Here is a 144,179-nt window from a genome sequence, read left to right as displayed (position 1 = left end):
GCTGATTTTAAGTCCTTTGGGTATATACCTAGGAGTGAGATAACAGGGTCAAATGGTGGTTCCATTCCAAGTTTCTACAGAATCTCCATTCTGCTTTTCAGAGTGGTTGCACCAGTTTGCATTCCCACCAGCAATATATAAATGAACCCTTTCCTCCACATCCTGACCAACACTTATTGGTACTTGTATTCTTGATATTTGCCATTCTGACTGGAGTGAGATGGAATCTCAGTGTAGTTTTAATTTGCATTTTTCTAATTGCTAGAGATGCTGAACTTTTTTTCATATTTTTTCTTCTGTGAAGTACCTGTTCAGTTCCTATGCCTTTTTTATTAATTGGGTTATTTGGTTTTTGGTGTTAAGTTCTTTTGAGTTCTATGTATATCCTGGAGATTAATCCTCTACCTGAGGTGCAGGTGGCAAAGATGTCTCCCATTCTGTAGGCTCTCTCTTCACGTTCTCGATTGTTTCCTTTGCTATGAAGAGGCTTTTTAGTTTCATACCATCCCATTTATTGATTCTCCCCTGAACGTTTTTTGATATTTCAACTGTCCCACTGGCCGGATTACACAGTTGCTCTCCAGGAATTGGACATTTACACCCTTTTGAGAAACAGGAACTATTTTCCTGCTTGACCTCTTGTCGACCTTCATGTCCCTTCCCTGCTGTCAACTGCCTGTCCTTTCCTATCTCACCAGGAAAAGAATCTCAGGTAAATACCCTACCCTTCCAGTGAGATTTTGAAGGTCAACACCCAGAGATGAAGGGTGAGCTTGAAACAGACTGGCCCTTACAAGGACTGAGGCCCAGACCTGAATCATCTCAGTTTCTGAGAGGATTAAGTTGATCTGTACAGGTGAGCTGCCTGTAAGAGCCAAAGAAAATCTTCTTCAGAAGGAAAAAAAATAATAATTATGCCTTAAATTATTTTTAAAAGTCTTCAGAAATGGTAACTGGCACTCAATTCAGAAGGAGAAGGAGGAAGACTGAGGGAAGAAGGAAAAAGAAGGTCACAGTCAAGATTAATATATAGCTGGATGTCAAGGGAAAAAAAATAAAAACAAACTCATGATATACATATATTAAAGTATCAAAGACAGTAAACTATTATTATGGTTGATCAATTAAATGAGAAGATAGAGAGTTTCAGAAGAGAACTGGAAATCAGAAAATAAACCAAAAAGAAAGTTTAGAACTGAAAAATAACACACCATAAATTTGAGAGTACAATAGCAAAGCAGAGATTATATACAATTTAAGAGAATTAGCAAAGCAGAACATCAAAAGGAAATATATAGGCTGAAGTATGGAGAAACAAAATGATTAAAAGATACAGAAAAGAACATTAAAAATACAAGGGAAATAATGAAATGGTCCAAGAAGAAAGAGGGAGAATAAAGAAGAAGCAATATTTAAAGACATAATGGTGAAAGCTTTTCCAAAAATGACAAAAACACCAAAAAGGGATATAAACTTCAAGAACAAATGCAAAAAACAAACAACAACAACAACAACATGCCTAAGCACACCATGGTCAAACTGCTGAAAAAACAAAAACAAAGACAAAATCTTAAAATCAGCCAGATAAAAGAAATGTATAGTTAGCACTCCCTATCCAAGATTCCACAGCCCCAGATTCAAACAACCTCAGATCCCAAAACTGCATCTGTTCTAAACAAGTACAGCCCTTTTTCTTGTCATTATTAAATACAGGATACAAGAGGTTTCAAGATGGCGGCCTAGAGGGTGGCTGCATTCCATGTTGCTCCAGGACTCAGGATTCAAAAGAGGAGATATTGAGACACTTGGGACCAACTCAAAGCACCCGGGTGACTCTCACCCGATGGGGAGGCATCCCGGATGGGACGGTGGTCCCAGAACGCAGGAAACTTTGGGAAGTAGAGCTGCCGGGGAGACGCCCCTCCCCCCGCTGGAGCAGTGAACGCGGACAACTGGAGGCGCCGTAAAGGAGGCCGCTCGGCAGAGCGCTGGGACTCGGAGCCACCACTGGGGCTCCGGCGGCTGCCCAGGGGAGGAGTGGCGAGGAGAGCTGTGTGGACTCAGGACACCGGGGCCTGCCCTGAGGAGGAGGAGGAGGAGCGTGGCCGCTTGGATTCGGAGTGACTGCACCAGAGCTACAGGCGGTTGCCAGAGGAGAAGCCGCGCGGCGAGCAGTTTGGATTCAGAACGACTGCTTCTGAACACCGGGGCCTGCCCTGGGGATGATGAGGAGGAGGAGCGTGGCCACTTGAATTCGGAGTGACTACACCAGAGCTGCAGGCGGTTGCCAGAGGAGGGGCTGCGCGGCGAGCTGTTTGGACTCAGACCACTTCTGAACCCCGGGGCCTGCCCGGAGGAGGAGGAGGAGGAGGAGGAGGAGGAGCGCGGCGGGTCCTTTGGACTCGCAGTGACTGCATTAGCGCTCCAGGCGGCTGCTCAGAGGAGAAGGCGAGTGGTGAGTTGTTTGGACTTAAAGTGACCGCTCCTGAACACAGGGGGGCTGCCTGGATGAGAAGCGTGGTGGGTCGCTTGGTCTTGAGTGGCCGCACCAGAGCTCCGGGCGGTTGCCCAGAGGACCCGTGCAGCGGGTCACGTGGATTCAGAGCCACTCAGAGCAACCGCTCCTGAACACCCGGGGGGTTATCTGGAAGAGGAGGAGGAACGGGGAGGGTCACTTCGACTCAGAGTGATTGATTGCCCAGGGCTACGGGTGGTTGGTGGGAGGTGGAGGCACGCAGTGAGTTTCATGGACTCCTAGTGACTGCACCGGAATACAGGGTGGCTGTCTGGAGGAAGAGGCATGTGGCGGGTCTCTGGGACTCAGAGTGATTGTACGGGGCCCCAGGTGGCTGCTCAGAGGAGGGGCCGCATAGCCAGGCGATTGGGTGCAGAGCAGGGTCCCAGGATCTAGGAGGCTTCTTGGTGGAAGAGCCACACAGAGACAGGCTTAGGGCGCAGCAAAGGTTCCAGAACTGCGGGCAGATTCTCTGAGGAGGGGCAGCCTAAGGAGATTCATCTGCGAAGGGTGAGGCTCCCAGGCCCAGGAGGTAGGGCCGGGCCCCTGGGAACTTTGCAGAGGAAGGCAGCCCAGCCCAGGCAGTAGCTGTAAATTGAGGGGAACCTCTAGGAGGGAACTGACCAGCGAGACCTCCCCACTGGGTGAGTCTTCCCTGCCAGGTGAGGTTTCCCCACAAAGACGGTAAAACCAGAGACTCAGGCCTAAACAGGCCTTGCCTCAGCCCACAGCCTAGGTCCCCTTTGGATGACCATTGGTCAACAAGTGGAGGCACCTCTGCCCACTAGCAGGAAATATACCCCACCGAAAGGCCACCACTCCTAGAGAGGCAGCTTCCTTGTGGAGCACCGCATTATCAACTTCCTCCAAGACTTCAGCCTACTGAAGGCTAAGGGGGGATATATAAAGAAATCTTCAGGGACATTGTAAGTCAATAGAGGAAATCTGCAATATCTCAGCAGTCCACTGAAACCTGAACAATATGAGAAAACAAGGAAAGAAAATGCTGCAAACAAATCTAGATGTTACATCAATAAAACCCAATGACAGCATGGCAGAAGAAATGACAGAAAAGGAGTTCAGAATGTACATAATTAAAATGATCAGAGAAGCAAACGATGAGATGAAAGAGCAAATGCATGCACTGAATGATGAGATGAAAGAGCAAATGCAAGCATTGAATGATCGCACCAATCAACAGTTAAAAGAGCAAATACAGGAAGCAAAAGATCATTTCAATAAAGAGTTAGAGATATTGAAAAAAAAACCAAACAGAAATCCTTGACATGAAGGAAACAATAAACCAAATTAAGAACTCCATAGAAAGCATATCCAATAGGATAGAACACCTGGAAGACAGAACCTCAGACATTGAAGACAAAATATTTAACCTTGAAAACAAAGTTGAACAAACAGAGAAGATGGTAAGAAATCATGAACAGAATCTATAAGAACTATGGGATATCATGAAAAGGCCAAATTTAAGAATTATTGGGATTGAGGAAGGCCTAGAGAAACAAGCCAAAGGAATGAACAATCTATTCAATGAAATAATATCAGAAAATTTCCCAAATCTGAAGAATGAAATGGAAAATCAAGTTCAAGAGGCTTATAGGACTCCAAATACACAAAATTACAACAGACTCACACCAAGGCACATTATAATGAAAATACCTAACATACAAAATAAAGACAGAATTTTAAAGGCTGTGAGAGAAAAGAACCAAATTACATTCAGGGGGAAACCAATACGGATACCAGCAGATTTTTCAATCCAGACCCTAAAAGCTAGAAGGGCCTGGAACAACATTTTTCAAGCCCTGAAAGAAAATGGATGCCAACCAAGAATCTTATACCCAGCAAAACTTACCTTCAAATTTGATGATGAAATAAAATCCTTCCATGATAAACAAAAGCTAAAAGAATTTACAAAAAGAAAGCCAGCATTACAGAACATTCTCAGCAAAATATTCCATGAGGAAGAGATGAAAAACAAAGAAGCAAATCAGCAAAGGGAGGAATTATCCTAAAGGAATTGTCAAATAAAGGAGGAACCAAGTTGTGTCAAACAAATAAATAAATAAAATTTAAAAAATGAACCAAATGACCGGGAAACCAAATCATATCTCAATAATAACCCTGAATGTTAATGGCCTGAACTCATCAATCAAAAGACATAGACTGGCAGATTGGATCAAAAAGAAAGATCCAACAATATGTTGCCTGCAAGAGACTCACCTCGTAGAAAGAGATACCCATAGACTAAGGGTGAAAGGATGGGGGAAAACATACCATGCACATGGACTCAGCAAAAAAGCTGGGGTATCCATCCTCATTTCCGATAATGTGGACTTCAAGTCAAAACTAGTCAGAAGGGATAAAGAAGGACATTACATACTGCTTAAGGGAACCATAAATCAGCAAGATATAACAATCATAAACATCTATGCCCCAAACAGTGGCTCATCCATGTATGTCAAACAAATCCTTCTCAATTTCAGAAACCAAATAGACCATAACACAATAATACTAGGTGATTTTAACACGCCTCTCTCACCACTGGACAGATCTTCCAGACAAAAATTGAACAAAGAAACCATAGATCTCAATAACACAATCAATAATTTAGACTTAACGGACATTTTTATAATATACCATCCAACCAAGAGCGAATACACTTTCTTCTCAGCAGCACATGGATCCTTCTCTAAAATAGACCATATATTATGCCACAAAGCTAATGTTAGCAAATACAAGAAGATAGAGACACTACCATGTATTCTATCAGATCATAATGGATTGAAGTTAGAAATAAATGAAAGAGTAAAACACAGAAACTATTCCAACATCTGGAGATTAAATAATATGCTATTATATGATGAATGGATAACAGAAGATATTAGGAAGGAAATTAAAAAATTCTTAGAGGTAAATGAGAACAAAGAAACATCATATCAAAATCTTTGGGACACTATGAAAGCAGTACTTAGAGGAAAATTTATTTCATGGAGCGCATTCAATAAAAGAAGTAAAAATCAACAAATGAACAACCTAACACCACAGCTCAAAGCCCTAGAAAAAGAAGAACAGACCAACACCAAAAGTAGTAGAAGACAGGAAATAGTTAAACTCAGAGCTGAAATCAACGAAATTGAAACAAAAGAAACAATACAAAAAATTGACAAAATAAATAGTTGGTTCTTTGAAAAAATAAACAAAATTGATAAACCCTTAGCCACTCTAACAAAGAGAAGACGAGAGAAAACCCAAATCACTAAAATTCGGAATGAACAAGGAAATATCACAACAGACACGATTGAAATACAAAACATGATTAGAAGCTATTTTGAAAATCTATACTCCAACAAAATAGAAAATTTCGAAGACATCAACAGGTTTCTAGAGACATATGAATTGCCTAAATTGAACGAGGAGGACATACACAATTTAAATAGAACAATTTCAAGTAATGAAGTAGAAGAGGTCATCAAAAGCCTACCAACAAAGAAAAGTCCAGGACCAGATGGGTTCTCAGCCGAGTTCTACAAAACCTTTAAAGAAGAGCTCATTCCGATACTTCTCAAAGTATTCCATGAAATAGAAGAGGAGGGTACTCTCCCAAACTCATTCTATGAAACCAATATTACCCTGATACCCAAGCCAGACAGAGACAAATCGAGGAAAGAAAATTTCAGACCGATATCATTAATGAACATTGACGCAAAAATTCTCAATAAAATTTTCGCAAATCGCATACAAAAATATATTAAAAAGATACTGCACCACGATCAAGTGGGTTTTATCCCAGGGATGCAAGGTTGGTTCAACATCCGGAAATCAATAAATGTAATTCACCATATCAATAGACTTAAAGTCAAGAATCACATGATTATTTCAATAGATGCAGAAAAAGCATTTGATAAAATACAGCACCCCTTCATGCTCAAAACACTAGAAAAAATAGGGATAGTGGGAACATTCCTTAACATTGTAAAGGCCATCTATACTAGGCCCATGGCTAATATCATTCTAAACGGTGAGAAACTGAAAGCATTCCCCCTAAAAACTGGAACAAGACAGGGATGCCCTCTTTCACCACTCCTATTCAATATCGTTCTTGAGACTCTAGCCAGAGCAATTAGACAGACCAAGGAAATTAAAGGAATACGAATAGGAAAAGAAGAACTCAAACTATCCCTATTTGCGGATGATATGATTATATACTTAGAGGAACCAGGAAATTCCACCAGAAAACTGTTAGAACTCATAAGTGAATTCAGTAAAGTGGCGGGATATAAGATCAATGCTCATAAATCCAATGCATTTTTATACATAAGTGAGGAATCCTCAGAAAGAGAAATTATGAAAACTACCCCATTCACGATAGCATCGAAAAAAATAAAATACTTGGGAATCAATCTCACAAAAGAGGTGAAAGACCTCTACAATGAGAACTACAGAACACTAAAGAAAGATATTAAAGAAAACCTTAGAAGATGGAAAGATCTCCCATGTTCTTGGATAGGCCGAATTAATATTGTAAAAATGGCCATACTACCAAAAGTGCTATACAGATTCAATGCAATCCCAATTAAAATCCCAATGATGTACCTTACAGAAATAGAGCAAGCAATCATGAAATTCACCTGGAAGAATAAGAAACCCAGAATAGCTAAAGCAATCCTTCGCAGGAAAAATGAAGCAGGGGGTATCGCAATACCCGAACTTCAACTTTATTACAAAGCAATAGTAACAAAGACGGCATGGTACTGGTACCAAAATAGACAGGTAGATCAATGGTACAGAATAAAGGACACGGACACAAACCCAAATAAATACAACTTTCTAATACTAGACAAAGGCGCCAAAAATATGCAATGGAGAAAAGATAGCCTCTTCAACAAATGGTGCTGGGAGAATTGGAAATCCATATGCAACAGAATGAAACTAAACCCATATCTCTCACCCTGCACAAAACTCAACTCAAAATGGATTAAGGACCTCGGAATCAGACCAGAGACTCTGCAGATTATAGAAGAAAAAGTAGGTCCAAATCTTCACCTTGTTGGTCTAGGATCAGACTTCCTTAACAGGACTCCCATAGCACAAAAAATAAAAGCTAGAATCAACCACTGGGATAGATTCAAACTAAAAAGCTTTCTCTCAGCAAAGGAAACTATCAGCAATGCGAAGAAAGAGCCTACAGAGTGGGAGAATATCTTTGCCAATCATACTTCAGATAGAGCACTAATCTCCAGAATCTATAAAGAACTCAAAAAACTGTACTCCAAGAATTCAAATAATCCAGTCGACAAATGGGCTAAGGAAATGAATAGACACTTCACAGAAGAAGATCTACAAGCAATCAACAAACATGGAAAAATGTTCAACATCTCTAGTAATAAGAGAAATGCAAATCAAAACCACCCTAAGATTCCATCTCACCCCAATTAGAATGGCGATTATCAAGAATACGAGCAACAACAGGTGTTGGCGAGGATGTGGGGAGAAAGGTACACTCATACATTGCTGGTGGAGCTGCAAATTAGTGCAGCCACTCTGGAAAGCAGTGTGGAGATTCCTTAGAAAACTTGGAATGGACCCTCCATTTGACCCAGCTATCCCACTCCTTGGCCTATACCCAAAGGACTTAAAATCAGCATACTACAGAGATACAGCCACATCAATGTTCATAGCTGCTCAATTCACAATAGCCAGACTGTGGAACCAACCTAGATGCCCTTCAATTGACGAGTGGATAAAGAAACTGTGGTATATATATACAATGGAATATTACTCAGCCATGAAGAATGATAAAATTATGGCATTTGCAGGCAAATGGATGAAATTGGAGAATATAATGCTAAGTGAGATAAGCCAATCTCAAAAAGCCAAAGGACGAATGATATCGCTAATAAGTGGAGGATGACACATACTGGGGGGAAGGGAAGGGTTAATGTTAGGGTTAGAGTTAGGGTTAGGGAGGGGGGCAAGTATGGAGGAAGGCAGTACTGTATAGAGGGTAAAGAGGGGTGGGAGGGGTGGGGGGAAGGGAAAAAATAACAGAATGAATCAAACAACATTACTCTATGTAAATTTATGATTACACAAATGGTATGCCTTTATGCCATGTACAAGCAGAGAAACAACATGTATCCCATTTGTTTACAATAAAAAAAATACAGGATACAATAAAATACAGTATAACAAATATTTATATAAATATTTATATAATATTTAAATTGCATTGGGTATTATAAGCAATCTAGAGAAGATTAAAGCCTTTGGAGCCAAGTGCAGTGGTGCATGCCTGTAATCTCAGTGGCTTGGGAGGCTGAGAAAAGAGGATCACCAGTTGAAAGCAGCCTCAGCAAAATCAAGGTGCTAAGCAATCCATAAGATCCTGTCTCTAAATAAAACACAAAATGGGGCTGGGGATGTGGCTCAGAGGTCGAGTAACCTTGAGTTCGATCCCCAGTACCCCCCTCCCAAAATGTATTTGGAGGGTGTGTATAGATTATATGCAAATGCCATGCCATTTTATATAAGGGCTTGAGCATCTGCAGACTTTGGTATCTGTAGAGGTCCTGGAACCAAGGCCCCACACAAGGGAGGACTGTATGAACTTTAGAAGAACAATAATAAGGATAGGGTGTGGCAGGAGGGAGACAGGTTTCTCGGAGTGTGACTTGGGTATATATTTTGTCCTTGTTAAGCAGAGCTCTCTTTCTGCTTCTTCATGACCATGTTCTGACCTGCTTTTCTCTGCCACACTATTCCACCATGATGTTCTGTTTCACCTTGAGCCCTGAGGAATGGGTCAACTATATGTGGACTGAGACCTCGGAAACCATGAACCCCCAAATAAACTTTTCCCCTGAAAATTGTTTTTGTCAGGTCTTTTTGGTCACAGTGGCAAAAAAGTTGACTAAAACAGAGTTAAAAATATATCATTCAAACCCTTAACAGTGGCATATAAGGCAGATGGGGGCTGCTCTACTATCTTTGCATTATGCAAAACTAATAAAGGTGATAATATGTGTATTTATAAAATACTTCAATAAATAAAGTATTACTTCAATAAATAATTGAATTGTTCTTGTTGTTGTACTGTTGTTGTATTACTTCAATAAATAATTGAAGTAATTGGAGGATAATCGCTAGAAGAGCAGCAAATGAAGAGGGGAAATGGAATAAATTTGTGTGGTTAATCAGGTCAAGGAATTCCCAAGGGGAAAAAGGACATAGACTAACAGAGAAGTATTAAGATAGGTTTAAACATAAGATGTCAGTAATACATTGAATGTGAGTGGATCAAATACATAATTAAAAGAGAAGAGTGTCAGACTGGGTTAAGAATGAACAACACACATAGAAGATAGGCCAAAACAAATGAGGATGGGAGGAAAGGACAGATAATCACACAAGCCATGCAAGGACTGGGAATGTGGCTCAAAGGTACAGCACTTGCCTAGCATGCATGAGGCCCTGGCTCTGATCCCCAGCTCTAAAAAGAGAAAAAGAAAAAGAAGGAAAGGTATGCCATGAAAACACTACCCAAGAGGAAGTACAGTAGCTAGGTCCACTTGTCCTTCAGAATAGCTGAATCAGCTTGTACTTCCAGAAACAATGTGAAAATTCTCAATTCCTACACTCTTGCCCACCTGGATATTCTTTTTCATCTGGTAGAACAAAATTATAGGTCCTTGTTATATTTATTTTCCAGTTTACTCATTATTCAGTAGTATGAACACTGGCACTTACAGTTCTCTCATAAGTCGCCTTTTCATGTCTTGTACCAGAGCAGATGAATGGAAAAAACCTGGTACAAATCACAAAGAAAGGGGGTTGGGGTCAGGGAATTCCAAACCATATACCATCTGGCTTTGTTCTTCTTGTTGTACTGGGGATTGAACCCAGGGGTGTTTCTACAACTGAGCTACATCCCCAGCCCTTTTTTTATTTTTTAGAGATAAGGTCTTACTAAATTTGCTAAGATTGGCCTGGAACTTGCAATTCTCCTGCCTCGGTCTCACAAATAGCTGGGATTACAGGAATGCACCACTACAACTAACCCATCTGGACTTTTTTAACCAATCCTCCCTTTCTGAAGATCCAAAAAATTGTTTGCACCTGGGCCTTCTTGAGAGCCCTTCTTTTATCTATTTTTCTTCTAAGATACTGAATTTTTCATATTGCTTCCAAAGAGCTCTTTACAGGGTTATCTGTTGTTTACCTTTAAATTCCGCTTAGGATGGTTTATTTACTCTCATTCTCTTTCAGTAATGAAAGAATTAAGGCCATGGATTTTACTCTGATTGCAGTTTTGGTTATTGTCTATGGGTTTGTTTTCTTTTGTTTTTAGTACTGGGGATTGAAACTAGGGGTGCTCTACCACTGAGCTAAATCCATAGCCCTTTTTTCTTTTTTACCTTTTATTTTGAGATAAGGTCTCACCAAATTTTGCAGGCTGGTCTTGAACTTGTGATCCTCCTGCCTCAATCTCCCAAGGAGCTGGGGTTATGGGCCTATGTCACTGCACACCAGCTCTATGAGCACTGACAGGGAACATTTTCACTATAATTATTTTCTATCTACATCTGAAATTTTTTTTACACCATATCTGGATTTTTTTACATAAATAATGGGAAACAAAAGCAAAGCATTAATATTCTTAAAATCAGGATATTAATGTTCTTTAGTATTTTTAAAACATTTTTTAAAAAGCACATAAAAACTAGACCATGAGGTTATTTGCAACCAGAGTAGTTCTTTACTTGTTTCAATTCAGAAGCTAAAGAAAAAATATGGAAGCAGGGAGAGATTCTAAGTTCTCAAGGGAAAAAAAATACTATTTTTTCACTTTTGGGCATTATATGCAATTGAAATTATATTACAACAATTATCAAATAATGTTTTTATTTTTATTTTATCAAATAATGTTTTAACATAACAGATGTAATCTGATGCTTAGACCTAGAAAACAAGACAATTCCAATGTCAGGCTGTGGATAGGCACCAGCTGTAGCCAGGTCCTGAGAAATCTCAAGTGAAAACTATGTTGCCACAACAAACTTCCCTGTGGTCTACTTTAATGGGGCTAGAAACCAATTCCACAATTAACAATGTGTGTGACATTGTCTATAGTATGGAAATGACAGCTTAAAAATTGTTGACATTTCCAAAAGAGCCATCTGATTGAAATTATTTGAACTGAGGACAACCCACAGCTTCTTGTTGAGATGGGGAATGAGGTGGAGAACCAGAGCAGAAATTCACAATGTAATGAATCAAAGCAGAAGCACTGATCAAATCAAGGTGTTTAATAAATTTTTACATAGCTCCTTTTTGAATGGGAGTTATTTTTGCCAGTTTGGTAGGGCAGTCCTAATTTTGCTTAATCATGTTTACAAAATTAATAGCTAATCCCCTCCCTCTTGAGAAGGTATAAAGTCATGTGAAAAAGATCTAATTGTGTTCCATCCAATGAGAGACAGCAGGAGCTGTCTGGTTGGCTATGACAGCTGGGGACAGCAGAATAACAAAAGACAGCAAAACAACTGCAAAAGGGATCTAGATTTTAGTCTCACTTTTGGCATAAGTGACCCTGTTCGCTTCAAAGCACACTTGTAAGAAACTGAGGCACTGCCTTTTTTCAAACACCATAGGAACATAAGATTTCTTGATGTCAGCATTCCCAAAATGACTTCCCACAGACTCCTTATATACAAGAACACATTTAACACTGGCCTGGGAAACACCACTTGAAATATATTTTGTAAAAATAAAAACTATTGACATGCATATGACATATTGCCAAGTAGTACAATGTTATGTATAAGATAATTGCTATGTATTTTACATTTAATATATTTATTTAACTATATTTAATATAAAATGTGGGTAAAATATATTTGTATAGTGTTATTGTGCTACTATACACACATGTACAATCTCCATTATTCCTTCATTCCATAAGTGCAAATTTACCTATCTGTGAACACTGATTTGTATTCCTGAAATCAACCCATGACACTTTTACATCATTCTCAGACATGTCAGAGAGGCAAAAAACGAGCCCTCCCACAATCCCATTCCCAGCCGAGTCAAACAAGACGGCATTCTGCCCCTGGCTTCAGCTGCCAACCAATGTGTTTTCCATATTTTATTCAGTGCCACATGCATTTTTCACATTTTTCTGCTTTGATGGGTTATTTTTGTTTTTGTTTGTGGTTTTACTGTTTACCTTCCCCCCCCCCCCCGTACTAGGAATGGAACATGCTAGGCAAAAACTCTACCACTGAGCTACACTCCCTGCCTGAGCTCACTGTTTAAAACTGCGCCCCCCCACACAGAAACTAATGTTACTAAGACAGCAGCTATGATATATCCTAAGGATTAGCTCCCATCAGGCATGAGCAATAGTGCTGCTGGCCATGAGTTCAATGCTAATAAATCAATAGTGATATTAAATAAACTGTCTTTGAACAGAAATACATAAAATGAGATTATATATGGATTGGTTGACAAAAACACTACGACTAGAGGCTGGCAGGAGACTGACTTTGTAATTCCCCTAGGAGCAATGGCTTCGTATTTATTAAGTGTTTACATCATCTTTATAAACTATGGTGCAAATAATGAGAATGCATTACATATACAAATGAGTCAGAGATGCTTTGGGAACTTTAATTCTTTAAGCTGAAGAAATGAGCCTGACTAAGACCATCTCTGGTAGTCATTCATTTATTCATTCAATAAACATATTGCTTTTATTGTGTGCTGGATACAGAGTAGTATTGGGGCTCAGAAAATTATACCCTGAAGTATGGTAATTTGCAATGTCAAGTACTTTGAACTAAAGGACATTGGAAGGGTCTCAGAAACAAAGTCTCTCTTTCGCTCTCACCACTGCCTGCCCTCCTATCTCTCCCCAAAGCAGTTATAGAAACAAAATTCCTCTTCCCCAAGGTTGGTCATTAAAACTAGAACCCCTTTTCCCCAAAATCAGCCATAAAGTCTAAAAATGTTACTCTAAACTTCTGTTAGCCATAAAGAAATTCTCTCACCTACCTTGTCTGATAGAATATAAGACCCTCATTCCAGAAGGGGTCTTGCCCATACCCAGGAGGAAGGAGTACTACAGAGAGCCAGGAAGAACCTGAACACACAGGCCTTGCTAGTTCCCCTCTCAGACTCTTACAATGCCACACCCTTTTTGTTCAATCACATTTTCTACATAGCTGCCCATTTACCTAATCTAAGTATGAAAAATGGGCAGATTTCTCTAAGCCTTTTGTCTTTAATTGGGATGTTCCCATGTCAAGTAAAACTTCGACTACATAAATCTGTTGTGGTTTTCTCTGGTTAATTTGCATCACAGAAGTACCATGACCCTCATGAGGGGAAGATGTCATGCCCCTCTGTCCCAACAACGTAAATATAGACAATGTCCTTCCTGGGCAATGGTTCAACCAGAAGAGCCACCATTTGCATATGTTGTATAATGCAAAACCTGAGAGGAGAATACAGATTTAATCAAATAATCACATTAAAGAACTAAGGATCACAAACTTGGGTAAGTGCTCAAAAGGAAAAGAACATGGTTCTCTAACAAAGAAGCTACCAACTTAGATAGAAGGTGAGAGCTGGAGAGGGTATTCCAACCAGAGTGCCTGGAGGCAAAGGGTTCATGACATTCTATAAAAACTAAAATAGAACCATTGTGGCTAAAGTAGCAGATAGAAATCAAAGTCCAAAGTAAGCCAGAGAGGCAGGCAGGAGGAAAGCCATCCAAGTCCTTATAAACCAAGTTAAGAAACTTTGATTTTATTTCTGAAAAACCACAATGAGGGGTGATTAGATTATGTGCCTTAAAAAGATCACTGTCTATAACATTTAGCTACAGAGAGAACCAACAAACTGCCACAACCTCCCTGAAGTGTCCCTTAACTACAATTATAGCCTAACAAGTTCACAGACATAAATGTGAAGACTTGATTCTGCAGAGAAGCAAGAATGGTGAGAAAATGAAGCATAAGCAAAAAGAGTTTTATATCCCTTATTCTAAAAGTTACAAACCATGCAGATGCTATGATTTCTTTTCTCTTCAATCATAATCTGAATTTCCTTTCAGGTGCATGCTTAATCCTGCTTACTGTGATTTCCTTCTTTTCAAAAGTTATAAGGGAGTCTACTACCTTCAATGGATGTTTCATCTTGTTCATCATTATACCCCCATCTTCACAAAATTGGCTTAAGTCACTTTTTCAAAGTATACCATAAGGATTCTCATGAATACAAGAACTTTGCTCCTCTGTGGATCCCAACACATTTACTGGAAAGAATGGAAGTAGCATGAGTTATACCCATGAGTTTAACCCACACCGCTCAAGATTTAAGATGTCCACATTTTGGCCATGGATGCTCCTTTTCCCTTTTCTTGATTTATAAATGAAAGGTACACATTGTATTTTAAAGGAGGAGATTGCAAAGAGAGTAGAAGAATCTACAGCAGGAATAGAAGGGGGAAGAAGGAAGCTCCTACCCAAGTGACTTGTGTGGATCCTGACTTGACCAACCACTGCAAGGAGACATTTTCAAGACAATTGGGAAATTTGAATATGGGTTGCATATTACATGATGTTGTGACATTTTGTTAAGTGTGAAAATGTCATGGTGGTTAAAAAATATATGTATATATATATATATATTTAGAAGTACTTATCAATTAGATATATACTCAAACATTTATAGAAAAACAGACATGACATCTAGGGTTTGCTTTCTAATACTCCAGAAAAGGGATAAGATAAATAAAATGTGATTGGCAAACAGTTAATAAGTGTTGAGGCTGGGTAACAGAACATAGGGATTCACTATCTTCAACACTGAGGCAAAGGAGGCTGAAGACAAATTGCAGTAGCCTGAGAACTGACAGGGAAATACTTGGCACTTTTGCTATCTCAAAGTCTTCACCACATTTTATGAAATGCTAAACCCTCTAAGATCCCTGGTGCAGCATGGAGCAATAGCCAGGAGCCCTGAAAAAGTGGAGGTGCAGACAAAGGGGATGAGCTATGGCCAAGATGATTCCTTTGCAGGCCAGACATGACTTGGAGAGGTAAGCGTGGTACATGACTGTGCTCACGGAGGTCAGCACAACAAGTGCACAGGCTAAAGGGAAGGTCATGCTTTGAGACCAAATGACTGGGGAGCCAAGAAATCGGACACACACGTACAGTAAAAGCTCACACTTACAAAGCACCTCCGCTGACCTGAGGAACAAAGAGATTGTGTAACTTACCCATTCGCACTAGTGAGTAGAAAGAAGAGCTGGGATTCTAACCTAGACCATCCAAATCCCAAGTCCGTGTTTTTAACCTCTCTTCTTTACTGGTCCTAATATCTATCTCCTCTCTCTCTCTCTCTTTCTCTCTCTGTCTCTCTTTCTCTCACTCTTTGTCCCCCACCATAAGTTGAATATTATTATTTACACATTTACTTTTTAAATCCATAAATGAGGCTCCGCCTTAAAAAGTCTTAAAATACTGCTGAGCATGGTGGTACATGCCTGTAATCCCAGAGGCTCTGGAGGCTGAGGCAGGAGGATTGCAAGTTCAAAGCCAGGGACTTAGTGAGGCACTGCGCAACTCACCAAGACCCTGTTTCTAAATAAAATATAAAAAAAGGGCTGGGAAGATGGAAAGGGAATCTGCTTCCCTGCATCTCCTGACAGCCTTCCCTTCCTGATTTGCTCCTGATTTTTGACAGTTGAGTTCCCTTGAGCAGAGTGGAAGCACACATACCCAGCTAGCATCTTGCATACTTTATCTTGGAATAAGTCACAGTACAATAAACAGCTGTTAATGAAGAGCCTCAAAAAAAAAAGGACTGGGAATGTGGTTCAGTGATTAAGTACCCCTGGGTTCAATCCCTGCTACAAAAAAGAAAAAAAAAAAAAAAACTTCAAAATATCAATGTGAGATGTTTGCCCCAATGAAATAAAAAAAGTCCTTTCTGATTCATGCGTGTGAAATTGCACTCCCTCAGAACACAAAAGTTTATGAGAATGAAAATGTGACTGGGAATATCCCTCACGTGGACCAGAAACTTCTTGACACCACAATCGAGAGATGGGATTAAAAGAATGTGGTGAATTGCAAAACTGTCCACATATTTTTTCCCCCAGTGTCCACATTTACTGGCAACAGAATGTTGCAGTTCTTCCATCAAGAAATAGAGTTTGTTTATCCATTGTCTTGCTTGTGGACTTTGGCCATGGACCCTGACTGGGCTAATAAGACATTAGCAAAAGTGATAAAGGAAGAATCCAAAGAGTACTTGCCTTCTCATTGCTCTAGAAACCTTGAGAAAACCACGCAAATGAACCCAAAGTAGCCTGCTGGCAGATGAGAAAGCACACAAAGAAACGGCAGCTCAGGCTTGCAGAATGCCAACCACAGCACGCTTGATGATCCCCCACCCACCCACTCCCCAACCCGGGACTGACCAGAGTGCCATGAGAGAATTGGCCCAGCTCAGAACTGCCCAGCAGACCTGAAGAATCATGAGCTTAAGAAAATGGTTCATTTTAAGCCACTGAATTTGGAGTGGTGTGTCACATAGCAAAAGTTGACACAGATTAGTCATTCCTTGTCTGTCCTTCTTAAGCAAAATTCACACTAAGGTTGTCCATGTGTCATTTCCAAGAACTGCATATCTGTATTGCAAGAAGAGAACAAAGTCTGAAATGCTCTTTTTTACAATTTTCTTTAGAAATTATGTTTACTTGTTTTTCAACATACTACAAAAAGTAGGGGAAACCTGTCCTTCAGTCTCAAATAAGGAGTCATTATGATGAGATGTAACCATGTGCCCATAACTTCAGCCCCAAGGAATATAAATAAAATGTGAAAGACGATGACCTTCCTTTGCTGGAAAGGTCCCTTGGTAATTCCATATGAGAGCTCAACATTAGGCTAAAGGGAACGCCCAGGGTCAACTGGCTCCTAGTTACCACAGGAACAAGATAACTGGGTTGATAACTTGTTATCAAAAGACTGATTTTTGACAGAGAGCTTTAAACAGTGCAAATAATTTTAGATGTCATTTAGCACTACATCTAACAGAAAATTAAGGATTTCTTGACAGTTGGTGTCCTTAAGTATCCATTTTGAAGCAAACAAGAAGATTTACAAGAATGATCTGTCCTGGGAAGAAAGCCGACCCCAGATTCAGCAGGACCCACAACAGTTGGTATTAGGAGAAAACACAGAGGCAACCACATACAGGATGATTTAAGGGTGGTTGGACACATATGGGATGGCCATCATTGCTGCCAGGAAAGTTATGAACGGATCACAGACCATCTCACCGTCAGGTAACAGGAAGGGAAGAGCCACGGGAAGGGAATTGAAATCCACCCACAATACTTGTTACAACATCTTCATTTTTCTTTGTACCAGCACTGATCCAACATATTCAATAACAACAAGTTAGAAGAACAGATTTTTTTGTGGAAAATTAAAGATTATGCAGGTAGCTTTAAAGCTCCTAGGGTGACAACCAGTGACCAACAAACAGGGTCATTTTCTTTCTCATGACTAATAAGAGTTTCTTACAATTCAAATGACATAGAAGTCAATTTCATCTTCATACTGTCTTCCCTCAATTGATATTCCAATAGGGAATTGAGCATGGCCATTGGATAAAGATAACTTACTTCTATTTCTTCATTAGTGTCAATCCCTCTAAGGATATTTCTAATTCAGCAATTTTTAAATATTACTTGTTAAATAATATTTGGGCAAGCATGTGGGGTTTTTTTAACACTATAAATAAATTGTGGGAAATATATGTGGTGTTATTAAAACAGACTAGATCTTGTGAATTACATCATTCTTCTTCATCCTGACTCACCCCTATGGTCACACAATGGACTTTGTCATCTCCTGAAACAATAGTCAGTAATTGAGACCAAAGCTTCCTAGTCCTATTACCTTATCAGTACCTCCTGTCCATTGGTTCCTCCCCCTTTTCCCAGCCATCAGCCCATCCCAGTTTCCCACTCATCATATGTAATACGCATTCCAAGAACTATTGTTCCCACATTGCTTTCAGTTCCTCACATTCACCTCACTAAATTCCAGAATACCCAACCATCCACCTTCTTCATCCACTGACCTGAGCTCTGACCATACTTGAGAAAAATCCCACAAGACTTTTCTTCTCAGCTTGTTCTCCCAGTCTAAACTATCGCTACTTAAATCTTAAACCTTCTTCCACTCTCTTCAAATGTCCAATCTCCTCTTTAACTTCCTCATTCCCAGAAGATAATCTTACCTGCACCACATATAAAAGATAGTAGATGTTGTCTTTTCTTTCCCAAATTTTCTTTTCTCTTTCCTTCCTTATTATTAGGATTCCTTCCCTCTTATTATTAGGACTCTCTTCTCCTGTCCAAAAGCTATCCTCCTACCTGTTTTCTTGATCATATCTCCCAGCCCATCTTAGGGTCTTCTAGTTAGTAATTCAGAGTCCGTCCCTGTTGTTATTGGAGAATCGGGTCTACTGAGAGTGAGGACTTAAGATGCCTCCCAGAACAGACATCAGAGACCAGGCTCAGAAGGCACAGGATTATACAAGACATATATAGGCACATTATCCAATCAGATTAAGATGCTTGATAAAACATAACAGAACCAACCTACAGGTAAACTATGCATCATATTAATGTAAACAAACCAAGTATCCCTAAGTGATTCTGTCCAGCAACAAGTCTGAGACAAAGGACTGGGGGAAGGGCAAGCTCCAGCACACAGCCCGAGGCAAGGCGAGCTCACATCACAGCTTGCGGTAATGCCTGCTGAGCGAGGCTTCCCCTCAGCTCATAGCTCAGTCTCAGTAACTGCAAAGGCCTACAGCCCATGGCAAGTCTTTACCATTTCCTCAGTTTCTCCGTGCAGACTGTTTGGCTTATTTAGACCATGGTGTCAGCGACTGCTGTCAGATAAGCCTGAGGAATGTTGCCTACACACCCCCACTTTCTTCCCCACTTCCTCCATTAGGTTAGCATTTAAGCATGCCCAAGTCTCTCTCTGCTGTGATGGCTAATTTCTTATGTCAACTTGACTGGCTAAGAGATACCCAGACAGCTGGAAAAACATTATTTCTGGGTGTGTCTGTGAGGGTATTTTCAGAAGAGATTAACATCTGAATTCAGAGATTGAATGAGGACATCCACCCTCACCAATGTGGACGGGCATCATCCAATTCATTGAGGGCCCACCGAACAAAAAGGTAGAAGAAAGACAAAATTGTCCTTAACCTGGAACATCCATCGTCTCCTGCGCTCTGACATTAGTGGGCCTGGTTCTCAGGCTTATAGACTCAGATTAGGACTTACACTACTGGCCCTCCCAGTTCTCAGCCTCAGACTTCAAGTAGTGATTATACCATTGGCTTTCCTGGTTCTCAGTCCTTTGGACTAGAACTACGTCACTGGTTTTCCTTGCCTTCAGTTTACACACAGCAGATCTGGGGGTTTCTCATTCTCTAATCGTGTGAGCCAATCTCTCATAATAAATCTCTCTCTCTCTCTCTCTCTCTCCATATGTATGTGTGTGTATATATATACACACACACACACACACACACATATATATCCATTACATACATATATCTATCTCTTTGTGTGTATATAAATGCATGTGTATGTGTGTATGTATATATATATAATCTATATATATAAAATCTCCATTCTATATATAATCCCCATCCTATTTATCATCTATATTCTATCTCATGTATATATGGAATGCTATAAATATCCATTACATATACATATATATAGCATTTCCACTTTATACATATACTCCATCATATATCTATATATCGTTCTATATAAAAATCTCTATTCCATATATATATATATAGAATTTCCATTCTATATATAATCTCAATTATAAATATATATATAAAATCACCATTCTATATAATCTCCATCATATATATACATATATATTTTTTCCATTCTATATTATGTTCATTCTCTAGAGAACCCTAATATAGCTGACATTTCACAAGAAAAAATTCTTCCATCTCCCTTCCTACTCTACTGTTTTCTCTCTCCTCTTCTCTTTTGGTGCCTTCTCAGTTAAACTTCTCTAGACAGTTATGCACATTAGCAATAATGTATTCACTGCTACCCTCTCATTTCAATCTAGATTCCTCTTAAAAGTCTCCTGAAATAGTTGTCACTAAGATTAACACATGTCACAAAATCTAGTCAAAATGAGGACCCAGAAAATCATCAGAAGGAGCTTAAATTGATCACCTTGTCATAACTGCCCACTATCCCTTAGGCAAAACTGTAAAATATACTATCAAAGTTGTCACCTTATCACAAAAATTTAACCAGTCACATTTATGGAGGATAACAACAAAAATTCTGCAAAGTTAAATATTAAAAATAGTTTAAATAAAGATATTTCCTATACATACAGCTTGCTAAGGAAGAGATTTGCACTTGTCTCAATCTTTTTCAATTATTTTCACATGGGCAAGAATAATGCATGCTAGTTTAATAGCATAGAAAACAAGCATTCATACTTAGTACCCCACCTCCATCCCTTGAGCCCTAATAAAACCAGTGTTGAGACTTCTTTCTCCTAGTCACAAAAACATCCACAAGCATATTCAATATAAATGTAGGGATTTTGTTTGATTGTTGATTAACTTGTTTTTTTTTTCTTAAATATATTTATTAAATTTATTTTTTAGAGCAGATTTAGGTTCACAGAGAAACTGAGCAGAAATAACAGAGAGTTCTCATATACCCTCTTCCCACACACACATACAACCTTCCCCACTATTAACATGATACAGCAAAGTGGTATATTTACTACAAGTGACAAGCCTAAATTGACACATCATCATCACCCAAAATCCATTGTTTATCTTAGGGTTCACTCTTAGCATTATATATTCTACGGATTTTGACAAATGCATAATGACTGTATCCATTGTGATACCATTTTAGTATCACAAGAATAGCTTCACTCTCCTACAAACCCTCTGTGCTCTACCTATTCATCCCTTCCCACTCCTAAACCTTGGCAACCACTTATCTTTTTACTATCTTCAAAGTTTTGCCTTTTCCAAAATGTCATATAGTTGAAATCATTCAGTTTGTAGCATTTTCAGATTGACTTCTTTAACTTAGTAATATGCCTTTCAGTCTCCTTTATGTCTTTTTGTGGCTTGACAGTTTATTTCTTCTTAGCACTGAATAATATTCCAGTATGTAGACATACCACAGTTTACTTACCAAAGGACATCTTGACTGCTTTCAAGTTCTGGCAAATACACATAAAGCTGCTATAAACCACCATGTGCAGATTGTTGCATGGACCTAATTTTTCAACTCAGTAAGAAACTCCTAGATGTTCTTCAAGTGGCTGTACCATTTTGCAATTCCACCAGCAACGAATGAGAGTTCATATCACTCTAGGTTCATTTCTTTTTGTAGAAATAAAAGAATTCTACACACATTATTCTGCACCTTCCTTTTTTTTCTCTTAACAAAAATCATGGATATCTCATTAATCAATGATGAAGACCACATTCTTTTATCCTAATATATTTGCATATACATATACACACATGTGAATAATTTTACATATCTAGGATAATATACATTATTTTCAAATTCTGACTCCTTCATTTTGCAATGAGCAAATTAAGGCCATCATTTTTCATCTCTAAAATGATTTGTTGATGGCTTATTAAATTAAAAATATATAATGCTTATAATTATACCAGACACACTAAACAGGAATGTTATTATTTAGAGATAAAGTTATTAAAGGCACTGAAATGGACCAAAAAGATTATAAAGTGTCTATCTAGCACACCAGCCTAGATTACATCAGCCTTTTATTGCTTTTGAGCTATGTTACAACTCTGTAAATTATAGAAAACTGGAAATAATGTAAATTATTTTTATCCATAAAAATGCAAATTGTGTAGTAGAATATAATTGATTATTGCCTCACAGATAGACCTGTTTTGTGTCTTCTTATAAATTCATTCCAGCATTCCTTATTTTTCATTGTAATGTGTGACTTTTTGAACTTCCCTTTAGACAAGCTGTAACATCTTACTAGTTCTTTCAATAACTGAGTTAAAGAAAATCTTTCTATGTGTTCATTGTACATTTGTATGAGTTATGATTTCATGTTTTTTTAAAAATATTCTTTAACACTATAATTAGTGTTTTTCAAGAAAAACACCACTTTTTATATATGAAAATAAGTTATCTTCACACATGCAAATATATATAAAATATATAACACACATACCTTCACTGTCTAAAGTACTTGAAGAAGTCAGCATACTGAAGCATAAATCAACATTAGGAACTCTAACAATAAAGAACTGAAGTTAAACACTGACCCTTAAATATGTACAAATAATCACAGCTATAGGTAGTAAATGCACAAAAAGACTACTTTGAAAATAACAATTTCTTAAAATAAACTTAACTGCATATAATCTGGAGAGGATTCTGAGAAGTCATGATCACGCCTATGTCTCTGACACTGTTCCATGCCCCATTCCCTTCTTAGGTAGACAGAAAAGTCCTACTCCATAATTACCTTGGAATCTAAAGTAGGGTTTTCCCTACAGACCTGAAAAACTTCCTGCAAAAAAGAGGTGCATTGAGAGGAAGGTAGACAACCAACTTGCTTAGGTCCTCACCACTGCTCAGGAGCTGAGAAATTTTCTTCCCATTTGGCATCTGCTTTCTGAAGGCCTTGCCAGAAACAGGCCTTCTCATGAGGCCACAGTTATCATCAGCCTCTCATGAGGGGTCTGACAGGGTTCAGCTAGTCTCTTGTTTGTATACACTCAAAATAATTAGCTTGGTTCTGATTTTTCCTGGTTTTGAAAATATAAGACCACTAAAGATTCACAATCTTTACACAAAAGGTTTGACAGGAAGATGAATCTGTATGAAATGCATTTAACTGTTTAAAACTTGCAAAGTTAATTAACACGGTTCTGATTCAGCAATGTCTGAACACTTACAAACTCAATTAAGTTGCATCATCTGTGCCAAGATTTTTTTTTTTATACTAGGGATTGAACCCAGGGGCACTCTATCTCTGAGATACATTTCCAGCTTTTTTTTAGGTTAAGACAGGATCTCTTAATTTACCAAGGTTGACCTTGAACTTGTGATGCACCTGCCTCTGACTCCAGAGTTGCTGTGATTACAGACAGGCACCACTGGGACTAGCTATGCCAGACATATTTCTTGAATGAAAACAGTCTCTTTCATTGGTATCATTTTTTTTTTTTTATTTTTTGTAGTTGTAAATGGACAGCATGACTTTATTTTGTTTATTTTAGGCAGTGTTAAGGATCAAACCCAGTTCCTCACACATGCTAGGCAAGCACTCTGCCACTGAGCTATATTCCCAGCCCCTTTAATTGGTATCTTAAAAGATAAACTAATTAGTAAAGGTGTCTTGCTCTGGGAAAGCATGCTAAGAAACTGCAAGAAATTCACATCATGTATGCCCATTTTTTCTACTTAAAAAATAAGATTTAGCATACCTAACTACATACATCCTAAAATGAAACCTCAAGGAATCCATATCATTCTGCCCAACATGTTTGCTTCTTAGAAAAAAAATCAGATCTCTCCTCCAAAAGTCAAGTTACTTTTTACAAAAGATCATCTAAATGCTACCCAGATATGAAAGCTACTAAGAAGCTTACATCTGTCTAGACTAGATATGCCCAAACTTTGTCTTTAAAGGGTCAGATAGTGATACTTTGGGCTTTGCAGGCAATATGGTTTCTGTCACAACTATTCCTGATTGTACAAAAGGCTGAAGATATGTCAACAAATGAGCAGTGTGTTCCCATTATATTTTACTTACAAAACAGACAGAGAGCCAGATTTGGCCCTGGGGCCATAGTTTGCTGGCCCCTGGCTCTAGACCTTTCCCCTAGAACTCACAGTTAACAAACCTGAGGAGAGGAACAGTGAATACTCCGGTGTTCTATTTTCCCATGTCAATTAGAGCTCAGGGTTCTTGTGCTCACCCTTAAACTGATTTCTAAATAATGCAGTAGCCCCTCAGTCTCACCAAAGAGAACCTTTGTCTTGTCAGTATGCTGGACTGTTCCTAGCAGTCAGTAAAGAAGTGAAGATGCAGAGGTCACTTTGAGAGAAATCTTTTGTAATGTGAGAGTCCCTCACTTCAAAGGGATCCCCTTCTGGCTCAAAGGCATTTCAGCCTGAAGCCCTACTTGTTTCATAGAGGAAATCAAGCATGGAGTGTCTTAGCTGCCATCTTGTGGCACACAGAAGCATGGACAGAGATACCACAGCACCAAGACCAAAGGCTTGCAAGCTTTGCAGCGGGTGCTAGACACCTGGTGCTACACAGGAGTCAAGAAAACCAGAGTCCCTTGCCCTCTAGGAGTCTATAATCTGTAAGAGAGGAGGCTGGTATTAGTCTGAAAAATTTACAGGAACACATGTAAAAATATATCCATGAAAAATGGTCTGAAGGAGTGGTACATCATGCTCTGAAAGTGAATAAAAGGGATTTGACTTAGAGAAGGTGGAGAAAGCATCCCTCAGAATAAGATAATTGAGCTGTGTCCTGAGGTGAGTAGGGACTTCAGGTGAAAAGGTAAGGGAAGACGATTCCAGAAATAGGAACAGTCTGTTCTTACAGCGTCTGCTTTTGCTCCCTGGCAGGAGGAAATTAAGGGGGACTCTGAAATGAGATAAGGCCAGGAGGTAAAGCAGGGACAGATGGTGCAGCACCTCAGAAACATGAAAACGAGAACTTTTTCTTTATCCCGTAAGAGGAGTGAAATTACAATATGGTTTTAAGCCAGAAGATCTGACAATCTGCTTCACATTCAAAAAAGATCACACTGTATACCAGTCAGAGTCCAATCAGGGGTCAGAAACTATGCAAAATTTTTAACAGGGAAAGTTTAGTATAGGCAATTGTTAGCTATTTAACAGGAAATTAAGGAACTGACCCATAAAAAATGAGGAAAACTAAAAAAAAAAAAAAAAAAAAAAAAAAAAGAGAGAGAGAGAGAGAGAAAGAGAGACATAGACATAGCAGCCTTCTGCTCCCAGACCTGAGATCCTGCACAGTTAGAGAAGGCACAGCCATGGGCAGGGACATCTCAGTGACAGAACTTATTGAAAATTCACCCTCTAGGGCACCAGGGAAAAAATACCCACAAGGAGGTATCTCAGGTGCCACAGGAAACTTGTGGTCACCGGATGCTGCTGGCCATGGTGCACAGTAGCTGGGCTCAGAAGCCTGGTGCCCAAGATGATACCCACAGGAGGACAACACTGGGGATGTAAGTGCTTTGCAGGAGCCTGCACAGAGCCACACATCCCAACCAGGAGCGAAGTCCTTCCTTCCTCTGCCAGCGTCTCTCCAGTGCCCTCTTCTGACAAGGTTTAGCAGCATTCGAACTGGCTAGGGAAAAACATTTCAAGGACCCAGGAGAGCAGGCAATGCAGTGTATTGGAAGGGGTGAGGCCATAAATTTTTAACCAGCACACACAGGACTCCATGTGGAGAGCTTTCTAGAAGAAGAGCAAGAGTGGATGCAAACAGACCAGGAAGGAGGTACTTAAGTAAGGCAGGAAAGGGAGGAGGAAATGATAATCACTTGCAGGAAAATTAGAGAAAAAAAAATCCACCAGATATTTCCCCATGGACTTCAGGAAGGACTGTACTCACTGGGCTGCTGAAGAAGGGCTTCCTCCAAAGGCATGGCTAAGAGCAAGTAAGGTCAGGAGTCCTAAGACAAGAGCTTGACAGCACCAGCGATACTGAGTCCCTTCTTGGTAGAGAGCAGGCACAGGTATAATATTGCTCCAAGAGACAGACTTACCAGGCTTCAAAAGAACAATCAGGTTCAATCAAACCCCTCACCCAGTGCACACAAACACTATACCACAGCCAGGTTTGCAAGGGTAGACATTTGAGTATTTAAAAAAATTACTAGAGAAAAGTGAATAATGACTTGTGTAAAATTATCATTCCTGTTTTTGATAAGCTTTTAAAAGAAAGGCTTTTTTTTTTTTTTTTTTTTTTTTTAAGCCAGAAGCATGACCTTCTGCAGCTTCATTCAGGCCTCCAATCTACCTGCTGTCTCAAGATCATCAGTGGGGAGGAGCCAGATGAGGGTTAGGGTTCCACAGCAAGTCCTCAAGACAGAGTCATCCCTTATTTCTCCAAAATATTAGTATCACCAGGTGGCAGAACTTGAGTACCTTAGGGATGAAGTGAATTTGTCAATAACTAAAATTTACTACATAAACACAAAAACAAGCAATTAAAATGGTTCCCTTGGGACAGTGGAACTGTGGATGAGGACAGGAGAGGGGCAGGTAACTATTGTTTTTTTAATAAACACTTGTGTGGCTTGTTATTTTTAATGACTTCATTGAAAGTGAAGAGATGTTCTGAGCTGGATAAGAGAAAGTGTTGTGTAACAGGGGGCTGGAATTTTAATAACTCAAATTACTCTTGGATCTGAAAGTAACTGGAGGATTTTTTTTTAATCCAGTACTAAAGAAGTTGTAGGATATACCTGAGGTCAGTAGGAAAAGAAAGTTCCCCCTGCTAGCACCCCTTTGAATTCAGCTCTCTCAATACAATGACATCCATACAAAGTACACTATTATCTCACCTTATTGCAAATCTGTTTGTTTCACTGAAGATAATATTTGAACTCATTCTGTTTATTATAACAAATTTGTTATTGTCCTCATAGGGGTTATTTGATCTAGGATTGCATACTGTCTGAATTGGGCACTCCTAATATTGATCTCCCCTCAAAGAAAGGGTTTTGGAAACCTATAGGGCCACTATAAGCCTATAGGGGGAAATCTGCAATACCCCAGATCTGCACTGCTAGAGGGGAAGATACATGAACAACATGAAAAAACAAGGGAAGAAAATGATCCAAACAAATCTACATTCTATATTAATAGAATCCAATGACAGTATGTTAGAAGAAATGTCAGAAAAGGACTTCAGATTATACATGATTAAGATGATTCGCGAAGCAAAGGATGAGATAAGAGAGCAAATGCAGGCAATGAATGATAATACCAATAAGCTGAAAGAGCACCTGCAGAAAGCAAAAGATCATTTCAACAAAGAAATAGAGATTCTCAAAAAAACAAAAACCAAACAGAAATCCTTGAAATGAAGGAGACAATAAAAAAAAATAAAAAACTCAATGGAAAGCGTCACCAAAAGACTAGACCACTTGGAATACAGAACATCAGACAATGAAGACAAAATATTTAGCTTGAAAATAAAGTTGCCCAAACAGAGAAGATGGTAAGAAATCATGAACAGAATCTCCAAGAACTATGGGACATCATGAAAAGACCAAATTTAAGAATTATTGGGATTGAGGAAGGCACAGAGATACAAACCAAAGGAATGAACAACCTATTCAATGAAATAATATCAGAAAATTTCCCAAACCTGAAGAATGAAATGGAAATCAAATACAAGAGGCTTACAGAACACCAAATGCACAGAATCACAACACATCCACACCAAGGCACATTATAATGAAAATGCCTAACATTCAAAATAAAGATAGGATTTGAAGGCCACAAGAGAAAAGCATCAGATTACATATAGGGGGAGACCAATACGGATAGCAGCCAACTTCTCAACCCAGACTCTAAAACTAGAAGGGCCTGGAACAACATATTTCAAACTCTGAAAGAACATGGTTGCCAACCAAGAATCCTATACCCAGCAAAACTAACCTTCAGATTTGAAGATGAAATAAAATCTTTCCATGATAAACAAAAGTTAAAAGAATTTACAAATAGAAAGCCTGCGCTACAGAATGTTCTCAACAAAATATTCCATGAGGAGGAAATGAAAAACAACAATGGAGGTCAGCAAAGGGAGGAACTACCTTAGAGAAAAACCACTCAAAGGAGAAACCAAGCCAACTTAAAAACCAAAAATAAGCCAAATGACTGGGAATACAAATCACATTTCAATAATAATCGTGAACGTTAATGGCCTAAACTCATCAATCAAAAGACATAGACTGGCAGAATGGATTAAAAAGAAAGACCCAACAATATGCTGCCTGCAAGAGACTCATCTCATAGAAAAAGACATCCACAGACTAAAGGTGAAAGGATGGGAAAAAACCTACCACGCACAAGGACTCAGTAAAAAAGCAGGGGTTTCCATCCTTATATCAGATAAAGTGAACTTCAAGCCAAAGTTAGTCAGAAGGGATAAAGAAGGACATTTCATACTGCTTAAGGGAACCATAAATCAGGAAGACATAACGATAGTAAATATTTATGCCCCAAACAATGGTGCATCCCTGTACACATCAAACAAATCCTTCTCAATTTCAAGAATCACATAGACCACAACACAATGATTCTAGGCGACTTTAACGTACCACTGTCACCACTAGATAGATCTTCCAAACAAAAACCAACCAAAGAAACCATAGAACTCAATAACACAATCAATGACCTAGACTTAATAGACATATATAGAATATTCCATCCATCAACGAGCAGATACATTTTCTTCTCAGCAGCACATGGAACCTTCTCGAAAACAGACCATATGTTATACCACAAATCAGCCCTTAGGAAATGCAAAAAAATAGAGATACTGCCGTGTGTTCTATCAGATCATAATGGAATGAAATTAGAAATCAATGACAAAATAAAAATCAGAAATTACTCCAACACCTGGAGACTAAATAATATGCTGTTGAATGAAACATCGATAACAAAAAACATCAGGGAGGAGATTAAAAAATTCTTAGAGGTCAATGAGAATGATGATACAACATATCAAAATCTCTGGGACACTATGAAAGCAGTACTAAGAGGAAAATTCATTGCATGGAGTGCATTCCAGAAAAGAATGAAAAATCAACAACTAAATGACCTAACATTATAGCTCAAAGCCCTAGAAAAAGAAGAACAGAAGAACAGCAAAAGTAGTAGAAGACAGGAAATCATTAAAATCAGAGCTGAAATCAATGAAATTGAAACAAAAGAAACAATTCAAAAAATTGACAAAACAAAAAGTTGGTTCTTTGAGAAAGTAAACAAAATAGACAAACCCTTAGCCACACTAACAAACAAAAGGAGAGAGAAAACTCAAATTACTAAAATTCGTGATGAAAAAGGAAATATCATGACAGACACCACTGAGATACAGAACATATCGAGAAGCTACTTTGAAAATCTGTATTTCAACAAAAGAGAAACTACCAAAGACATTGACAAATTTCTAGAGACATATGCTCCTCCCAAACTGAACCAGGAGGACATACACAATTTAAACAGATCAATAGCAAGCAATGAAATAGAAGAAACCATTAAAAATCTACCATCCAGGAAATGCCCAGGACCAGACGAATTCTCAGCCAAGTTCTACAAGACCTTCAAAGAAGAACTCATTCCAATACTTCTCAAAGTATTCCAGGAAATACAAAAGGAGGGAACCCTACCAAACTCATTCTATGAAGCTAATATTACCCTCACACCCAAACCAGGCAAAGACACATCAAGGAAAGAAAATGTTAGACCAATATCCTTGATGAATATAGATTCAAAGATCCTTAACAAAATATTCGCAAACTGTATCCAAAAACGTATTAAGAAAATTGTGCACCACGATCAAGTGGGGTTCATCCCTGGAATGCAAGGATGGTTTAACATCTGTAAATCAATAAACGTAATCCAGCAAGTCAACAGACTGAAGGATAAGAACCATATGGTTATTTCAATTGATGCAGAAAAAGCGTTCAACAAAATATAACACCCCTTCATGCTCAAAACACTAGAAAAATAGGGATAGTAGGAACATACCTGAACATTGTAAAGGCTATTTATGCTAAGCCCATGGCCAACATCATTTTTTTTTTATTGTAAACAAATGGGATACATGTTGTTTCTCTGTTTGTACTTGGAGTCAAGGCATACCATTTGTGTAATCATAAATTTACGTAGGGTAATGTTGTTTGATTCATTGTTTTTTTTTTCCTTCCCCCCACCCCTCCCACCCCTCTTTTCCCTCTATACAGTCCTTCCTTCCTCCATTCTTACCACCCTCCTTATCCCTAACCCTAAACCTAACCTTAACCCTAATGCTAACCCCTCCCACCCCCCATTATATGTCCTCATCCTCTTATCAGCAAGATCATCCGTCCTTTAGTTTTTTGAGATTGGCTTATCTCACTTAGCATGATATTCTCCAATTTCATCCATTTGCTTGCAAATGCCATAATTTTATCATTCTTCATGGTGGAGTAATATTCCATTGTATATATATGCCACAGTTTCTTTATCCATTCATCAATTGAAGGACATCTAGGTTGGTTCCACAATCTGGCTATGGTGAATTGAGCAGCAATGAACATTGGCGACATCATTCTTAATGGAAAAAAACTGATACCATTCCCTTTAAAAATCGGAACAAGACAGGGATGTCCTCTTTCACCACTTCTATTCAACATTGTCCTCGAAACTCTAGCCAGAGCAATTAGGCAGACTAAAGAAATTAAAGGGACATGAATAGGAAAAGAGGAACTCAAGCTGTCACTATTTGCTGATGACATGATTCTATATTTAAAGGATCCAAAAAACTCCTCCAGAAAACTTCTAGACCTCATCGATGAATTCAGCAAAATAGCAGGCTATAGAATCAACATGCATAAATCTAAAGCATTTTTATATGCAAGCGATGGAACAGCTGAAAGGGAATTGAGGAAAACAACTCCATTTGCAATAGCCTCAAAAATAAAATAAAATACTTGGGAATCAACCTAACCAAAAAGGTAAAAGATCTGTACAAAGAAAAGTTCAAAACATTGAAGAAAGAAATTGAGGAAGACCCTAGAAGATGGAAAGATCTCCCATGTTCTTGGATAGGAAGAATTAATATTGTCAAAATGGCCATACTACCAAAAGTACTATACAGATTCAATGCAATTCCAATTAAAATCCCAATGACGTACCACACAGAAATAGAGCAAGCAATCATGAAATTCATCTGGAAGAATAAGAAACCCAGAATAGCTAAAGCAATCCTTAGCAGGAAGAATGAAACAGGGGGTATCACAATACCAGACCTTCAACTATACTACAAAGCAATAGTAACAAAAATGGCATGGTATTGGCACCAAAATAGACAGGTAGATTAATGGTACAGGATAGAGGACAGGGACACAAACCCAAATAAATACAATTTTCTCATACTAGACAAAGGTGCCAAAAATAGGCAATGGAGAAAAGATAGCCTCTTCAACAAATGGTGCTGGGAAAACTAGAAATCCATATGCAACAGAATGAAACTAAACCCCTATCTCTCACCCTGCACAAAACTCAACTCACAATGGATCAAGGACCTTGAAATCAGACCAGAGACCCTACATCTTATAGAAGAAAAAGTAGGTCCAAATCTTCACTTTGTTGGCTTAGGATCAGACTTCCTTAACAGGACTCCCATAGCACAAGAAATAAAAGAATCAATAACTGGGATAGATTCAAACTAAATAGCTTTCTCTCAACAAAGGAAACTATCAGCAATGCGAAGAGAGAGCCTACAGAGTGGAAGAATTTCTTTGCCACTCATACTTTAGATAGAGTGCTAATTTCCAGAATATATAAAGAACTCAAAAAACTCTACACGAAGATTACAAATAACCCAATCAACAAATGGGCTAAGGATATGAACAGACGCTTCACAGAAGAAGGTCTACGAGCAATAACAAACATATCAAAAAATGTTCACCATCTTTAGTAATAAGAGAAATTCAAATCAAAACTACCCTAAGATTCCATCTCACCCCAATTAGAATGGCGATTATCAAGAACACAAGCAACAATAGGTGTTGGCGAGGATGTGGGGAAAAAGGTACATTCATACATTGCTGGTGGGGCTGCAAGTTAGTGCAGCCACTCTGGAAAGCAGTGTGGAGATTCCTTAGAAAAGTTGGAAGGGAACCACCATTTGACTGAGCTATCCCACTCCTCAGCCTATACCCAAAGGACTAAAAATCAGCATACTACAGATGATACAGCCACATCAATGTTCACAGCTGCTCAATTCACAATAGTCAGATTGTGGAACAACCTAGATGTCCTTCAATTGATGAATGGATAAAGAAACTGTGGTATATATATACCATGGAATATTATTCAGCTATAAAGAATAATAAAATTATGGCATTTGCAGGCAAATGGATGAAATTGGAGAATATCATGCTAAGTGAGATAAGTTAATCTCAAAAAACCAAAGGAAGAATGATCTCACTGATAAACCGTTGATGACACATAATGGGGGATGGGAGGGGGGCAAGAATGGAGAAAGGAGGGACTGTATAGAGGGAAAAGAGGGGTGGGGGGAGGAAAAAATAACAGAATGAATCAAACCTCATTACCCTATGTAAATGTATGATTACACAAATGGTATGCTGTTACTCCATGTACAAACATGTATCCCATTTGTTTACAATAAAAATAAATTAAAATAAACTGTGAACTAATAAACCTCTCATTAATAAAAAAAAAAAAAAAAGGAAAGAGTATCTCAGAATTCTCAGAATTGAGCTGTGCTTGTTTGGTACAACTAGGATTTAGACAAGTCTGATTGTAAGGGTAGCCTACGTTTCTGGGATAGAGCTGAGCAAGCTGTTTTATTCCATGATGCTGCAGGAAGAAACCAAACTCTTCCTGTTTTAGAGATGTAAATCAATTTATCAAAATGAGTAATGAACCTGACTATCCTGACAAATTTACAAAGAGTTGGCTAACAACTTCTTGAATCCATCATCCTGCCCATATAGAAGATAAAAAAGGTAAAAGACACAGGAAGGCAAGTCTGTGGGAATATCCTTTGGAGAAATCTGCTGAACCTCCAGACAAAGGTGTTGATATGGGTGGCCAGCTTTTAAGTATAAGTTTAGCAAAGGGGGCCCTTCAGAGACCACGAAGAGGGTTTTTAGTTCAGGGAGAGAATAGATTGTTGTATGACCACCACCTGGGACATCTGGAGGACAGTGAGCCCTCCAAGTGTGTCAAATTCCAGGTGTGTCAACTTCCCAGAGATGAATATTTTTCTTGTGGAAACTGAGGTACCTCCTCTGCTTCAGCAGGCACCTGACAACACCCGGGTCAACTCCCGCACCTAACAGGACAGCTCTAACCCCTTTCTGCAGAGATCTCACCTCTAGGAAGAGGTCCTCTTTATTTATTGGCGGGGGACGGGAGGGTGCTGGGGATTAAACTCAGTCACATCCTCAGCCCTATTTTGTACCTTATTTAGAGACAGGGTCTCACTGAGTTGCTTAGCCACTCGTTTTTGCTGAGGCTGGCTGTGAACTCGCGATCCTTCTTCCTCAGCCTCCCCAGCCCCTGGGATTACAGACCTGCGCGTCGCGCCCTGCGGGAATGGGTCCTCTTAAGGAGCGTTTCCTACCACTGACCCAAAGAAAGCCTCCATCATGGCCTTCCTATCGTCATGAGAACTTGTTCCTAAATTTGATTCAGCGGATGGGACGGAAACTGCAAAGCTTTGACTTAACAGCTTGGTCATCAATCGTAAATTAACGCGGTTTCGGGAACGAATGTCTTTCAGCTACAGAGACCAAGACAAGAGAATTGAAACTTCTCGTTCGCGGGGTGGGGCTGCATAGTCCATCACATGTACGTAACCGTATTTTAACTAATAAATTTCCTACGGGCAGAAGGTTAGATTACCACCAGCTTATTAACATGAATCCGGGGAAATCTAACTGCAGATCCACACCTGGTGGCACTTTCCTGCGGCTCTGAATAGGGTTAAGGAAGTTAAGAGAACCCGGGAGAGACGCCCCGCCCTGAGGCCCCGGCGCATGCGCAATGGAGCGGGCTCGTCCCGTCGCCCCGCAACGCGCATGCGTCCCGCCGTCCTCTCGGTTCACACCAAAGCCCTCAGCATCACACTCCCAGTGCCGGCACGCCTCCTGCGGAAAAGGTAGACCTCTCGCGTCGCTCTGTGCGACACCGGTTTCAGCGAGATGCTGGGTCGCTTCTGGACGCCTTGAGAGACACGTTCCCCGACAGCCGGCCCCAACCGAATCGTTTGCGCTCCCCTGTATTTACCTGGGTGCTAGGCGGGGCTCGCGAGGGAGGAGCCTATCAGCCGGGGCCCCGCCCCCTCGCCCTCTTCCTTAGAACTAGAGGTGGGTTGGTCAGTAGATTTGTGAGGGTCAAATAAAGGACGTAAAGAGCATGATGAATTGCAGCCGTTGTTACGTGCTCCCGGGTCTACTCATCTTCAAGTGCCAGAATCCGGCTCCTCCTCTCCAAGCTGAGGCTTCTGCGCTCAATCATCATCCACCTTCTCAAGAACTTTTTAGTTGCTACTCCCCGAGGTCTTCATTTTATCCCTTCCTTACTGGACCTTTTTCAGCCCGTCTTCTCCTCCATCTATAAGTACATTCTGGTTCTCTGCTTCTTGCCATCCATGTCTTTCTTTTCCTTTTCTCCGTCTTGTGAAAATTTTAAAAAGTTTATTACATTTTTTTTTTTTTTTTTTTTTCTCCATCTCTCGCACCCCATCAACTTCTTCGCAGTTCACTGGGATCTGGCTTGCTCCTACCCTTTCCATGAAAACTGCTCCCTCGAGGTCTTCAATTACCTTTTCGTTAAATCCAACGAGCACTTTTCCGTGCTGCAGTCTCTACAGTGCCTGACACATCTGCCTATGATATTGTAAATCTCAGCGGCTCCGTCGTATTCTTAATGTGTACACCTGTTTTTCCTACCTTTTTGATCGCTCTTTGCCTCGAATTTGTCTTCCTGGTCCTGCCCCCTCCTTTGGTTCCCAGTTCACTCCAAGTCCTGTTCTCTTTCTACACACTTTCATGGTGGTGGATGGCTAGATCTCTTCAATATCATTGATTTGGTGTGCCAGTGACTTCAACATCTTTACCTCTAGCCCAGGTCTTTCCTCTGAGCTTGATCCTTGGCTCTCCCAGGTACCTTAAGACTTAACCCTCCCAAGCATCTCTTGTCTAGCATCCCTGTTTCTGCTTCTGTACATTGTCTTTTTCCTGTTTTCTCCATCTCAGTGGATGACCTTAGGTGTTGTGCCAAAAATATAGGAGCCACCTTAGACTTCTCTTCAGCTTCCCTGAAGAAATATCATTTGAACTGGATTCTGGAAGATGAACCGGAGTTAACTAGTGTGTGCTTGGGTGCTGGGTAGGGTGAAAGTGGGAGAGGTATGGACAGGCAAAGAGAACTGCTTCTGCAAAGACCCTGAGACAGGTGGGACAGGCATTAGAGGATCCAAAAGTCCAGCATGTCTGGAACGCAGAAACTAAGAGGAAGCATAATTGGAGATGAGGATGAATATGAAGGCAGAAGTCAGATTCTATAGAGCCAAATTCCCCCTTCAAGTAACGAGAGCCACTGGATTTTAATCTCTATGTAGCATAATGATATATCTTGGTTAAATCAACTACCTTTAACTTTTATGGATCAAATTGACCATATAGATACCCAAAATGGTTTTATAAAGTTAAATTCTACTAATGCTAAATGCTGACAGCAAAAGTCAATTTTTAACGGCTATTACTACAATTTGCTGTTTCTATCTCTAAAGGCTACTTGTGTTTTCTCTAAATAGTAAAACCTGTTACTGTTTGCATACCGAATGCTAGTATTAAGTGTTTTGCATAAATTACCTGACTCAGTAAACATCTTTATGGATACTAGAAACTGAGAACATAACTTGCCCAGGTTCTCGTATTTAGTTGATGGCAGAGTAAGATGTGAAAGCAGATGTTTAATTGTAAAGCTACAGCTCTTGATTCTACACTGAAATACTCCATCTATGCTTTGGGAAACAACTGACTTCATGTAACTTTATTTCCCACTGTCTTGAATTTCTTCCCAACACACCCCCACCCTTCATAAGTCAGTGGCAACCTGACTCAAGCCCAGATTCAGAGCACACACACCCTTAAGACTCCATCTACAAATGACAGACTATCTTTTGAGGGTCACCCCTAGTACCAGGGCACTTCTTCTGGGTTGATCTAACCCAGTGCTGATTTGCTCTCCTCCACCACCCTACCAGCCCATAATTTTGATGCCCCCATCTTCTGGCAGCTGAGCCCACCAACTCTAAACAACTAAGTGCTAAAGAAATATAAACACATGAAATTCGGCCAAAGAGGAATGAGGCAAATCCACAGAAATCTCCTCTTACTAAAACTATGATCATTCTATCATCCCAGGCATGATTTTCTATGCCAGTGTGTGCCCTTGATTCTAACCAAAAGCTGGTATGCTCCAAACTTCCAAGTTTTTTTGTAAAACAATTATGGACATACCCACTAGGTGTCAGCCTTGAGCTGCAGTGGTGTTTGTTAACCCATAGCCAAGTCAACTATTAAGGCTTGAGCCCCAACTCTTAATGGAAAACATTTGGAGTCTGGGTGGTTTCCTTTGCAGTGTGAACCAAAACAGGAACTGCAGTTACCTCTTTGTATGGAAGGCTTGATTTGATTTTCCAACAAGTAAAAATGCCATAAAGTAGAGCATGTCCCTCCCTCTGTTCAACGTATTCCAGTGGGTACCCTTTTCAGGAAAAAAAACCTAAGTCCTTGCAACAGCCTGAACACAGCCTCTCCCATTCTTCCACCTTCATTCACTTCAGCAATGCTCCTGAAACAGCTGCATGGTTAACTCCTTAGGTTCAAGGTGTGGCCACCTCATCAGGGGGGCCTTCTGGACGCCCTTTGTAAAAGAGCAGCAGCCTTCTCTGTCCTGCCACAACACACCTCCCTGCCCTTAGTTTTCTTCACAGCACTTACCACTATACAATATTAGTTTTCATTTACCAATTGCTTGTCTCTCTGGAATTCTCTGAAAACAGCGTCTGTCTTGTTCACTGCTTTAGTCTTAGAACAATGCCAGACTCATAGGTATTCAATAAATACCCATCAAAAACTAAATGAGGTCAGAATTCAGACATTTTTTGACTCAGTAAATACTTAACTCCTAATATGAAAAAAGACATCGAACTATGGGGGGGTATTAGAGACATTATCTTGCCTATGAGAAATGCAGCTTTTAATTGTCTCTTCCACTTAAGAGTATTGCAAAGAATGAACACACGATAGTATCAAAAGCTTTACAAAAATAGCTATGCAGATATGACAGTCATGGCTGCATGCACATCATGAAAAAACATGTAATAAAAGATATGATGTGTGCATTCATCCTGGACACTTCATTTATTACCCTGCCTCCAAAAAGATTGTGCAATTCTTAAAACCTCTCTGGAAAGATGTTTCTGTAGAGTAGGAGCCTTTGAATCCCTTCTCCTGCATTTGAAACCCATTTTCTTTTGACTTATCCCCAGTGACAAAGGAGACCACTCTTCTCCAGATTCCTCAGTGTGCTCTATTTAAAATGTTCCTTGATTGATCCTTAATTCACAATGAGAGTTGGATTTTTTTTCCTTCTATTAGACTTATGATTAAGTTTTATGATATCCAAGTCCATTCTTCCATTCCTACCAACGGTAAGGGGGGAATAATGTGACAATCATCTTTTCTGCACAAAATTTTGAGAAGAATTCAGGAAAAATAATTCATCAAATGCATACAGCTTAGTTTTCATCAAACCACAGGAGTGAATGACAGGCTCCTTTGGACCCTAACCAATTGTAGCCTCTCTCCACGAGCTCTAATTTCACAGGTGCCATCATCCTAGAGAGGAAAAGGAAAAGGGGTGGCAGGGAGATGCTTAAGCAGCTTATTACTGGAAGATAACTTTTCTTAATATGGAAAAATAACTAGGAAATCATAGGTGAATCTGTTATCCAACGCAGATTTCTGTGATTTCTCTGTGAAAAATGATGCATGAATTTCAAGCAGAGAATATTTTGGTGCATTTCCCTCATGAATTTACAATCTATGATTTATTTGGATATTTTCTCTCCTGTTAAAAGAAAATTTAGTCCTATATTTTGACAGTTGACAAGCATATCAATGCTTCCCTCTGAAATCCTCTCTATTGCTTTGAACTAGAACCAAGCACATTCCATGCATAATTCTCTTAATTTATTTCTTCTCCTTATGGGAATGTTCTAAATAAATTGGCCACTTGAAAGGTGCTAACGCAATTAAGTGACACAATCATTTCAATAGATTTTACTTTACCCTGAAAAAACATCTCTCCATAACCAGTTTGAGAATTTGAATCTTCTTCAGATAACAAATCTAATGAAGCCCTGAAAATTCATAAATACTAGCCCATGAGATTATTGGGATAACTTGGCTGCTTCACAACATTATGCTGGGGCAGACTTCAGCCAGAGTAATACCTTAATGGACTCACAGCAAGAAACTGAGCCAAACCTATAGACTATGGTGCTCACTGTAGTTCTAATTTCTGCTAAATATATACCATCCTCTTGCAGCAAAGTAAATCAGGAGATTGGAGACCAGACAGTGTTGGATAGAGAAAGCTTGCCCTTTCAAAGTACCGATGATGTCACAGACTAATCAGGAGAAAATTCTTCTTGAGAGGCCAACAAGAACTATTCAAAAGAAAAGCTTAATTTGCAAGCGAGGCAGCTCTAAAATCTTTACTCCTTCCTTCTGCCATAATTTCTCTTTGAAACCCACCATTTCTCTTCAAAATCCACCATATTCACATTTTAACGAGTGTGTATATCCTGCCCTCTCCCCTGGACTGTCATCTGTAATGACCAACTTGCCTCCCCACTTCCACTGGTCCTCACACAGAATTTGCCTGATGTCCCACATTTGGGGGACTTATTGGACATTTGCCCAGTCTGTAATAAAGATGACAGTTTGATCTCCACTTTGCTGGCAACCCTGTATGAGGCCTCTATCAGTCACAGTGTTGGAGGGGCAGAAGAATGGTTGCTCCAAAACCACCCTGAATGCCTAAAACATTTTTGATGGTATGACTCAGAATCAATGGGACAGACACTGAGGGATCACATATGAAACCAAAGAACCCATGAGGAGCTAGAGGCTCTTGCTGAGAACACGGCAGCTGATCTGAGCAGCAACCTGTACCTGGGGAACTGGACTTTGCCGATACAGCAGGTTACAGCAGCTTATATTGTGGTGTCAGCTGAAATAACAGCTTGGGCTGGAGTTCTCAAGTGCCAAACAATAAATAAATAGAGAAAAAAACCCAATCCATTCTAAGAAACAGCAATAGTTTTCTTTTTGGACCACACAATGGGCAAGCAGAACTCTGGCCTTGGGTAAAGAAAGAGATGGGGAAGAAGCTCTTAATGGCCCTCAAAGGGCAGTTTTGCTTCTCAGGGACTCAGAAGTCCAGGAGAGGGAGGGGGAGGGCAAGGCACTTACTAGAGCCAGGAAGGGAGCTCTTGGATGCAGGGCTGTCTGTCAGGGTAGAGAGAGTCTCCATGGCTGCAAGGAGCACACCTCTAGTGTGGGAAATCTGAGCACAGGCTCAGCTACACTGAGGGACAAGTAACCAAGGCTCAGAGCCACAGGAGCATCGGGAGTGTGCCTAGAGTCGGGAACCTGGCCTTTCTTGTGTCAGTGACTGGCACAGCTATTTGCCCAAGTCAAAAGCCAGCAATCCTTTGTTCCCCATCACAACCCACGCCCAAGTTTAACCCCTCCACAGCTCAGTTCCTGTACTGCTCTCTCACCTAGAAAAATGGAAGGCCCCTATCAATTGGTCTCCTGTCTGGTCTGTTAAGAGTGTCCTTTCTGAACTATCCGCCACGGCACTCCTTGGCTTAAAATCTCTCCATGGCTCTCTATAGGCCTTGACATAAAACTCCAAACACCAAACAACCTCACTAGCTGCATACTGTCTCAAATTCCATATCACTTGGCTTCTGACTAGTCTTAAAAGTGCTGCTTTTTTTGGGGGGGGCGGGGGTTTGGTACTGTGGATTGAACTCAGGGGCACTCAACCACTGAGCCACATCCTCAGCCCTATTTTGTATTTTATTTAGAGACAGGGTCTCACTGAGTTGCTTAATACCTCACTTTTGCTGGAGCTGGCTTTGAACTTGAGATCCTCCTGTCTCAGCCTCCTGAGCTGCTGGGATTATAGGCATGCAATACTGTGCCCAGCCAAAGTGCCACATCTTATGCAGTACTTTGTCAAGCAGTCCCTGAAAGCCTTTCCCCGGGCTGTGAGGTGTTCTTTCTCTCTGTTCCCCATCATCCTATCTTAACTTGAGTATGACACATCCATCTACTCTACTAGGAGAAAATTCCTTAAGCACAGAGACCACATCTCTTGTCTGTGGATTCAGGATACAAGCTACCAGCACATAGGACGCTCTCTCAGTGCTGGTGACCCAAAGATGAGCAAATACAGTTCCTACCCTTGAGAAGCAATCTAGTTTAAAAGACAGTTAATAAACCACAGTGCACTGCACGTGCCAGGACAGATGATCAAAATGCTATGTAAATACCCTCCATCTCTACAGTTCCATCGTCTTATACATAGCACTAGTCACATTGCTCAGTTATTGCTGGACTGTCTGCCAGAACATTGCAAGCCAAAAAAATAAGGTTTGGGAAGGGGATGATGCGATTTCTTTGTCTTTGAATCCTTAGTGCCTCACACAGAATCTGACACAAAGATGCTAGATACACTGAATACATGGAGTAATTAATCATGCCTTCCCTAGGGGATGACCACAAAGCTAAAACAAGGAAACTGACATTATTACTGTACTTGAAAGTCATCTCCCAGAATTAAAGGGAAAAGTGACCCTCCAAGCAGACACACAGCATAAGTAACAATATCAAGTAGCCAGCAATGAACAGAGGGGTGGGGTGGGGTGATGAGCACAGCTGGTTTTAGGAAGATACAGAAAGTAAATTCAAAGCCCAAAGATATTCTGCTACCCTGTTCTATCCTCTCAGGGATCCATGCTTGTCCTAATAGACTCACAGTGGAGCAGTGGTTATCCTAGACCTCCTATCCACTACTCAAGAAACACACTGACAGACTTTGACCTGGAAAGGACAGCTATAAATCCTCAGCCACGACATAACTCAGAGATGATCGCCAGAATGACACAAAAATTTGTATGAAACGTTTTCACTGTTCATTCATGACAGACCAGATACTGGCACACCTCAAATTCAAACAGATCTGAGGATAAAACCTAATAGTCATTCCCCTTATTTGGGGATTGGAATTTATGAATTTTCTTTTGCAGTGTTCAATAAAAGCAGCTATAGAAAACATATCTCAGCAATAGGAAAAAAAAAAAAGAAGACCACCAGTGATTTCATCTAACAGAACTGTACAAGTAACAATGGCCCTGAGAAATATTTTACATAATACAATCCATGCATTTCAGTTGATAAGAATCACATAGAACTTTGGGCCTTGTTCTAAACCAAACCCTTTCATGTGCACAGAAGGTGAAAAATGAAGTTAGAATGGTTTGCATTTTCATTCTGGTTTGTATTTTCCATTTATGGGAGCTCATGGGAGTCCACACATACAACTACACTCTCAGAAGCTCAACTTTCATGTACTTTATCTTTGTTTCACATCTGCCCTATTTTTCTAACCTATAATGCAGAACTGGGCCACTATCCATGGACAAGGACAGCACCAGGATCATCACATGCAGGAGACAGACTTGCACTTCCCTTCCCTCCTGTCTGTTCCATGGAGATGCTTCAGAGTGGGCTCCATGTCTCTGGGGTCTGTGGGTGTGGTACTGCTCTGCCTCATACCAAGAAAGGGGACAAATGTTGCTAATGGTTTCATCCAAATAAACTGTTTAAAGTCTGGTATATATAAATCCTAAAACAGATAAGTAAATCAGTAATCTGTTCTGTGTTGTCTTAAACTTTGAAAACAAGGAATATTGCCTGGAATATCCCTTACATTAAATGAGATATGTAGTTTTGCAGATTATCATCTTTATACTAAGAAAACAGGGTGAAAGTAGAAGAAATTATAAATGTGGAATTTAGGAATTCCCTAAATATGGGAAGAAGGGTTAAGTGATAAAAGAAACATGGAAAATCTAGCAGCAAGAAAGCAGTACAGGATTACTATGAATTGCCAGTGACATGAAATTGTTTCAGTGGTTTCCAGGGTTGCACTAAATCTAAATGATGGAAGTGCTGACCGGTTTATAACTACTTCCTCATCAAAACTCAAATGTACCTATATGAAAAATATTCCATAAAATGTCACGTCTGCTTATATAATGGTCAGTAAGCAAATCCCGACAGTAACATTTACAAAAAAAAATTTGAAACCAACTGATAAATATTCTACCTAGTGATAGAAAACACTTGCCACTTCTTTACATTTTTCCTTAGAAATGTACATGTTACAAAAAGGTACATCAGACTTTGTCTGCATGTTGTTGTTTGCATTATTAGCGGAAATATTTATAACTAGGACACTGACAACAAACTTTGCAGTATGTCTTTTTAAATTCAAATTTATTATGGCTCTTAAGAAAATATATGATTAAGGCATCCAAGCTCCTTTTTAGCTGTAATAAAAATGTTTTCAGACTTATTCTTTCAAAGTTTTATTCAATGTTGTATACACTTTAGTTTTCAATGTAAAAAGATAATGAAATGAACAATTTATGATTTTACATATTCAGGCAGAATGAAGAGGAAATCATGCTCAATCAAATTCCCAAACTCAAACATCTGGATAACTGAGTCAAATATTTTAAAGCTGATTTGTGTGTGCCTGTGTGTATATGTCTATGTATTATTTTTAACTACTACATGATTATCCAAAACTGATCTGGGGGAAAAAAATAGTATAGCCAGTTATCGTCAAACTCTTCAAATTCTAACAATTTCATCATTTCTTTCATATTAAAAAAAAAGAAGAAAAAGAAATTTTAAAACGTTGTAAGTACAGAAACTGAATGACCATTTATTTCTTTAGCAACAGCTGACTTCCTGACTACACAGAACTAAAGCTAACAGCTGAGTGAAATCTGGTTTCCCCACAGCAGCTATGATGAACGCCTGTGAACACTGTTTTGGACAGCTGGGCCCTGAAGGGTTCACTCTGGAAAACAGAAATCGTGGAGGTCATTTCCAAACCCACTACATCATAGCAGACTTTAGAAAGGCCTTGACAACAGAGCCACATTCTTATGTCTCATGCTCTTCAAACAAAAGTCACTGTATAAGCTGGGGATGTGATTCAGTGGTAGAGCATTTGCCTGGCATATGCATTTGCTTGGCGTATGTGAGTGCCCTGGGTTGGCTCCCCAGAATGGGGGTGGGGTGCTGCTGGGGTCTACCACAGATATACATCAAAAGAAAATTAGAAGGGGATTCTCCAGGGAATATTTTAAGATGCATCTAAAACTCGAAGTTTGGTTTTAGTCTTTGGTGAAAAAAAGTCATTTATTTTTCACTCCTGATTCTGTGAAGACTTCTGAAGACCAACTTTACTTTCTGTCCTTAGAAAGGGATTTTCTGGGGAATATTTTAAGATGCATCTAAAACTCGAAGTTTGGTTTTAGTCTTTGATGAAAAAACATCATTTATTTTTCACTCTTGAATCTGTGAAGACTTCTGAAGACCAACTTTTACTTTCTGTCCAATCCAGGCCTACTGTGCCTGGTACACAGGGCTTCTTTGTGTCTAAGTATTTTGACTCTAACTTTGAGGGAACAGCATGGTTTCTGTTTCTCTGGATGCACTTCTTGTTTCCCTAGAGTGTGTGACATTTCCTCTAACAGCACAACAGCCCTCTGGGATGGCAAGACAGCAAACCCTTTCCATGTCTATCAATGAGAATCAGCAGGTGACTTGCCAGGTGTCTCACCATTAATAAAGCTATGATGCTAAAACAAGTTCAGAACTTCAATTTTTTTTATGTAAAAGCTTCAAAAGGGGTGTTGATTCCTGACTTATGAAAGAATCTGTTGATTCAAACATCTGGGTGATATAATCCACACATTAGTTACTCCCTGCTTTGAGACTGGCCAGAACAATCTAGACCAAAATTTGGACTTCACTTGGAAATGTTGGGCACAAATTTGTCCTTCATTTGTTTTGGATGCCCAAATATCTACCTGGCCTGAGTTAGGCAACTATTTTCCTGGTGGCCAAGAGAAAGGAACTTACAAAGCCACAGCTGTCATGAGAAAGAATGATGTAAGAGAAAAAGTTGCTGGAATCATACCCAAGGAAGTTACAAGAAAAAGTATATAATATTTATAGGATCATAAGAAATGAAATAGTCATACCATTTTTTTCCCTACATAGTGTATAAATAAAAGTAAATGGCTATTCAAACTAAAAATGCATGATGAAGGAGATGTAGACTGACTCTTAATTTCTCTTTTTAGGAAGACTGCTTTAAATCTAACAAAAGAGACTCATCATCCTCCACTCTCACCTGAGGTTTAAAAGTAACCTTTAAAGGCTCTGGGGTTGGGACATCCCCTCCTTCTCGGGGAGCATACCCCACCCTGGTGGCCTCCTGTTCTGTGTCACTGAGCTCCTCAGTGTGCAGCTCGTGAACAGGGCCCAGAGATGGGCTCCCTGCAATGATATCCACACCCATCTCCCTGTCCCCGTCCCGACCTTGGGTCACTGTGGGATCCTTCGCTTTTCTCAGGCTACGCATCTTAAAAGCTTCCTTTGAGGGAGCAGCATTAGAAATAGACTTCTTAAATCTCTCCCCTGACTGTTTCAGCCTCTCTCCGGACTGCCTCAACCTTTCTCCCGACTGCCTTAACCTTTCTCTCCTCTCCGGAGTCACTATTCTAGTTCTAATTCTGTTCACTTTCTTGTCAAAATTCTGCCGTGTCTTCTGCATGTTTTCTTTGGAAAAGGCCTTTTTGATGTTATCAATGCGCTCCTTGCCTGACTTTCTGAGCCTGGCAGATCTGCTTTCTTCAACATAATATTCTTCATCTGAAGAGAGATCTATTGGGGGATCAAAGACTTCGTCTTCCTCCTCCTGATTCTCAGCTAGGTTTCTGTCTTTAACAATAGACAGAGATGTTGGACACCGAATCTCTTCCTGAAGGACAGGAAAAAAAAAAAAAATGTCAGTGCTTCATTTGCAATAAAGAAGTCTTTTACCTATGGCCAACCTGCAAACCTCTTCCATAATCCTCTATTCTCTGCTGCTCCTTCAAATGGCCCTTCTCGGGGATTCTTACTACTTGCCCCTTTTCCCACCCATTTTCTTCACCTTTGCCTTTCTCCTAAGATGAAGACCCATCTAAATGATAAGCAGCTGCTCCACATGGAAATAACACAGGCACCTCAAACTGAGCAAGACCAAAAATCCATACTCATCCACCATCCTCTCCACCTGTATTTTTCCTGTACCACTCAGCACCAATAACCATCCTGGTGCCACAGAAGACAGACACCTCAGAATCATCATCCCAAAGTTTCCTCCCTGTCTCGCCCCACATTCAACAGTTCACCAAGTATTGTCACTAACTCTATGTGATAACTCATCTGGTCCCTTCCCCCTCCACCCTCCTTTACCAATGTCTTAATGCAGATCTTTGTTATCTCAGGCCTGAACCTGTGCACTAATTCCTCACTGATCCTTCTACCTCCAGAACATCACTATTTCTCATCACCCTGAGAAACATTTCTAAAGCACTGCCCTGATACATCTCCTTCAAACTATGGGGAGAATCTGTCAGTATTTGAAGGAGAGCACTCAAATTCTTTAGGATGATTAGAAGGCTCTTCAGTTTGAGACCCTACTATTCCACTTCTCCAAACCAGCAACATACAATACTCTCAATTCCTCCAGCACCAACAATGCCAGATATGTCAAAGAACAAGAACTGAACTGGAAAACGTGACAGACACGGATGGCCTTGAGAGCAGAAGAGACCACATATGTAAAGACACCCAGCTCAATACTTATGGCTCACTTCTAAAAATAAACAGGCAAAACTCAAAGACCATGAGATTTTTAACTACACCATGAATGACAGTTTTAAAAAGAAACCGTTCCTACTTGAGATTAATTCTATTCAATAAAAAAAGATATCATAAGTATACTAGAAACACATATACATATACTCTAAAACTTAGCCCGACAGTCAGGAAGGAATCCCTGGAACCTTATTTCTTTGGATCCTTACTTAAAATTAAATTCTTTGCCTACAGGATTGCAATGTCTATGAGCTTAAAAAAAAAAAAAAAAAAAAAAGCAGAGGTGGGCGTCTCATAACTCTCTGATGAATCAGTTAAAGGCAGCAAAATTAGTCCCCCCGCTTTCCTGACACCTGCTGCAGGGAGTAGTTTCAGCAACACAGTGTGGGTTGGTCTGGCCTAAAAAGGTATAATTAGAAAAGGAAGGAGCTGAAGAGTAATTACTGCTTGGTAGGAAAAAAACCCTCACAATCTTGCTATGAAAACTTCAAATATAGCTTGACTGAAATCTCACACACTCCTCTCCTCAACTACAGAACAAATAGTGTAAAATCAGGCTTAAAAACAAAGCAGAAGGCCGAGTGTAGTGATGCATACCTGTAATCCCAGTGGCCTGGGAAGCTGAGGCAGGAAGATCACAAGTTCAAAGCCAACCTCAGCAACTTAGCAAGGTCCTAGGTAACTTAGTGTCTCAAAGTAAAAACTGAAAAGGGCTGGGGATGTAGTTTGGTGGTTAAGCATCTCTGGGTTCAAAAAAGTAAAACAGAGGCAGAGTCAGAAAAAGTATTTGCTATGGGAACTCTATCTGTTTCTCTTCTGAGTCAGCAACACCATGAGTTAATGGTGAATATGCTGCAATAATAACTGAAGATTGTAAGATCAATTTATAGTTGATCTCTAAATACAATTATATTTGTTTATAAAAGTCCAGGTTTAAAAAAATGTTTTTTGATTCATGGGTGAGAGTAAGGTGGATTTGAATATCCATATAGCCAGGGGGATTTTAGATACATATAAGTATCTAAGGAAATGGCCAGATATCTCAGTTGGTCATTTATGTTTCTGAGCAAGTATCAGAAGATATAGTGCAAGTCCTAGCTTGCAGGATGAGAGGGATCATCATGAACACATCAAAATGTGTTCATACCATAACTGTATAAGAAATACAAAGTACTTTTTTAAATGCCAATATCCAGCATTGAGCAGAAACTTAGCCATACACAACCATAGGAGAAATGAGATATGACACCAAAAGAATACAGTCAAGAAAATATTAGTAGAGGGAGCAATCTCCACATAATCACTTATACACAAAATCTATGAAAATTATAAGTAATTCTAAGAATAACCATGTGCGCATGTTGTAGTTCATAAAACAAATTTATGAATCCGAATTCTATGTTCATTGTTATGTGTCATTATCTTTTCTCTATTATGCCTCTGTTTGGTTTTTTGTTTGTTTTTAATGTGATGCTAAGGAATGGACCCAGTGCCTCACACGTGCTAGATAAGCACTCTGCCAATGAGCCCCAGTCCCAGCAATTGCTTTTTTGACAAACTGCTGCTTACTTTGAGCAACTTAATTCACAAAATCTTCATGATATTATATCATACAAGAAATGAGATCTGCCTTAAACTAGTACCTCTCAGTTCCTGTAAGTAACTCCAGAGGCTCAAAAAAAAAAAAAAAAAAAAAAAAAAGAGTATATTATTAATAAGTTACAGGGAAAAAAAAAAAGAAATAGGCCAATGAACAAACAGAACTTTTATAAAACCTCTTCATTGTAGGTTTTGTATATCTGGTCTGGCACCTGGTCCACGGCTTTGAACAAAGGTCCTCAAGGGAAGTGTCAGATGCCAAGTGTGTTCCCTGGCAGGCCACGTGCAAGCAGAGAATGAGATACACCCACTACTGCAAATGCCCTCAGAAGGTGAATCAAAGAACTAACACCACATTCTTCAAGACCAAATCTAGATCCTCACTCTTATACTAACCCTGGACCTGGGCTCTGAAAGCAAGGTGAAATGTTTAAGCCTGGAGAAAGGCCTCTAGGGGCCTGGAAGGAAAGCAAAATGGTAAAAGACTGCTAATGGGATAGTCCACTTTGTCCGCCTTTGAAGCATCCTTCTTTATCCTCCCTATTCTTTTCCCTAAGTAACCTACAAGCACAAGCTTTTAAAAACAGATCTAAAATATCTCTCTACTATTCTAATGTAACTCTCATCAGTCAACAGAGGGTTATGGAGAATTGACCCTGGTAGTGTGCAAATGTTTGCCTATATAATCCAACTGTGTCCCTATTTCCTTTTGTTTTTATTCTACTGTTTTTTCTCCCTATGTGCACCATTTAAAAAAATTCAGTTGTGATATGCACCAGTGAACATCCCTGCACATATTTCTGATGTCATGCTAGAAAAAATTCTTTGACACAAAATTTTGGAGTCAAGGTTTGTACACTTTTAAAGTTCTTAATATATACTACCGAACTGCCCTCCAGAAATTTTGTACTAACTAATTCTTGGCAGCAGAACATGAAAGTACATGTTTACTCCTCCACTTAAACTGAGTATATGTTTTAGTAACTGCCAGTGTTTAAATGTGTGAAAGATGAATTCTGTTATTTATTTCATTCTCTGTGAGCTGCCAGATAATGACTTTCCTGGTTTTTGTTTTAAGCTGTTGAAGCAGAATTCAACTTTTCCTTTTAATTTGTAAGAGTTTCAAAAATATTTTGTACAAGGGGCTGGAGATATAGTTCAGTTGGTAGAGTGCTTGCCTAGCATGCACAAGGCCCTGGGTTCAATCCCCAGCACCAACCCCCCCCCCCAAAAAAAAACATATATTAAATGTATTATACATTAGCCATGGATATGTTCCTATTTCAAATAATATGAGTATTGAGTAGGGTTCTAGGAACTTAGCTCAACTTATTATTATATTAAATTAGCTAAGTAAAGACACTTTGCAATTAGATGAGTAATTTATGTGACAATAGTATCTTTGATATTGTTAAAACAATGTAAAATTGATTGATAGCTAAGAAATAATTTTTCTCATTATTATGACACACGTAAAAATTCCCATAGACAAATCATTTTCTGAATTTTGTATTTTCCTAGTTGGGCTTTGCTGACTCCCCATGATGAGTAAAATGATTACTGTGGGAGTAGTGGTCTCCAGTTTCTTCATTTTTTTCAGTGTAGCCGAATCACAAGCATCCCTCCCAGTTTCTTCTTTTATGCAACAAGGAGGTATTTTAAACTAAAGTTTTTTTAAGTCTCCTCTAGTTCTAACATTCTTGAAGACTATGAGAGGGTATTGTGCTAATAAGCTAATATGTTGAAAGAGCTTCAGCAACATTAAGTTTCAAAGGGAAGAAATAGCCTAACCTATGAGCCACAGTTCATATTACATGATATGGTTGAGAGCTCAAAATACTGATATGATGGACAGTGTACTAGTTAACACAGAAATGATTTTATGCTGAGGTCCCTGTTGATATGGAATTGCACTGCATTAATATATACAATGGCTAAGATGTGATACTGGAAACCACTGATATAACCTGTTGACAATTAAAGAACGTAAGAGATAACAGAAATCAAACTGACACAAGTGCAAGCTTACCTGGAATATCACCACACGGAATTTGTTTTTCTTCATTATTTCCTCTTGCTTGGTTTCAACTTTTGTCACATGAACTTGTTGCTTCTCCACCCGGGCCTTCACATCTTTAATGTGAGCACTGACTTTTCGGGTTTTCTCAAACAGCTTGTTAATGACATAGCCTGTATTGCTATGTGACTGTGAAAGCTTCAACAGGTCAATCTGAACAGATTTTATGGCATTTTCCATTTCCCTGTGTCTCTCTTCTATTCTCTTCTGGCTCGCCTGCACAGTGTCCACGATGGTGGCTACCTTGTCCAGCACAGTTACTATGGTAAGAGCAGCATCTTGGTCTTCATCCTCAGTAATACTCGACAGGCGATTCTGGGGGATTTTATCAGCATTTGAAGCAGACCCATTCTGTTCCATTTTTTATCAGTGAAAGATGTCCTACTGCAATCAATTCAGACACTTAGAGCACAGAGCCAGCTCAACAGAATTGCTGAAAGGGCTGGAAACCCCACCCCTGGAGAACAGTCAAGTATTTATAACGACAAATACCCAAATACGTGACTGTTCTGCAATATGAGCCCTTGCAAAGGACCAGGGACTGTTCCAAACATGCTTGCTGACTGACTAAGGGACTCAAATAGGACTGTGTGGGTAGAAGAGGAAAGCTTTTTTAAAAAAGTTCACTAAAGCCACCATGATACTAATATTAAGCCTTAAAGCCAAGTAATGAAGCAAATTCCAAATACTGGCTGAAGTTTTTATCTTTAGATAATTTCAAGCAGTACTTGTAAAACCAAAGGGGAATTTCAAATTAAAATCTGATTTTTCTATTAACTTCACCTATTCTATATACTGATATATCAATATCAAAGAATACAGTAAATAAACACACCAAAAGAGGCCATATAGTGAAAACATTATATTATAACATGCTTTTCCAAACCAAATATTAAAATTATTATTTCATTTCAATCATTATTTTTTAAATTCTACATGCATACTTTTGAGTATCTAAACTACACATTAAACAGCTCAATACATTCTACTCACACTTCAGACCTTTAAACACCAACAATCTATTAATATAGCTATGACTACAGGACAAATTTGGAGAGAGGTCTTAGGTCATTTTTAAGCTCATTTTAAGAGCACCAATCATTAACAATATTTTTGCATTGTATTTACAAACACTGGTACAATTTGTTTATGTATGTTAAAACAAATATTTTGTTTAAAAATGAATATGTATTAAAGTAGTTTCACTGATAGTGTAGGCTTTATTCCAATCTGTTTGTTAAAAGCCTATTTTAACAATACCTAAATCTACTTCTCAATGATCTGCTGCACCATTACTACTAGGTACTTTTTCAAATTATGAGGATTATTTTTTCAAAGAGAGGAATAATCAAATTCCTGTCCAGACATCTTATAAATATTTCACGTCTAACACACACAGCTTTACAGTTCATGCGGTAGGCAGTGTCTAAAAAATCAGGTACTAAATCTCAAAAACATTTAAATATCTATTTAAACACAGTGTCTTCTAGATTTTTTTTTTTTTGTAAGAAAAGTAATCTGTAAACATCTTTAACTTTAGTTCATGCTTGGTCATTTGCTGTGGTTATTGTAGAAGAAGTGAGTATGACTTTATAACCATTTGTGAAGTGGGTCCATTTTTGCAAAAATATTACATTCCATGGGTAAAGAACAAGTCTTGGAATTACCATGTGGTACAAATTCGTTAAATCAATTTCTGCATTTAAAAACATAAAACAAAGACTACGAAACAGTCCAAAACTGTTGTAGCTGAATATTCTAAATACAGGCCAACAGTACTACACTAAAAATGTCCAAAAATAAGGCCTCTGAAATAAATATTCCCATTCTTTAAAAAAAGACATAAGTGTACATCACATGGCAGTGTACATATAAAAGTCATAAATTTAAACCATTCTGGATGAAGTATCTGAAGTAAAATGACCTAGGTTTTGCTTCTGACGACGTCCTCTATTATTTTTGGGGCATTTTCTGTTGCATTAAGGAAAAAAAAAAAGAAGAAGATCACTTTGAGCATTTTGTTAAGGATATTTCAAATGTTTTCAAAGTAGCACACACTTCATACATAAAAGCCCTACTGCATACAATCACCTGACAAGCAAACAAGAAGCTATTGGGTACAAGATAATATGAGGGCAAACACAATGTCAGGTTGCGACCTTCCCCATAAAGCAGGGCTGGGAGGATCAGACGTACGGTTAGAAACAGACACAAACAAAACTCATTCCCCGTGTCCATCCTACTCCATTTGTATCCCTGAGGGAATGCTGTCCCTCCTCTGGCCTGGCAACTTCCCAGCCACAGTGATTGATAACATGAAATTAGTGACAGCAAAAAGGACCTTGGCTGTATTTTGGCACCTTCAAAATGATTTAAAAAGAAAAAAAAAAAAAAGCTTAGATGAAGGAAGAAATCAGGAAAAAGTAAGCTTATTAGCTTCAGATATGAATTACTCTACATGTTACTTTATTTTTATTTTTTTAAATAGTACTAGGGATTGAACCCAGATCCTCATACATGCTGGGCAATCACTCTACCACTAAGCTACATCCCCAGCCTTCCTGCCTACTGATTTTAGATAAAGACTCAAAAGGAGATGTTCCACGCTCTGCTGGGCACAACACAGAACTCCTTGTGAACTGGGACCCCTGAGAATAAGGAATATTCCTGGATTCTGCCCTTGTTTTATGTAATTTTTCTCCATGGCACTGTAACTGCTCATGCCTGCCTCCTAGATTGGACATTTGGCTTCTGCTATGCGCAAGGTGCTGTTATGTAGAGTACAATGAAGTGGCTGGGATGAATTCTGATAACTTGGGGTTTAGACTGTGCTCCTAACTTGCTCTGCAATCTCAATTTTCCTATATGTAAAATATTAAATTAGAAGTTAGACTAACCTCTATAATATCTGGTTATGAAGGAATTCATCATCTGATGGCAAGTACTGTAACAATGAGTGTTCCTACTCTCATACTCCATGCTTTTATTCAATTTCAAAGAATACTGCTTTGCCTTGATTTAAAAGCCTTATGATAACACTTCCATTTTGTGTACAATTTTCCAAAGTTTCATCTCACTAATCCTTTTGAGGTAAACAGAACTCAAATCATCTCAATTTCATAAATTAGGGAACTGGTGGAGAGGTCAAGTAACCCTCACCAACCAGCACTAATTCACCAGCACCTTGGAAAAGTTCCAGCTTTCTAGGGTCATGGTTCTTCTTCTAAAAAATAAGGGGGTTTGGCTAGGAGATGTTGAAGGTCCCTGCCAATCTGTCATTCTATAAGTCTAAAAACATAAAAGATGACCCCAAGCATAAAAGAAAATGTGGCTCATGTAGTCAGTGGAAACATCCTTTTAAAGGAAGATTCCTAACAAGCAACACGATGTGATATGTGGACAGCTGTCCCACAACAGACTGTGTGAGAGAGGCACTCCTTAAAAATCCAATGGAGAAAAGTTCAAGTACATAACATTCCAAATCCAAGACTGCAAGACATTCTAAGGGAGATGTCACAACAAAAAGACCAAAGAAACATCTGTGATAAAAGCCAATAAGATGACTCTTTGGTTTTAGAGACAATGGGTAGTGAAGACTGTGTCACTGTGGTGTCCAAGTGGGTGGGAAGGCAGCAAATGATCATGGGCACAAACTTGAGGGCACCAACTTAACAAGGACCCACTAGGTAATTTTAATTCAGGAGTCGAGGAGTTTACAGCACACTGAGAGTAGAATCACAGAATAGGGCAAAGGTTTGGATTAGGGGATAAAAGGGCTTAAATAGTTCTATGTCTTTGGACAAGGTACTTCTAAACTCAGGGTTTAGTTTCCTCACTTCTCCAAAGGAAGAGATTATCTCTAAGCCACTTCTCAGTGTTTCCAACATCTGTAGATCCTCTCAAAATGGCCCATATCATCTGGCCTCAAAAATCTTCCCTTCCCTTTATCTATTCCTTCTTTCATCTTCCAAATCACTTATTACCCCACTCCTGCTTTTACTCCAATGTTAATACCCTAAGGCATAATGGCCCCCCATCACCATATAATTTCCCTATTCCAGTGTATTTTGCACATGACTCTTTGACTAATGCTTTCGAAAATGCTTTACATTAAACCCCTTCCCTGGTGAAAAACCCTAAACTATTATAAAATTAAATCTGAACCTAGCTCTTATGCAACAGTCATACCTAACAAATCTATTTCCCAACATGACTGATGTGGACCTTCCTCCTGATGGTTCAGAGGAAGAGGAATGATTTGAAATTCAGACAGCACTGAATCCAAACCCAGACACTTTTACTTACTAGTTACTGGATGACCACAGGCAAACTAGTTAATTTCTGAGTCTATATTAAATGGCCAGCCAGCCCTGCTTCTGTGTGTTTTTCCCATCTTTTCTTCCTGTTGTCATTATTTGTTATGTCATTGTGTCCCTAACTTTGATCTACTGCCCAATTTTATACTCAGTAGTCTTGCCTAAGGGAAGATCATCTGTTCTGTGGAATGAAGTGCATTGACTTTAGTACCTGAATTTTATGAAAAATAGATGTTACTCAGAAAACATTTTTTAATCATTTCTAGATTTATCATTTTGACTCCAGATGGCTGAGACAACTGAAGGGTTGGCTTCTATCCAGACTTTAGATAGAAGGGCCATAAATCCAATCTGGCCTGCCAATATCTGTACTTGATATGCTCCAATCCCCTGCCCCCAAAATGGAGGAAAGTATAAAAATGAGGCTTATGGAACATCTGTGCCAAACCTTAAAGGAGATAGGAAAAGGTGAACAGCAAGAAGAAAGACAGGAGACTGGAAGGTACAAGGACATCTACTCTGACGTTTCTCAGGTCTAGTTTAGCGTGACATACTATTTCCACTCAGTTTGGGAAACATCCATTCATGCCAACTGTGCTCCAAATAAGTTCTTTAATTTATGATAAATGGTTTAACTTATGACACAGAATTTAAAGTCTATTACTTATCACTGTAATCTAGAATATGAAATAATGCTAAGAATCATGTAATAAGAAAGGTAGTTATGTTTAACCTCTGATTTCTTCCTTTATTCTATTCTATTACTACAAATATAGTATATTCTCAGGGCATAAAACACATTGTGGCCCATAGGGCTTAAAACATTTCTGCATGGTTCTTCTGTTATATGCACTGAACGCACTGCTCAAATATACAGATCCAAGATCCCTAAATTCCTTTATTTCATAGACTCTCTGCCTGTAACCCTGAGAATGAGTTCTGACCCACATACTAAAGAAGACAGAGAGAGGTCAAAACCACATGTAAATAACAGGGAACAGACCCCTAGGCTTTTCCCTAATAGGTTGAAGCAAACTTAAAACAGCTATCATTAAAGTTTGCTTGGAAGTTTTCCTATATCTTAACAGCTACCCACCTCTAGTTTTGGGGTGTTTGCTGTTGGGAGTTTTGATGCTGGGGACTGAACCCAGGGCCTTGTGAGTGCTAAGCAGAACTCCACTACTGAGGCACAAGCCCAGCCTACAACCCACCCCCAATTTAAAGCTGACATTTCTTACATCATTACCTACCTTGTTATGCACATGACAATCGCTACTATGATGGCAATCTGCACAGCTCCAATAATGGCTGCAATAAGAACATGAGTGAGCTTCTGTCTACTTGGCACTACATAGAGAATACTAAAGTCTGTCTTTTCACAGTGCTGTCCAGTGTAACCAGATTCACATCTAAAAGGGGAAGAAATGGAAATCCAATGAGAATTACATAATTCTTATATATTATTCAGATTTCTAAATTAAAAGACACAAAAGAATAAAATTTAAACAGCAATAGAAAGTCACTTTCCTATCATCTGAAAAAAAAGAAGTTTTTTATATATTTTCCTAGCCTTTCTGACATGTCTATTTTACATGGTGCTTTTTTCATTTATTTTAAATCAGATTAATTTAAAGTTTCTATATTATATAGTCTTTGTCATCATCATTTCAAAATAAAATCACAATACTCTCTTCAGTGACAATAGTGCAGTTAACTGATCTGCTCCCCATTCTAAGACCTACTTGTTGCTTTGGACTTTTCACAATTATAAAATAAGTGTGGTAAGCATCTTGTGAAAGTGACTATGTAGATATTCCACAGGTTTAGACAGCTGGATTATTCAATAAATAGGCATAAACATTTAGAGTTTTGTGAACACAGCACCAAATTATATTCAAGTCTTTTCAGTATATACAAAGCATAAACATTTAAGATGCAGGCGGGAGATGAAAATAAGTTATTAATGACAAAGAGCAAAGCAGTCAAGTAGGCACTAATCTTAGAAATCATCTGAACTCTAATTAAAGTAAATACAAAGGCATCATCAGCTGATAATTTAAAAGGGGGAAACATTTGAGATACTGAACAGAAAATTCACATTGGTAAGCTGACAGAAGTGAAGTGTATAAATTAGCCAAGCTTCAGTTGGAACTGATTAATAAAATATGTGATGTGTAAGGACAGCATGTGTGTATTTATTGATATCCCAGACCTTGTTACAAAAGGATTTGAGGCAGCTTAGCCTAAAGCCCACATAACAACAATAGAAACAAAGGGAAACAAGGAAAGCCAGGGTGATGTGAGTTTACCAGCCCAGTCCCTGAGGTTCCTGGACACCTGTCAAGAGTTATCACACTGGGCTCTAAGCTTCCAAGCAGACAAGACAAACAGTAATGAGGCTAATACACAGCTCATACAGCAGAACTGAGAACCCAGAAATAAAGCCACACATCTACAGTCAACTGATTTTTAACAAGTATAACCAAGACAATTCAATGGGGAAAGAAGGATGCTGGGACAACTAGATACTCACATGCAAAAGAACAAAGCCTCCTCTCACAACATACACAAAAATTGACTCAAAGTGGATCATAAACCTAAATCTAAGAGTTCAAGCTATAACACTCTTGGAAGAAAATACAGGAGTAAATCTTTGTGACCTCAGATTGGGCAATAATTTCTTAGATGTGACACCAAAAGCAACAACAACAAAGATAAATTGGACTAAATCAAAATTAAGATCTTTCTGCTTAAGAATGCTATCAAGAAAATGAAAAGATAACACACAAAGTAGGAAAAAAATTGCAAATTATGTATCTGATAAGGGACTTGTACCTAGAACATATAAAGAATAAGAAGATCATATAAAAAATGGGCAAAAGATCTATACAGACATTTCTCCAGAGAAGACATACAAATGACCAATAAGCACAAAATGTCCACCATCATTAGTCATTGTGGAAATGCAAATCAAACCCACAATAAGCTACCACTTCACACTCACAGTATGGCTTGAATCTAAAAGTCAGATGACCACAAATGTTAGTAAGGAAGAACTCTGTAGGGAATATAAATGGTGCACTTATTATGGAAAAGAGTCTGGCTTTCCTTAAGAAGTTAAACACAGAGTTTACTACTTGGCCCAACAATTCTACTCCTAGGCATTTACCCAAGTGAAATTAAAACATATGTCCACACAAAAACTTGCAAACAATTGCTCACAGCAGCATTATTCCTAACAGCCAAAATGTGTAAACAACCGCAACATTCAACTGGTGAGTGGATTTTTAAAATGTGGTATTCCTACACGTTATTCAGTCATAAAAAGGAACAAAGTGCTCAGACATACTACAATATGGATGAAGCTTAAAAACATCAACTAAGTGAAAGAAATGACACAAATATCCAGAATAAGTAATCCATTAAACAGATCAGGGGCTGCCTAGGGCTGGGATAAATAGGAAGATTTAGGAGTAATAGATAAAGGAAATGGGATTTCTTTTTGAGGTGATGAAAATATTTCAAAATCAAGGGAGAGAGAGAGGTTGGTCACTAACACAAAAAGTAATCTCCATAAAATAAAATCAAACAAATCATTTCAAATAAGCACAGTTACTACTGTCATTAAACTCAAGGGAATTTCCTCTCATTTAAAGACAGCACCTTCTAATATAGAGAACAGTAACCTCAATGACAGAGCTGCAGTAAATTCAATAACATAATGAGGTCTTGGGATTTTAAAAATAATGCCCTTCATGGTAGGCTAATAGCCAAGAGTCAAAGCTCAGTAAAATCAAAACAGTTCCATAGAGAGCTATAACCATGTCCTAGATATGCAGCTCTCAGACAGATTAGTTCAGTCCAAAGATTAAAATCAGTATCAGAAAGAATCATTAGGCTGTATATCATTCAAGTAATCCTCCCTGGGTATTATTTTCTGTAACTGACTTTCAGTTGCACTCTCCAAATACCTGGAGTATTAAGTCCTAAGTAATTATTTCTTCCCTTATTTCATTAAGGGAGATCTGGGGGTTCAGTCCTCCACCCTCTACTTCTTCCATTCCACATAACCTCCACAGGTACTCTCTCATTCACTGGCCTCATGTGCTGACTCATTCACACATCCATCTGACAAATTTATTGAGTACCTACTAGGTGTCAGGCACTACTATAGTGAGTACATGGGATATAGCAGTGAACAAGAGAAAGACCCATGTCCTGCTTACCCTGTAGGGGGAGGAAGCGGGTCAATCAACAAAATAAGTAAACTAAAGGGTTATGTTAAAAGGTGGTGTGTGAGTGTGTGTTTGTGAGAGACAGACAGAGACAAAGAGAAACTGAGCGCTGTGTCTGGGTCAGAAAGGGAAGACTGCAATTTTAAATAAGGAGTCAGGGTTGGCTTCATTCATTAAGAAGGTGTGAGTAAGGCAGCGAGGAGGAGGCGAGGGAGTTTACCAATAACTGGAAGGAGAGCAACAAGGCCAAGGAAGAGCCAGTGGGAACTCCCTAGGATGGGAGCATCCATGCACAGTGTGTCCAAAAAAGCAAGTGTGGCTGGAGTGAAGCTGGCAGGAAAAAGGGGAGCAAGACAGAAAGGTGAAGGAGCCAAACTGTGTAGGGCCTTCTGCACTGAGTGAGATGGGAGAGCGACTAGAAGGGTCTTAGCAGAGGAATGACATCAACTGACTTATTTTCAAAGGCTCACTCAGGCTGCTGTGTTCAATAAGGCCTCTAGGAATACCTCAAGGAGGCTGCTAAAATAATCCCAGAGAAGGAAAATGTTTGGCCTGAACTGGGAATAGCAATGGGCAATGGTGAGAAGTATCGAGTTCTGGATATATTCTGAAATAGAAAAGCTAACGGGATTTCCCAGCTAACTACATATGGGTACATGAGAAAGAGAAGTCAAAGATGTATCAGAGGTGTTTGAGCAACTAAAGAGATGGAGCTAGCATCAGCTGAGATGGAAAAGGTTGCAGGTGGAATACGTTTAAAGGAAGGGAAGCAGATCGCTTTAGTCCTGCTGAGATTGAGGTGTCAGACATTCATGTAAAAATGTAAAGGAGGCAGATGGATTCAAGTCTCAAATTCAGGAGAGAGCTCTGGGAGTTATGTAAATCAGAAGCCATCAGCATATGTCATAAGACAGGATGGAATCACTAAGGAAGGACCAAGACTGAACCCTAGAGCACTACAACTTGGGGAAGTCAGGAAGCAAACAAGGAACCAGTCAAGAAGACTGAAATGTCCAGCAAACTAGGGAGAAACCAAGAGAGAGTATAATCCTATAAGCCAAACGAAAAGTGTGCGTCACACAGGAGGGAGCGATCAGCTGTGCCAAATGCTACTGACCCTTCAAAAGTTTAAGATGAAAAATCAGTGACTGATTTTTAGCAATGAGAATGGTCTCCAGGGGGTGCGAGGGACAAAAGTTTATTGGGGTGAGTTCAAGAAGAGAAGTAAGGAACTGGAGACAGATTACAAACAACTCTCAAGTTCTTCTATAAAAGAAAGGATATATAGTTATTTTCAAGATGGAAGAAATAAAATTATTAATAAATACAAGTAAAATATTTACAGCAAGATACATGATATTGCAGAAAAGGTAACAAATTGCTGGCAGGTAACAGTAATAGCCTGTGGAAGTTCTCTTCATACTGCTTCAGTTTTCTGAGTGAACTTGAAGATAAGATCACTTGCCGAGAGTGAGGATGAGAGAGGAGGTACTATTTGAGGAGAGAGGTGAAGGTATAAAGCAGCCATCCAGGAGAGCAGAATGAATGGATTAGTCACTAAATGACTGGCTGGAAGCATGAAGGGCCTACTTTGAGACCTACAGGCACACACATCAGTGAGTAAGTTAACCTGGTGGTGTGCTTTTCAACAGCAGCAATTTTCAGTGGCACAGGTATCAGCATGCAGTCGGGAGGAAGCTGGAATGAATGAGGACTATAGCTTTGTCAAGTGAATATGATGAACAAGAGAGGGACTAAGGCATATGCAAGGGATCAACTGCAATGAATGACCATGACGACGTCCAATGGGTGAAGGACACGGAATAGGTGACAGGATCAATAAATTGGAGGCCCACCAGGGTGGAATATTGCCAGGCAGAAACCAAAGGGTACATGCTCGAGATGAAATCATGCTCAAATACATGTCTTCAACCCATATTTCTCATGAGTTCTTAAACCAAAATACATCCAGCAGCCTACCAGACGTCCACAACTGGACACCCCACAGGCACCTTAGGCCAAGCATGTTAAACTGAACACCTCCTCCTACCAAACCACTTCACTTCCCAGTCTATGTCCTGCTCAGTTTGTTCCTAGACAGAAACCCAGGAGACTTTCCTCTTTATCCTCCTACCCTCCACCAACCCCCATATTTTCACACTCATATCCAATCAATATATGAAGATTCAACTACTTCATTTTCTATCTCCAACCCATCTACTAATCTCAGGCCCAGGACAACCCCATGATTTAATTCAGGTTCTTGCTTCTTTCAGGATTCCTTCCTTCCTTCTTTCTACTGGGGATTGAATTCAGGGTCTTGCACATGACAGAAAAGCACTCTACGGCTGGACTACATCCCCAGCCTTTTTATTTTATTGTGAATTTTGAGACAGTCTTACTAAGTTGCCCAGGCTGTCCTCAAACTCATGATCCTCCTGCTCAGCCTCCAGAGTTAACTGAGATTACAGGCATGCACCAACACACCAGGCTAACTTTCAGCCTTCTAATCCATTTTCCAAAATGCTACCACAGTGCCTTTCCTATATGATCAAAACACAGTTACTTAAAATAATAGTTTCTCACTGCCTTTAAAATAAAAGCCACACTCCTGGGATGACACAAATATTCCTGTGAGATCTGATCCTGCCTCTGAAAATGTCCTCTACCCCCTTTCAGACTGAAGTGTTTTCTGAGGTCCCCAAACACCTCATGTATATGACAGCATTTTCCAAATTATATTTTAGTTAGTTATTGTCAGTATCTTTCACTGGACTATATGATCTTGGAAGGTAAGATCCTGAGATTCTTGATATATTCAAATTTAACACCCTAATGCCAGAAAGAATTCAATACCAAGTAAGCAATACATTGTAAATACTCAGACAAAACAAAAATATCAGTTGCTTTTTAGTAGTAAATGTATAGGAAAGAGATTCTCTAGCAAAGAAATTCCTATGGAGACAAGGGCAAAGCTGATAACCATTACATATCATTCAAAAAATATTTACTATCTACTGTAGCAAAACCAAGAGCCCCTGAGGTAATGGGCTTACAGTCTCATAATATCAATTGTTACTTACTAAATACATACTACACACCAGATACTGTGTGCTAAGCACTTTATGTATATGATCTCATTTAATTTTAACAATACTATAAGACAATATGCTATTACTATTATGACTTTAGAAATGAGGAAATAAGACAGACATCTTAAGTATCTCCCAAAGAACATACAGCCAACAACTGGCCAAGTCAGTATATTTGATTCCAAAGCCTTGAACCAGCATACTATTCAATCCTTATTTACAATCAGTAAATACTAGAGAGTGCTGTCATGTCGTTATCAGAACATCATCTTCTCTCCTCCTTCATGTAGACATCTAGAAAGATGCCCACAGGACATCAGGATAAGAACTTCTATCAAGTATCTATGCCACTGTGGGCCAAGTATAAGCAATCCACTGTAAGTTTGGTTAAAAATCTGGCCTGTTCTCTTTTATACATCTATATTTTTTTAATGTTTAGGAAAAGAGGAGGGGAAGGCTAGCTTCTTCGAAGATAAGGAGAACTTCCAATCACAAAAGAGCCAAAGGCTTAACAAAGAACTATTCGATAATAACAGTTTATAGTGCTTTGTTTCATTTTGTTGTTTTTAAGCAAGAGAGGAAAATAAGAATCAGGAGCAGGGAGCTAAAGTAATAGAGGAACACAGAAGATGGGATGTCCAGCAGTTTCCTTTCACTTCTGGAAAAAACTCACTGCCTTCTGGGATAACAGAACAAAAGCAAAGTATAATATCTCTCCATGTTTTGATGTTTTGACTAAGTGAGGAAAAAGGATTCTGGTGCAGCTCCCGGAGGCAGGAGTGAGCAGAATGAGAGTCATGTCCCCTTGTCTGCAGAAACCTGGCTTGCTAAGCAGGCCACATTGAGACAGAGGGTGAGCTCCTGGCAGCGGCAGCAGCAGGAAGTGCCGTTGGTCAACAGGCACAGAGCAGCAGAAGGCACTAAGATCATTAGGCTGAGTGTCGGGAAATCTGAGATCTAGCTTTTTCCCAGTTCTATTTCTAACTTGCTCTAACCTGCCATTGACCTTGAACTGTTGTGTAACTTCTCTGGAATCAGGGAGATGGATTTACACCCTTTCCATTTCTCTCTCTCAACTCATACCTGATTCTTCACCTCCACTCCCTTATTTTTAGAAATCTGTTTTATTTGAGTTACATATTCTCTTTTCTTAATATATTCTACAGTCCCCCAACCACTCCATGACAGATTGCCTAAAGACCAAAATAGTACTGGAATACAACATATTTATTTTTTATATTAAAAAATATGCAACTATCTTAAAAATGTTAAGCCCATAATCTCGAAACCTTAATAAAACATGTTTTTGTTTTGTTTGCATATTTCTTGCCAGGGTATTTTTTATTATGCTGCTGTGGGTTTTTTGTTGTTACTTCTCTACTACAGATAAACACTACTTTTAAGTAATATTTAGTTCACATTTCACTGCCTTCTATAAAGCAGTGACCACAGATGGAAAAAATTTCCCACAGCAGCTCTGGAGGCACTGACTTACCTACAAGAAGCCTTCCGAGTAGAATAGATGAATTCACACTTCCCATGGATGCAGTAACCATTGAGGTTTTCAGGGCAAGGCATGTGGTTTCCAATATAAACATCTTCTCTTTGATCACTAGCATCTTAAAAGAACACAAACCATGTCACTGAGTAGTGAAAAACAAACTGAAAAATATGGACTTTTCAAAGGTTCTGAAAAAGCAAAGAATTTCACCCCTTGTTAGCCACCTGCTAGGCAATGTGTAAAGGAGATTTATCAAATGGGAGTTGGATAAGATCCAAGGTCCCTTCCAATTCCCATTAGGCCACAAACACAGCAGGTAGACTGTTTAGATTCAAACTATTTAAAAATATTTGTAGGATGTAACCACAGTGAGCTGCTACTGTATAAAGACAATGTGCCAAAGAAAACTAGACATCTTCAGTTTTCTTTTCATCTAAAGAAATAATAATGCTAGGTCTAAAAGAAAATTCATTTCTGTGGGAGAGAGATGGTATACACTACTGGCTCTAGGTGAGGAAGTTACTTAGTCATTTGGGGCCTCTGAAACTGAGGCTATCTAAGAACACTGGAATGGTATAGAACAAGTTACAGGATTCTAAAATGTTAGGGTAAAAAGTTTATTTTTGAAATGAAAGTGATCATACTGCTTTTTTCTTCATGAAAAGTTTTGCTATTTCTTCCTAAATTTTTTCTCAGCAAATGTTCATTGTAAAATAATTCAAATAACACAGAGAACAAATTAAGAGAAATTTAAGATCACCTGAGAGATCTCTATCAAAAGAGAACCACTGCAAACATGCTGAACATCTGTCCTCATTTAGGTATAATGATACGAACTGAGCTGAGCAAAGCTGAATCGAAGAAAATGAAGTAAGGTGAGTAATACCACTATCAGAAAGAGGACAGAGTCAGGGTGAGACAGATGGAGCAGGAAAGGGAGATGGGACCTGTTCTTCAAGATCATTCATATTCTCTCCCCAGACCTCTCTCTCTCTCTATCCTCTTCCCCTTCTCCATTTTGAAGATTTTTTTTTACCTTTTTTAGCACACACACCAATTCATCTATTCTTAGTTACACGGACCCAAAGATCCCCAATGGCTTGTCCATGTGTAGGAAAAATCACCAGGCCTCTTGGGGTACCAGCTTACAAATTCTGGGCCCGTGGGCTCTGTGACTTTGAGCATCCTAACCTAAGATTTTAAAACAGTAAAATCAAGATAACAGGACCTATACTTCGGTTTTTGAGAGGATCACAAGAGATAACTAATGCACGTACCATGCCAGTGACACAACCAGTTAGGTATGCGGCATACAGTGTAATGGCAAAGGGGTCATCTCACCCAAATACAAATAAAGGTGTTAAGGAAATGTGAAGAATATTTATGGAACAAATTTAGAAGAGAATGAAATAAAGGTCTGTGCATATGTATATGGGTGTGGGAAGAGGAAGACTGAGGGAAAGATAGGAAGAGAGCTGCCAAGTTTGAAAAACAGAACTCAAAATGCAGAAGTTCTGGAGCTCGAAATTTATATATAAATAGGAAAAAAACTTTAATGAATATTAAGCTCAGTGATAACTAATGTGGAGAGATCATGTCACCAGTGCCAAGACCAAAGGGATGTCATATTACCTCAAATTTATATATTCCAATTTAATTTATGCCTAGAAAGGGAACTGAACTACAAGCCAGGGAAACCAGGATATAAATTCTTAATTGTATTTATTTATTTATGTATTTTTGGTACCAGGGATTAAACCCTAAAGCACTTAACCACTGAGCCACATCCCCAGCCCATTTTTTGTTTTTTACCTTGAAACAGAGTCTCACTAAGTTGCTTACAGCCTCACTATGTTGCTTATAGCCTCGCTAAGTTGCTGAGGCTGGCTTTGAACTCATGATCCTCCTGCCTCAGCCTCCCAAGCTGCTGGGATTACAGGCGTGTGCCACCACACCAGGTCATTCTTTTTAAAATAAGATTCCAGGTCTGGTATTTCACACTCACAGCACATTTGAATTCTGACGAGCCACATTTCAAGGACTCTGTGGACATCTGTGGCTTGTAATGAACAATGTTCACCTTAATGAACAGCTCAAAATAGATAACGAATTTACTGATCTTCTATCAATTACCTTCCACATGCCAAATACTTTGCTAGGTGCTGGGAATACAAAAATAAGACATATCCTGACCTCAAAGGGTTTTATGATCTCTTCCAGCAGTCAGAGTAAGTCCCACAGCAAAAGAAACCAAGCACTGTTTTGCACTGCTGTGACCCTGCGTACCCGGCACCCACCCATCTACGACGACACTCATGACACTGTGGTCCAGCTGTGTGGGTTTTCATCATCCATGAGACTGTGAGCTCCTAAGAGTCTTGATGGTTGTGTCGTCACTGTCTGTGTAACGCCTAACAGAACACAATATGTACAATGCAAGGACAGCTCGAGAGTCAGCCTGCCTGGGCCTCAACACGACCTGGATTTGCCTGGCTACAACACTCACTAGCTATGTGACTAAAGACACTTATTTAGCCATCTGTGGTCCTCAGTTTGCTCATCTGAGAAATGGAGATAAAAACAGTGTCCACTTCTCACATCATTGTTTTAAGAAATAATGAGACAATACATTTCACATATTAAAGTATGTAAGATTTTATAGAACTCAGAACAGTGCCTGGCAAACCGTAAGTCCTTAATAAATATGACCAAGCACTATTTTATGCTCAATAAATATTACATGAATGAATTCTAATTTCTGCTTGTTGACAAGCTGTACTATAAAAATATTCTTCTGTTTTATGGGCTAGGGGTGGAGCTCAATACAGAATGCTTGAGTAGCATGCATGAGGCTCTGGGTTCAATTCTCAGCACCACAAAGAGAAAAAATTATTCAGTTTACAACTTAAATCTTTCATTGGAGAAAAATATTCATAAATTGACAAAATTATAATCCACATAAAGACTCCACCTTGAATCTCTCCTTAAGCTGAACTGCTTTTAGCAGTCCTATTTCATGTTTCACAACAGAGGTTAAAACTAAATTAACAGATCTTTTATTTATAAACACTTGTGATCAAAGCAGGCTTTCCTCATGCAATTAGTATTGACAAGAAATAGTTTAATGGAAACCAACAAACAAAAACAAAATTTACTTTTTTTGCAATGGCCTCAAACTTCAAACTAAAAATGCCACCTTCCATTTCCAGTCAAGCCATGAGTGACTGGAGGAAGCAATCATCATGCTGCATCACTGCACATCTCAGAACATGGTTCCTTCAGAGTGGGAACCACAAAAATATATAATTGTGGGACCAGAGAGAGTGAGATCATGTTCAGTTAAGCTACAGAGGACAAAAAGAAAAAACATACATGGTCCTTGCCATCAAGAAGCTTATAACTAATGTAGACAATCACCACACACACACACACACACACACACACACACACACACACACACACACAGCTGCACCACACAAGGAAAGAGGGCCCCACATGGCATCTTATTATTGAATGCCATTAGGTGCCATGGAAGTTCACATTCAAAGAAGTCAGTAGGCAAATTACTCAGAAAGGACTTAATAGGATACGACTCAAAGCCTAAATAGGTTTAGATAAAGAAATGGCAGCCAAAGGGAAGATGTGATGCACACAGCATTCTCAACAACAAGAAACAAATCAACCAACCGAGAGAGTTAATGAAATGGGAAGTAAAGTTGGGAATGCAGGCTGGAAGCACTGAATTCCAGGTAAGACATGTTTTCTTAATACAGATAAAGAAGGCACTGAAGGCCTTCTAAGAACAACACAAGAAAAGCTCTGTTTTACATAAAATTTAATTGACAGTAGTTACCTGGGGTTGTTGGTTAGGAGGATTAGAGAGTGAACAACTGCTAATGGATATAAGGTTTCTTTGGGGGGTGAGGAAAATGGTCTAATATTAGATTATGGTAACATTTGTTCAACTCTGTAGATATATTATAAACCAGGTGAACTTCACGGTATGTAAATTATATCCCAATAAAGGTGCTAAAATAATTGGATACCAACATACCAGATAAAGTGGCAAAGGGCCTAGGAAGACAAGTAACCAAGTCGAAACTTAACAGTGCATACTCCAAACCTGTGGCAATGAAAAGCTAAGCGAGTGCTCAGTGCAGGAATATACGCTAGGATGTAGAAAATGAATAAATATAGACTGAACATACTCTGAAAAGTAAATGAGCTCAGAAACTCAGATTTGGAAGGCTCCATGATGGCCATCTGGTCTGAAGAAGGAATCCCTTTAGATTAACCCTGAGGGCCTGTTTCTACTTGAACAATTCCACAGACAACAAACTCATCAAAATACTATGAATTCTAATACTGCCAAAAGATTTCATCACACTGAATGAAATCTTTAGATTGCCTGTAGCCTACTCACGCCCCCCCACCAATCTTTTATTTTTATACCTAAACTTCCCATTCCCATCCTTACTTGAACAAGTTTAGTATGCAACTATCTTGCAGCACTAATCTAGTGCATTTAGTAAGAAAAGAATCGCCCTCTTTATTAAAGATGCTCTTAAAAGGTAATTATGTAAAAATGACTATAAACATGAGCCTAATGATGGGTGGTCCAGTGGAGACAATGTAGTAAGCTGCGTTCAAATTTAGATCTTGTCATCCACAAAGTATCTGTTAAGCAGCTACTACATTCCAAACACTAGAGTAGCTCCTGGAGTTGAGGTTATGGCAGAGCAGAGAGTAAGTATGGAGACTCACTTGGAAACTAAAATGTGAAACTAGCGTTCGGAGAAAAGGTGAGGCCAGAGAACAAATGTGAAAGCTCACCAAGGTAATACTGGCAAGTAGATTAAATATTCTGAAGGAGATTCAGAAAGAAAGCAAATGGGCAGATCAGAATTCTGGAATAGCTGTGATCCAAGGAAAAAAGCACCAGGGCTTAAGATCAGCAAGTCTGAACTCCAGTCCGTGCTCTGCCATTCTACCTGAGCAACAAACTCGCAGTTTTCAGTGTCTTCACCTGCAAAGTGAGGATAGCATGGTTGTTATGAGGATTAAATAATAACACAAATATATGAAAGCACCTGGCACATAGGAGGGTACATGACTGATAGTTGTTAAATGATTGAATGCCCAACTTATGTCACCATAACATGAAATAGAGAAATAGGCAAACTCACCAGTGAGACCTCTGAGCACAGCCAGGCTACCAACAGTAAAACTAGAACACAAGAAGTATCACCCCAAACTGAAACAACATCAAAAATGAATTTGGTAATCTGGTGTTTGATTTTGAGTGAACCTGGGCCATACATATCACTGCCCCCATTTATGGATGTGATCATCAAAGCTCAGAGAAATCAGGCCACACAGCTTTTAAGTATGGACCAAGTCTGACTTCAGAGGGCAAGCTCTTGGCCACTGTACTATTATCTCGCCAAGCTAATAGTGGAGATGTGGAGGGAATGTCCAAGCCCCTGCTCTCTAGGCCAAGTAGATTAGACAACTTCAAAATGGAAAGATAAAAAGGCTTTACAGATGCAAAGAAGAATGCGTGAGGTCCTGGCTTTGATCACCAGCAATCCCACCACCACCAAAAACAAAGATGCAATAATGCATAGTTTTTCAAGGCAGAAATGTGTCCTCCACACAGGAAGAACTCACCACAGAACAATCCTGTCTAAACAATGCCCTGGGGCAAGTGGTAACAGGCTCCACAAACAGCTGCAACTTCTGGAGCCTGAACAATACTTGTGTGTGTGTGTGTGTGTGTGTACAATGTACAATGTGCATCTGGTCACCCAGCAGGTCCTTCCATCCACAGCTTTCACAGACAAATCTGTTACCCTCAGCAGCGTTTCCCAACACAAAGGGTAGCATGGTCCTAAGTGGTGATGTTATGAGAAACCCAGGACCTGGGGGTATCTGCCAAGGCGAGCTCTACTGGCTATCTACCCCAGTCCATCAGGGAACAACCCACACAAAGTATGAGCAGTTGCTGTCAGCAGCCAAGACATGCACCTAGGAGGTAAAGCACTGAGGCGGCAACTACCTCAACGCTGCATCAGAAACTCTAAGGCTCCAAATTTCTACAAATCCCTACGGTGAAAAACCTCACTGTCTCGTTTCCCCTACTACTCTGCAAACCTACTTACACCACTAACCTCTCTCCACACACCGTTCCTTTCCTAATCCCAGTCTCCTAGGACCCCATTAAGGGGTCATTTCTACCTACTCTCTAATACCTCCAGACTCATTTCTAAACTCAGCTGTTCTTCACCCCAGCCCTGACTGTTCCTTTCCCCACTATGCCAGTGAAACATCTTTTCAAAACAGTGAATTAACTCATCAATCTTCTCAACTATTCCTTTAGAAAATATTCCTTTCAACTCCCTGAGGTTCCAAGGCCACAATGGAAGGGGATTCCTAAGATCCCCTTCCTTCCACCTCTCCCTGATGTGCTTACCAAGGTCACTTCCAGGTCAGCCCTTCACTCACATGCCTTACCTCTCAGGAGACCTGAGGCCACCCTCATCCTGATGCTCCACCACACACTCTCAGGCCTCCTTGAATGAGTCCAACACCTGGATCACAGTCTCCTCATGTTTAAAGGGTATATCAAAAGAGCTGTATATATAAGAAATAGACACCAAGGAATGGGACCCATGATACTGACATCTTACTAATTCTGGTATCCTTGGACAGCAGGAGCATTCTTAAGCAGGCTCAAGAATGAGGTCAATGATGAAGTGAGGGTTGGGATGATGTGATCCTTGGAATGAAGTGAGAATATCTTTGTAGGAAAAGGGTGCTTAGATCTTAGGCTATATGAAAATATCTCCTTGGCCTATACCCAAAGGACTAAAAATCAGCATACTACAGAGATGCAGCCACATCAATGTTCATAGCTGCTCAATTCACCATAGCCAGATTGTGGAACCAACCTAGATATCCTTCAGTTGATGAATGGATAAAGAAACTGTGGTGTGTATATATATATATATATATATATACACACACACATACAATGCAATATTACTCAGCCATAAAGAATAATAAAATTATGGCATCTGCAGGCAAATGGATGAAATTGGAGAATATCATGCTAAGTGAGATAAGCCAATCTCAAAAAACCAAGGGATGAATGATCTTGCTGATAAGTGGATGATGACACATAATGGGGGGTGAGAGGCGGGCAAGCATGGAGGAAGGAGGGACTGTATAGAGGGAAAAGAGGGGTGGGAAGGGTGGGGGGGAAGGAAAAAATAACCGAATGAATAAAAAAAAATCTTTGGATTAAAATATCTATACCATGAAGGAACATTCCCCAGGTAGATGAAAATGCTGATGTTATCAACTTTGGTAAGATGCAAACAGAGTACACCCTTTTGTCAAAACTGACACATATAGCCAGGTGCAATGGTGTACACCTCTAATCCCAGAGGTTTGGGAGGCTGAGGCAGGAGGATCATGAGTTCAAGGTCAGCCTCAGCAACTTAGCGAGGTCCTAAAGCAACTCAGTGAGACCCTGTCTCTAAATAAAATATAAAAAGGGATAGGGTTGGGGCTCAGTAGTTAAGTATCCCCAGTATGAAAAAGTAAATAAAATTTTAAAACTGACACATAAGATTTGTACACTTCTACATTGTAAATTATGCCTCAAAAACTGTAAAATGAGAATAATGACAATAACAACGGTTAAGGTAAACAGAAAAAACAAGAATGACAATGTTGATAAACGTTGAAGGTGAGTACTGGTACATGAGATTTCATTCATTATTCTGTTTACATTATCTCTGAATTTTCCTATCATAGTTTTTTCAATGCCAAGCACCCATTTCCCACAGACCTGACACTCAATCATCACATCCTTAACAGCTTCAACATTTGCAACAGAACCTATAACATTCCAACTTCAGTATTTATCACAGATTTCCAACAGCCCAAGGAATTCTAAATCAGCCTCTGTTGCAGACGTTTGGATGCCCAGTTTCACAGCATTCTGCTCTAAGAATTCCACTCTCAAAGCCCTCTATGGCTGACTGAGCGCTCCTTCCCCATCTGTCTGCCTTCTTGCTGGTGCAGAGTTCCTGCTTGCCCCTAGGGGCCCCATCCTAGGTCCCTGCCTATCTACACAGTCCTGGCTGTGTATCACAAATGCAAACACTTACTAAGGGCGCCTATAAATGTTGTGAGAGGGGGAAAAAAGAAAAGGCAAATGGGGCTTTTAAAAACGCAACCAAATAAAGCTATTTTTTGACCTCTATTTCCTTACTGCTGGAACACTTCTAAGAAGTCTTTCGAAGTTTGGGTTTCATCTTTCTAACCCAATAGAAACTCTCTGCCCCAAGACTGTTAATAATCACCTTTTGCCTTTAGATTCAAAGCAGAGGGCAACCCCCGCCCTCTAATACCTTTCTGCAGCCTGAAACTATGAGCCATCTTTCCCCTGCGTCTTCCGTGCCACAGCACCCTTCTTGGTTGCCTTCCTCTTCATCCTGGCTGCTGCTTCTCACGTTGGGTCTTCTTTACTTTCTAAGTAACAATATTGTCCAACAGAACTTTCTGCAACTCCAGAAATGTTCCATACCTGTGCTAAACACTGTGGCAGCCACATGTCACAAATGGCTACCGAACACCTGAAATAGGACTAGTAGGATTTCAAGAGTCACATGTGGACAGTGGCTACTGTATGAGACAGTGCAGTGCTACAGTCTCTCTCTCATGGCTTCCGTTATCTCCATATCCAAGGACTGCCTCTCAAATTTATGCTAAACAGTCACAAGGATGAATTTCACAAACACCTGAAACTCCAAAATGCAATTAGTCACCTCCACCCCAACTCCTCCCTCACCCTACCCCCAATACCTTTCCCCTCCCAGCATCCTTAGTCATATAAGAAGAATCCATCAACTCAGTCACCTGAGCTTAAGCCTTGGTCACTTTTAGCTCTCTTTGTCTCAAATGTAAGCAAATTTCTATTCCTTCTGAGTCTACTCAAATGTTTCCATTCCCATGTGTACAATAAGCACAATGTTCCTGCCAGGTATCATTCATTCAAGTGGGTAACTTTGTAGCCCTGTTTTCAAATATATTAATGATTCCCCACTGCCCATAAATAAAGTCTAAATTCCCCAGGGTAGCATGATCTCACCCCCAGTTCTTTCTGACCCGGCCTTCTCTCTCTCAAGTCCCCTACTCTCTAGCCAAAAAGGATTCCTTACCATTCTCCAACACATCCTATCATAATGTTTGTGTCCACATCTCTGCTCCTGCAGTCCTCTGTCCTCCTTAAGTATCCTTTGGACTCCTGTTCGAATCCTAATACTCCTTCAAGGTTCACTCAGATTCTACCTCCTTCATGATATTTCTCAGATTCTCATTGTCCCCCACCAAAGAGTAATCTTGTCTTTTCTGAATTCTCATTACACTTCTTAACTGTATTACATTTTATGACAATCATCAATTTCTACTTTGTTTCAAGTTAGTTATATGCATTTTTTTTAACTACAGCACAAACTCTAAAGATGTAAAGATTATGTACTAGATATCTTTCTACCCACAGGTAATGTCTAGTAAGACAAACAGTATAAATTAGGTACAAAAAAAAAAACTTTAATCAACTGATTATAATTTCATTTAAGATCTAGATCAATGGCAGGTGTGCTAGGGGTCAGGGGTGTTGCTGAGATCAAACCCAGGTCTAATGCATGCTAGGCAAGCACTCTGCCACTGGGCTACATCCCCAGCCATTTTTATTTATCTTTTTTATTTTGAGACAGGGTCCCACTAATCTGCCCAGGCTGGCTTTCAACCTGTCCTTCTATCTCAGGCTCCCAAGTAGCTGAAATTAGAGATAAGCACCACAGCACCCAGCTTACATTATAGATCAATTCCTATGTATAAAGAAGGCACTATATTACCAACATATAGTCATAGTATTAAGAGATTTTTATCAACAACACAGATGTGTTTGGGGCATGTACAGTTCCCCAGACTGCCTTACGTATGAGCTTCTAAATACTGAAAAATGGCCTTCCTGTTCTGGTCATGTACTATCAGTACAGAGAATAAAGTGGGAATGATCTATTATGTCCCCTCTGGGAATAGAGATTTCCTATTTCATATATAGCACTTTGTATCAGCATAGGAAACTGGTATTATAGGGGCTCATGGATTATAACAGATTCAGGTTTGATAAAATTCAAGTAAAGCAAGTAATAAATTATTTAATACAGTAAGTTATAATTTATTGAGAACTCAGTAAGCAGGCCAGACACTATTCTAAGCACTCGATATATATTATCTCATTTAATTTTAAGATAGGTACTCTTACCATTTCTATTTTACTTTTTTTTTTTTCAATTAGGTATATGAAGTGGAACATACATATATTCTAACTATCCATTAGAATAACCAAACAAATGAGTAGAAGATGTGCCTATAACAGAACAACTATATGGACGTCCTAATCTAGGAGTCCAAAAATCTAGATGGTCTTCAGTTAACTGGAACTAACAGCACTGAGTCTCAGTGTTCCCGTGGGTGTAGTGCTCTTCTCACTAGAGCAGTGGTTAAATCAAATAAAATACTGCATGTGAACACAAAACAGGAAACAGCAATGGACTTAAGGCCAAAGACAATCATGATTTGGTACCTTTCACATCTGGTCGATATTGTAGTCCATCATCTTTCTTTCCCAGCAGACTAGTATCATCTGTGTCTATAAGAGAATATAATTTTCAAATTAACATACGATGTTGAAGTCATACCATGGAACTCCCAATTATTCCTAATGCTCCAGGTCCCTATTAACTTTGTACGATTATCCCGTTTATAATTCCCACCGCTCTCACTCTCTCCCTTAGATAACACTATGTATAATTATCGTATAAAAAATGATACCGTGAAACACATCACATTGTGGAATGCTTTCTACCTTTCTCTTCTTCAGCTGTCCCTTTTCTGCCTCAGGCTCAAGGCAGCACAGGCGCATTTGCTCTTTACATCATGAACTGATTTCATTTTGACTTAAGCTCAAGTATCATCTACTTTTAAAAAGTCCTTCCTTTACAAACTGAAGTAACACATACCCTAAGGAGAAAGAATTCACACTCTCTCCAAGGAAAAATGACCTTAAGATTTATCTTCTAGCAGTTTTCCTGGAAAGCTCAGACTAAAATTAATTTGGAATCTCAGTTGGTTATCAAACATTTTTGGGGGGAAAAAAACACTGAATCTGTGAACTGCATCTGAACTAGGAAGGCTGAAAAAGAACCATAAACACCTGCTAGCACACAAGAGCTTGAGATCTCAATACACAGCCAAGGAGATAAGAAGAAGGAAGAGTCAGGTATGAATGGGAAATTAATGAGGGGGCTAAAATACAACTTAAGGCCCAATCACTCCAAAGCAGTCTAAATCTACATGAATTTCAATTAAAATTATCAAGTGTGGCCAAATGCTCTGAACTTGCTATTCCATGAACTACTAAACAGATACCAGGTTCCTCAGAAGATACTCTTTCTCTGAGCTATTTTTCCCACCTAAGCTCTAAATACCACACCACCATATTTCAGGATCAAACGTCAAGAAGAATATCTATCTGCAGGGGATCTCTGTCAGGAAATGTCTCCCTCTATCATACCCAAAACCATCACACCTGGAAATCCTCTGATGAGTTTCTTGGATATTTTTGGTATTGCAATCAGGTGGGTAATATGTCACAAAGAATTTGTTACCGAGATAAGGTAGCATACTTTGGCTTGCAATTTTTTTTCCTTTAGTGCAGATAATAGCATACTCCTGAAGTACCCCCCTTAAGTAACCCCAAAATGGGGAAAGGGTATGGGTGGAATGTTTTCTACCCATAGTGGAACAGTCTTCATCCATAAGAATGTGCTTGATCCACGTACGCTACTGAGGAAGTGCTCTAACGCTCTGGCTCATGTGAGTGTGCCTGAGGAAAAAAGATTGAGAACCTCTGGCCTCAGGGACTGTCGCTATTTTTCACAGGGGTGGGAAAAAAAAATCATTCTTATATGGTATCTTATAACAAAAGTGAGAATGGCAAACAATTTTAAACCAAAGTTATCATTTCTTTACATTCTGTAACTTCACATCAAAATCTTTAACTGTACATATAACACATATGGGATAGAAACTACAGAGACAATACATTTAAAATCACTTCAGAACTATAAATACACCTAAATCTTCATGCTAGGATAAGCTCAGCAACTTAAATAAACCACCAAACATTTGTGATTTATGTCTTCAGAAGACAAAAAAAAGTGAAAAACTAAGTGACAGGAAATTCTGAAAGATATAAAAGAAGATAAAACTTTCAAGGATTTCTCATTAAACAAATATGGAACAATAACAAGTAAGATGATAGGCATGTAATACTAAAGACAGGTCTCTGTGTGAGAAGAATGATTTTACCTGTGCAATGGCCAAGGTGCCTTATATCAATTTGTTCTTGCTTTATACAAGATGCTTCTCGAACAAAACAGGGATTATTATAGGAACTCCCATCAGAAGCACACACAGGATTAAAACTGTATCCACTGCAATCTATATTACATACACACCTGTTGGAAAAGACAATAATTACCTACATTTTAAAATGAAAGTACTTCATAACCCTACAACAGCAAAAAAGAACATTTTTCAACTTTTTCTCTGCTTTCTAAAACATAAGTCAATATATTATTTTATGTCATTGAAGAAAGGTTAAGCAAATTGAATGTAGGGCTATCATTTTATAAAGATATTATTATTCTAATCTCTAGAATTTTCATATCTAGATCAAAAATAAACAAAAGACATCAAATGTCAACATTAAAATTTTTAGCAAGATGACACAGTAAAATAAAACAGAGCCAGGCCCAGTGGCACATGGCTATAATCCCAGCAGCTCAGGAGGCTGAAGCAGGAGGATCACAAGTTCAAAGTCGGCCTCAGCAAAAGGGAAGCGCTAAGCAATTCAGTGAGACACTGTCTCTAAATAAAACACAAAATAGGGCTGCGGATGTGACCCAGTGGTTGAGTGCCCTGAGTTCAATCCCCAGCACCAAAAAAAAAAGTTGTAAATCGAAAGTCAAGAATCTAAATCATAATCCTACTAATAGTCACCAGATTTATGTTCAGATTTTTCCTCAATGTCTTATTTTACCAATTTGTAAAATACAGACACAATATAAATATACCTACTTCACCAAACAACTGAGATTAAAATAAAGAACAGATATGAAATGTGTAGATGCAAACCCTCAAAGTGCTTCCTAGCTACACATCTCCTTCAATGATTCAGTCCACTGAACACAAAGCGCCATGCCACAGGTGGCCCAGGAATCTAAGGCATGGGCACTCCTCTTGTGAACAGTAAAGTCTAGATGGGAATAGGAGGAAAAGGCCAGATTCCATCTCTAGCAACATGTTGTACCAGCAACCTTTATTAACCCTCCTGCTGAAAACAACAGAAAATACTGGATAAACCATTTTAAATGCACTCATAAGTTGGTTTTTTAAAGAAAAAAGCCAGGAATATTCAGGACAGAAGTTAAATAAAAAACAGAAAAGGTCAACTGAGCTCTTTAAAGCTGGTTTTCACCATGAAAGCATTTGCCAAGGTAGGTAAACTCAATTATCAACTTTTTGTTTTGTGGGTCTTTGAAAATAATAGACAATATAACACTGACCCACCTAAGGTGGGGGGTCTGGAGACTCAAAACAGCTACAACCTTCAACATGAGGTTGCCATGTTCCAAAGGGACTGTTGAAAAAAGAAGAAAAGAGAAAGCACTGCCCTGAGCCACGGCACTGAAGAGAGGCAAGAAAAACATTTCCCCTGGGATTCAGACCCACAGCCAGACCTCGCATGGGTAACTGCCATTTAAAATTCCATTTGGTGGCTCTGAAAAACCTCAGGCCCAGAATTTATTTCAAGAGGTCAAGTACTGGAAGGGGTCCTAGGCAAACAACAGAATAGTGTCCTTCTCTGGAGAAACCCAACTTTCAGTGATTCTCCTCAAATACAGTTCTGAGAAAAATAAGCAGCACACACGCACACACACGCACACACAGGCACAACACACACGCATATCCACACACACATATCCACAGTAAGTAACAAAACAAAACACCATACAGCAGAACAAACCAATTTTCAAAAGAACCAAACAGAACTCCCATGAATAAACAACGTATTACTAAAAACAAAAAATGCGATGGGCAGATTTAACAGTAGATTAGACAAACTAAAAGAGAATTAGTGAACTGAAAGACAGAGGAGATTGCTGGACCAAAGTAGTCAAAGACGTGGCACACATGAACCAAAGGTCAGAGGCACGGAAAACAGTATAACGAGCTCATAAATTCCAGAATTGCACAGGAGTTAAGAGAAATAAGAAGGAAAATATTTTTGGCAATTTCTCTTCAAACTATAAAACGAAAAAAAGGTAGTAATCTAAGATTCTAAGAAACCTGACAAATCCAAAGCAGAACTTTTCTAAAAAAATGAATCCACATACTGAAATATCATAGAATTTTATAACTGAAAGAGAATATTTTAAAAGAGATCTGAAAGAAGAGAAAGATAACCTTCAAAAAAAAAAAGTAAGAGAAAGGACAACTGAATTTCAAAAGCAATACTAAAGCCAAAATATTTATAGCCAAGATAGTGAAATAATACCTGCAATGTGCTAGATAAAACAAAATTCTATATAAAGAGAAATGTCTTTCATGAAGGAGGGAAAAAAATAAAAGTAATCTGGAAAACATAAAAACTTTAAAAAGAATTTGTCCCCTACTGACTATTTAAAGAAAATTCAAAAGGCAGCAGAAAAATGATCTCATAAGGAAGGTCTGTGGGGCCCCACAAAAGTAGGAGAAGTCATAAATATGTGGGTAATGCTAACAAAACACTGACTAAGATAATGAGAGTACTCTGAGTGATTAGCTCTTTTAAAACAAAATTAAAATGCATTACAATGATAATATATAAGTTTGGAGAGGCTGAAATTAAAAATGTTTAAATAAATGACATTAATGAACTTCAGACTGTAATAATTTGAACATACATGTTAAAATTGCTAAAATTACCAAAAAAAAGGAGAACCTACCAGTTTTAAATTAATAGAGAAAAAAAAATTTTAAGGCAAAAAGGAGATAAGATAAAAGCACAAAATATTAGGAAAAAATCGAAATATATCGTTATTCATAATATATTTAAAGAACTAAATTTTATAGTCAAATTACAAAATAGGCTGGGTAAAGTTAAAGAAGTCAGTTATATGATGCTTATAAGACACATGTTAAGATGTAATAATATAAAAAAATTGAAAATAAAAGCATAATGAGAAATACCACAGCTGGGATGGTTAAATTAAATATCAGATATAAAAGACTTCAAGGCAGAAAGAATTATGAGAAATAAAGAAGGTCCCTTCATAAAACAATTTATTCACCAGAAAAATAATTCTAAACAATTTTAAAATTGATTAAACAATTAACATTGACAAAACAACAATGAAATACCTCTCTAACTCATCGAGCAGATAAAATATCAGTAAAACTGAAATCTTTGCAGGTAAAATATCTTGATGTTGAGATTTGCTTAAAATACTTCCCCAGAAGTACTCCCCAGAAGTGAAGAGGGAAGAAAAGATGAAACGAAATTGGACTTTTTTAAAGTTAAGTGATAGATACATGGGGAGGGGTCCATTTCATCTTATTTTCCTTTTCTGTATGTTGAAGACTTCTTTAATTCTTCATAAAGTATGAAAGGCAAAAAGTAGAAAGATTTAGGAGATCAAACATGAGACCAATAAATTTGACTTTGAAATAAGAATGTCTCATACGGAATATAAACACAAGCTACAAACAAAAAAAAATAATTACAGCCCATATGACCAAAAAAATAATTATTATCCAGAATACATAAACAGAAATCAGTGTTTAAAAGAAGATGTAATCAAAAGGGAAGGGGGCAGAATAAGAAATAATCAGGAATAAAAGAAGCATTTAAGAAGACTATACAGGGGCTGGGGAGATAGTTCAGTCGGTAGAGTGCTTGCCTTGTAAGCACAAGGCCCTGGGTTCGATCCCCAGCACCAAAAAAAGAAAAAAAAAAAAAAAAAAAAAAAAGAAAAAAATAGATGAAGAGATCTATTCCCTAATAATTAAGAAAATGAAAACTAAAACCATAAAGGAATGTATACACACTCATTTTTAAAAATTGAGAACAAGGACAATAACAAGTGTTGGCAAAGAATGAGAAGCACAGGCAGATTCCTACTCTCTACTGGTACAACCACTTCAGAAAACAGGCATTACCATGAAAAGCTAGACACTTACTTGTCCAACAACTGCATGATCAGATAAGGCCCTTGAAATTCTCTTACACAGCAGTATTACTCATGAGAACAAACGATTGGAAACAATCTAAAGGTCCATCTACAGTAAATGGACTGTAAAATTATGTGACACAGACAACTAAATTCAACAAGCAGTAAAGTGAATGGATCATAGCTATATGCTTCAACATAAAAGAATCTCAAAGAAATGTTAACACTGTGCTAAAAAGGTCAAGAAGAATGCAATAGTATGCTTCTTTTTATTCAAAATTCAAGATCAATCAAAAGTCAAACTATTTTATTAAGAGATCTATCACATAGGGTAAAACTATAAGGATAACAAGGAAATGATTTACAGAAAATGCAGAATGTCAGTGGGTGAGAGAGAAGAACAAGGAGAACCCAAATGCATTGATAAAATCTTATTTCTTGGCTTAGAAGTCAGGGTTTATGAAATCTGTTTGTTTTGTATATTAAACCAAACATAAGTTTTCATACAGTTTTGAATATCTGCTATGTTTTGCAATTAAAATTTTCAAGCACCAGAAAAAAAAATTTCAGTTTATAAGAATATTCACTAACTTAAGAAAAATATTATACCAAAAACTTAATTTCTAGAAGATAAGAAAAGAAGAGGAGCCAGAGAGCATACTGGGAAGTTAGCTAATCAGAGTGGTGAGTTCAGATAAGAGAAAGGGGCAAAAGCAAATTGAGAGAATAACCAACTGTGCACCTGAAAACATGCATACACAAATATTTAGTCCTACCCTCAGTGTCTGAACGCTGAAAGAATGCCAGTACTGAAAAGGAGTTCAAAAGTCATGTATTCTAATCTTGCATCCTATGTGGAGCTCCCCTGAGCAATCTCTGTAACTACCTTGTCTAACAGTCCCTGCCAAAAGCATGTGCAGTGATGGTAGCTGGGTATCGCACCATGGCAGGATGTTTCATGGCTGACTCAAGCTCTTCCATGGGCTAAGCCCTAAACCTGCATCCCAGTGACTTCCACCCATTGACTCTGCTTCTGGCACCTGAATCTACAGAATCATCCTTTAAATATTCAGAGAAAATCATCATGTTGCAACTAAAGTTTCGCTTCATAGGACCAGATTCCCCAGATTATTCTGTGATTCCTTGTGTGTGGTAATGTCCAATGCTATTCACCCTCTACCTTTAGTATCTCATAATACGTGAGGTAAGAACAAAATACCGCTATAGTACAGGAAAACTATTCCTGATTGTTCTGAATATTCCAGTTTTTCTAGTAACCACATGAACTTAGGCCCATTCTGAGGTTTTTAAACATACTCAGATCTGCAAATATGGTCTGCAAAACATGTAACCACTCTCCTTGGGAACTCAGGGATACGTGCATCTCTGTCAAACTTTAGATTGTTTCAGTATATTCAATCTTTTGAGCTCCAGTTCTATCATTTAACATCTCTCCTAAATTGATGTACTCATAATTTTGACAAGACTACCTCACACTTTTATCCAAGTCATCAATAAAAGTGCTAAATAAAGTTAGGATAAAACCTAACTTCAGCATTTCTAGAAAAATTAATCTATTACTGAACACATTTTAAGAAAAGTTGCTAGGGCTGGGAGTGTGGTTCAATAGTAGAAGGCTTGCCTAGCATGTGTGAGACCCTGAGTTCAATCCCCAGCACCACAGTTAAAAAAAATAAAAAAAAATAAAAAAAACAAACAAACCAAATACTATTAGCCAGCTAGAAATGTTACCTATTATTTGACTTGCCTTTCTGTATCCTTTATATCAAACCAGTTTGGTGAATATTTTGCTTAGATTCATAGATACTACAATTAAGGCTCAGTCCTGATACAGTAATCTTATTACACCATCAAAAGAGAGAGAGAGAGAGAGAGAGAGAGAGGGAGCGCGCTCAGGGTGTAGCTTGGTGGTAGTGTTTGGCTAGCATATGTGAAGTCCTGTGTTCAATCCCCAGCATTGCGGGGCAACGGGTGGGGATGACAACAAAGTTAGCTTTAGTATGACTTGTTCTTGGTAACCCCATGCTGTTACCAGAAACTTCAGTATGTGCTCAGAAACAGAGCCAATAAAACAGAAGACCTGAAAGAAATGTGACGATGAAAGATCACGAGGTTCAAAGATCATGACTCAGCTAGCACCAAATTTAATAATACGATGCTTTTTGTATTAAATGTCCAAAGGTCTTTCCCATTACTTGAACAAAACTTGAAATATTAAGTTAATTGTGAAAACTCCTGGCTCACAATTTATCAAGGAAAGGCCCCGCTTCTCTTTCTTTTTTTTTTCCTACTTTTCCAGTTTCTTCTCTTCAAGTATCAGCATAAGTGATCTTTAAATGGGCAGGGGAATCATATGATAATGACTTGCATTTACAAACTTTCCTGAGTCCTATAATATGATGCCAGATCTATATAAAACCCCCCACGATGTTGCTCCTGAAAATGGACTTCCTAAGATTCAATCTACTTTTTATACTAAGGAACAGTACTTCAGAGTGTCTATATGGGGTCGTAATATACACATAATATTGGTTACATTTCTGAAATGCCACATTGGAAGCACAAATAAACATAACCTGATCTGTATACAGGCTATTATATTTTACAGAGCCATCGCTCATTTTCATAGAAAATAATGAATTAATATATCAAAATATGAAAGGTTTCTAATTACCTCCCAAATTTCCCAAATTGTTGTACTGAACATCAAGTCTAAAAATGTTTGTGCATTAAAGATTAATATTGTAGAGCACAGTGATGCACGCCTGTAATCCCAGCAGCTTGGGAGGTTGAGGCAGAAGGATCATGAGTTCAAAGCCAGCCTTGGCAAAAGGGAGGCACTAAGCAACTCAGTAAGACCCTGTCTTTAAATAAAATACAAAATAGGCCTGGAGATGTGGCTTAGTGGTCAAGTGCCCCTGAGTTCAATCCCTGTTACCCCTAACAAAAAAAAAAAAGATTAATACCAACAACAACATATGAGAATGGTTATTCCAGTGGCTGTGAGCAGACTGCTGTGAAATGTGTAAAATGAGAGGGCAGAAGAGAGGAGATTAAGCAAAGGAACGGTCAAAACTAACTGCAAAAAGCAATCGAGTAAAGTTAAACCAATTTTTCTGGTAAATTCTTGAGAGAAAAGTAATCAAAGGAATGATGTAGAAAAGGAAAGTTCTTCTTTACTTCCAACATGTCTCAAGGAAAGGGAAATTTTTAAATGACATAATCAAGTAATTAAGGGAAGGGGATAAAAATCAAAGGTTTCACTAAGCAAAACAAACTTCTTTTTTTGTAGAAAATCAGTGGAGGACATGGACATAAAACCAAAATCAATGGAGAACATGGAGAGAAAACCAAAAGGTGAAGAAGATGGAGAAAACAAAAGGAGTTTCAAAGAAGAAACAGGGGAGAAAGAATAAAGCTCAACCCAGAATAAAGGCATCAGTATGGCAAACTTCAGCAGTGGTCACAGCAGATCAAGGCCTAGTTTCATACACCTATAAGCTAAAAATGGACTTCACGTTTTTAAAAGGGTGGATTTAAAAGAGACTACATATGGGATGCAAGGCTAAGTGCTGTGCCATCTGACCCTATAAAACATTTGCCCATGTCTGACTTAAGAGTAAGTAGTGGACAAAAGTGGGATGGCAATCCAATAGAAATGGCAGTTAATGAAAGAATGTGCAGAATGGTTTCAGGACCAAGAAAGGGCTCAGTACAAAGAGAAGACACTGTGTCACTCTGGTAAGGAGAAACAATAAGCACTAGCATTAAAAAGCGGCTCTGAGCTCCACAAGGAAATGCCTTGAATAAGAGTGTGAGAAAGACTGCTCCTGGGTGGGATGGTACCCCTGCGTCTCACTCTAAGAACTATGTGAACCACGACACCACTGCTTCCTATGGCACCCGAGGAAATTAACTGAGCCTCTTAAGTGAAGTCCACTCAGGGACACAATGAGCAAGGAGGGAAACACTATTCTGCAGAGGCCCAGATACTACTGATTACAGTGATTACAGGTGTCTGCAGACTAGAACCAGCAGCACAAGGGCAGGATGCCCAAAACACAGAAGGGTGCTCTCAAGTGAAAAGAAATGCCTCTTTAGTAAACACACCAGATTCAAAACATTGCACAACCATTTACCCTGCGCCTACTGTGTGGGTATAGTCACATTTGCCTCATTTAATTCTGACAACTACAAATTATCAGTAGGGAAACTGAACATGAAAAAGTTTAAAAGCCCAAGATCAAAAAACCAATGACTGGCTGGGACAGTATTTTCTCTATTTTACAGCTGTGACTACACATCAAATGGTTTATATTAAGAAAAATCCTTCCACTAATCTGACTTCCCTTTTCTCTCCAACTCACCAGGTGCACTCACCTCAGGGGTTCTTCCCCTCTTCCCATACTTGCCCCAGCTGTCCACCTGATTCAATCCCTCACCTGTGTCTTCTCTCAAATCTTAAGAACAGCTGAAAAGTAAATCACTGTTAGAAAAAGAACAATGGAAAAAATCCAATGAAAACAGAAGGGAAAAAATATATCAGCAGAAATAAAAACAGCTATAACAGAAAATATCATTAAAGTCTATTGAAAAAAGACTCAAATCGACAGAGCAGGCTGAACAGAAAAAAAAAAAAAGGAAGAGAAAGAAAACAAGATTGGAATGAAAAAGATTAAAAATTCAGCTGGGCACAGTGTGCACACCTATAATCCCAGCAGCTCAGGAGGCTGAGGTAGGAGTTCAAAGCCAGCCTGAGCAATTTATCAAGGCTCTAAGCAATTTAGTGAGGCCCTGTCTCTAAATAAAATATAAAAAGGGCTGGGGATGTAGCTCAGTGGTTCAGTACCCCTGAGTTCAATCCCCAGTACCAAAAAAAAATTCAATAAAGATTCTAATTCAAAAGATAATAAAAGATTACAAAAAATCAACTTTATTCTACTATGTTTGAAAAACTATGTGAAATGAGTAACTTTAAAAATGCATGAACTATCAAGTTTGACCAAAAGAAGAAATAGAGCACCAGCACATGCCTGTAATCCCAGCACGGCTCAGGAGGCTGACACAGGAGAAGCACAAGTTCCAAAGCCAGCCTCAGCTGGCTTTGGGTCCTAAGCAACTCAGTGAAACTTTGTCTCAAAATAAAAAAATTTAAAAAAAAAGGGGGGGGGGGGGGCAGGGGAAATGGCTCAGCAACTAAGCGCCTCCTAGATTCAATCCCCAGTACCAAAAAAGAAGAAATGAAGTTGAATGGTACTACATACAGTCCTTAAACTAATTGTTTAAAAAGGTCCCTTTGTTAGGCAACAGACAGGTGCAGATGGTGGGAACATGAGGTTAAGGAAATAATTCTATAAATGTGCCTACTGTACTGACTCCCACATGCTTTCTTTTCCAAGAAGCAATTTACCTGCAGCACTGCCCCACCTAAGTGGACAGGATGTGTCACATTCCTTGGGAAACTACCTGTTCACTGCAGGAGAAATGTGGGCCCAAGATAATGTTGGATCCCAAATTACCCCAAGGGAGGAGACTTCTGTGACCAGATCCTGAAACTCTGGGATATAAGGATAGTTCCTCCTAACCATAAAATCTGTACAAATATATGGTTAAGAATCCAATTAAAAACCAATCAGCCAGGGCCAAGGTGACCTTGAGTCGTCATGACAGTGGGGACTTGAAAGTCCAATGTCACCCTCCTGTCAGTCAAAAGTCAAGAGGTGAACCTGAGTGAGACTCTCTGGGAACTTCTCCGGGATCCGCAATAAAACTGGAATGCAAAAGAGGCATGTTATCCCTCTCCTCTGTGAGAGGACCTAACCTCTCCCTTTAAAGTGTCCCCTTTTCCTTTTCCCTATCCCTTCAATAAACTCATTCCTATATGTCTGAAATCTTTCTGACTTGATCGCAAGAATCGGGGTTTAAAGAGGGGTCTTTGGAGTGCCCCAGTTTTTCAAATGGTCCCAGCTCCACAACGCCTTAAAGATAGCATGAGACTCAGTTTTTTAAAAAACAATTCATGAAAAACAAACAAATAAAAACAATTCATGAACACACTCATTTCAGTCATTCAATATGTAGATAAATTTTTTCTATCCTTACACAAAATCATCAGAGATACAAAGAATACTCCCTAACTCATTTTAAAAAGTCATATAACATTAAAAAATAAAAGTTACAAATTATAACACTAAATAAAAGCAAATAAAAGAAACCCACGAGTTCTAACAAGTAGGGGAAGAAAAAGTCATTACAATAGAAAAATAATAAGGTACAAAAATAGGATACTATAAAAAATGAGCACTCAGAATAGAAATGAGCTCTTAGAAATTAAAAATTACAACAGAAATTAAAAACTCTAAAAGGAATGGAAAATAAAGTTGAGAACTATCTTTCAAATAGTATAAAAATTTTGTAAAATAGGAATTAGAAAAAAAAAAGATAAGCAAGTTAGAAGCTATCACTCCAGGATGTCCAACATCCCAAGAAGAGGAATACGGGAATAGAAAAGAGAAGAAACAAAATCATCAAAGAACTAATGCCTACCACGGATGTAACTCAGTAGTGAAGCACTTGCCTAGCAAGTGCACAGCCCTGGGTTCAATCCCAGTACTGAGAAACAACAAAAACAACAACAAAAAGAACGAAAGAAAGAAAGAAGGAAAAAGAAAAAAGAAAAAAACTAATGAAAGAAAATTTCTCAAAACAGAAGTCAATTAAGGACCTAGGGAAGGGCATAACACTGTGACATTTTATTACACTGAGGACCAAAAGAATCTCCATATTTCAGGAGAACGGAGAGGGAAAAAAAAAAAAAATCACACACAAAGGGTCAGAAATCATAATGGCTTCAGACTCCAACTGCAACAATAGAAGCTAAAGGAAAACAAATGCTTTCTCAGTGCTGAAGAAAATCATCTCATCCAGAACCATGCCCTTGCCAAGTTATAATCAAGCCTTAGGAGTGGAACATAAACACTTCTGCACATACAAAAACACTCTCAAACATGTAGTCTCCAAAAGTTTTTAAATTTTATTAACTTTTCTCAAAAAGCTACTGGAAGAGGTAATGAAATGGAAGGTTAAAAACAACAAGTTAAAAGCAAAAATGACACAAAACGAAACAAAACGTAGTATCCTATGGAAGGAAGAGGTTAAGGAATACTGGGGATGATACTTGTGTCACAATAGTCTTTCCTCCTAGTTTCTGGCAAAGAACTCCTAAAACCCCTTGGAATTTCTGAGTGTTAGAAGAGTCTTCATCAGACTTCCTTTTTTTTTTTTTTAAGTGCTGGAACCCAGGGTCTCCACCACTGTAGAGCCTTTTACATGCTGTCAAGATGGCTCACTGGGGGCAGGTTAGGTCGCCCCAAAACAATGATTGTGATAATTAGGTTAGATCTTCTACCTCCCACCCACCCCATCCCATTCCACTCCTCCCACCTCTGGGCAGGAGAAAAGGGCTGGAGATTGAGCTCAATCACCAACAGCTATTGATTTGGTTAATCATGCCTACGTAATACAACCTCAGTTTAAATACTTGGCACTAAGCAAGTTGGGGAGGTTGGTGACCACTTCTACATGCTGGGAAGGAGGCATAACTGACTCCACAGGGATAGAGGCTCCTGCACTCAGTACCCTTCCAGACCTCACCCTACATAAACTCCATAGGGCTGTTCATCTGTATTCTTTACAAATAAACAGTAATAGTAAACACAGTGCTTTCCTGAGTTCTATGAATCATTTTAGTAAATTATGAAACCCAAAGACAGATCATGGAAACTTCAAAATTTGTACTCTGCTGGACAGAAGTAGAAGTAGCCTGGGACTTCATGTGTGGTTAGTTCTAAAGTGGGGGCAGTCTTGTGGGACCAGTTCTTAGCCAGGTGGGGTCAACACAAACTCCCAAGTAGTTAGTGCCAGAAAAGAACTGAGTTGTTGGGCATACGCATGGTATCAGGGAATTGGAAAAACAACTGTAGGAGAAGATACAACACTGCCAGAAAGTCCAGGTAAGCCTGGCCCAGATTCTTATCTGCATTTGGCTTGTCTTGGTGAAAGGTAGTGAAGTTCCCACTCTCCCCTCTATGTCCTGCTGCCTACACCAACCCAGCACACACATTTAACTGATACACTCCTGAGAGCTGGAGGGAGCCTGTGGTGAGACCAGAAATAGAAAACACAAAGCCATCCACTGTGATCGTGTTTGGGCCATCATCCACACACCAGAATCACGTCAGATGCCTCAAATGAAAAGAGCCTATGTTCTCAACTCCGTGGCTCAGACTCCAACAAAAGGGAACCTTATAAACTCTGGGAATCCAAAAGCAAGAGTCTAAACCAGACGCTGTTCATGTTTCTTATTCTACAATAATACTGGTAATATGGCAATATTCAATTTTGTACCCTCAGTATTAGGTACATAGGTATTCTTCAATTGCATATGTATGTTTTAAACACTTCTGTAGCAACATACATTGTATAATAAAAAATTTAAATAAAGTACAAAACTGAAGATTAATATGCTACGGTTACTTCCTAAAAAGGAAAAACAAAGAATACATGTACCGTTTGCTTGCACATGCATAAAATCCTCCTAAAAAGAGATTAAACAAGAAAGATCACAGTGATGACTGCCTCCAGTGAAGACAAGTGGGATCAGGGTGGGAAAGAGACCTTTCACTGTACTAAATGAACAAAGCTAAATGAATAAAGCTTTTCAAGTTCTAATTGTGAATTTCAAAGGCAAAAATGCATACATACGTAAGTAAACAAATGAATAAATAAAATTACTTCTATTATTGAGCTTTATGGTTTTGACAAATCATACTTCCAATTCTTTAAAACAGGGATAATACCTCATAACACTACTGACAGAATCAAATATAAAATGCCATTTGAAATATATCAGATACTGTGCACATCTGAAAGGTATTATGATTACTGAAAAACATACATACTTTCTCCTCCCTTCCTTTCTTCTCTTTCTACATAGAAGGTGCCACTTTTTTTTCTAATACAGTTTATTTAGAAGTTAGGAAAACATTAGCCTAAGCTAATTCATGTGGAACTATTTAGATGTAACAAACATTTAATGAAGCCTGGAACAAATTCAATATAATACTAGTCTTTTTCACCAATATTAAATTATACTGAGCAGTTCTAAATGAATAAAACCCAATTGTTGACTGTCACTAATTTAACAACTTATAAGGGAGCCTACCCCTAAGCTACCCACCTTATAGTAAGTTCACCCAATACAGAAAGAAGCAAGAAAAAGTGCCTGCCCTCAGGGAGCCAGTATGCTAGTAAGGCCAGCAGTATAATAAATGCCAGGCAGAGGTTGTTTATCAAGACCAAGGAAGAATACAGAATGCAGTCTCTTCTGTGGTCCTGATGACCACGGAAGAGAGCAAGGTAGGCTTCCTCCTCTTAGATGTAAGTCATACTTCATCTAAGTCTAGAAGGAAGAGGAACTGCACAAGCAAATAAAAAGGGATGAGACTCCAGGCAAAGGAAGTGTCCAGAGCAAAGTGGCCAAATAGTTAACAGTGCATTAAGAAAACTGCAGGAGGTAGTGGAGGAATGGAGTTTTATATTCTAAAAATGCAAATCTCCTCAAAAGAAATCTTTACTGAGCAGGGTGTGGCCCACACCTGTAAATCCCAGACTCAGGAGGCTGAGGTGAGGATCACAAGTTCAAGGTCAGCCTGTGCAACTTAGTGATACCCTGTCTCAAAATTAAAAAGTTGACTGGGGCTGTAGCTCAGTGGTAAAGTGCCCTGGGTTCAGTCAATCCCCCATACAAAAAGAATGAGAAGAAGAAAAAAAGAAATCTTTATTGGCAACTGTCATGAACTAAAGAACTTCAAACTGGACAAAGGAACCTGTCATTACTAACAAACATCCAGATTATACTTTGGATAAAATAATGTGCAATAGTGTTTATTTTCTGTTCTAAGAATAATACAATATTATTTTTCCATCATAATCTAAGGGACCACAGAAAGAATTTAGTGAACCTAAATAATTTTAAAAGTTTACTATTTCATATATCCAGAATAAGGCAATACTAAATAACAATTACTGTCACCTCTGACTAGAAAGAAATACAGCAAAAAGAGTAGAAAATGATAGAGAAAGTACTTCTTTGGTTCTTTTTTTTTTTTTTTTTAGTATATGAAGTTTCCAAAAAGGAGGACATTTTGGAGGACACAAATGTGTTGCATTACTCGTTTTAACAAGGGAAAAGATTTTGTTGCCTCTTTGAGGGAGAGATTCATCAGACTGTAATACTGTCCAGGAATCTGTCAAAACAGAAAATGGTACCACAAATGACAAAGATGCCCAGCAGGTGGATTAAGCTGCTTATCAATGTTGTCTGACACACTGCACACCTATAAGATTCTCTGAACAACTCAGATATTTATATCGCTCAGGGCAAAAAAGGAAACAGCAGCTCCAAAGAGGAGATTACATCAAAGAGGCAGAAGAGCAGAGCCCATTTCCATAAAGTGCACCACAAAGTTCAAAAGGAATAATTGGAGGATTTTTATAACTCACCTGTACTGCCATTATGCCCGATGGTTCTACAGATTCCTCAAACCATTGCTGGGCAGGGATTTAGGTCAGGTATATAAAAGATACTGATGTGAAGGAGTTCTATGATTATGTGGTCCCACATAATCTTGCAGCAATAACTTCAGCCTTGGACAGATTAGAAATACTGTTTAGAAAAAGTGGGGTACGGAACTAAGAACATATGGTTTAAGAAATATAATGTGCTGTTAGGGAGGTTTTTAAGGGGGTTTTAAGACAAAGCAGAAAGTCTGTTCACTGTACTTCATAATGGTCACAGTGGAATACTGAAACTCTTCTATACAAGAGTTACATTTCTTGGAACACTATCTATTTACCTCTAGGTATAAATCTGAAAGGTAAGCAGTCATGAATATAGATGTTCTAAGCCCATACAAATTCCACACCACTACTGGAGAAACACAGTGTGCTTTAGGAAGGACCAGGAGAAACCTCTCAGAAACAAAAATAATTTAAATTATAAGTGAATGAAAATAATCACCAACAGACAAAAGTGATAAAGTATGTGCCACAAAGTCCAAGCACTTAGCCAGTTGTGGTGACACAAGCCTGTAAGCCCAGCAGCTCAGGAGGCTGAAACAGGAGGATCCTAAGTTCAAAGCCAGCCTCAGCAACTTAGCAAGACTCTGTCTCCAAATAAAAAATAAAAAGGGCTCAGGATGTGGTTCAGTGGTTGAGCACCTCTAGGTTCAATCCCCAGTCATACAACTGACTCCTAAGAAACCATATGCTCTCATTTTACACTTATAACTTATTCCTACATTAGATGTAGTTGTTACAAGTCTACAGTTTCCTATTCCAGGAGGCAGAGAAGCAAACAAAAAGTTGGGGGCATCTAGAATCAGGTTCACTGAGAAAGCACACTGTCGATACTCAGAAGCAGCAACTACAAACCTGACACAGGAGCAAAACAAAATTCATTTTAAAAAACAGATGTGAGAATTCAAAACACAAAGCAGAATGGAGCCTTCAGTATAGTGATGAAACAACCACACCAGGGACCTCTGAGAACATCACCATATTACACATGTATATTTAAAACAATGCATGCTCCAGTCCTCCTGTTTAATAGCAAGGCATTCTGGCTCTCCTGAGCTCATCTTCACCTATAAAATCAAGATAATACTTCTTTGCCTATGTACCAGACAGACCTCTCAGCAAGAGCTAGGGGGAGGGAAAGAAAAGAAAAAAAAAAAAAAAAAAAAAACCAAATACAAATGCTCTGAGAACTATCATATGCTTTACAAATTTTAACATTAAGCAAATTCAAGATCAACCTTGGCAACTTAGCAAGAACCTGTCTCAAAACAAAAAATAAAAAGGGCTGGGGAATTGGCTCAGTAGTAAATATTCCTAGATTAAATCCCCCAGTACCAAAAAAAATAAAGAAAAGAAAAGAAAAAGAAAAAGAAAAGAATAAGTTAAAGTGTACACCCATAATCCAGTGACTCAGAAAGCCGAGGCAGGAGGATGTAGCTCCGTGGTAAAGCATCTCTGGGTTTAATCCCTGATACTCGCCCCCAAAAAAGTTATATATATGCATATGTATGTATATTAAAATATGCTATATATTTAAGAAGGCAAGAAAGCACGTAATGTATTTAAATCAAATTTCATTCAAACGGCTAAATGGAAACCATCGCGCACTCTTTTTTTATTCGTTCTTTTTAGATATACATGACAGTAGAAGGTATTTTGAAATAGTACACATACATGGAGTATGACATTCTAATTAGGATCCCATTCTTGTGGTTGTACATAATGTGGAAGCACTACTGTTAATAACAAAAAATTAATTTACATGGTACCCAAAATGCTGGCGGGGGGGGGCGCGGTTAGACTTAATTATTAAGCAGGACAAAAATCTTTAAATCAAGAGAAAGGTATAGGCTGCTCTCAGGAAACTAGGTGGGTTACACAGTTTTTCTTCTGATAGGAAGGATATTTTAAAATGAGAAAAGACAAAATAAATTTAGTGGATACTCATATAGAAAAAATCTAGTCAGGCATGATGGCACACACCTGTAATCCCAGCAGCTCGGGCAGCTGAGGCAGGAGGATCACAAATTCAAAGCCAGCCTCAGCAACTTAGCAAGGCCCTATGTAACTTAGTGTCTCAAAATAAAAAATAAAAAGGGCTAAGGATGTGGCTCAGTGGTTAAGTACTTCTGGTTGAATCCCCATACCAAAAAAAAAAAAAAAAAAAAAAAAAAAAATATATATATATATATATGTATGTATGTATGTATGTGTGTGTGTATGTGTGAATATATATATATGAAAAAAATCTAACATGATGTATATATACATATCTATTATAATTACATTCTAGAGCATTATTTAGCAACCACAGGCCATAATCACTAGTGGATTATGAACTCAATTCAGTGGATCACTACAACCGTTTTTATCTTGCATGGTACTTGCATGGCTTGTACATACCAGCCGAGTACTCTAACACTAAGTTCCCAGTTCTTTTTATTTTGTTTTATTTTGAGACAGGATCTCGATAAGTTGTCCAGGCTGGCCTCAAACCTCAATTCTCCTACGTTGGCCTCCGAAGTAGCTGAGATTACAGGTGTACACCACAGAGCCCAACTTCTACAAGCACTTTTTAAGAAAATAGGAAAGGAAATATTCAAGTGCATTGTATTTAATAAAGATATCAATCCACAGAACTTTGTTGTACTTAATATGTATTAGTACCATGTGTATTTGTACAAAAATGCTGGGAAAGAAGGTCAATGCTTTTTTTTTTTTTTTTTCTTGCAGTGCTGGGGATTGAACCCAGGGCCTTGTGCTCACAAGGCAAGCACTCTACCAACTGAGCTATCTTCCCAGCCCCAATGCTTTTTTACATAAGATGTAGTCAGAGTCTGAAAGTTACTCGTAAGAAAAATCAATAGTCACTTGGACTCTATATGGCAGCTGAAGACTATGAAAATCTAGCACTGTGAGTGACCAGAGACACGGAGTTAAAGATATCACAGCCAGAACCAGGACCAAGATGGAGAGGAGGGCAGTGTTGTTTTTAAAGTCTGCAGGCATTCTGGTACCTGTTATTCACCCTCGCTCCAGCCCCCATTCCCTGTGCTCGTGTTCTACAGCCCAGCAGAGTGACTAAAGTGCTTAATAATCTATTATACATGTCACAAAGAATTAAGAGAGGAGCTCAAGGGTCTGAATATAAAAAATGCTAAGGAGATGGGAATGCTAATTATCCTGATTTGATCAATACATACTGCATACATTTACTAAAGTATCACATCACATCCCATAAATATGCACGATTATTATGCATTAATTTAAAGTGAGTAGTATTTTTTTAAAAAAAGAGATCAATAATTGGGGGGAAAGTGGAAGAGCGAGACAAAAGTCAAGAGTGTGATGCAGTGTGAGAAGGACTGAATCTAATACTGCTGGCTTTGAAGATAGAAGGGACCACAAGACAAAACATGAGGGCTGCTTCTAGACGCTGCAAAGATTAAGGGAACAAATTATCCCTGATAGCCTGAAAAAAGAATGCAGTTCTACTGACACTTCAATGCCAGCTCAAAGATGAACCTGTGTCAGACTTCTATTCTACAGAGCTATAAAGCAATAATTCATGTTGTTTTAAGCCAAAACAAACAAAACGAGCCCCTCAAAATGTTATCAGGTAAAAGAAAGATAGCATTTCTCTCAATATGAAAAAGGCAACTTATGCAAATAAAATCAGAAAAACACTGTCCTAAGTTTGTTAAAGGCAGGAGAATCCACCCCATCAAAACCCTGGCTCATTAGTTCCATTTCCTCATCTGTAAAATAAGATTAGACTAAAAGTTCCTACCCAACCTTAATACTGACTCTAATGGAGTTTACAATATTAAGTCATGACATGAGTGCTTAGTTTAGAATTAAAAACTTTTGTTTTTAATAACAAAAAGTTTACCTTTAAATAAGAGAATAACATCTTAATTAGTAATAGGTTTACATATGAATATTTGAGTCTTAATGGCTAATATCGGGTTTCTGCACACCTAAAAAGCCCCGCGGGCCAGGTAAAAGTTATCCTTAGGTGACGATGTTACTATTCATCTGGTGCCAACCATGAAAGCACAATGAAAGCATCTTGAGGAAGTTATATGACCTCCAAATAGCTGTCTCAGTACCATGGCTCACTTAAGAGTTAAAAAATAATGATACTAACTGTTGAGATACATTTACATTGTTAAATCAACTGCAATCAGTAGTAAATGCTCTACAGACTTAAAGATTCAATGTTCTTAAAATTTTCTTGTGTATTTTTCTATGGTCGGATTTAGCTTCATCCATTTTAGCTTTATCCCTTATTTTCTAGATAAAGGCATCAATTACTTCCTCAACGTTTGTCGACTATTGTGTGGTCTTGGCTGTGCTCCTGCCTTGCTAGTAGGATCTATATGTTCCTTACTATCAGTAAGCCCTTCCTGTTCTATGCCCACTTCCTTATGCTTAGGTCCTTCATGTAAAGAATGGGGGCTCAAATTCTAAGATTCACAGATACACACAATATTAGTACATAAACAGTTGCTCTGATTGAAAATAGGATACATTTTATGTGGCATTTATTCACATAAAGATGTATGTTTTATCAAATAGATATCATATTTGGGGCTACCTTTGCAACTACATGGAATCTGCTTCACTTCTAAGCAAAAGACCTCTAGCTCCTTCTATTTAGGAATGAAAAACGACAGCAGAGAAATACATAAAATAAGGCTGAATAGAGGTACTGTCAAAGGAATAAAAACAGACCAACAGAACCAGCCAATCAATCACTGACAGCCACGTAGCTTAAGAAAAAAATATGGAAAAGAATTACATATGTTCAAACATACACACAAACACACACATACACACATTTCATCATGCCATATTATGAGTATAAATCAAGAGGAAGATATCTTTTATCTTTTCTTTTTTTCTGAAAGTCCATATTGTACATCATCTCTCTCATCCTACAGGCTAGTATCTGCTTTGAAAAATATGTTCTCCAAAATCAAATCACTCTGGTTAAACTGGACAGACATAGGTCAGTCCAAGTGACCAAGGACAAAAGGAGTAAAGTCAGGTTCTGATAAATTCACTTTTTACTGAACTTATCTTTTGCCAAGTTTCACCTACTTTGAACTATGCACCAAGTCAACTATCAGGCATTTAATTTTACCAAATGTCATCCAAAGAGCTGATATTGTACCATAAATACTGAAAATGGAATGATCTTGATTTGTAATATTCACTTTGGGCATTAATGCTAATTATATCTAATTGTTACTGTTTGTAAAAGGCACTCAAGGGCTGAATAAAGATGGGACTGGAAAATACACACCAAAAATATGTAAAAGTAAGGAAAAGAAAGTACAAATCTCTGCAAAATAAGCATTTTGAAATATGCACTAAGGGAACACAGACAAAGTAAAGAAGATCCATTTGCACTATCAGGTCCTAAAGTCAACATTAAAGTTTTTAAAATCAAATAAGCAAAAAGCAAGCACTGCAGGAAAATGAAAGAAGGATGAAACTGGAAACAAGTGAACAGGATACTGATGCAAGGAAAAACCAAACATGACTGTCGATAAACATCTACATTATTACTCCTCTACCAGAGAACCACTGTCATAGAGAGAGAGTAAGGGGAAACTGGCCAATGCTTTAGCCATTTTGCTTCAGACTCAGTGAAGGCTGAACATGAGAAAAACAAAAATGTCAGCTGGGATTTCTAGAAATAATTTTTGTCTTAATACAATGAAATGTATGAAAAGGTTTCTGTGTAAAAACCAAAAGGGAAGAAAAAGAGAAGTTTTTCTTTTATTATAGATACTAATTGAAAGTATAACACAATAATTCAAAATAGCAATTTTGGTTAACAAAATGAGCAGCTGGTATAAAACTACCAATGAAAAAAGTCTCAGGTAAAACCCAAAAACTATAAATGGATTTCATTCTAAAATAGAACAAACTTATTTATATACTGTATCAACTTCAGAGAAAAGTCATAAGCATTAAACTTAACAAATATATAAAGCACACACAAAGTATACAGAACCAGGTAAATGATACCTTTCTATAATGTAGTCATGCTGAGGAACAACCTCTAAGTTTATCCCTTTCCCTCAATCAACTCACCCAACATTTTCTGCATCTTCATCACACTCAGCTTTATATTTGCAAGGTCCACACTTGGAGTGTTTTCTGTGAGCTTCTGCCCCTGAACCTTCCTCTTCTGTTTAAAAAGAGAAGTTAAACTTTCAACCAGAAGTTGGGATCCCCTTTCCAGATACATTTCATGTTTTCATTAGCCATTATCCTGTTTCTGGGGGAAACGTGCCCAAACTCTTGCAAAGAGTCACTTCCAAAATCTATCAATTCTAGAGTCCCCAGATGATGTTAATAATGAATACAATATATTCTGTAACACCAAGTATTATTGTTAGAAAAATAGATTTGGTAACAAATTGCTTTTTAAAGAATTACCATGTATCACTGAGTAAGGCAGAGGAATAAAAAAAGAGTAATTCTGGGTTTCATTTCCAACACACAAACCCCAGAAAGGCAATAACTTTAGTTCTGTAATTACCCTTCTATTGAAAGAAACCTATACAATGCTGGTTAGCAAAATGATGCTTGAAGACCACAGAATTTAACTTCTGCCCTTTTCCTCACACTGTATCATACCTGCCTTTCTAACTACATGAAAACTAATTCCAGAGTTAAAACAAATATCTGTATCCAAATTTTAAAAAAGGAAAGGGTTCTCTTTATAAAGGTCTTTTTCTCTTTGCCTATTGGTCCCTTAGCACAGCTAAAGATAACCAGATGCAGAAGTGTGTGGGTTTCCTTTGACCCAACACATGCACACACACACACACACACCAAAAAAAAAAAAAAAAAAAAAAAAAAAACAGTGGAAACTACTAATAACCAACTCAGCTCACATCCCACACTTGAGGAGAGCCTGCATGTGAGGGTCTCAACCATAGTGGATCCATACCATGATAATCTCATAGTGGGAAGGGAGTCAGCACTAAGGCCAATTTAACAATTTCAGTTCACTCAAGGTTTATCTCAATTTTGTTCAGGAAAGAATACAATTCAATTGGTATCAATCAGTAAATAAGGTTTAAAAGGAAGCCAAGCAGTGTGGTGCATGCCTGTGATCCCACCTGCTTAAGAGACTGAGGTAGGAGGATGGGCAAGTTCCAGACCAGCTTGGGCAACTAAGTGAGACCCTGCCTCAAAATAAAACTTTAAAAGGTCTAGGAGTGTGGCTCAGTGGCAGAATTCTTGCCTAGCATGCACAAGGCCCTGGGAGAGAAAGAGAAAAAAGAAAGGAAGAAAGAAAGGTATTTTTAAAGGAAAGTACAATCTATCTACCATGCTAAGCATAAATACTTCCAATCTTCCAATTTGGTGTGCTTGCCTACACTTTAAGTAGAAATATTCCCAAAAAGATTTCAGAAATCATAATCCTAAGTAATTCTGAGGTTTCAAAAACATCATGAAATCCAGAAATACTAGTGCCACATAGCTCACAAAGAGTTACATATTAATCTGAGCAAACTACTCATCTTTCTAATTCATACTCCCTCTTTAAAAAGGACCAACTTACCTCTTTAAGATAGCCAATAATGTATCATGTTAGCAAATCCTGAGAACTCTCACTTCTTTATCACAGGAAGAAGGACAACTTCTTAACTGAATTCCTGACCACAGGAACTAGACCAGATCTCTTAAAATCCTTTCTAGCTCTAAGATCTAGAAGTCATGGTCTGACCCTTCACACATTATGAAGCTTCTGCTTGAACATGTCCACTTAACTCAAATTCCATAGTTCAACAGCTTCAATCATCTTCTTTTTGATTGAAATGGCCATCCTTGAACTTCTTCATGACTGTTCTGTTCTCTAGATAACCTTCCAAGTCCCTTCCAACTCTTGAATTTTAGAAATTTATGAAATACAGAGTAAGGTGTAGCCTGGAATAGGGTTTCAAGTGGTGTTGAAAGATCATAACTGTAGCTTACATTTGGAGCAAATTTTCCCAGCATAAGTGTTCTTTTAGAGTGTTCTATAGTACCTCAAACATTATTTTGCATATAGTAGGATAGAATTACAGCCTCACTAGGCTGTGAAATAGTTTAGTCATTCTCAATTCTGATCATTTAAACTATTATTTGCTATTGCCAAATATTAATTTGTTAAACTTAGGAGTAATTAATTTATGTATTTGTAAAATAAAATTTAAAACACTGGAAAATTTTAAGGGTTTAAACCCTAAATTCCACTGGAACTATTCTTTAAGTTTTCCCTTCTCTATACAAAACTCACTCTGGAGTTTTATAACCCTGTACCTTAAAAATTCCTTACAGTCAAGTGGGTGTGTGGTGGTGCACACCTGTGGTGGTGCACACCTGTGATCCCAGCAGCTCGGGAGGCTGGGGCAGAAGGATGGCAAGTTCAAAGCCAGTCTCAGCAAAAGTGAGGTGCTAAGCAACTCAGTGAGACCCTGTCTCCAAACAAAATACAAAATAGAGCTGGGGAAGTAGCTCAGTGGTCGAGTGCCCCTGAGTTTAATCCCTGGTAAACCAACTCCAATCAAAACAAGGGCTGAGGATGTGGCTTAATGGTTAAGCACTTCTGGGTTCAATCCCTGGTGCCAAAAAAAAAGAAAGAAAGGAAGAAAAAATTACTTATGATCAAAATTTTGGAAGCAAGGAGTAGAAGAGAATCCAAATACTCTGACACAAGCTAAACTGATTTGTGTGGATCATCTTAAGAGGAAGTGATTTTATGCAGCCTCAATTTAACAAGGGCTACCTCATTTCTCCCTTAGTCTGACAACACCTTCAGTGGAAAATGCATGAACTAGGGAATGCCTGGGGCCAAAGGCAATGGAGAAGTTAGGGCTGATGGCTGCGGAGCAAGTGGTTTCTTTCCAGCTAATGAAATGTTCTAAAGTGAATTGTGGAGACACTGTACAACTCTGTGAGTACACTAAAAATCACCAAGTTGTACACTTTAAATGGGTGAACCATGTGATATCTGATTTACATCTCAAAGCTGTTAAAAAGAAAGTAAAACAAAACAAATGCCCTTTAAAAAGTACTTGAAACTTACCTCCTTCTCCAGATCCAGAACCATTATCTGGAAAGAGAAACAATAAATATAAACACTTTTCCTGGAAATTTCAACCTTTCAAATAGTAAAATTTCTTTAAAACTAAAACCGTAATACCCATGATCGTAACAGTCCCTTCCTTATATTTTTGATACCTACCAGTTTATTCTTATATATCTACTTTATGCCACTCTCAAATATGACTTGGATACATAATCATCTATATCTCATAAATCTTTTTAGCCTATTCAGAAAATATCCAGGTACCGTGAACAAAGTAAAAACCAATGAATATTACAAATATCTAAATATAATAATTAATTTTAATTCACTTGTTTAAAAGGTGAAAGAGTATTTTAATTTTGTTAAAACTTGAGAGGAATAATGAAAAAGCTGCTTTATTAGAAAGGCAGGAAAAGAGCTTTGAGTCTTGCTCCATAAATCTTCTTAATAAAATCTGTGGATAAAGAACAAAAACCAACAGGCAGGGGGAAGAGAAGAAAGCCCAAATGTTTGAAAGGAAAGACAACTCAGGGCTGAGGTTTTCATATTACTGATGAAATTAACTACTACTTCTAGGAACTCCTAAAAAGGAGGAATCTCAGAAAGCAGTCAGTCTAAAATGCAACTAGTGTAACAAATGTATTTTATAATGCTAAAAAAAACCAACATACTAAAAAATCATGTTAAAAAGTGGGTAACACTGCAGTATAATCAGCATGGAGTTGTTTTTTTTTAAAAAAAAAAAAAGAAGCAGAGAATATAAGTGAAGAACTTAACACAGCACTTCCCAAGAGAGAATATTCTGATCCGAGAGAATCCATTCTTCAAACAGTTCTCTGGAGTAGAAGACAACACCCAGCTCCCTTCCCTTCAATCTCCTTCAGACAACAATCAAATTCCCAGATACAAAATAGGAGGAATCAGAAAAACAGATTGTATACAGTACTGATTACAAAATCTTCATGGGCTTTTAAGGAAATGTCTTCGGTTGTGTTCAATTTTGATTAATCAACCATAAAATGACATTTTCTGTAAGTGAGGCGGAAAAGAGAGAGGAAAGCAACAGAAAAAAAGAAAACAAGGAAGGGGATTCATTTTAACATTGTTCAGATCAAATTTTCTAAGGAAAACACTTCCTTCTTCCTGCTATTCCATATCCCTCAACTGGTGCATATTCAGTCCCAGGCTCCTTGACACATGCTAGGAATAAAATGATAAATAAGACACAATCCCAGTGCATGAGATACTTACTCCCAACCTCTTTTTCAATGCATGTCTAATTTTAATAAATATAAAAATATCTGACTACTCATGATGAAGTGGAATTTGTCTAGATTACATTCGTAGATAGTACACACACGTTCCCTAACCCACATCACTCATCCTAACCCCGAGATTATGTTATATCTTCCAAGGCAGGACAATAGTGTCCTCAGGTTGAGTAATCACTGATCTGGCTGGAAGCAGATATGTCAGATAAATGAAATACAGTATGTTATATACATAGATACACATAAAGTGTAAATAGCCCAGAGATGTCACAGAAGAAAGATTTCAGAGAAAAGGCTTCAACCCAATCTTAAAGCATAAGAAAGGAATTTTCAAGTAAGTAAAGGAGAATGATATTTCAAACTCATGGAACAGGACCTGTTAAAGACCAAATGATAAAACACTGGCTCACTCAGCAAATAACAAAATCAATACAGCACCTTATAGTGAGCTCACTCAATCTTTACTTAACAGCCCCAGGAGATGATACCTATTTAACAATTTAAGAAATTGGGGCTCAGAGAAGCTAAGATTATATGAAAAATAAAAAGTTGGGGTAACTTTAAAGCCAGTTCTTTTACTTTAGTTCAATCCTCTACCCAATCTATCACTGTGGCTCCTAATATTTAACATTCACTACCCATCAAAGCACTTGGTGTCTTACACACATGCTCCTCATAAATCATGCACAACTAATTTGGATTAGAAAGAACTCCATAAGCCTCCTTAAGTTTCTAGCTTACATCTGTGAAAAAAACAACATAGTTAGAGAAGTATATAAAAACTATGCCAAATAGTAGTCTCCTAGTCTAAGAACATAATAATTTCTCTAAGCACCTAATTATTTGGTGTAGTGAAAAATGTGGCCTTGCCCAAAGAGGTCTGGCCTTTACCCCTGGCTTCTGGAAGGCAATCTATGTCTCTTGTAGACATTGGCAACATCAGGACTCAAGGTGAGACCAAACACATAATCATCTTGAGTGGGGCTGTCCACACTAGAAAAACTAGCTATATAATTTAGAGTGGCAGTTTTGGGTCATATGGTATTAGCAAAATGGAAGTCTCAGATAAAACACATGACACTTATGTAATGGTGCCTCAATAAAAACTAAAACAAACTTTCCTGGTTGACAGTATTCCACACATACTATCACACAGCGTAGCCAGGACTTAATACGGTCCAAGACTCCATGGGGAGAGGACGGCCACAAGCTCCATATTTGGATCCCTCCCAGAGTGTGCCCTGTGTATCTCTTCCTTTGACTGATTTTAACATGTATTCTTGCCCACAATAAATCATAACCATGAGTATAAGACTTTTGGTAAGTTCTGTGTGTGCTTCTAGCAAATAACTGACCTTGAGGGTAGTCTGGGAAACCTCTTGAATTTGGTTTTGAAGTGAGGGTAGTACTGGGGAGTGAGTCTTCTAACTTTGTAGCTGGCCCTAAAAATTTTCACCTGTGGTAAAAGGGAGTCCTTTAACATAATAGGAAAATAAAGTAAATGGGGATAACATCAGTCTCCACCCTTCCCATTAATTCAATATCACAATTTTAATAACAATACCTCCCCTGCATTCCTACACTCAAATACAAACACACAGAGAAGCTAACATTAATGCCTCTCAAAACCAACTACCATCAATTCCAGAAGAAAAAAGGAAGTAAATACATACAGTTTGGCCACAATGGGTAGCCAAGAGCAAAGAGGAGAGATTGGAAAGATATACAACTTAAATCTAAAATGCTTCTGATGGTTTTTTACAGACACTCCTCACCCCTCAAAAATGAAAAATTTTAAAAGTCCATCAAAAAAGATACATTTCATGTCTGTTTAAGGTTCAAACCACAGATCAAAGGACATGCAAAGTTCTCACAAAAAAAAATGCCTCAAGTCATAAAAATGGAGTAGAAGTTGCACACTGATGTTAAAAGCAATGATTTGAATGGGGATGAAGAAGAGCTCCCCAACTCCCACATGATCACCACCCTCCAATGAAACAATCTTAGGAATCTCTCTCTGGAAATTTCCTTTTGGAAAATATAATGGAACCAGTTCTAACATTTACTCAGAAGAATGTCATACATACCAGAATAACACGGTCCTCTTGCTACTACTGTTATCTCTTTCTGGTGCTTACAAGCAGCCCTTCTGAGAAAGCATTCATTTTGATAAGTGTCCCCATTTGATCCACAGACGGGAATATAATTTGTATGGCACTGCAAATGAAACAAAAATAAACTCTCAGAACTAGGCATGAATATTAATAGTTTATTTCACATTCATGAATGCAATACCACAGTATTATGACATTTTACTACTGAATAGTTTGTTGTTTTACCTGGCTTTTAAAAAAGAAAAATCATGCTACTTCTTCATACCTTTTTCACATTCATAATGAAAATACCAACGTAAAAAAGAGACTGAAAATCCCTATGCTATGTACTTCATTTATCTGTCATGAAAACCCACTGAGATAAGAGAAAATTCTTGACAATGTTTGTAAAAAGAGCGATACTTAGGTAATGTCATTTTAGTATTATCAAAATTCATTTCTTTAATACTTCTAGCAGGGAAGTTCCAAACTAAATGCTATAGAAAACACAAAGAACTATAATATGATCTCTGTTCCCAGAGACCTTATACTCTTTGTAGAGTCATAAGAATAGGAAAAAAAATGCTGCATAGCTAGATCATATTCCGAATTAATAGAATATACAAAAAGTACAATGTCTAACACCTAGTGTTATAAGATAGAGTACTCAAAGAACACCTCCTCAGAAAAAGTGAAATGTGAACTGGGAATTGAAGGATGGGTAGAAATAAGAAAGATGAAGAAGAAAAAGATCAAGATATGTTTGAGAAATACCACTAGATCTGTAAAAGATCACATGTGCAAGGTCAGCCTCAGCAACTTAGTGAGGTCCTAAACCAACTTAGCAAGACATTGTCTCAAAATAAAAAGGGCTGGAGATGTGGCTCAGGAATTAAGTACCACTGGGTTTAATCCCTGGTACCAAAAAAAAAAAAAAAAAACCTTTAAAACTTTTTACATTGTCTAAAGTACATAAATGAGCTGGGTATGGTGGTGTACGCCTATAATCCCAGCAGCTCAGGAAGCTGAAGCAGAAGGATCACAAGTTCAAAGCCAGCAATAGCAATTTATCGAGGCCATGAGTAATTTAGAGAGACCCTGTCTCAAAATAAAAAATAAAAAGAGCTGGAGATGTGGTTCAGTGGCTAAGAGCCACTGGGTTCAATCTCTGGTACCACCGCCTTCCCCCAAAGTCATAAATGAATGAAGTTTTAAAATCTGAGGGGAAAATATGATACAAGTTATTATTACTAAAAAAAGAGATAATACAATACCCAAAGGACTTAAAATCAGCACACTACAGTGATGCAGCCACATTAATGTTCACAGCTGCTCAATTCACAATAGCTATATTGTGGAACCAACCTAGATGCCCTTCAATTGATGAATGGATAAAGAAACTGAGGTATATATACACAATGGAATATTAGTCATAAAGAAGAATAATATTATGGCATTTGCAGGTAAATGGTTGCAGTTGGAGAATATCATGCTAAGTGAAATAAGCCAATCCCAAAAAACCAAAGGCCAAATGATCTCTCTCATAAGCGGATAATGATACACAGCAGCGAGTGGGAGGGAGGCAAGAATGGAGGAAGAATGGATTGTATAGAAGAAAGAGGGGTGGGAGGGGGAAGGAAAAATCACAATGAGACAAACATCGTTATCCTATGTACACGTATGATTACACAAATGGCGACTCTACTTCATGTACAACCAGAGAAACAACAGTTGTATCCCATTTATGTACAATGAATCAAAACAAATAATTTTTTAAAAAGAGATAATACAAACTAATAAAACAGACCAGAGAAATGAAGTATAATTTATAGAAAAATTACAAATAGCTAGTTAATGTACAAAAAAAGACTAACATTCACTTGCAATCAGACTTATACACTAAAAATAAGACATTATTTTTAACTTACTGTCTTTAAAACTATTTAAAAATTGCTCAACTCTAAGCATTCCAATACACTAGTTATAGTTATCTAAGTTGGTTCAACTTTGGAGAAACATCATTTAACAATATGTTTCAGGAGTTCTAGAATGGGAATGCAGTTTTTGTTCCAGAATTACACATTTAAGAATCTATCTGAAGGAAACTTGTAGACAAATATTTATTACAATCTTTTCAAACAGAAATTTATACTATCCAACCTAAATGTTGAATACAACAATGTTTAATTAAAGCACTGTATTTGTTCAAGAAATTAATACTGCAATCATGAAGAATTAACTTTTAAGACAATATTGTGTGACAGGAAAAGCTAATATCAGGTTAGGTGAAAAATATACACATAACTTCTGGGAACTTTGTGCCATTTTTAAAAATATTATCTATTTCATAAAACTAAATGCAAAATTCTAAAATAATATAATGACATAAAATACAGCAAGAAAATAAATCACATACCTTCCAATTTAGAAAAGATGAATGTTTAAAATAAATTCTAGAAGAAAATATCAACACTTTTTTCACATTATGGTTATATGATTTTATTTCTCAATTTTTCTGCAATGAACAAAACTTGCTATTTATCTATTTTTAAAAAGTGATCAGATTTATTTATGAAACAAATACAACATACTATCACAGGTTGAGCACTGATAAAAACAATTTCTAACTAATAAAATATTTTATAGCCAAGTTGATTTTGTATACATTCAGTATCAGCAGAATCCTACATCAACTCTTATCAAAATTAGTATTTTACTTTAGGAAATTTCATGTAGAAAATATGTAATACCATACACAAATAAGTCTGATCTGTTATATTTTATCCCAATTCTGATTTTTATTCTAGCATCCACCACACCTCTACGTCTTTGTTTTCATTGCACCTGGTATGAAACTGCTGCAAATTCTTTTAATCCAAACATTTATCATAAGCAGATAGAAGTATCTGACTACGTACATTGCCTTCTAGTATAAACATCTACAACATTTACATTGTGAAATATCTATATTATTATAAATTACTCTTATTTTTCTCTTCTATTAGAGTTAGGCATTATATTCAATTCTTTAATCATGTTTATGTAGGTTACATTATCTATGAATTTCATTTAAGACAATAAATAAACAATTTTTGATTATTAAAAAGGCAGTAAGTCTGTAGGGCTCAGAATCCTCACGGTTATTAAACAGTACCTATCTAGCAAGCTCTGGGCTACAACTTTAAATGTACTATCTAACTTAAGTATCCTAACAACCATGTGAAGTGCATGACTTAATGCGTAGAGCTAGGGCTCTGAAGTCAAAACTACCAGCATCCAAAGCCTGCCCACCATCCATGTAATCAATGAGTTAGTAACAGAACCATTTTCCCATCTACACAGGGGTAACTGTAATAGTCCCTACCTAATAAGGTGGTTGTGGGGATTAAATAAGAGAAATTACCAGTAAGATTTATCTCTGGCCATGGTAAATTCTCAATAAACATTAACTATTTTTGCTATTATCATTTCAGAGTCTTTAAGTATTTATCCAGGGTCACAGTCAATAAGTGAAAGAGCCACAATTCATAAGTTACTACTTTAACCATTACACACTCAAGTTATTCAGCTGGGTCTCACCATATGGCCCTTGGAGATAGTGAGCTGAGGACTTAATGTCCCTGAAATATAACTTCACAAGCACAACCCTATGGCTGAGCCTGAGATGGTAAAAACAGACCTGCTGTTTCTGGGTCATTCTCAGTTTCTAGGAGTCTCTCTTGGATCTCTCAGTATACACTTATGAACAAATAAAGAGATATGGGCAATCTTAACAGCATGCAACTTCTGATTTCCGCACAGGTGTTGGATCCTATCTGTAACCTAAGACCCACCTGCTTGATGGGGGAGAGTATGACGATACTGCCAGCTATTTAAAGGAGTTTAGAAAGATGCAGCAGTACCCATATCTATGGAATCGAGTCATTCAAGCATTTATTGCATACCTATTGTGGGATGGAATTATGCTGCATATAATCAGAACATAATAACTATATTATGCTGGGCACAATTGCTCATGCCTATAATCTTAGCTATTTGGGAGAATTGCAAGTTTGAGGCCAGTCTGGATGTCTTGAAGAGACCCTATCTCAAATTAAAATTTAAAAGTTGGTTGGGGATATAGTTCAGGAATAGGGGCTGGCCTACCACGTGTGAGGCCCCTATTTTGATTCTCCAAGTACCACAAAAAATGAATAAATAAAATCCTAGAGTGTGATGGGTAATTTCATGTGTCAACCTGACTGGGCCCCAAGGTGCCAAGATTAAAAATTATTTCTGGATGCATCTGTGAAGGTACTTTCAGATGAGACTAGCATTTGAATCAGTTGACCAAATAAAGCCGACTGCCTACCCCAATGTGGGTGAGATTATCAAATCTGTTGAAGACCTGAAAAGAACAAAGTGGCACAGGAAGGGAGAATTCTCGCTGCCTGGCTGCTTAAGTGGGAACATTGGTCTTCTGGTTCTTGGACCTTTGGTCTCAGACAGGGACTTATACCATTGGATTTCCTGGGTCTCCAGTGTGCAGATGACAGATTGTATTAACTTGAACCTCTATGATCAAATACAACAATTCCTTGTGTCTCTTTCTCTCAGTCTCTCACATTTCGTGTGTGCACACACATGCATGCATACATAAAACTCTGACTAATATAAAGGTCTAAGAAGAGGACATGGCTCCCAGCAAGAACAGACACTGATAAATTCAGGAAGAAAGACACATAGTCCAGAGAACTGTGTATAGAAGAACAAAGACAAGAAAGTCATAGGTGATATGTTCTAAGGGGGAAATGCAATATTGATCATTGTTCTTTGTACAAAATGACTAAACTTGGCTTTGCTTAGCTATGTGGTAAGATAAAAGCTCTTAGTAGCACACGGAAAACAATTTTAGACTTTTATATACAATTTTGTCATTACCTGTTAAAAAGTATTTAAATCCTGTCCCAGAAAATTTATATTAGCACCAAGTGCATGCTAAGGCATAAGCAAGTTTTTTAAATGAGTTGAAAGACACTGTTAAAGTATGTGGCAGAAAAAAAGTACTTAATGTGCACATTAAGTCATTGTTTTTAAGCTGGCAATAACCTAAAGTCTGGCTTGAACAGATTTATAAGCTACGGGAAGGCACTATGGTCAAAAGAAGGCATTCTCAACAAGAAGATCAAACTATGGATGTAAGCCCTCAGGCAGTGTGTTCTTACAACCAAGAACCTGTCTTTAAACATCTTTACATCCTCAGCATCTAGCCTCAGACCCAGCAAAAAATAAGTACTCAATAAACTCCCACTGATCTCAACTCCTCCTAACTTAAATTTCCCTTTCCCACTTTGCCACAAGGTAAGAATGCAAATGATTTGCACAGCTTCTGGGAGAATTTTCACTTTTTGTTTTTAAAAAGGCAATTCTTTGGGGCTGGGGAGATAGCTCAGTCAGTAGAGTGCTTGCCTTGTAAGCACAAGGCCCTGGGTTCGATTCCCAGCACCCAAAAAAAAAAAAAAAGGCAATTCTTTATAATCTTAAGACTTTCAGCCAGGCACAGTGATGCAGGCCTGTAATTCCAGCTACACAGAAGGCTAAGGCAGGAGGACCTAAAGTTCAAGTCAGCCTCTACAACTTAACAAGACCTTGTCTCAAAAAATATAAAAAGGGTTAGGGTTGAAGCTCAGCTGTAACAGCACCATGGGTTCAATCCCCAATACCAAAAAAGAAAAAAGAAAAAAACACAAAGATAAATATTGTAATGTATAAAGCTGCTCCCCCGCCCATCAGGTGCAGTCATTTTCCCCGCCTCCCAACCGCTTGTCAATCTGTGAACATCCTAGCTGGCTATTGGTTCATTAGCTTGCAAGTATCTTCCCCAATATTGGTCCCCTGTTAGCCCCACGGAATTCAACTGTTTTACTGTAGCTTCCCCGCCATCTTTTCCCATTCTTCTGTCTGTCCTACATACTTTTCTCTATCCTCCTGGTTTTCCACTCTCTCTAGCTTGTGCCCTTTCCCTTTCCTTTCTCTTTTCCTCTCATTTTCTCTCTTACCCTGCAGGGAGACACTCTGTTTGCTTAATAAATTCCCTTATGTGATTTCCCGTGTCAGGCGTGGTTCCGTGGAAATTCCCTTATAGTGGTGCCGTGACTCGGATGGGATCTTCCACTGTCTCAAGTGAGTGGAACACCATCTGACACCCCAGTGTCCCCAGGCACAGCTCCACCTTCCATTCTGCCTGGACGCTCAGCTCTGCATTTATCACTGGACTTCAGGTTGGTGAGTCCTCTAGGCCGATTTATATCCTCGAGGCGGCTGAGGGGTGGTGGTACCCCAGCCACAACTTTTATAGTTACGGCTGGCCCCTATAGTCGGTCTAATCTGCCGGGGGGATTCCTGATTTTACGGTGGAGATTCTCTCAGGGTTGAGACTCATCTCGAACTCGTATTCACACTCGAAAACCCTGATATCAGGTCCTCAAACCCTTCTTGGCTTTTGCCTGGCCCCACATTGGTGCTTGTGTGACTATACAATCAATGTGCTGCCCCTCATCTCCAGCCCAGTACTCTGGCCTCAGATGCCCTGGCCACAGACTCGGCTGTATCAGTCCCCATCATGGAATCTGTGTCCTCCAATCTGGCAGATTCCACCCTGGGAACCCTTCGCCCGACCCCGGTACTTAAAGCCATCAAAATCCGTTTGTGTAATGGCACACAGCTTCCATGAGCCAGCGGGCAGATGGAAAGGGATTACTTATCTTCAAGTCTCTTCTCTTTTTTTTTTTTTTTTTTTTTTTTTTTTTTTTTTTTTTTTGCGGTACTGGGGATTGAACTCAGGGCCTTGTGCTTGCAAGGCAAGCACTCTACCAGCTGAGCTATTTCCCCAGCCCTTCAAGTCTCTTCTTTCTTGTTTCTTGGCTCTTCCTGCAGGCCCAAGCGCCTCCAGACCCTGCTTCTCCGTCTTCCCCTGCATCCCCATTTAATATAAGCAGCCCCATTCCCCACAAGTAGCGGGAGATAATTGTTTGACAATTTTCTGCGTCCAAACCTAAATTAAAAGGACCTAAGCATCAAGTTTCTGCTAGAACATTTTAGCCCCTTTCGGATTCAGATCTCAGTCAAGGCTTACATTGAAATGAAAATGGAGGAACGTGTAGTGGGAGACCAGTTGAAAACCAAAGGAAAAAAAAGTGTCCATTTTAAATTTCTCCTGGGCTACAACTCAGAATACTTTTCTCCCTTTCACCTTTTCTCTCCTTCTCATTTTCTCATGCTATAATTAATGATCATTATCATTTTTCTTCTAGGACTTTTATTTTTCTTAAATGCTATATTTTTGAGCTCACAATTTTGATCCTACATACTAGGTTAATGATTTTTGATCAGTTTTTTTATCCAACTCTAGAGTTATTTTTGAACATCTGTTACATTGCAATGGAGATAAATACTACAAGGCCTTTACTTTTGTGTTAAATATAAGCGTGCATAAAAATTAAAATTTTAAAAATGGATCCAAATATTTTTAATTCACATGATTTAAAGAGGTTCAATTTAAATTGGGTAAACTAATAGAAGTAAAATGTCTTTAACTCACAAGTCTCTAGCTGGTCACACTAATAAAATAACGTTTATAAAATTAACATCAATTTTTCTAGGACTTTTCTTCAACAGGAAAGAGACGGCAAATAGTGTTTACACTTGTCTGACATCTTTTTTTTTTTTTTTACACTTGTCTGATATCTTGTTTTTTTTACAATAAGATGAGTGAATTAAAGTCGACATATATGGGATTACTAAAATGTGTTTGTTAGAGACATCTAATTAATTTACAAAGTTATTCCACATAGTAACACACTTAAAAACATTATTCTTTGTATATTAAATGTGTTCATATTTTCCAGGTGTACAAGCCTTTAAAGCAGAAAATTTATCAAGCTACTATTCTCCAAATTAAACTTGTCTGTAATGGTAAACCTATTATTTAATGTTCTATTATAGGACCTGTCATCAACAGGGTATATATAAACTTTGTTAAATGTATTTCTAAAAATTATTGAGAGGACAGTTAAAAGCTCTCTCAGCTTTTCTTTAATGCTTACATACGTATATAAACGTTGCTGACATAACTCTTTAGATCTGCATTTCCATCAGAGAACAGAGTTCCATCTGATCTCAGATATCTTCAAAATCTGTGTTTATAAACCTTTCCCCTCACTGAACTTGAGAATTTGGTCATGCTGGTCATGGCAAAAGAGGAAAAAACTAGCTTTAGGAAAAGCCCCGCCTTACCTGAGATAAGGCTCTGCCTCACAACTCTGCACCTCAGAATGGCTCTAAAGTAAGCCAGACTTTAACTCATTTAAAGTTGTGTTCAAAAGTCTGATGTTTGTTGTAAAGATTACTGTGATCTCAAACGGGAACTCAGCCAAAATTCAAGATAGCTATTGCACAAACTGAATGTTTTACTGTTGGTGATTCCATTTTGTATTTTCCTTGTAAACTCTAATTGTTGCCTGATCAATATTTTGCAGAAGTACTGCTTCAAGAGCAAACACTGTATAATGTAAACCCCAATTAGATAAAAGGGGGTAAATAACTGTAAAGTTATAGACATTGAAGCTAAAGCCCAGTACTCTTACTTTATGACTGGTGAGACTGACTTGCTTGATGGTTAAGATCAAACTTAAAGAGATTGGGATTAAATACAGAGGTCAAGAAAAGTCCATATTTGGGTCTTGCCCTCAAAGTCAGCCTGAACCCAGAGAACAAGAGGACTTCTCCAAGGAGCTTTGCAACTCTGGGTCACACAAACCCTGACCAAGGAGTTGATGAGGCCATTAGAGGAAAAGCCACTCAGTGCACCTGCTGCAGAGGAGGGTCATGGAAAAAGGGAGACACCCCTAATGCTTCCAAGGGGAGCCACCTCATCGAGAAGACCCTGCCTAACCAATGGCACTAATGGAGCTAAGAAGCTGCTCCTAAGTTCTCTGTGAGTGACCCCTGTGGGAACTCAGTTGACTCTTTAACAGACAGGAACAGGTCACTTTGACCAGATTGATCTTAAACACCTAGCAAAATAGTTAAAACCAAAATATAGCCATTCTTGGGCATTTAAAAGAAATAACACTTAAATGTAACTTAAGATGTACACTTGTGTTAGCCCACTAGAATAAAGACTAAAAGCTACAAAAGAGAGATTCTTAGGCAAATGTGCCTGATAACTATCAAGAGAAACTGCCAGAGTAAGAAGTTTTTAGTCAGTTTAAGGCCTACAGACACAGGTAGGCTTAATCTATGTTTGCTAGTATCTCTACTAAATGTGTTTACATTCCTGATAACCTAAACAATGTTAAAGTTCCCAAATAAAGGTGTTGTCCTCTCCAGCCTTTGCTAGGCCTTGTTATGGGAACAACTTCTCAGTTCTTCAACCCCCTGGTGAGGAATTATTGACTTCTGTCATCTTTATAATATGCATTGGCATGTTCCAGATTCTGCAACACTTATATTGTATCAATCTCATTTCAGTACTCATGTCTTTTTTTCTGCTCTCATAGAAGCACCCATCCCCAGATGCCTTTACAACCTGCTCTTTCCAACCGGACTTCTACCTTGGACCCCTCAATTGACCCGATTTCTAAAAAGGGAACTCCAAACTGCTTGCCCCACGCTGCCCGCTTTCAGCTCAAAGAAGCCAGAGCAGTCATCAACCCCCTTTCCCTACAGCAAAGGAGTTTCTAGAATTAGAGGGGTAAATAAAGTCAGAACTGAGGACAGGCAGTTAGTGTAGAAATAGGGGATCAGTCAAATTGAGGAAATGAAGTCCATGAAAACCATCTGCCTCTGGAAGTCTGGAAGGAGAATGGACTTTTTACATCTCACCTGCAAAACCAGCCCCAGTCACTTAGGCAGGAAGGAGAGAGAAGGCTTCAGAAAGAACTGGAGAGCAAAAGATTTTCTTATAAAAACAAACGGGGGAATGTAATGTATAAAGCTGCTCCCCCAGTCCATCAGGTGCAGTCATTTTCCCCGCCTCCCAACCACTTGTCAATCTGTGGACATCCAAGCTAGCTATTTGTTCATCAGTCAGCTTGCAAGTATCCTTCTCCGATATTGGTCCCCTATTAGCCCTGAGGAATTCAACTGTTTACTATAGCTTCCCCACCATTCTTCTATCTGTCCTACTCACTTTTCTCTATCCTCCTGGCTTTCCACTCTCTCTAGCTTGTGCCCTTTTCCCTTTCCTTTCTCTTTTCCTCTCATTTTCTCTCTTACCCTGCAGGGAGACACTCTGTTTGCTTAATAAATTCCCTTATGTGATTTCCCGTGTCCGGTGTGGTTCCGTGGAAATTCCCTTACAAATATAATCTTCACGGAAAATTTATACTTCTTTATGTCAAAAAAGTAAAGTTTAAAATAAAAACATTATTTGTCAGCTAAAAATAAATTATTTCTAAAAAGAAAAAAAGCAGAAAATATAACTAAGATAACTTTCTTTAAAATATGGAATTTTTTTTTTTTTTTTACAACCTATATAAACTGCACTGGAACAATCTCTAGGATAAATACTATTGACTAACACATACTTAAAAGGGGAACTAAAATCACATATGTTTGTATAAACACAAAAAATAGCAGCAAATATTATCTGTAAGAAGAGCAACTGATAGTCTAGAATGGAGGAGACTTTTTTTTTTCCCCATTATCTATCTTCTTGTATTGTTCACAGTTGTTTACTATGGGTATATATTACTTTTTAAAAACACATCAAAACAGTTCTCATGAGGGTTTCTGAGTTGATGAATATAAAATGCTCAGCACAGTAAGCAAAATATAAGTATTTACTGTATTGTATTATAGGATGTACACATACTTTCACACAAATATACATTATGTCTTTACAAATCAACACAAGGTAAAAAGAAAATATTACAAAAAATAAGCAAATAATATGGAACATTAATTCACAGAAAAATGGTCAATAAATAAGTGGTACATTTTTAACTTCTCTCATAGACAAATGCAAATAAAATTTGTAGGGGGCAGTTTCAGATTTACAAAATTTAAAAGGACTGACAAAATCCACATCAAGAAGCTAAGGGGGAGGCAGGCACCCACACACTACTAATTGGTGAGAATATTAATCTTCACATGAACATCCCACTGGCCCATTAGATCCATACCAAGGAATTTTAACACAAGGAAATACATAAGACACTAAGAGGAATAGCACCAGTCGTCTTTAGTCATCTAGGGTAGCTAAAACTGCAACAAAAATACCTGAAATTTTTCTAATTTCACAAACCAGAGAAGAGAGTTCAGGGCAGCCAAAGCCACTGGAAAGTGAAAAGGAAATCCCAGGAAATTCCACATTCTCTGTATAAACTCAGAGTATGGCCAACACTGAACCATATATGGACAGATTCCAAGTAGTTCCACTAATGCTAAAAGAAATGATAGTTTGTGTTGCTACCTACCGCAGGAAGGACAGAACCTGCAGTTGGTGGTCAACCAACTCAATTACTTCAAAAATAACAATACTAAGGGCTGGGATTCAACTCACTGGTTGAACTCAGCTCACCCAGCATATATGAGGCCCCTGGGTTCAATACCCAGGGCAAAAAATACATAAGTAAATAAATACATTAAAATTCTCCAAAAACAAAAAACAGAATTGAGGGCTGGGGAGATACCTCAGTCGGTAGAGTGCTTGCCTTGCAAGCACAAGGCCCTGAGTTCGATCCCCAGCACCGCAAAAAAAAAAAAAAAAAAAAAAAAAAAAACAGAATTGAGACAATCTAAATTATATCATTTGTAATGTGTAGAATAAATTTAAAAGTAGTCTAACATGAACACACAGGAAAACACAATCCATTCTGAAATTTAAAAAAAAAAGAAAAATCTACAGAGATAATACATAAGATAGCCTAGATACTGAGTTTAGCAGAAAAAAATGTTAAAAGCACCTGTAATATCTTTGCTCAAGTAAAATGTTTGTAATGAATGAAAGGATTGGAAATCCCAGCAGATAAAGAGAAATTATACATTCTAGAATTTAAAAATCTGAAATTAAAAATTCACCATATAGGAAGAATGGAGATAACAAAAAAATCAAGGGTTATGGAACCTGAAGACAGATCATAAAAATTATCCAGTGTGAAAAACAGAAAGCAAAAAATTGGGAAATAAAATGAATAGAATGCCTCTGGAAAGGTCTAACGTATGACCACTAAAATCCCAGATTAGAAAAAAAGAGAATGGACAGGAAAAAATATTTTAAGAGTAATGACTAAATACTTTCCAAAGTTAATAACACAAACTTATATATTCCAGAAACTCAGCCAACTTCAAGCAAGAAAAATTTAAAAAAAAAAAAAAAACATACCCAAGCACTTCATAACCAAACTGCTACAAAACTAGAGAGAGAATCTTGAAAGCAATCATGAACATTACATACAGGGGGAAGACGGTTTGAATTAACACTGACATCTTGTCTCATTCTGGATAAAGCCAGCTTCTGTGCTGAGGAGCTGTAGGGAACATCACCTATGACAGAGCACCCATAACAAAGAACCTGCGTGCCCAGCCTTCAGGCAGCGAGGATCTGAAGCCAGACACAGCTTCCTAAGTAAGCTTGGAAGAAAGCGTCTACTGCAAAAATTTCCAAGAAAGCTTCTTAACACTCTGCATAACTGAATGTGAAGTCTCTTTTGACCATGAAGAACCTATTGGACAACAGTACGCCTTCCTATCCTTCCCCTTTCCTTAAACTCTCGATGTCCTTTAATGAAATTAAGCATGATAGTTTACTTTGTTTAAAGAGGTCATATGCAAGTTCTTTACCAATTTAGATTTTTATTACAAAATCATAAGAAAGGATAGGAAATGTACTTTCTCTTTTCAAATAGAATTTTCAATTGATGTGGAAGAAATTACCTAAGACAGACAAATTCATCTGAGGTCATGAAGTTACTGGAGATACTAACACTTGTTACGGTTGGTATATGAAGTGTCCCCCAAAAGCTCATGTGTGAGACAATGCAAGAAGGTTCAGAGGAGAAATGACTGGTTTTAAAAGTCTTAACATTGCGGTATATATTTGTATCTGGAGAGTAGAGTGTGTGTGTGTGTGTGTGTGTGTGTGTGTGTGTCTCTTTATCTCTGCTTCCTGATGATGTAAGCTGCTTCCCTCTTCCACACTCTTCTGCCATGACGTTCTTCAAGCCCCAAGGAATGGAGCCAGCCTTCTATGGACTAAAACCTCTGAAACTGTGAGCCCTCAAATAAACTGTTCCTCCTCTATAATTGTGTTGGTCAGATCATTTAGCCACAGCAGCGAAAAAGCTGAGTAAAACACGCTCCTATGCTTCTATGCCTATTTCCAAATCTTTACCTCCCCTCAAAATCTAAAATGGCAGATACATGTAGAATTAGACTATGAGTGGGGGGAAAAAAAAAAATTCTAGTTCCTTCTTTGTCTCATCTCAAATCCTGAATCAGAAACTATCTTATGAAAAACATTCAGAAACCTTGCAATTTAATCAGAAAACACGTAAAAAAGGAAGACTTGAATACAGCTGACTTCGTTTCCCTTCTTTTACTTTTTCAGACACTAGAATCACAACTAAAATCATACTTGAAAAGCAAAGCTATGAACACTTAGTTTGAGTTCCACTCTCTAGTTTCTCTCTATCCCTGACTTTACCCTGAGGCTCCAAGTGAGTCAAGTTCTTTGGCCTAAAAAGATGAACAGTTCCAAATGAGAGAGGGAAGGGAAAGAGATATACTAACTGGAGAAGAATATATATACTACATGTAATTGTCAGTGACAATTATACCTTAAATTTGGATAGAATTTTAAAAGTTTTCAAAGCATTTTCACATCTATTATTGCCAGTCTATCCTCTTTAATTCCAGAAAAGTATGGAAGGTACAAACAACAGGCCTTCATTTGACAATACTTTGATTTGAAGTACTGGTGGGTCAAGAACTCAACCTTCTCACCAGTTCAATGTGTTACAAGCTTTTTGATTAGTAAAATGTATAATTATAAAATATAACAACTATAAACAATTTTAAATAAGTTTGATTTCCTCACCTGAAATTGGCATGCACATTTCAAACCATCTCCATCTTCTTTACAGACTCCTCCGTATTTACACGATGATTCATCACAAACTCTTACATCAGACTCCCTCACATTTAATTCTGCAAGAAAGGAAAAAATTGTTTTGTATGTATATTTGACTTTTTAAAATCCAAATGTACATAAACAAAAGAGCAAAGCCTTAAAATGCAATGGGCATCCCATTCACAAGATAATAATTAGGCAAGGTACAAAAAGCAAGTTCTATAGAATGCAAAATGTTCAGTACACCCCTGGGAGAAGCTTAACAACATGCCAAAAAGGCACCTGCCCCAAACTTGAAATTTCAGGATTTAACATAATCCCCAAAGGTAAATCTATAGAATATTCTATTTTGGCCTGCCAATTCCTTAAGATAATCTTCTTACTATTGTTTTAACATTTTAGATTATTTTTCTAGTGAGTAACTGTAAAGAGAACAAAAACAATAAAAAAGAATCTTACTTCTCTTGGTCTTCAGAATAAATCTTAGGTGATCATTCTAGACAAATTAACAATTTTAAAGAATTATGACGTGAACTTGGATTTTATAATATGTACATATACATATATATAGAACATTTATGTACACAGAAGAGATTAAAAATCTTAATATACTTAAAACTTCTAAATGTCTGATTTAATTTTGCTTTACCACAGGAAGCAAGTCAATCAATATCACATATCATTCTATAATGATTTTATTCCTGCTTCAAGACTGTCAGTCCTGCACTGAAAGCATCATATTAAGCTTTCTCTGCAAGCAAATAAATTGCTTCAGGGTTAGTACTAAGTAAAGCTGCCAATCACATGGAATTGGGTAAAAATCTCTACAATGTCATTTTCATATCCTCCCTATTGGGAATTCGAGTATGACAACAAATACACTTAGCAAACAATAAATAAATTGTTTTGTTTTGTTTTAAATCCCACTACAGTTGTGATAACATGGAACTGGGGGCAGGGAGGCCTAAGTTCACCTCAGACTACTGTTCAATAGCTGAGTGACTTGGAAAAGCACAAGGTCTCCTGCATTCTAGATCGTCAGGAGGGTCTGGCAAACATTTCACGGAGTACCCCCAAGAAATCTCCTGTACCTGGCTATTTTCTATTTCTGGGTTTCAAAGCAGGACTCAAGGATGGGGTCAAGCAGAGTCCAGTGTCTAGTGACACCTATCCTAGTCACACTTCACTGCCCTGCAATGGCATCGTGGGTCTGCCACTACTTGGAACTGACAGTCAAGTACAAATACCCAAGGAATTGACTGTCATCAGTACTTATGTGAGTAACTACACTGAACCAAGCACTATACTAGAGAAGGCAAGGTCTATGTAACTGCGGGTCACAATTTTTTTTTTCTATTTCTTAAATGGATCTCACATGCACAGAATTGGATTCCTCTAAGGTTCAAGCATCTGCGCCTTAAATCAAGAGGTAGCTAATACAACTGTTTTGTTATTCCATTTCACAAACCATCCTAGGTATGGAAGATGGTCTCTTAATTCCTTTTGGCTCTGGCTATGAAGATGTTAGACCCTTGGTTCTCCTCTCCCAATATTTGCTCACTCTCCTGTTTCGCCCTTGACCATATGCTTTAGCTCTCCAGGTTCAATCCTAGGCATAGGGCTTTTTTCCTATCTGTTCGCATTCCTGCTAGGAACTTATATCAGATTCAGTTCTAAACACTATCAAACAAACAGCTTCAGACTCAAGGAAAGTAACCAAATGCTAATAAAGACTTACCCCAGAAAAGAGGGTAAAAGTACATAGTATCTTTGCTCAACTACAGGTTTAACCAAGTTCAAAGGCCATAGAAATAAAAATTGTACAATTTAAGAAATAAAATTTAGTATATTTCTCTTCTTTACTTCCTTTGGAGGCCTAAAATTCACACTGGGTTCAATTACAATCTATACAATCTATAGATAGTACAGTTTGATATAAAAGAAAAAACAAGAATAACTGAAGTTTTTATCTTGTCTGAGTCAAGATCATACTGAATTATAAGTTGCCACCTTAGCTTAAGATTCTTTTGAGTTGTAATATGTTCTCCATGCTGTTATTTCATAGCATGCTAGAAAGAACCCAAACCATCCCTGCTACTAAGATTCACACATTTAGCGACCTCAAGTTGGCCAGGCAAATGTCTGCATGAAGGACTAAGGAATATTTTAGAATGACAATACTCACCAAAGTGAAGTTGAAAAGTTTGGTCCAATAAACAAAGCCTTGAGCAGGAGGAGGGATCCCAAGCAGTGTGGGATCTATCACTTAAGACTGCTCCCCTAGACCAGACCCAAGAGCTCATCATGACACAGACAGATGCTACAGTAAGAAACTAAAGAATGGCTTTCACTCAGACTGTGAAATGACAAGAAAAAGACCTCTGCTTTGATGCTTACATGTCAAGTTATAATAGAAGTGAGAAACAAGGGGCTGGGACCTGCAGCCAATCCTAAATATCAGCAGCACACATGGCAAGACAACACAGCGCCAAGAAGAAAGTAGTGTCAGGCAAAGACTTCGATTGCTGATGGCTGGCAGGAAGTACCAATGCACACCTGTAGGGGCAGCAAACATCACAGGAACTAAAGGACAGCTGCAATGTGGCAGAGGCCCACACAAAACACCCTTTGGTGACACCCTAGAAGGGAGCTATTTATGAGGAAGCTAGAGATCTGCTATGGTTTCAGTGTGTCCCCCAAAAAGCACATATGTTGGAATCTAATTCCTCAGTGCAGCTTAGTGGGAGGTACTGACTCATAGGGATGGAATCATCATGAATGAATTAATGCCTTTCTGAAAAAAATGGATTCGTTATTCCAGGAGTTCAGTCCCTTTTCTCTATTCTGCATGTGCCCATGTGCCCGTCTGCTTTCTACCATGAGTACGAGGAAGACCCTCACCAAATGAAGCAGTCAGATTTCTTGGTCTCTAGAACCATGAGCCAAAATAAAACTATTTTCTTTATAAATATATGCAATCTCATATATAACAACAAAAATGGACTAAGACAAGGTACTATATCAATAAGGGAAAAGTCATGAAATTCTGATTACTCTGGCTACTAGTTATATTTTATTTCATGTCTATCTTGCAATCAAATCCTGTTATTTTCATATGTATTCACGTGTTCAATATGATTAAATGATCAGAAAGCAGTTATTAAGCATCTACTATGTACCTAATACTAGGCTTAGAATTTGAAACACACAGAAAAATACATAATAGGAGGCTATGATCCTGTTACCATATGGAACAATTAGTGATGATTTCAATATAGTGAATAATTAAGGGGATAAATGTGTTGTACAGTCTATAATTGCTCTAGGAGTTTTAAGAAGTCAAGGATAAAAAGGGATTGGAAGTAGAGGGTACAGAGACAGAAAAGGGAAGAACTTGCACTGCACTGACCTTGAAATTTTAAAAAGGCTTTTTTTTCCTGATAATAAAATTAATATAGATCATTATAGAGAACTTAGAAAAGATGTTTAAAAAGGAAGAATGTCTTAATTGTACACAACATGTAATATTAAGATAGAAAAGAGAATTTGTTTTAATCTTGGAAAACAATATAAGTGAAACTAGAGACAAGGTAATTTAATAGTATACAAAAATAGTATTAATATCTGTGGTTCTCAAACTCTGTCCTTTAGGAAGAGTATTGTCCTAGACTAGGGTGTGTATCTTCATTAAAATCAAGTGTGAGTTTTATTTTCTCACTTGCAACAGGAAAAAAGCAATGGATCAAAAATGAATCCATAGCCAGTATAACTCCACATCATGTACAACCACAAGAAGTTATACTCCATGTATGTATCATACACTCCACTGTCATGTATCTCTAAAAAGAACAAATAAAAGCTTTTTTAAAAAAGCAATGGAAAAAAATGTTCATTTTAAGGAGTTTTTTTTTTTTTCTCACATTTCTTAAACCTCAATAGCTGAGATTACTTCTTTGTTAGCTATCAACAAAATTTAGTAAGTAAAAAATATTATAGAAAAACTCCAACAGTGTTTTTATAAGAACAAGGTCAGGAATATACATCTTAAATTGTTTTATAATTGAGGCCATCACTAATGTCCTTCCTTTTTTTTTTTTTTTTTTTTTTTGTTGTTGTTGTTGTTGCTGTTGTTGCTGTTGTTGTTGTTACTGGGGATTTAATCCAAGGGTGCTTTGCCACTGAGCTACACCCTAGCCCTTTTTGCTTTTTTGAGACAAGGTCTCATTAACTTGCTTAGAGCCTCACTAAATTGCTGGAGCTGGACTTGAACTTGTGATCCTCCTGTTGTGAGTCAGAATTACAGGCATGCACCAACACACCTCACTAATTCCTTGAATCTATTCCCCACCCCCCAATTTTCTGAGTAAGGAAACTCGGCTAACTAATCTGTACTTCTCAGACTCCCTTACTCTGTGCCACAGCTCATATATAAGTAGTGTCCTTCCTCCTTCATTCTTCCATTTTTTTCCTGACAGGAGAACATATCTACAATGCTAAAGTTGGAACAGACACCGAATACACACAAAGATGGAACTAGAGGTCAAGATGATAGTGCAGAAAGACAGGAGCAAGACAGTAGAAGAATCATGGAATCACCATACCTACTCTGGATTCAATGCTCCAGACTTATTGTTGTAGGCAATAAATGAATGAATACATAAAATAATAAAACTATCATCATTATAAGCCACTGTTGGTCAGGTCACCCCGATGCAGTGAAACACAATCCACTATAACAATTGCATGCAGATTTAATTAAGACAAATATTTCTAAGCAAAAGTCTTAACAGACTTTATGCCACACTGAAATCCCCATTTATGAATTCGTCAAGAGACTTCCTGGTGCTCTGCCTCCCAAAAACTGTGAGAATCATGCCTTAGCTGAAACTCACTACAGAAGGAATCTATTCAGGGATCATCTTCTGAATGTTCTTTCAAGTATTCTGTACAGTACCAGGCATCCAGAGAGCACTCTGCTATCTGTCCATGATGATAATGATTACACACCTTCTCGAGCCCAAAACAGAAATTCAGCAAAATGGACAAGCCATTTCTAAGACCCTCAAAAGTCAATTCTCCTAAGAGAAATATTTCACACAAAGAAGTACACAGAATAGTGGCTCAAAACAAAAATATTTTGCTCTGGTTGCAAAATCTGTCCATCAAGCAATTTTCAAAATGCAAAACTTGTCTTAAATTTAATTAACATTTCAAAGCTGGGAAACAATGCACACTAGGGAAAGGAACCCTGTTGACTGAACCTGAGCTGCCAAAATTCCTAAGTTTGGCAACACTCACTGGGTTCAGGCTGCCATTCAAACTAAGACCCAGCAGCCCTCCAGAATGATATGACTTTCTACCACCTTTCCAGCACACAGAAAGTGGTTTTGTTTAGCTGAAACTTATTCAAAGTCAAAAAAGACCATAAAATGTTACAAGAGAATGCAGGGCTTCTCAATCAGCACCATAGACATTTGGGGTCAGATAATTCTTTGTTGTAGGAGCTCTCTTTGTGCACTGGAGAATACCGAGTGACATCCCTGGCGTCCACCCACCAGTAGGACCACAGTAGGACCACACCAGCTGTGACACAAAAATGTTTCCAGGCATTAGGTCAGGTGATGATCACCTCCTGTTGAGGACTACTACAAAAAATGGAAATCAAAGGCTTTACGTTTGACGCCCTAAGACAATCACTATAAGGGAAGAGTCAAAATAAGCAGCAATTTGCAAAATCTCAGCATATTTCTATAGCTATTTTCCATTTCAGTGGTGGAACCTAAATATACTGACTTCAAGTTTATGTCAAGCCAGGGTTCAAAGTAGAGGCCCCAGCTGTAATAATTCCTTAACTACCAAGAAGCCTGGCTCTCTCTCTTCCTATCAAGACTTTTTCCTTAAGGTCAACAAGGACCTCCAATTCTAAAGATCCAGCACCTTTTTAAGTCAAGTCTTCCAACTTTTCCATTTGTAAGTTTTCCAACTCTTTTCTTGCTCTTTCTATAGCAACTGACATCATTCAACAATATTATCCCCCCCAACTCTGACTTTTTATTTGCTCATTCCTTTTTCCTTCTCCTACTGGTCCAGTCCATGGCTACAGAACTCTTAGAATTTCTCTCCAACTTAAGCAACTCTTGAGATTACCCAAAGTGTGCCCCTCTGTAAAACCCACAAATGTTCCCAGCACAGGGAATCCCCACTCTCTAGAATGACCACGAACACTTTAGCTCCAACGAGGAGAGCTGTTCTTGAGTTTCAATCCGTTATACAACCTAGTTATACACACTGTATTTGTTGCTATAATTATGTGATGTCAACATTTCACAGGAGTGAAAATAAATTGTTTCTATGAAAACAAAAACTGAAGACTTGGAAAAGGTGAGCTGCTTTAAAGAAAATTGCAGTTAGATTTAGAAATCTTCATTTACATGTCTTAAAGTTCATTTTTTAAAAGATTAAAACTGGAATTTGTAAATCAGTGTATTAAAAATGTGTTTTAAGGACTGGGGATGTGGCTCGGTGGAAGAGCACTTGCCTAGTATGCACAAGGCCCCAGGGTCTGATCCCCAGTAGTAGGAGAAAATATATGTATATGTATTTTTTATTCAAAAAAGAGGAAACTATTCAAGAAATAATTCTGTGCCCTCTTTTAAAATATCACTTAATAAATAAATGCTTATGCCAGGCACAGTGGTGCATATCTGTAATCCCAGCAGCTCTGGAGGCTGTAGCAGGAGGAACAAGAGTCCAAAGCCAACCTCTCAGCAAGTTAGGGAGGCCCTAAGCAACTCAGTGAGACCCTGTTTCTAAATAAAATTTTAAAAAGGACTGGGAAGTGGTTCAGTGGTTAAGCATCCTTGGGTTCAATTCCCAGTACAAAAAAAAAAAAAAAAAAAAGTTTTTTATGTTTTAAAGTAGTCAAAATAAAATGCTACATGTATTTATAAATCATTTTTGTGACTCCCCACTTAACTTTCTCAACCAACTATCAAGAATCTTATGGAACAATGACAAGAGGGATCCTACTGCACATAAAATGTCCTGCCCTCTGCCGTCCGTCATGCCATCAACCCATCTTGGTGCTCTCACAGCACTGTCATGCACCCACTACCTCAAGTTTCCAACCTGGTCTCCCCGATCTTATTAAAGCCATGGCATCTGCTTCTGCCAGTGCTATTTCCAGTCTTCAGTGCATTGCCAGGGAAAGATCTATAAATTAATACTCTCTAATGTAGAAATCATCTCTAGTTGACTTCTTACTGTCTCCCCATAAGACATGTTCAAACTTTTTACTTTGTCCTGAAATACAAAATTTCAACAAGTTTGTACTTGTTGTCTAGATATTAAAAGTACCTGGGGAAATCAGGCCCTTTTCAGGATAGGACACCAATCTAATCCAACAGGACCCATGCAGAATGACTTCACTCCCAAAACAAGCCCAGCTCATTCCTGAATCTGTATCCAATCAGACAAATCAACTCTATGATCTCTATACTGAAAACAGCAAAAATATTTTAAATATTTAAACATTTACAATATCCCTCACCAGGAAATGGTGTGGTATAGCTATGGAATATTATACAGCAAGTTAAAGATGTGTATTATGCCATACAAAATTATAAATATATTTGTTTAAAAATGAAAACAAAAACATAAATTTATACACATACTTGTGATTATATATATAAAGAAAACACATATAGGAAAAATCCAGTCAGGAAAAACCAAAAATGGTAATAGCAACTGTATTAATACCAGTTGAACAACAGGTGATTTTTTTTTTTTCCTCTTTTCAAGCTTCTATGTTGGTTATTTTTTTTTTTTTTTTTTTTTTAAGATTTTGTTTGGTTGGTTTTTGGTACTAGGGATTGAACTCACTTAACCACTGGGCCACATCCCCAGCACCCCCCCCCTTTTTTTTTTATTTTATCTAGAGATAGGGCCATGCTAAGTTGCTGAGGCTGGCTTTGAACTCCTGATCCTCCTGCCTCAGCCTCCCAAGTTGTTGTGCAGCCACAATAGCTATTGTTGGTTATTATTTTTAATGGGGGTGTGTGATTTCAAATCACCACTGAGACAGTCTGCTAAGTCTAGACCACCCGCTGGGTCTTCATCTTTTAAGTAATCACTTTCCCTGGGTATTATAATGCTTTAAGAAGATAATGGGTTCAAAAACAACAGTACTTAGAACAAATAGGCATGGTGCAAAACAGTCATTTTCTTTTCTCCATACAAGGACTTCAACTCCTGACCAATCTGAGGAGAAGCTTTAATGATAAGAATCACTGAAAATATAATTTGGGTTTAAAAATCAAGCCATAGATGTTGTCAATATTGGCTTTAAGCCCCAGCAGATCAGAAGAATTAAAAATTAAATTTTCTTGAACTGAGGGTGTAACTCAGATGTAAAGCACTTATCCAGAATGCATGAGGTTCTGGGCTCAATTACCAGCACACACAAACATTAAATTTTATTTAACTTGTTTATTAAATTAACCATATTATAGTATTTACCTTCTATAAAGATGTGAGGAAAAAAATAAACTTTAATATTTCATGATATAAAATCAAAAGCAGTTTACATTAATATTAAAAGCATTAACAGCAATAACTAAAACTTCTTTGAGCTATAGGACAGAAATTTTACATATACCACACAATTATCTGACTCTGATATTTTTCATTCCATTCTACCTGCTACTGCCAAACTACCCTTTGTTAAACAACGCTTTGATCCTGTCAATCCTCCACCCCCACACCTGCGATCTTTCCCTGCTGCCTACACTTCAATTCTAAATGCCTTGTCAGGACGCTTCAGGCAAGGTGACGGGGAGGACAGCTACTGCAGGATCAGAAGCAAGAACAGACCTGGATCCCAGATGGAGTATGAAAGGCACCCAAGATGGTTCCAGACCTCTCCAGTCCTAGGGAAAGCCCCAGGAAACAGTGGTCATCTCTCCTCCCCTCCCTCTGGTTCCGAATCTCAGGTTCTAACACTAGCCTGGCAAACCTGTAGCATGTTTCCTTCTCACAGACCAATACTGACTCTCTTATGTTATTAAAAATGATCACAAAAAACTCTCCATTTTCTGATATTATACATTGAGGGTTTTTAAAAATATTTTTAGTTGTCAATGGACCTTCACTTTATTTATTTATATGCGGTGCTGAGGATTGAACCCAGTACCTCACACATGTTAGGCAAGTGCTCTATCACTACACCACAAACCCAGTTACATTGAGGTTTTTTAAAGGCGGAATTTCTTTTAATGTACAACACAAACTTCTTTTTTAAGGCCCACGAAAAATCTGAAATCTGAAAGATATATATATATATATATATATATATTTTTTTTTTTTTTTTTTTTTTTTTTTTAAACAGGGAATATATAGCTCAGGGAATATGTTACAGGGAACGTAGCTCAGTGGTTTGCCAAGCATGTTCAAGGCTCTGGTTTAAATCCCCAGTACTGCAAATAATAATTTGAACTTTTCATCACTGTTTTGTATTTTTCTGACTTGACTTTTATGATGATCTTGTAGCACTTTTAAAATTAGATAAACAATTACATGCCACAGCATGTGAGATGTCTCAAAGTACTATGCTAAGGGAAAGAAGTCAGGCACAACAAGTCCACACATTTTCTTCTTCTTTTTTTTTTTTTTTTAAACATTTCTCAGTTGGTGATAAACCTTTTTATTTATTTACATGCGCTGCTAAGAATTCAACCCAGGGCCTCACTGCATGCCAGGCAAGCACTCTGCCACTGAGCCACAACCCCAACCCCAACACATTTTCTGATTCAATGTATATAAAATGCCCAGGATAGGTAAAGTTATAGAGACAGGAAGTCTCTGTGATTGCCAGGTGATAGGAAAGAGGGGTAGGACTGATGATTAGTAGGACAGGAATTCTTTTGGGTGATAGAAATGTCCTGTAATTAGAGAGTGGAAAGTGATAATAGTTGTGCAAGAGAGTGAATGTACCAAAACCAATGAGTTGGATGCTTTAAAATGATGAATTTTACACTATGTGAATTATCTCAACAAAAAAATAAAAATAATTTTAAAAATCAAATAAAACAATCATACTGCTCTTATTCAGGAAAAATTTAATAATAATGAAGAGGCTTTATAATTTTCCATTTAAGAGGCATATCCTGGCTCTCTCACTTACCAGCTGTGTAACCTTAATAATTTACCACTTCTGGGCCCATAGTAACAGTTCCTCTTCTCATAAAGCTGATAGAGGATCAAATAAAAATATGACGGTATTTAGAGCAATGTGGGACACATAATGAGTGCTATCAAGTGTTGGCTACATTTTTTTATTACCATCAATGTTGGAAAAGGTGTGGAAAAATGAGCACTTAAACCAACTGTGCATGTACTTATTGGCAAATCTCTCATGTGATCATATATAGAAATTTTAATTATCTTTATCCTTTTACCCTTTTATTTCTAAGAAATGCTAATGAAGACCAAAGGAAAAGATACAGAAAAATATGCACAAGACTGTTAACATGAACACTTTTCACAATAGCCAAGTGGAAACCAACCTAAGTATCCATGTGTTGGGAAGTAATTATTTATAAAACACTACACAGACACTAAAGTGTAGAAACACATGTAGGGATATGGAAAGAAGACTAAGACCCACTGTGAAAATCAACAAAAGGTTATAAAATTATACATACAGTTATAATCCAATTTGTATTTTTGTAACACATACATATATGTTTACATACATATTATAGGATTTTGCAATTACAGTCAACAAGCTTCCTCATCAACCATTTTTAAAAATTAATGAATATATATATAAAACAAAAGAATAATGCCTTCTAGGGAGGGAAGAAGGGAAAGGAAGGGGATTTTATACTAGGCATTGGCACAGAGAAAACTATGCTTATGCATTTATGAGTATGTCAAAATAAACCCCACTATTATGTAAAACTCCAATGCACTAAACATATTTTTAATTAAAAAAAAAAAAAAGAATGCCTTCAGTTCTATTTCTAACCACTCTTCCCAGTGTCTGCAAGACTAAGTAGAACAGAAGGTAGCCAGAACCCAGGGAACTCACCCAGACAGACAAGTCTACAAAACAACCTGCAAATTGGCACTGCAGACCTAGTATTAACTATTTCAAAGGAGAATTTTTAAAAGACATCACAAATTCTGGTGCACTAGAGAGAGTTCCAGGCTTCAGGTCTCAATTATTTGATTGAGCAACTATACGATTTTGGCCAAGCCCCCGCCAAACACTATATCTGAGAAATTCCAGTTTCCTATAGTAAGAACTGGTATAATAATCTCTAATCAGACTGCAAGGATTAAATGAGACCCTTAAAAAGAGCACTGAAAAACTGTAAAAGATATTTCTTTCTCTTTGGCTGAAATTACCAAAAATCAAACTTAAAAAGACATTAGTACAACCTTAAACCCCAGCAAACTGCTGTAAAAATAGTAGAGTTAAAAAAGAAAGAAAAAAATGCCTAGGTTTAATTAAATAGTAAATTAGGAAGCGCTTATGCTATAAACTTGTTAATAGTAAATATTATTATTGGTACTATCTAAAAATTCTCTCAAACCACTTTAAAGAGGTGAGCAGAGAAGCTATGAAAAATGAATAGAGACAAAAACTTTAACTGAGCTGACTTGTGAACAAAAAAGAATCTAAAGATATCAATTAGGCTGTAAACAACAAAATTGTGAACAGCAACATCAGCAGCTTACTTTTACTTACAAACAATATTAGATGAAGCTGATATGGCAAAATAAACTGAACTTCGAAATTCCAAAAGAAGACCTAACCTCTAACAGTAGCTCCAGTACAAATAAAAAAAGCCAAAGCAAACACTAATATAAAAATTTTTTTTTCTGATATCAAATGAATTAATTTCAGCATAAACATTAAGAGATTACAAAAGAATAATGATAATGTGAGCCACTTGGGAGGCTGAGGGCAAGAGGATCACAAGTTCAAGGTCACTCTGGGTAATTTAGCAAGACTGCTTCAAAATAAAAACTAAGAAGAGCTGAGGATGCAGCTCAGTGGTAGAGCACCCTGGGTTGAATCCCTAGTACCACAAAAGAGAGAGAGAGAGAGAGAGAGAGAGAGAGAGAGAGAGAGAGAGAGAGAGAGAGAGAGAGAGGGGTGTGAGCACATTACAGAAGAAAATGGCAATTATCATAGATTTCTTTATATTTTTCCATATTCCTCAACTTTTTTGCTCTTATAACAAGAAAAAAGATGTAGGTCCCCCCACCCTTTTTCAACCACAGAGAAGAAAGAATATTTGCACAAAAAGTGAGAGAATTGGAGCTGTGGTTGAAAACATAATGCCTGCCCAAATTTTCTGAAGGCAGAATAGAATGTTAAGAATTTTACAACCTTAACAGACTTTTAAAAAATGATGAGGTAACTGAGCCATGGAAAATATATGACACTTTTTAAAAATAAGTGGACTTGAATAGTAGCAAAGGATTTACAATAAATGAAGTCACCTAATAAAAGTATACACTAGGAGGATTTTAAGATTTAAACAGAATTTTAAAGTACAGAAGAAGTATGCCAAGGTCCTAATACCTCATTTCTCCCATGAGAGAAGCTAATAATAGAATTAATAAAGGAATAATGAAAAGAGTTCTGTTAAAACAATGTTTCTAACAATGTGAAAAAGGAGGAGGGAAGAATAAGGGCTTGAAGTAATCTAACCCAGCTTAAAAGAAATCGGGAATTTAAATTCCATTAAAGAAACCATAGAAAAGCCAGGCTTGGTGGCATATGCCTGTAATCACAAAAACTTGGAAAGCTGAGGCAGGAGAACCACAGTTCAAGGCCAGCCTCAGCAACTTAGTGAGGCCCTGTCTCAAATTTAAAAAGAAAAAGGTGCCAGGCAGTAGAACACACCTGTAATCCCAGTGGCTCGGAAGGCTGAGGCAGGAGGATCACAAGTTCAAAACCAGCCTCAGCAACTTAGTGAGACCATCTCTGAGCAAAATATAAAAAGGGCTGGGGATATGGCTCAGTGGTTAAGCAACCTGGGTTCAATCTTCAATACAAAAAAAAAAAAAAAGAAGAAGAAGAAAGAAAAGAAAGAAAGAGAAAGATATAAGGAAAATGAATAGCAAATATGAATTCAAATATAGATAATGGTTATAATTTTAGAAGACAGTAGCAAGTATTGGTGAGGCTATAGAAGACAAAACACACATACATAGCTGGTGAAAATACAACATGGTGCCACCACTCTGGAAAACAATCAGGCAGTTCTTCAAAATGCTCAAGTTATCATGTTATCCAGAAATCCTACTCCCAGGTATTTTGCCAAGGAAAAGAAATAAACCCTCTAGCTTTATTTTCTCTTAGTTGACTTAAAAATCACATTTTGGAAGTCACACAGCTGAGCAATACATTATTTGTCTCCTATTAGCTTTGTGGTAGATAACACCTCTGCATGTGGGTTACGATGATAATGGTTGCCTAGGTTACTTTCCAGGGACATCAAGGGCTGCTTTTGCTGAATACACTGACTCTTCACTTGAGTCTGCGGATAGCCAATAGAGTGACTAGAACAAGAGGAACAGGCCTGGCATCTCTACCTTCATACTGTGTCCGTCCCGTATCCTTTGTGGCCTAGGCCAAAGACACCTACAGTCACCATGACCAGAAACAGGAGAACATAGAAGTGAAAACAGGTGGCACCTGAGTTCCTAGAGGATCACCTATTCCCAAAACAGACACAAATTATCCCCCTTTACTTATCTCTTTCCTCATTATTCTCACCCCCTATCTGTAACTCCTTAACTCCCTAGAGTAAAGAAGCTATTTGGCAAGCGCTATTGCTTCTTCATTCTTCGGTTACTAATGAATAAAGCTCTTTTTCCTCCCCTCACCTGTCACTCTGAGTCACTGGCCTTTATCAGGCAGCAGCCAAATTGGACCTTTTCTTGGTTACAGGTATATACACAAGAGAACTGAAAACATGTATCCACACAAAAATTTGTATGTGAATGTTCAGAGCAGCACCATCTATAATAGCCAAAAAGTGCAAACAATGCAAATATCTATCAACAAATGAATGGATAAATAGAATGTGGTATTACCCATACAATGGATAGTTGTATCATCATTATTATTATTATTCAGGAAAAGAACAGAGTGCAGTGGAAGTTACAAATACAGACAGAAAAGGTATTCAAACAGGAAGAGCTAGGCACTACAGAAATAAGGATTTGTATTGAACCTGGCCACTGAATAACAAGAATGAGAGAAGGAATGTTCATGTACACCAATCTGACTCCTCCAAACAGGCTCTCCATTCCAAATTAAGAGCATCACAGTTCACTCAACCTCTACAGCAGGAGATCCGAGGCTAAGGCAGAAAAAAATGAAGGAAACTGGTTGGATGAGGGCCAGCAGAGTGGTGCCTCTGGCTCACTCTAGCTATGTGGAAATGAGCACCTAAAGCTGCTGGAATCTCCAAATTTAGAAGAGAAGGCAGAAATCCAGACTTTAAAGTGAAACCTCTAATTTTTTTTTTCTTTTTCTTTTCTTTTTCATACTGGGGATTGAACCCAGAGGGGCTTTACCTCTGAGCCACATCCCCAGCACCCTCCCCCCCTTTTTTTTGAGACAGAGTCTCCCTAAATTGCTTAGGGCCCCACTAAATTGCTGAGACTGGCCTCAAACTTGTAATTCTCCTGCCTTAGCCTCCTAAATCACTGGGATTACAGGCATGCTTCCACCAAACCCAGTTCTCTAGATTTTTAATAGTTAACAACCAACGCAACTTTTTCAAACACTGTGTAGGCCCACAGTGCTCCTAATTCTCCTCAAATTCATTATTATTTTTCACCACACTTCCAGTTCCTTCACAATTCCATCTTCCCCAATTACAGACTGCTTTCTAAAAGCACAATGTCCAACTCGCTCTTTAGAACAAATACCAAACTTTCATATTAGCCTTGAAGCCCTTCCATTAATGGTGGCCCCTTGTACTGCACATCTCCTGCCTTCATCCCCACAACCTAGGGCAATATTCCCAAAATACTGTCTTTACTTTCCCACCTTCAAGACTTGTCATTTCCTAGGCCTAGAATACCCTTCCCAACAACTTTTCACTTGCTACCTTCAGTCGGTCATTAATCCATCCCACAAATAAATATGCAATATGCTGTGCCAGACACTATGCTAAGCACTGTCCACACAACATCACACAGAACAGACAAAAATCCTCACCTTCAAGGAGCTACATAAAGGAAACAGATAAGTAAAATGTGTAGGAAGTCACACAGGAAAAAGGTGCTTTGATGTTAAGAAAAAAGCATGAAGGAAGGTTAGGACGGGAGAGGGAAAGATGGGACGGAAGGTGCAGAAGGCTGCAATTTTAAGGCACCATTCTGAAGACAACATTAGAGCAAAGACCTGAAGGAGGTGAAGGGATAAATAACTGGAACAAGAAGGTTCCAGGCAAAAGGAACATCAACAGCAAAGACCTCGGGCAAAAGTGTACCCAGTATTTCAAGCTAACATTCAACTCTGTCTTGAAGCCCAACTCAAGTGCCACTTACTCTGGGCAACTATTTTTGATTTCTACAAATCGGAATTATTCATTTCCCAACACCGTATCTGTTCCTTCCTTCAGGCAACTTACACAGTGAAAATCCCCCTTTTGAATATAAAAAGTAATCCCTGATCAATCAAGTCAGTTAAAAGAAATCATTCACAAACAATACATATTTAAACCATTTTAACTTTAAACGTAATTAATTTTCTGATGTAACATGGAGACCTTTTCTTTGAGCATGAGTATGCTAACTGCAGTTCCCCATTTTCTTAGATAAACTACACTGGTAACCCACTGACTAGGAGGACGTCCCTTGCCTTAAAGTAAAACAGGGACTTGGAAATAACTGAAATGTTTTCTGGGAAATCCATTCAAAAACTGACAGGATTCTCCTATAATGTTTCGGCTGCCTTGACCACAAATGTAATTCATTCAAAGGCAGTTCTTTCACCTCCTTGCATTCATCAAAACTTTCTGAAGCATTTCATAAAAATACTTTTGTATCCATATTTCTTGCTTTGTGTAATATTTATTAAATTATACTCACAAGTACCAGTGGCATAAATAAGTTTGAGAAAATACAACTGACTCTTGGAGAACAGAAAAATCAAATGATACACATGCCAACTAGAGCCAAGCTACCAATGTGAGAGTCTGTGTGCCAGCTGTGGGAATTGCCTAGCATGGTTTACTAAGGAAATGATTAATCCAAGATGTCAAATCATGCCCGGCAAAGGATTTGAACAGATACTTCTTCAACAAGTTATTAAAATGGCCAATGAGCACATGAATATTTGCTTAACATCATTAGTCACTAGGGAAATGCAAATCAAAACCACACTGATACACAACTTCATACTCACTAGAATGGCTGTACAAAAAAAAAAAAAACTAAGGACGGAAAAAAATGTGAAGAAACGGGAACCCTCAGACACTGCTGATATGGTTTGGCAGTTTCTCAAAATGTTAAACATAGAGTTAATATGTGACCCAGCAATTCTACTCTTTTAAGTGTACACCCAAGAGAACTGAAAACATAAGCCTACACAAAACTTGAGTATAAATGTTACAGCAGCATTATTCATAATAATCAAAAAGTAAAAACTCAAATATCCATTAATGGAGGAATGGATACACAAAATATAGTATAGCCATATAGTTGAATATTGTCGTCATAAAAAGGAATGAAGTTCTAATACATGCTACCATACAGATGACCACTAAAAACATTATGCTAAGTGAAAGAAGCAGACACAAAAGACAATGCATTGTCCTTATCCAGAAAGGTAAATCCACAGAGACAGAAAGTAGATTAGTGGTAGCCAGAGGATAGAGGAAGGCAGAAATGTGGAGTGACTGTTGACAGGCATTGGGTTTCTTTTGGGGGTGAAGAAAATATTATGGAATTAGTGATGATGGGTGTCTAACTTTGTGAATATACTAGAAAAAAAAAAAAAAACACTTAACTGTATATCTTTAAAGAAATTTCAATGTTACTAGTGTTCAATAAATTCTTGATTTAATAGCTAGGGGAAAGCAGGTCTAGATGTACTACTAAGCAGAAATTTCCACTGAATACATTTGTCATTTGTCAGAGGACTCTGTTAAGACTCTGGCCCTGCAGGGCAGAGATGCCCTCGCATATATTTCCCTTAACATCTGGAATATTATACTAAGCAGGAATTCAATCAAAGACCACTAAATAAATTAATTAATATCCAGGAATCTAGAAGGAATGTCCTGACCAAGATTCCACACTAATCAGAAAAACTCACTTTTTTATTCCCCAGAATTCTGAATTCCCACTAAAAAGGTACTTCTCTTATCACGACATTTATTCCATCTATATATCATATATCATTTTTATCATCATATAACTACCCAGAGGACCCATGCCTAACTTCTGTGACATTTTTAAAACCTAGTTCAAATTCTCTACCTTATATCTATCACCAAATGCTACTTATTGGGCTCTCAGTGTGTTCTTCTGCCTCTTTAGCATATTTCCTAAGATAGAAATGCCTCATATATTTAGCCCCATTTGTTCATCTCAAACACCCTAAAGTCCAAAAAAAAAAAAAATTTTCACTCATCCATGTTACAAGTGAAAAAAATCTCACATCTATGGTTACCTGGTCTCCTGAGCTCAAAGTCCACCTTTCTTCATAAATACTATGTAGTGCCAAACTTTTTTCTTTGAATGAACAAAGTATTCTCATAAGTTAGATTTTAAAAGAACAAGAATAAAAAGATTTAAAAAATCAAAGATAATAGCCCATAAGCCTAAAGTTCAGAATGAGTGGGTACCAAGGCAAGAGAACAACAAAAAAAGGGTTATTTAGAACAAGAAGACATTAACAAAGGACTCACTGCTTAGGGAAGATGTTGTAATATCAAAAGATGAAAGGACAATGCAGACCCATTCAGCATCTTTGCTTGTCTTCATGAAGGAGCCTGATCTTTAAACTGGGAAGGTTAGAATTCTAACAAAAGGGAGCTAACATCTAAGATGAGTAGCTTGGATGGTGAACAGCAATGAAATATAAAACTAGTTCAAAAGTATCTGCTTTCTGATCAAATACAAATGCACAATACTTAAAAACCTTTCAGATCTGATAAAAATTACTGCTAACCAGTAGTTATTTAAGCTACCTTGACAAGGCACCAGGAGTCAGAAATGAAACTTGCATCCTCAATTTTCAAAAAAAAAAAAGGGGGGGGACATGAAAATACAGAAAAACATCTATGGGTTACCTTGCCACATATCTGCTGAAAAATCCTAGAATGGGTAAATACCAAGTCTTTGGATACAGTAAATAGAAAGCTACCACTAGGCGCTTTACTAAGGCATGCTTTACACATTTGCCTTTCGATATGATTACTAAAATAGAAAAAGATGAAATAGACATTTATGTAACTGATTCTAACAAGACAATCTGACCAAATCTTTTAATAAGAGTCTGACATACAAAATGTAGAATGTTGAACAGAAGCTGGAAAATCTGTTAAACTCAACTAAGAGGATATATAGCTGGTTGAACATCTCAGTGACTAATGCATGAACATCAACCAACTTGCTAGGAAGTCCCCAGTAAACCTCACAGGGTTCCATCCTTTCCCACATCTATACAACTTCTGTTAATTTAATAAAAACGTTAATAAGGTCACAGACCTGCTCTTCACTGTGTACATGCCATAAAGTTTAGTGGCCAACATACACAGTCTGACAGAATAAGGTTCCTTAAGAGTCATGGTGGGCTGAAATGGTGGTCCAAAAGCAAAAATGAAAGTAGACAGAAGTCAGGACTAACATTTAGATTTTAAAACTCAAATACATGAATAAGTAAAACCTATCACTAAAAGACCTACACAAAATCTTCAATTGAAATAACAGATGCTTATGTCCAGACTCTATTACTATAGTTCTCAAATTCATCAATTAAAAAATATACATATTTCCATATGAATCTTTCCCAGTCTTCATCCTTTAACAATTACAAAAAAAAATCTACAAATGTCATTCAGTTAATAGAGTCATTCAAGTGTCTCTTAGGACTAGGAAATGTTTTATCTTATCAGTCTAATTTATTGACATTTTTATCAGTCACAAATATTCCTTGAAAGAAGGCTCAGATATTATTAAATTTAAGTCTCTCTTAGAATAAAAGAAGAAACAAAGAAAAATTAAATAACCTGTCCCAAATTACCCAGCTGCCTACCAGTGGTCATGACTCCTAGATCCCATGCCCTTTTTCCCACATGGTGTGGATTTCCAGTTCTCTATTTCCTTTTTAAAAACTAACTCTGCACTAAAGAGTTAGAAAACATTCAGGGGGAAAAAAATCCCAATACACACCATATTTTGCTAAAGACAACTTGGTTTAGCAAAAACAAATAACCACAGCATATTAGTCTGTAAAATATTTTGACATGTGTGATCACTGGCAAGTTTGATAACCAATATTTGTTTTTCCTAAAAAGGCACTCTAATATACGAATAGCCTTTATTCTTAAAGTATACTTACTTATAAAAGCCTTATTTTATATTCCACTTACCATTAGAAAAACTTATTTCATGGGTGGAAATGCTTTTAATGGACATGCCATTGTTATCTGTTCCCAAACACCCCCCCCCCAATTAAATGTGAAATTAAAAGGTTTTAGACCTTCAAACCTAAACAGGAAGCCAAAACCTTAGCCCTGTGCTGAGACCCTCTTGCTCCTTCATCAGGCCCCTCTACCCCAAAACAATGTCTTTTTAGAGTCAGAAGGTACAAAGGTTGTCTGGCAGGCAGCCCAGCAGATTCCTGGTGGCCTCCTGTCCATCCTTCCTCCCGCTTTCTCTGGGTTTAAAGACTAGTGGAGGATTGAGAACTGATAAAAGAACAAGTTAGTAAGGATGATCTTATAACCCTAGCATCTACCACGCCAGCCCCAGGACCCACCCATCACCCAAGAGACCTGGATGCCTTTCCTTGCCCCAGGCCTGAATCCTTGGGTTCCTCTGGGACCCCTTTAGAAAGGAAAAGGAAACTTAAATGCCCAGTACCCTCCTCCCCAGTGTCATCCATTAAAGCCCCAGCAAGCTCTTTGTTTCCAACAGCTGTGGGAGGGCAGGAGGCCTTGGAGAGAGGGGAGAGGTCACTCCCTAGCTCCCCTGGCTGCCAATCTCTGGGCCCTCCCTCTGGCAAAACAAACAGAGGCACATCACTCTCTCCTCTGAGCACACCACCTTAATAACACAGGGTTACACCTTGCTATTCAGGGGCACTCTTTGAGGCCTAAATTACCTGTTTCTACACCCAAAGCCCACACGAGATGACTCCCTCCCTCTCTGTCTGCTAAACGGGGTTCACTCTAGGACTCCTATCCCTCCTCCTCAATGCAAACGCTAGGGGGACGACCTGAGCCCCAGGCTTCATCCATACACAACACACAAACACAGGTCACTTTCGGAGCCCTGGGTCTTTCCCCACACCCAAAGACCTGGGGACACTACAAGACCCATCCCACCTCTGAACCCGAAGGTCTCCCACACACTCACTATCGCCACTCGCGTCCTGTGGCCACCCGTTCCTTACCCACAACGACCCCGAGACCCGAGCACCCTAAGGAAGAACGCGCCCTGCACACCGGCACTCCTCCGGCCCTGCGCCTCGCCCCCAGCCCCTCACCATCTCCCCACAGCGCTCACACTCAGATGCCAGCCTGGGCCGGCCTCCCTCCCCGGAGCCTTCACAACACAAACACGCGCTCCCGCGAGCACACCCGCGAGCACACCGGGAGCCCCGGCCGGCCCGCCTCTCGGGGTCCAGCCTCGCCGGGCGCGGGGCCGCCCTCACCCAGCCACTCGACACCCACGGACGCACGCAGGCCACTCCCCGTCCCCAACGCCGGTCCCCAAGCCCGCACCGCGCGCTCGCGCCCTGCCCTCCGCCCTCGCGCCGGGGTCTTTCCCAGCCCCGCCGCGGGAACCCGGAACGGGGCGACGGCGGAAGGAGGGGGCCCGGGGCGGGCTCTGCACGGTCCTACCTGAGCAGTTGATGCTCTTGCCTTTGCCACCGGGACAGTCCCCGCCGCCGCCGCTGCCGCCACCCGGGGGCTGGTTGGACGCGCGGCTGCCGGGCAGGGAGAAGGCGAAGAGCAGAAGCACCGACGTGTAGCAGCAGAAGGCGAGCGGGGGCGCGGCAGCCAGCCGGAGCGGCGCCTCAGCGGCCGCGGCGCCCATGGCTGGCGCCCCTGGACGGCGGGAAGTGCAGGGAGCTGCAGGCCGGGGGCATCCAGCCGCGCGCCCAGAGCCCCGCCGCCGCCTAGCCGCCTCCTAGCAGCCGCGCCGCTGCGCCCGGGAGCAGCCCCTCGGCATCCCCGCCCCACCCGCAGCGCCCGCCAGGCCCCGGCCCGCAGCGCTCGGGACAGAGTCGGTGGGTCCCGGCGCGAGCGAGGGTCGCGGGCGCGCGAGGGAGCGCGCGAGGGTGCGAGCCCGCGTGGGGGAGATCGAGGCCGGGGGCGCGAGCGGGCGCGCGCGCGGTGGGCGGGGGTCGCGGGGCGGGGGTCGCGGGGCGGGGGCAGGCCCAGCCCCTCGCTCGTCGGCTCCCTTCCCTTTGTGTCCGCGGCCGTCGCCACCGCGTCACAAAGACCCCGGCCCGCCCGGTGAGGGGCGCGTGACGGAGCCGCGGGCGGGAGGGGTGGCTGCGACCCCGCCCCGCGCACACCCCCAGCGCCCGCGCCGGCAGCTCCGCCCCCGCCCGCGGCCGGCGCCGCCTCCGGGGCAGCTATTGTTCCTGCGGCGGGGCGGGGGCCGGGCGGGGGCCGGGCGGGGGGCGCGCACCTCTCCGCCGCCGGGTGGGTTTCGCGGCACCGAGGTGACCCAGCCAGCCGCGTTTCCCTAACAGACGTCGTCGTCGTCGCCCTTTGTGAGCGTTTTTGAAGCGTTTCTTTCTAAACGTTTTGAAACGCTGGGAAAGAAGGGCAGGTGGGCTATCCTCTGTTCCCCTGGTGAAGAAACGACCGCGGAGAGCAAAAGGTGACTTGCCCAAGGTCACATACCAAGAATACAGGCAGGATCAGAATTGGAACCCAAGTTCTGACTCCAGCCGTGCAGTTCACAGAGATGCTGCGTGAATGGCTGATTCTCTAGGACCTCACCCCCACCGGGTTCCCAGATGCGCGCACACCAACTGAATTTAAAATACTTTGGAAAGTCTGTATTGCTCTCTCCCCCTAATAATAGCTAAGATTTAGAAAGGACTTACTGTGTCCGAGGCCTGGAGGAAGCTAGCTGCGTGCGTTTCTCTCCAATTCTCCTTTACAGACCTACAAAGGAGTTTTCATTCTGATCTACAGATGAGGAAGTTAGGACCCAGAGACTTAAAATGACCCTACTCCCAGACCAGTGTTCTTCCTACCACATCTTACTAGGTGATACCCACACATAAAGATCCTGGACTGAATTCTTGGAAAGTCCTCTGTTCTTTTCATTCCATTATGCTGCCTCCCACCTCAGAAGGAATTTTTAAGTGTCTTTGAAAAACTCAACCAGTTTAACTCATAAAATTAAGACGTGCGGAAAACCCACAAGAAAACCACATCAGGAAAAGTGCCTTTAATGTAAATATGAGGCAAAATACTTATATAAACAGGTAATAAGAAAAGTCTGGCTGGCTTATTCAGAAAAAGCATAGACCATAAATATATGGAAAGAGAATTAAAACCATTAGTAATAAAAGGCAAGATAAAACCACAGGATTCTGCCCCTGCCCCAGGATGATTAACAAGAGTTAAAGGAATTGACAAAACCCGGATCTATTAATTCATACACTTTGGGAGGACCATGAATGAAAGCCCTTTAAAATGGTTTTACCCTTTATTCTAGCAATCCCATTTATTGGAATTTATCCTACAGAAATTATCGAAAAGGCACACAAAAATGTATAAATAAGAACGTTCATCAGAGCCTTTTTACAATAGTAAAATTTAACCTAAGTGTCCACCAGTGGGGACTAGTCAAATATAAAGTGTGGTACTTCTCAATATGTTGGCCTATGATGCAACTTTAACAGCAATGACAATTAGGTTAATGTTTACTGATGTAGAAAAAAACAGCATACTAATGAGTATAAGAAAATCCTATTTTTCTAAAAAGTACATGTGTATACCATAGGAAAAAAGGTCAAGAAGACTATACAGCAATATATTACCAGTGGCTATCTCTGAAAAGTAGCTTATGAGAAACAGCTCCTTGTCCTCTGTATTTTTCTGTATGATCTGAACTTTTTTTTTTTTTTTTTTTTGAACTAGGGTTTGAACCCAAGGGTACTCTACCACTGACCCACAGCCCTAGCCCTTTGTATTTGTTATTTTGAGACAGCGGTCTCACTAAGTTGCTTAGGGTCTAGATAAATTGCTAAGGCTGGTCTCAAACTTGTAATCCTCCTGCCTCAGCCTCCTGAGCTGCTGGGATTACAGGTGTGAGCCATGGCACCCAGCTATGATCTGAATTTTTTCAGTGAAATTTTTTTTATTGTTATAATTTTTAAAAGTTATTTCCTTTTAAATATGTCCTCATCCTGCTATTTACATAAATAAATTTGCAGTTTTAAACATCAAACCTCTAAACTATCAGCAGCGGATGGCAATTGTTGCAGCTACAACTGAACTTCTGAATTGGGTGTGATCCCAGGTCCCTGACTACTAAGCCACAGAGGAAAGCTCGTTCTCAGACCACTCCTTCAGCAGCTCTTTGAATCTTTACTTCACCTGTGCTACTTCCCTGACTTGTATATTGGCCCTCCCAACCCCAGTATTCTGCCTTGACCATACCCCAGGCAGAAATAATGAGTAGACATTCCTAAATGAAAAAGCAAACAACCCTGGGGTCATAAATCATAATTTAATTTATATTGTATCTTTCTTCAAATTAGGTAAGAAAAATTCAACACAGATTTCTCAAAAGTTTTCAAATTGAGCTGGGTATGGTGACACATGCCTATAACCCCAGCAGCTCAGGAGGCTGAGGCAGGAGGATTGAGATTTCAAAGCTAGCCTCAGCAACTTAGTGAGGCCCTAAGTAACTCAATACAATAAAGAGCTGGGAATGTAGCTGAGTAGTTAAGTGCCCCTGAGTTCAATTCCTGGTACAAAAAAAAAAAAAAATTCAAATTGAAAAGGACTCTTCTTCAGAAACAGGATTTCTGACTTTGCTCATACAATCTCAGAAAGAAAAAAAAAATAGATCTTAGAGGTTATCTAATAAAACCCGCATCACATTCTAATATCTGTGGCTCCAAAAGACCAGATAACAAAATGATGTGGAACTTGATACATAAAATTCATCCTGAGAGTTTAAAAGAAATGTAGATTCTGAACATTACTCCAGATAGTCTGGGTGAAGCTCAAGTATCTTATTTCTTTTTAAAGTTCTCTGGATAACTTGATGCCCTGTCATGTTTGGAAACCTCTGACCTCATCTTGATCAATCAGCTATTGCTCCATAACAACCATAAAATCTCAGCAGCATGAAACAATAATCATTTCTCTTAGGTCTCATAGGGGTTGGTTGGGACTTGATTGGTCAAGGTGAGGCCTGGCTGGATGGCTCTGCTGAAGCCTCATATCCCAGCTGGGCTTGGGTCCTGTGCACAGGATGAGCTCTGGTCCACTCCACCAGTGTTCCTTCTGAGGCCCTGACTGAAGTGGCAGCAGCTACCATAAGAAATTCTCAGGTAGCGGTGTTGCACACAGGCAGGCCCAACCATGCAAACACTTTCAACACTGGCTTTGGTACATTTCTGCTGACATCCCACAGGCTAAAACTAGTACTGGGGTTGAACCCAAAAACAAGAAGTTGGGAAGTCTATTCTTATATTCTTAAGGAGGTAAGTGAGAGGGGTGAATATCTATTGAAGATCCTATACTTGAACACCATTAGTTATGCTGTTATCAATAATGTTTTCAACCGGGTGCAGGGGTGCACACCTGGTCTCAGGAGGCTGAGACAGGAGGATCGTGATTTCAAAGCCAGCCTCAGTAATGGCGAGGCACTAAGCAACTCAGTGAGACCCTGTCTCTAAATAAAATACAAATTAGGGCTGGGGATGTGGCTCAGTGGTTGAGTGCCCCTGAGTTCAGTCCCTATTACCCGCTCCCCACCAAAAAAAAAAAAAAATATTTTCAGTTCCAAGTAGTGAAAAACTCAATCAGAATTAACTTAAAGGGGTTTCTTGGCTTAGGTTTAAAAAGAAAAATGCCAAAGGTAGTGCCCCCTTTCCTATGAGTCAGTTCTCGTCCTCAATAAAACTTCACTCATGGAAAACATTGCATTCCTTCAAGAAGCCTTTATGAGCATTTGTTGCATGCTAGGCACTACAGTAGCCTCTGGAGGCAAGAGATAATCCTGCCCTCACTGTGTGGGGATGGCAAGACATCTGAAAATTAACAGTTACAACACAGTGTGATAAATACTAAATATAAATAGAGCGAGGGTGGGGTGGGAGTAAATGGCAGATTCCATCCCATACTCCCAGCCCTGCCAAAATCCTGGCTTTTCTGGAACTCCTGCTGGATGAACTAGCTGCATAATGAAGTCCTGAGAAGCAGTAATGAGACACCTGGGGGCTGACAAATTGGCCCCCCAAGGGGAGAGTCAGAATGCTCCATCCAGAAACAGGAGAAAGGGTTGATTTATGGTGTAGCACTGGCACAAGCCTGGGACTGCCCCCTTCCTAGAGAGAGGGATCTTTAAAAAAAAAAAAGGGAGTGGATAAGTCACTCATTCATTCAGTTCATTGATATTGAGGGTCTATTCCTAGTCCGTGAGAATTCAGTGGTGAGTCCAACAGACTTGGTCTCTGTTCTTAGGAAGTTTACAGTAAGATACTAATCAAAGTTAAACAAATAAAAATAAAATTGCAACATTGGCAAATGCTGCTGAGAGGAAAGTCAGAGATTTCCCTGAAGGTGTGATGCTTGTGCTAAGATTAGAGGAAAAATGGAAGTTAACCAGGTGACAGGGGAGCATTCAAGCAAACCAAGGGCCTGTAAGAGAATCTGAATGCCAACCAGAGTAGGAAGGACCTAAGACAGCAAGGTCCACTTGTTTAGAACTTCATTCACTGATTCAACAAATATTTAATGGCCATGCACTCTGATCTAGACACTGTTGTAGGTACAGAGAAACAGCAGTGAACAAAACAAAGTCCCTGTTTTTCATAGAGCTTAAACTCTAGTAAAGGAGACCAGATTATAATAATGTTGATGGAAGAGAATAATTATTGTATTATATGATATTAATAATAACTATAATTCTCTGAGGATCTGCTAGGTTAATTCACTGAGGACCTCTAAGGTAATGTCAGACACTATATTTGTTGTCACTAATCCCTCCTACCCACCTTGTTGGTAGGTATTATTTCCATTTTATGAATTAGGAAACAAAGGCCTAGTGAGGTTAAGTACCTTAGGCTACAAAGCTAGGAAGTTGGAGTTATCTGGTTCATTCTGATCCAGAAGCCCTCCACATCACAAACATGAGAAGTTGGAGAAACATCATCAGATACAAGATTAAGCAAAGACTGGAACTGTCGTGACGGTAGCCAGACTACTCCTGATAACCAAGATACAAAATCAGCCTAGGTGCCCATCAACAGGTGAATGGATAAAGAAAATGTGATGTAGATACACAATGGAGCATTATTCAGCCATAAAGAAGAATGCGATCCCATCATCTGCAGCAAAATGGATGGAATTAGAGGACTTTATGTTAAGTAAAATAAGTCAGACAGAAAGATAAGTAGTGCACGTGGATGCCAAAAAAGGTCAACCTGAAAAGTAGAAAACTGATTACTAGGAATTTGGAAGGGATTGGGGTAGGGGCAGCAGAGGATAGAGAAGGAAGTTGGATATGATCAATGCACACTGTATGCAAGTATGAAAATATCACAATGAACCCCATATGTACAATTAATATGAATTAGAAAACAGACTACAGTGAAAGGCTGGGGGCTGTAGTTCAGTAGTAGAGCACATGCTTAGTATGTGAGAGGCCCTGCCCTGGGTTCACTCGGCAGCGCCGGGGGGGAAAAAAAAATCTGCAGCTGCCAGGAATATGCACAAGCCATCCTGAGCATCCTGCAAAAGT

At 38.7% G+C, this 144,179-nt stretch overlaps 2 protein-coding genes across 3 annotated transcripts; both read right to left on the bottom strand.

The window, feature by feature from the left end:
- Positions 1 to 44,449: 44,449 nt before the first annotated feature.
- On the bottom strand, positions 44,450 to 51,015 carry CAVIN4 (caveolae associated protein 4). Its single transcript, XM_079112258.1, has 2 exons — positions 50,184 to 51,015; positions 44,450 to 45,671 (listed from the first exon to the last, which is right to left on the bottom strand). The coding sequence occupies exons 1-2, from the start codon at positions 50,589 to 50,591 to the stop codon at positions 44,988 to 44,990; spliced, it is 1,092 nt and encodes a 363-aa protein (XP_078968384.1). The 5' UTR covers positions 50,592 to 51,015; the 3' UTR covers positions 44,450 to 44,987.
- Positions 51,016 to 51,078: 63 nt separating this feature from the next.
- Positions 51,079 to 138,666, bottom strand: TMEFF1 (transmembrane protein with EGF like and two follistatin like domains 1). Of its 2 annotated transcripts, none has more exons than XM_079112254.1 (10): positions 138,077 to 138,666; positions 116,934 to 117,043; positions 102,848 to 102,977; positions 99,487 to 99,513; positions 96,498 to 96,594; positions 75,826 to 75,974; positions 74,039 to 74,104; positions 63,370 to 63,493; positions 55,798 to 55,956; positions 51,079 to 52,202 (listed from the first exon to the last, which is right to left on the bottom strand). In XM_079112254.1, the coding sequence occupies exons 1-10, from the start codon at positions 138,270 to 138,272 to the stop codon at positions 52,118 to 52,120; spliced, it is 1,143 nt and encodes a 380-aa protein (XP_078968380.1). In that variant the 5' UTR covers positions 138,273 to 138,666; the 3' UTR covers positions 51,079 to 52,117. The 2 variants fall into 2 exon arrangements, with proteins under 2 accessions (XP_078968380.1, XP_078968381.1); XM_079112255.1 differs by lacking the exon at positions 138,077 to 138,666 and adding an exon at positions 119,152 to 119,512.
- Between the last annotated feature and the right edge of the window lie 5,513 nt (positions 138,667 to 144,179).

The sequence above is a fragment of the Sciurus vulgaris genome (assembly GCF_902686455.1).
Source record: "Sciurus vulgaris genome assembly, chromosome: 15".
Taxonomy (NCBI): Eukaryota; Metazoa; Chordata; class Mammalia; order Rodentia; family Sciuridae; genus Sciurus; species Sciurus vulgaris.
Note: the sequence above shows the minus strand (reverse complement) of the source record. Positions and strands in the feature narration are given on the sequence as shown.

Bases quoted from the DNA above. Each gene is read 5' to 3' on its own strand.
- CAVIN4 (XM_079112258.1), bottom strand. From the start codon at position 50,591: ATGGAACAGAATGGGTCTGCTTCAAATGCTGATAAAATCCCCCAGAAT. The intron at 45,672-50,183 runs GTAAGCTTGCAC...CCTGTCCTTCAG, and splicing joins TCCGTGTGGTGATATTCCAG to GAAGAGATTCGGTGTCCAAC.
- TMEFF1 (XM_079112254.1), bottom strand. From the start codon at position 138,272: ATGGGCGCCGCGGCCGCTGAGGCGCCGCTCCGGCTGGCTGCCGCGCCC. The intron at 96,595-99,486 runs GTAAGTTTCAAG...CTTTTTAAACAG, and splicing joins TTCTGGATCTGGAGAAGGAG to AAGAGGAAGGTTCAGGGGCA. The intron at 55,957-63,369 runs GTAAGTCAGTGC...TTCCCCTTTTAG, and splicing joins ACTCGGAAGGCTTCTTGTAG to ATGTGAATCTGGTTACACTG.